This window comes from Ostrinia furnacalis, unplaced genomic scaffold (genome assembly GCF_004193835.3).
Source record: "Ostrinia furnacalis isolate ACB-3 unplaced genomic scaffold, ASM419383v2 OfSCF1166, whole genome shotgun sequence".
Lineage (NCBI taxonomy): Eukaryota > Metazoa > Arthropoda > Insecta > Lepidoptera > Crambidae > Ostrinia > Ostrinia furnacalis.
The window spans coordinates 681114-798804 of NW_021131405.1; the positions used below are offsets into that span (position 1 = coordinate 681114).

A 117691-nucleotide genomic window follows, 5' to 3' on the forward strand; every position below is an offset into this window, starting at 1 on the left:
ATTACAGCACTGTTGGTTCGTTTGGACAGAATATAAAAGTTTGGAGAGCAGTTGAAATGAGTTTCTCCGAAAAGCCAATTGCAATTCCGTTCCGGGAAAAGTAAAATATATTTCAATATCCAAATAAGTTATTAATTAAGAATATTACAACCATTTCATAATTAGTATTTTACTACGTGATCTTGAACAATTTATAAAAGCTAAACGTATGATGACACAATATCATTTATAGTAAGAAACGAATAAAACTTTTCATGAGGTTATATTAAAAATAATCGTTATCCCATCTGCACTACAAAATATATTAAATTCCTGCTCATATTTTAAAAAATGCTCCATAAAGATGCGATTAAAATGAAAGAAAAACAAAACTCGTAAACCGACAACAAAATATCACAAATAACATAGGTTGCGTATTACGGACCCCTAACGAAGTAGGCCAGGTTACGAAATGGGTTTGACCTATCTTTCGAACTATTTTACGTACCTATTTTGTTCCGAATTTTCGCGATTTTCATGCTTTTAGTGGGTCAAAAGCCAGTGTCAGAGGAGAAAAATTGCACTGAGTTTTTGTTTTATGCCAGCGTTTATTTCCTGGATCCGATCGCGTGAATTTAGGTTTGATACAAAAATAAACAATTTCGACCCTCGGAATTTGTAAATAGCCTGTGTGAGCCTAAGCAGGGTTTTGTTTCAAGGTTTCTGTCTTTATGCAAATCACACAAAAAAGATACTTACCAATCTTCTTCTGCCTTGTCAGTAGACTGAGATTTACAACTTCAGTGAATTTAATTAGCTTTAGCCGCTGCTTCGCTTGCGTTAAAATTTGGACTCCCATTTCATCCTCATAAGGGGTGAACTTTGGAAAATCCTTTCTTAACGAATGCCTACGTCACATTGTCTATCTGCGTGGCTTTTAGCGCAATCCGTTCAACGGTTTGAGCTGCTTATAGGTAATTCAAACAGATTAATAAGAATTCCTGACCATTCGTGATCTGCATAACATATATCTACATATAAACGTATTAGCTAACGGCTACACGCGCCAAACCCATTAAGCGTTGCAGGTAAATCATTCCGTAGCAAACAAAGTCGTGAATTTCACATTTCACAGCGAACTTTTCCGATTAGCAATCCGCTTACATTATAAACAAAAAGTTTTACATACACGTGGTATGTTGTTTCCTCGAGGTTTACTTGGAAATGAAAATTATCAAAGAAATTAATCTTGGTGATAATACTTACATGTAAGAAACTGCAAAAGCTTTAGTCTCATAGGTATTTAATTAGACACAATTATTGGAAGGTAGATATTATGTAATATACAATGGTTAGCGGTGAAATGTACTTTACTAAATGATGTTTACTAAATTAACTTTAATAAATAAAGTAAAGGTAGCTGTAGAAGGCGCTGGACACAGGCCGCTACCAACCGGGCAACATGGAAAGCATTGGGGGAGGCCTATGTTCAGCAGTGGACGACTGGACGTCCTATGGCTGAGATAATGATGATGATGAAATAAGTTTAATTTTAACTATAAAATGTGATTCTGTCTCTGTTACTTAATACCTATCAGTTGATAGCTTCAGCCCTTTACAGTGTAAAAACGTCGAGCTAATTTTTAAAATGTTGTTATTAGTATCGATACTTAGTCTTATCAAATGAATCTCATTTACATAATAGTAAAACCAATTCAATCTTACACATTCGCACCTCCACTCACAAAGCATCTAGTCAATTTAATTCCACAATTTCAATTTGCGCCAATGATCAAAGGAATGGAAAATGATCTATCAAAAGCAAAAGAGCCCCCGGACTGCGATCAAATTTTTATTGGCAATTTTGCCAACCAGTAAGGAGACAATCGTGACGTCACGGAGTAAGAAGATGTAGGGTAAAACGTTACTGCGAAACGTAACGTTACGTGTTATGTAGGACAGGATAATAACTTTGGATCATGTTCTAGTTAACGCATCGTTATCAAATGTTGTATTATGTCACTGTTGCTTGTTGGTTTCTGTACCACTAAAAAGGAGCATTATTTTTGTTTATTTTACAAATGTCCTATAATTTTTCTATAAATGGTTAAAAAACTGCTTATTTATTAAGAAGTAAAGTTACTTAAATAATTTATTTTATTTGAAACCTATTGACATTGAAAAAAAACATAAATAATAAATATCGTTAAATAAGGCATTTTGGGGCTTATTTGAAACAACTTCATCAAGATCACTGTTGCCAAATACTTTCAGTATCAACATGCCAAACAATGGAAAACTAGATCAAAGCTTCTAGCAAGATAATTCACTAGCTTTTGCCCACGGCTTCACCCGCGTAAAATGTCACAGATCGGCAAAATTTTACAATTATACCGTAAAGTTTCTACAAAATCCGTTCAGTAGTTTTTGCGTGAAAGAGTAACAAATATCCAGACGTCCAGACATCCAAACTTTCGCATTAATAATATTAGTAGGATTATAATCTAAAAAATTCTTGTTCGGTAAGCAGTATTTTTTTCAGGGCGTACACTTTTTCTCTGCCCACGAGCCGGTTGTTCATTCCTGGAATATAATTGTGTAGTTCCCACTTCCCTTATATTTGCCCATCTTGTTTGTTAAGCGCGGAGTGAAATCAGTGTGTTTGTGTAGTCGCCGCGCGGTCTTGCTATTTCTCTTGTTTTAGCCTAATTAATTATGCCACTCATAACTTAAGCAAGGTTTAAGTTTTGTAAACTCTAGTCTGGCAACCCTAATATTATAATTATATTATTTTTTTACAAAAATAAATATTGTGCAGTGAAACGTTACTTGTAACTTAAAACTCTTTGGTTTCATGTCAATTCATTGATTAAACTAAATCACACATGAACTAAATAACCTACAGGTTAAAATACCTCCTTCCCGTGTAAGTAGTTGAAGATTCTTTGTTCTGATCTTCCAGTGCCAAGAGCTCTCCTTGAGGTTCAAAAAAGTAAAATATCACACTAGAGAATTCTTAATTTCTTTTCAAATAGTAGATGTGACGGTATTAGCAGCTATGCCACGAAAGCTCTTATCAAAAATCTGCGTAAATCCAAAATGTACAAAAACGACGTTAGAAAATCCAATTTCATAAATTACGAGCCTTTGTTTTTGGTCACGTAGTCTTCGCCCGTGGCGGGGTTAATCAGTGATGTGTCACTCAATGCTACCTACGGAGGGTACAAATAATAATCCTGCGCGTGCCTGTGTAATGCTGTGCGTTCGATTTGCTGCTTCACTTAAGCATGCATCGTTTGTGAATACGGGCGTTTATCATACCTATTATTAATACACATGATGCAGTTTATTTTCATAAATATATGGTACCTAATAATATAATACGTGTTTTGAGGAAGAAAACATTCCAAAGTTATAAGTAGGTACGGAATCCTATCGACTAAAACGACACGAGTATTCCCACTTTACCGGTTTTTGTTTACGGAGTGAGAGATGCATTACCTTACAACTAAAAATAAATTTCCGTTCAATCTGAGATCTGTTTTAATTAATTCTTATCTTTGTTGGCACGCGATTCTTACAAATAAAAAAATAAACACTGTGGATCGAGAGATTATTTATTTTATTAATTAATCTTATTTTCATCTGTACGTATTTGCTTGTGGTAATTATCGTGACAGATATTCCTCCTGGTTAGTTTTCTTTATTTCTAAAGGTCAAATACAAGTCTGTACCTATCTATCTTTTAAACTGTAGACAGTGAAAAAAAATGATAATATAGGTAAATCATACTCTAATTTATTTGAAAATTATAAATTACTTGAAAAAATCGAATGCCTAACTCTAATTTAAGCAGATATTTTTAAGTATCTATACTCTAGCCCCTCATATTCAAATTGAGTTTTAGGCGTTTTCTTTTAATCATAAGTATAAATAACAAATTACATAGTGATAACTAATATACAGTGGTGCGACACCACTCACACTTGTTCGATCTCATCCTTTTCTATCTGTAAATGCATCCTTTAATCCGATATTGCGTCCCTCAAATTACCTTTGTCCCATTACATTTCCAGTTACGGATGAAACGGCTCCTCGACCGCTATAATGCATGTGGGGCAACCTCCAATTGATTTTTCACAAAGCGAACCGCGCAAAGCCGCGCGCTAGATTAGACTTATAGCCGGGGTAATCTAATAATTCCCTGGATTTAGCGCTGTCTAGTTTAAAATTCAGCTTTCGTAGCACCTACTTGGCTTCGTCAAATCAAAACAGGATTTTGGAAGATCGGTAGATAATTTATTTATTGACATAGTCTGTTAGGTCTTAATTTAAGCCTTGATTACAGACCTACTCAATTTTAACGACGACTATCAAGTGTTCTGATTGTTTAGATTTTAATATTTTTATATTGAATCTAAGCTTGGATTTGAATCCAGTTTTGAGTAGGTATACTTACCTAGTTTTAGAACACCAACAATGTTTGCGAGAGCTACAAGATATTTCATTCCATAATGACTAATAGCTTGATGTATAGAGAACGTGTTATTAAACTTATAGTGTGTCTCAGAGCAGGTAAAATTCCAATAGCTCCAATAAAAACAAAAGTTATACGAAAAAAGTCAAAGTCAAGGAATAAAATAAAATAAACAGTAGATAAAATGACATTAACAAAGTGAATAATTATAAGTCACATTAATTTGCACTCTATCGGAAGAGGTCATTGAATTCCTTTTGTATCCGCCATGCGTGTTGTGTGATGTATGAGAAATGTCTTTTTTGTATAAAAAACGCATCGTGGCTAAGACAGTTTATCTTTAGTAACCATTAAGATCAAATTTTCCTTATTGGCCAACCTTAAATCATTGAAATAAGGTCAAAATGGTGTGAATTATACTTACCTTTTGTCAAAGTAAGTAGTTAGTGTTATTGTTTATTTAATATTATAGGTTATACGATTTTAATACTCATGTAATTTAGACTTTAAATCCCAAACTAAGCCTATACGAGTTAGGTAGGTATAGTTACTATCTAGTTTGCATCCCTCATTTATGTCATAACTCTAAAGTTTACTTCTTTTTATGAAATGATAAACCATCTTCTATGTACTATGCAAATGTAAAAAACATGCCAATTTATATTCTGTTCTAATATCAGTACAAATATATAAATGTAGCCACAGCTTTTATATCGCAGAACTCTCGCTACCTGCGCGAGAATTTTATTATTCATCAATGTTACCAAGTTGGGACAATCCGTATTGTTCTGTGGAAGAGAGGATCTTTATTGGATTTGTTAACTTCTTTGTTCATTGTTGTTCTACACAAGAATCAGCCTTCTAAAACGTTAGAATAAACTCCTCAAAGTACTTTTGACTAAGCGATATGCTCAAAAGAAGTTTATTGCGAAAGCTACAGGTTTTATTTCAGAAGTGTTATTTAAATGAAGTAAATATTGTGAGGGAGGAGGCCTTTGTCCAGCAGTGGACGTCATTTGGCTGAAACGAACGAACGAAATTTTGTGAACACGCGTAATTTTGTTTTCGTTTTTATTTTCTATTTCCAAATAATGGCACAAATGAACAAGCTTAATGAATCTCTTATTGATTGTACAGTCACGGAATGAAAAGGTTCGTCAGTTTTCAAATTGATTCCTTCAACGAATCGCGAGCACATATTACCTTTTGAAACTATGTTACAGAATAATCTCGACTTAAGAGAAAATAATCTTTAACTGTTCGTCAGTAAAGTTCAAAATTATTCAGATCAAAGTTGTTTGACGATTTATCTTGTCAAGAAGATTATTATGATTGATAAACTAAAACCTTCTTGTTGGTTCAAGCTGCCATTATTATTTCTATTAAATAAAAAAAACTATTGTCAATTGGTCAATGTCATCATTGCATTGCACTGATGGGATAGAAAAATAAACAAGCAAAACCTTATTAATTAGCAAACGTCATATTTATTTAAATGTTAGCAGCACTGTTTCTTGCACTGTTATGTTGGCAGGTTTGACTCTTACAGTACCTAGTGCAAGCGAAAACCGACACTAAGGTGACGAACCTTTTCATTCTGCGACTGTACATTACATATTTATAAATATTTATAAGTCTACTTTACAAACTTTAGTCGGTTTTACAAAAATCGAGTTTAGTGTCGCTGTATTCTTTCATTTTCTCCTCAAACTCTGTCCAGGGGCAAATAGCTTCGTTACAAATCGCCTTTATTGGCTCTTCGTTCAAATAGAACACCACGTTGTAGTCCGTCGCACCGTCTTTTTCACATCTGTGAAACGAAAAATTAAAACAGTTTTACAATGGTACCTAGTTGGTTTTAGTTATCTACTGTAGGTTGTCGTGCTATATTTTTTGTGTCTTAATTAGCACAACTAGCATTAATTGTACTTTAGAACATAAAAACATTTGTAAGAATATTCTGGACGTCTTGTTTATTACACCTAAATCCTAATTATGTACATTATTATACTAAAAATATCAAAAACTAAAAATTTAAATCACTTTGGCTTAATGTGATATACTCCGAAACCTACTAATTCAACATCTTAATAAAGATTTTAATAAGCTCTTCAAGTTACTCACTTGCTCAAAACTGCCATGATATTCGCCCCAAAGTTCGACAATTTACTGCTCCTCCATTTCCTATCTCGATTCCTTTTTGCACCCGTCAAAGGTTTCTCATCCTTGAATATTCCCAGAGCTGTATCTAATCGTCATATCTACTGCAGTACCGCGGCTGAAATACGCTGTAATTTTCTTGCCTTTCGCTTCTTTAGCCTCTTGAAATCCCTTTAGGAGATCTGTTAAGGGTATATTCCCGAATATTTTGTTCATTGGAGTGCCGTACCCACTTCTGTAGTAGGTTTTCAGGTCTTCCAAGTACTCTAGTACTTGTAGGTCGTCCGAAGTAAAAATGGCACACCATGGGCTAGGTTTACTGTCGATTTCTGACCAAGTATACCGACATAAGTCGTATAATGCCGTCACATTATCATCCGTTAACGCAACATCTAAACCAGCTCGTCTCTGTATTCTATCCTTAGTCTGTAATTTGAAAAGGAATAATAAATTATGGATGCCGTCCAAACCTAAATCAACACGATCTCCAGCTTCAAAATTTGTTTTATAGTTTCAGTCAGATTAGTTTCGTAGTTTCTGTGTAATCCAAAAGATATTTCAATGTATAGAATGGGAATGGTATTTATATTGAAGTAAAACTGAATGATGTAATACGTGAACTAACTTACCACCAAAAATTCCGAAGATTTTTGATATTTAACAACTTCCTCGTACGTTTTTGAATTAGATTTAACTTCTTTTTCGTACTTTTCACATGTTGTGTGTGACTGTAAATAAAGGTGATCTTAAACAATATGAAAAACAAGAACGGTAATTTCTCTTATGGACACTTTTTTCGTGTAATCGTTATTCGCCCATTTGTTATTCAGGATTAAGTTGTATAATCAGTAATGTTAATAACTTTTACTCATTAAGTGGACATTTACTTTCAGTAGAATGTGTTTTATTTAAAATAGAGAGCATACAGCTAAAATGCATAATGCATCAATAAATTACACAGCCAATAATTAAAAATACTTACAGCCATAACATAATCTTTTTCTTTATCCAGTTCGAGGCCCTTATTAACAATACCTTCAATAAACGCTTTAGCACTGTCCTCTATTTTGTCAACACTTGTAGGTCGAAAAGAGTACTCCCCTTGCTCAAGATTACCCAATAAATTCGGAAACACTGCCCTCAACCTCCTCCCGAGGCCGACCATTTCTTGATAGCCCTCATCAGAAAGTTCATTAAGTCCTTTAAAAACTTTCTTATCTATAGACCAGTTCTTTAAATTTTCAACGTCTTGGGCGCAGAGAGAACACGTCCCTTTAGCTTGGCTGTCTTGCAAATAATTTCTTATAATCACCGCACCCTCCATTTTTGCTGCGTAGTGATTATTGGGGTAACTTTTTCCATGTTTATAGAGTCCCCAAATGCTTACTGCTTCACAGCCTGTAGAAATTAATTCTCATAGAAGATGGATATGTTTTTATTGACTGTACCTAAGTATGTAATAGAATAGATTTTCCTTATCTAATAATTTTAAATCTATACTAATATTATAAAGCTGAAGTAGTGGAACATGACCCTCAACCACCATAAGGAGTTAGAACATTTAATTTACACAATCTTGGTTTGTCTATATATACTGGGCAGGGTAAAAAACTTCGTCACCGCGATGCAGGATTGTATGCGCGGTGGAGTTTGCCATAGTAAGATCGTAACAGCGCCATCTGTTGGTACGGTTTGTAGTGGCGCAATTTATTAATCACAGTTTGTTTATTTGGTTGAACGCGCTAATCTCAGGAACTACTGGACCAATTTGAAAAATTCTTTTTGTGTTGGATAGTCNGTTTAGCTATAAATGTTATATTAGAATTTGGCTTAATTGACATTTGATGATTATTTAATGAGCCATCTACTGTAGTTTTATTCCACTAAAAACAAAATAAAGTCATTCTTGTTTCTAGCTTCGCCCGCGTAAAATTCAGTTGGTCACAGATCGTTATAAATGACCTACGTTATTCTAATATTTATATAAGTACTTATAATATTGTCGTTTCATCAAAATTCCTTCAGTATTTTTTGCGAATATCCTTACATTCTCAGAACCTTTCACATATAGATTAGTAGAATCAAGCAAATAATATTTTAATGTAAAGTCATTATTTTATTTTATTTACCTAACATCCAGTGGCTTACTAAAAAGCTGTTAAGATTACAAAACCCCTTACAATTTACGGAACATCGACTCATTAATCTTGTTAATTATTCGCAAGAATTATAATTAACTCTGCCCATGACCAAAAGTGGGTTGAAGCTTGAGTGTAACCACGATTTATGGTGTACTTGAACCTACAAAAGGCTTAGTAAATATGCTGACAAAAGGGAAAATCAACTTACCTTTCACATTTATGACCGAGTCCCTTATATCGCCCCTCACTGAATTGTATGGTGTTTTGCTCGCAAAATATTTGTAAGGACAACCACTGTTCCAGAAACATACTGATGAATTCACTGAACTTGTGAAACATATAATGAAACAAGAGATTAATAAATTTAGTCTAAAATAAGCCATTTTTAACTAATTTGGTGCTAAGCTTCGACTGTCTGGAAAGGACTGAGTCGAAATTTTATCAGACATCGATAAATAATTCTCTCGGCATACCGGTTGTTAGGATTTACCCAAGGGCACTTTGGGGATTCCAGTTCGAATTAATTTAAACACAAAAGTCAACAATAACATCTTAAACGATTACTCGGAATTTCGACTTCTCTTATTTAGGATTAATGACTTGCACGAATTTATTTGTTTGGTGTTGCAAGAATATTAGTCATCATAATACGAGTATTATACAGGGTGGAATTGAAATCGTTAGCTTTCGTTCCTTTTAAAGTAAGAAGACTCTCGCCAAATATGAGACAAAAACAATAAGTTTAAATGGAAATAATTAAAACCTTGTAAAATCATTATAAACTCTTTGTAAGCGTACACTAACTAATACTACTAATAAGGGTTCCTCGTCAGGACTACGGAACCCTAAAAATCATTCAAGATAAGGCATTAAGACTTAGGTATTTTTTTCGCGCGACGAATGATTGTTCACAATCTTTTGCATTTATCTACCTATCAACCGTGTGAAAAGTAATTTATATGATTTCATCTGTGAAAGCTTTTTTTGTTTTAGTTATTCCAAAAGTCCATAATGATGAATTAGGTGAAGTAATTGAATAAAACGAACGATTTGGCACAAATATTTATTTTTTTCAACTATCATCGCCGTGACTGTCATCAATACAGATCTAGATTTCAATTCCTTTTGTTATATGAATGAATTAATGTTATAAGTAAAAATAACATATGACCACAATAAAGTAGAAGTAAAAGACAATAATATCATAGCCATGTTTATTGACTAAGCCTACTTAGTTTCCATAACATAACAAGCAAAACACTTTCTAAATTCTTAAATGAAATGTAACATAATGTAATATGAAATCCTCAAACATGTATCACATTGAATAGGTACAGTCGGGAGCTTAAATTTTAGGTACACTTAAGGTTTAATATCGGATAGCAAACGTAATTCTCTGAAATGTAATAATTAGGTATTTAATTAAGTATAGCATGTAGTTTGATTACATTGAAATTGAGAGGACGCTTTGCATTGACGTTGCTACTCGTAGATTCAAAACGTTCAGATTTGAAGGAGAGCTTATTTTTCATTTCAATACATAAGAAAAACAGGAGTTTTCACTAGTTTTCAAAAGAAAATTTTTTTTTATTAACTTATTTAGGTATTCATCAAACATGAGTGCTTTAGAACTTATTTAAAAATGGCTTTACATTAACTTTTAGGACTGTTATTTTTCTTATGACAGTTCACGAGATCATTAATACTTTTACTTCAATACCAATAAAGTCATTTGCATTATGTACAATAATATACAGGTAAAATATCAAGTACATTTTTATTTCGTCACTAATTTTAAAATTGGCGTCTTTTTCATATCAATTATGATAAAAATAAGTAAATGCTAAAGTGTTACTAATGAGTTTATTACTATTTTAGTTAATAACTAGCTAGTAAATAATACATGGTATCTTTGATACCTATAGAGTAAAACCTCCTTATAAATCTGTCAAATATTAGTTTACACCTAATAAGTAAGCAATACACATTTGATTTTACTATGAATCCATACTAACAAGTGTAATGGGTAAAATGACATTCGTATATTCACCAGAATAACCTACGTCATAGCTTAGTTCTTCTAGTCATCAAAATACTGCAACTTAACATAGTAGGTAAAATAATTATGACGAAATCAACACATTTCATCATACAAAAAAAACACGATGCATTTGTTAAAAAAAACAATACCTAAAATGCGCATGATGTGACATTCAACATGTATCCGGACTTAAGCTACAGATAATGGCACGTTGTATTTATTGGTGGAAAGAATTTTTAATGCAACTGGTTATGTCCATAGAGCAAAAAAAAAACATCAATGAACTAAGGCGAGGTCAAAAACATCTGGCAAAATTTACAAGTAGAAACTGGCATTTAAATATTAACATTATCTCTACTCCTAATGTTTAATACCTACTACTTATACAGCAATTTTATAATGTCTACCTATCATAGTATTGTTATACGACGACATTAGAGAGAGAAATGCATAAGACTTTAAATATCACTAGATGACTCACATCCAATCGAATTTTAATAAGTTATTATTACAACTTAAAGTTTGTAGTTTGGTCCAAAATTGGAAAAATGGGTCATGGAAAATAACTCAACTGGGTTCTAAGAACGTGAAGAAAGTGTAGTTACATGCATTGTAAATAAAATTTAATATGCATCATACATAGGTAAGTCAGAAGACAATAAAAAGGTAGGTAAGGGTTTTTTTTCTGTTGAATAAGTATAATATTATTTGTTTTGAAAACCATTTTAAAGTAAGAACTATCGCACCATTAGAACCCACGCTGCTTTTAACAATAAAATTATAGGCGACTCTTAGTATAAAATGTATAGGGAAAAATATTGCTTCTCTTCAATTTCTCGTAAAGTTACTTAATTAGGGATTTTTCGAAGAATATAGATAGGATATGATAGAGAGAAAAAAATCTAAACTAAATTCTACTAGGGTGCAAGGTCTAAGAAAGTGTTAGATGCTAGGTTATTCTATCTATTCAGATACGTTTGGCAGTATTTATCATTCTTTAACCGACTTTATATGCTTACGTTAAGAATATCATTAGTTTCCAATATACATAATTTAATTAAGAAAACAATTATGCTGTGATGCCGTTTTATCCAACTGTAAAATTAACCCTTTAACGTTTTAAATTGGTAGAGACTTTTTTCGATCGTGTTAGGTAATTTAATTTAAATTCAATTAATCCGAATGCGCAAAACTTATAAAAATACTTGTAATTACCAATTTTTTTTGGATTAAAATTCTGATAAATATTTATGTAAGTGCTCCAAAACTTTTGACAAGATTTTTTAACTGTCGAAAGTCTCATTTTCTGGTATCTATAACTAATTATCTCACCATTAACTGTGAATGGCAAACTGATTTTTTGTATTGCTGATACTTTTGAGTAAAAAATTAGGAAAGAAATGCATGCACTACTAAAGTACGAAGCGATAGAAAGCGAAGGAAGAAAGAGGAAGGAGCTAGAAGAATAAAAGAAATGCACAATTTTTTAAGGATTAAAGAGCGCCGTTTTATTTCAATTCCGTCGAAGCATGCTACTGCTCAGTTGTTGTGCTTTTTTATTGTATAAGCTAGCCATTAAATGTCAAATATCGTATTCGCTATCCAATTATACAGCAGGCTGGATTCTACTGCACTGGTCCAATTATCTCGCAGCGCGCTTTATTTTCATACACAATTTACTCAATGCAATGAATTTATAGGAACAACACCAATCTTTTTGTTTATTAAAGATTCACTGCTTCTTGCTCAATCTGCAGTAGTGAGAAGAAGAAATTAATACGTGTATACTAAGACAAGGAAGGAGGAAAAATAGTCCACATTTATTATAATATTGACCCACTAGGCGAGTCACCTGGGTAAAGAACAAATCAGCCCTAGGTGATAATAAATCATTTTCTGAAGGATCGTTTAACGAATGAAAGGCAAGGACTTAGAATAAAATTATATCCTTAACATCTAAATTCTAGAATCATCAAAATCATTAAAGTAGCTCATTACAATCAATGAAATATCTATCATCATCTACATAGACATAGATAGGATAAAGCACTTTATGTTGTGGTCAGCTATCTTAATATTTATACATACATTATACTCGTACTTTATGACGTCTACATTTTGTTAGTTGCTAATAATAAGATTTATTTGATTTCTGGACGTAAACATCTCCATATTGTATAGTACCTACACGTACCATTATTTAAATTGTTTGACGCGGATTCCGATTGATGAAGCAATTAAATGTAAAATAAGGCAGCCGTTCAAATATGATAATAATATCAAGACACTAAAATGAACACCGATTGTCTATCTAACGCCTGCAAGACGTCCGCATCAAACAATGTAAAAAGGCACTAACTCAACCACTGCGCTTGATTCATGTCGATACTCCTTATCGTTCTCACGCCGTGCAGCGAAACGAGATCCTAAGTGAATCTACTGACCATTTTCTTCCCAAATATGTGGCAATAAGTCTCGTTCATCCGGGATCTTGTTTCGGATCTAAATTAGCCCGCCTCTCCTGCAACGCTGCCAGTAAAGCTTCCCGGACTTCCCTTTCGGAACTTCGCCATAATCTTATTAGTTCGTCTTCAGATAGCAGAGATAACTCCGACCGTCCGCCCGTCGGTGACACTCTAGGGTAGGGCGGTGCAGGTGGTACGTCTAAATCTTCGGACACAAGAATTTCCACGCTCGCTCGAGAAGTTGGGACGTCTGTACTGAGGTAATTGTCAGATCTATCAGATACGTCTTGGTAACTTCTTGTGGACGAGCCTTCAGCGCGGCGAACCATGGGTGACGGTGTCCGGAGACGGGTGTTTATATCAGGAGGTGAACTGGTTAGACAATTGACATCTCTGCTGAGTCTTCTTCCGATGTTATGGCTAGTTCTTTCGTAGATATTCGAAATCGAATCTGAACCTAAAACCGAGTCTGTGCTAAATCTTCGTACGTTGAGTCCGGCAAGACTGCATCTTTTCCGTCGTCCCCTGGGCGAGCGCAGTTGTCTTGGTGACCGGCCTTGGCGCGGGGACCGCGAAGAGACGTCCGGCGATGTATATAGAAACTTTGATTCAGTCACCTCTTCTGTTACATCTGCAGATGTTTCAACTGGTTCTTGTTCTTTGATAGAACCTAACGAATGGTCCCGTTGTTGCACCCTGATAAGAATTTTACATGTTAGAAAACATAAATCGGCAAACCTATTATGTGCATTGCTTAAAATTTGATCACTCACCTTCTTATTGCTTGTATCATCTCGTATAATTGTGCTTTACTCTTTCTTCTTCTACGCTGTTCATGTTCCTTCTGAAACAAACGTGGATTCCTATCGTAATCTGCCAAAAACTTATTACTCCAATCATTTTACAATAACTAAAAAATGTTCATTTACAAGTTGGGAGCATACATTATTTATGGGAGTTAAATAGAACAGACAATTACCCTTTTGACACTTTTCTGGAACAGCGAAGTGAAATGTCCTTGTCGAATAGTGTTGACAAGCTCTCTGGCCGCGTGGTGTGGGGAGACTAGCTCTACACAATTTATGAATCTGTACAGTTTCTGAAACAAACATATTAAGATTATGTACGCGTGGAGAAAGCAGAATAAGTTACATACAATGTCTGAAACTTTGTAATTGTTTAATAGTTTTGTTCTTCTTAATGCTTTTGGTTTATAGTCACAATGTTGTGATAAATCTTTGACTGTTAAATATTTACATAATTCTATTACACAGTCACATTGAAAATAAAAGGAACAGTGAAGAGAAAACTTTCCTTTTGTTAGAGAATTATTCAATAGAAATTAAACTCGTTAAAGTGAAGTTTTCAAAGTCTAAAAGTTAGTTTGAACGTTCCGAGCCGTACCTACACGAATTCAGTAAAGTAGATCGAGTAAATCGTAGTATAGCTGCTTTTACGCCTACGTTTGCAACCGCTAATAAATCTAATGAAGTACAGTCGACAGCAGATCAGACGGAACGATTTAATGAAATAACTAGTTTATATTGCACTTTGATGCAGGTTGATGCTCAACGACATTCGTTAAATTTTAGTCACTAGGTCGTAACAAGTGTTGTATTATCGAATAAGGCGCAATAAAATACGGCTTACATTATATATTACTAGCTGTGTCCCGCGGTGTTACCTGCGGTAAATAGTAGCCTATGTGTTAATCCAGGGTGTCAGGTAACTCCATACTATATTTTATTAAAATTGCTGCAGCCGTCTAGACGTGAAGAAGTAACAAACATACACACTCACAAATTTTCGCCTTTATAATATTAGTGTGATGATTTATATTTATACAGATAGATAATAATAATGTCTGCTGGAGCGTATATTAATTTGAAAAATCCAAATACATAACTGTGAAAATTTAACATTCAAATCATAGTCCTTAAACTGAGAACCCAAGTTATAATTTTGTTTCACCTCATTGGCTGTTCTGGGAAACATTTGTTTGTGTACCTAGAGAATCCCATTTCATTACAAATAGAACATTATCTACGCCTGGAGGATATTAGTTTATAATTTCGAGGTACTAACAAATTTCAAACCAACGATTTACATAACACACCGTTTGTTTGACAATTCTATATTATTATGCGGAGCACGCATGTAGAACTAGTTACAGTGTAGTACATGTATTTTCTGTGTTACAATGAAAATACATAATTTAAATTGGCAATGAATCTGATAATGCGTTCATAAGTGTGCTGTTACAGCAAGAATCTCAGTAAAATTACAGCATAAAGAATCTTGATTTACCACAACTTCAGGGTTATTGTTTTAACGGCTGATGTTTATAAGCCTTTCTAAAAACGCCTTTAACCTGAGGTGAAAAATGGGCGTAAAATTTGAATATTCCATAAAGTCGAGCGTAATCACGTCACTCCGGTGTAAGCACCGGTATTAAAATGAGGCATTAAAGTATTTGAAGTCAAAGGCAATCGCTCGCCGCAACTTTGCCTACGGGCGTCCGGCACACTGAGGCACTTTGTTTGCCCTACTCAAGCGTGAGCCAAGACGGGGGGCGGATTATGTCAGCCAAGCCACAGTTCACTGCGGCTTTTAGAGCTGAGCGAGCACTTGTCTCTGGGCAACGCGTAATCTTTCTGAATTGCGTTTGTTCCGCTAGTTGTCATCTTTCATATTACACGTTCTATTTTCAGTTTCAGTTCAGTTTGTTTACAGTCCGTTACTAACTTTGATCAATGGCTGCGAGCTTAGTGTATGGGACGGTGCAGCTAATCCATATCATTTCAAATCAGTAAGCCATGAGGTCTTATGGTAATTTTATAGAATGTGATTTCAGATATCATGATTCATGAGTTAACACAACAAAATATTGCTGAAAAGATGATGAAGTATTTGTATGACTTTACTTGCAGTTTGCCAGTACATAAAACTAAGGCTGGGTTGCACCATCTTAATTTAGCTTTTACAAACGTCAAAAATCTGTCAAACTCCATACAAAAAGCACCAATTACCGATATAGTTACCGTTAAAGTTAGGTGGTGCAGCTTAGCGTAAGTATACCTACATTTGTGTTACAACATAGCAACTATTTTGGTAAAATCCACCACCACAAAAGATGGAACAGTATTATACTTGATACATCGAATAAGTCAGTAAAGTTAAGTGGATACCGTCAAATTCCGTCAACACCCCTAAAACACATCCCAACTAATATTATAAATGCGAAAGTAACTCTGTCTGTCTGTCTGTCTGTCTGTCTGTCTGTCTGTCTGTCTGTCTGTCTGTTACGCTTTCCCGCTTAAACCTCGCAACCGATTTTGATGAAATTTGGCATAGAGATAGTTTGAGTCCCGGGAAAGAACATAGGATAGTTTTTATCCCGGTTTTTGAAACAGGGACGCGCGCGATAAAGTATTTCTGTGACAGACAAAATTCCACGCGGGCGAAGCCGCGGGCGGAAAGCTAGTAATCAATATAAAACACATCTTACCTGACTAAAAAACATAATATTGCGACTCCTCCATATCGTTCCTTTGGGCTGGTGACGTAGCACAGGCAGCGTGTATTTATAAAACAGGTGCTCTAGAATCAATATAAGGCAGCCAACAACCATTCCCACTCCCAGCAGTATGAAGACTCCAGCGACAGCCGCCACACCTTCAACGAAACATAAAATTAATTAAAAGGACATTGGGAACTTTAATATGAAAAAATGCCCCACGGCGGACAAAGATGAAACGTATTTTATTTCAAAGCTTTATACTTGTAGGTATATTCACTTAAAGCGCTATGTTGTGAGATATGGGAATTCTGAGATATGACGAGTCTAAGTTGAAAATATATTTGTCTAAAATGATTTGATATTTTTACATGTTATGTTGTTTGGCATTGCAGAGTAACCAATAAAAGTAAATAAAATAATATAAATAAATAAAAAATATAAATAAAATAATATAAATAAATAAAATATTATAAATACTTAAATTAATATTAGACAACATCTCATATATTACTCCAACCCAAAATAAGTAGCTAAGGCATTTGTGTTATGGAAATCGGGAACGACGAACCACAACACACCCAAACCAGAGACAATGTGAAAAGATCGTTTTCTATATTGTCCCGGCCGGGAATCGAACCTGGGACCTCAGGATTGGCCCGGCACACCTCTAAAACCGGTGTGAGCGCCTCTCCGCCACGGAGGTCGTCAAAAATGTTACCTAAATGTAAAATAAAATAAAATATTAAAACTTCATTTTCTCAATATTCCCATATAAGAGAGAAAAAAAAATGCACGGAAATTCATTGGATATTAGTATGTATCATCTGTGATAGGTTTCGTTTGTGTCCGCTACTTTTCGAAAAGTGGGGCAAAAAGTTCCCAATGTCATTTGCACGAGCTCTTAATTAAATTACTGAAAATGATAAGATCAAATTTTATGATGTAACCCAGCAGAATGGAAGTCGTAAAACGCATTTTGGGATAATTCTAACAACATCAAACTTGAGACTGATTTACGTTTTTTGGTTTCTAATTTCAATTAGTACCAAATGTGTTAATTAGTATTAGTGGCTATTCTGTTTAAAATCCTTGTCAACACTTTGAAACTAATCTGCAACCTTAGTATTGAATTAACTAAATGCTAGGACATTTGGTGTGGAGACAATACTTGTATAATAATTTAATCATAGATGCGTAAGTCAATGTGACCGTACAACTACACATTACATAATTAAGTCTCTTGTGTTTAATTGTCATCCACTAATATTACCTATGCATGCATGTACGAGTATGTAGCAAAATCTGATTTCAGACTATTGTATTCACGGACTGTGATAGTTGCCGTTATATTTGTGACTATAATAGTTCATATTCAAACACTAACTCTCCTTGACAAATTGCTAACAGAAATAAGCTTTTTGAGAATAATATGGGTAGAGACATCCAAAAAAATATCAGCTAGGCTTTTATAATTCATCAACAAATGACAAACGACGTGATATTTATAGGAGAAAATAAATCTGGTATTTATGTCCGCAGTGTGTTATCGCATTACGCGATCTATCAAGAGAGCAATTTGCTGATGTCCAAACGAGCGGTTGTTAAATTGATTGATCACTCTCATGCCTAGCTAATGACAGGATTGATAAACAACATTCGAACTGTTTAGGCACTTGTTTAAGAGGCTAAAAAGTCATTAATGTAATTAGTGACTGTACAGCCTTAATAAGACTTTCCATAGAGGGCAAGGATGAGAGAGAGGTATTTTACACTATCTCTAAGCGGGTGGTAACTGAACTCTTGGTCTGCAACTATCTAACGCAATTTTTTTATGCGTAACAAGGCAGGTCATCATCATCATCATCATCATTTCAGCCATAGGACGTCCACTGCTGAACATAGGCCTCCCCCAATGCTTTCCATGTTGATCGATTGGTAGCGGCCTGCGTCCAGCGCTACAAGGGAGGTACATAAGTATTTGACTACAATCGCACCTGGTGTTACGTGAGAGGCAATCTAGGATGGTAGGTACATATCTGCCCTGTAAGTGCCTATTCTCTCTCGCCTTGAAAAGGCCCGGATTATAGTCTTCGGAAAATACCCAGGACCGAGCCGCCTGGAGACGCATGACGCGGAGGGCCGACCCCAAATAAAATGGGAATGGGCCAGGCAAAGTAGTAGTATAGTCTTCGGAAAATACATTAATTCATAAGTCATACGAGTATGTCATAAAGCATATCAAGTTACTGATATGTTTAAAATAACTGTCGTGTATAAAATTCGTCATTATTCGTTCTGTATCATTTATTGATTGGATACCGTTTTAATACATTTTTTTTAATGCCATTCCCTCCAATTTATGTTTTGGAACAGACAAATTAAATAAAACAATCAATCATAATTACTTTCCAATAACCGGTAAGTCATTCTTAATTATAAGGATTCCATTAGTACCATTACCGTTTCTCCAACTGACTGAAATTTTACAGAACAGTCCATTTGTTGCGGAAACTTTGGCAATATTGGCAACAGATACGAAAAGTTGCGGCCGGCAATATTTACGTATTAGGCCGCGTCAAGTTCGCTCCCGAGATTCGCTTTTACGGTAGCAGTTTGGTGTGATACTGTTTTTGTTGGTAGTAAATTGTTATTGGCTTCTATAAAGTCGACTGCTTGCAACACTATATTTTTATCTACTACTGTTGATATTTTATTTACCTGTTTTAACCCTTAATTAGTCGCATGGGGTCAAAGCAATTTCGGATTCAAAAATGAAGCACTTGGCGCGGCCCGATTTCCTCCGCGCCCCCAGTAGCTTCATAAAACACGTCTTAGTTTGTATTTTGATAGCGACTAATTCACGGGAGTGGAAGGATGCGTCGCTGCGCTCTTGAGTGGTGACCCCATGCGAGTAATTACGTAACTTTTTTGGAAGAGGTAAGTTTTTTGTTTTATGTATTTATTTTGTGTATTATGAATAATATTTGTGTTATTGTATATTCAGTTAATAAATGTTTGTTATAAATGTGTTTTTACAGCTCTAAACAATAAAAATATTGATAAATTCAGTTTTACTACTACTTTGTCTTTTTTTTTCAGAGTTAGTAGATATAGGAAAAAATAGCAAATTGTGCAATGGTTGGAAGATGTTTCTGATGAAGAAGAAGTTGGAGGGTCGAGTTCTGAGCCAGAGTTAGATGAAATAACAAAAAGTGATCATGATAGCGCTAANAAGACAATAATGCCTCTTCATAACCTGAAACTCAATCTCAAAAGTCGTATCAAGTTTGTTAGTTAACTAAAAATCAATGTCATACAATTCAAGACTACAAAAATAGACACACATTACTTTGTTGCTTGAGGAAAAAGCGGTCAAAGTTAGGAAAAGGTACTATACGGTTCTAAGTGCAGCGTCTTAGTATGCATTGTCACGCAAGATACAAATGTTGTATAAACCAAAAAGAAGAATTCTTTTGGTCCATGTTTGTGAAATTTAAATAACAAATTAACAAACTATTTAACTATGTTCTCATCATCATATACCTAGTCAAGTTAAACGTAGTAAGATACACATGAATGTATAGTAGACGTTCATAACTCAAGGGGTAAATACCTAACTCCCAGCGGGATTGGAACCCGTGACCGCTTTTGACCACGCGTGACCAGCAAAGCGTGGCGACTGAATCGTAATCAATACTGTCCGAAACACCATCATTATTCATATAATATAATATTATCAAAAAAATAAATTATATGCTTCACACACATCCATTTTTTCCAACGATAAATCCAATGTTTAATCTTTAGGTCGACTGGTGGTAATACCTCTCCCCGCCGTGCGCCTCTGCGGGTTGGATTAAAAGGGGGTGGCGATAAATTCTAATGAAATTTCCGCCAGAGACGAGCCAAATCACTTACGAATACACATTAAATTAATAACCATCCTTATTACACTATTGCAAAACGTATCCAGGATTTAGTTTACACGTGCTGCTCGTAAATCTCAGATTTGCTGACATAAATCAGACTAAATTCTTTGAGTAGCTCATTTTCTCAGAATTACCTATCATGATTTTGTTTACAAAGCCGAAAGTTACAAGAACATGTTTAACAAGAAAAGTTCTTACCAAGAGGCTTCGGCTGGATTCCGTAATCAGGACTCAATTTGAAACAGGGCAGACCTCCGTACCACTTCTCAGTTAAAATATCCATATAGCCATTCGACGAATATTTCGCTATAACTGCCGAAACGCTGTCCTGCAAATAAAAAAAGAATTTCTAACGAATGTACACAAATGTTTTTTGCGCTGGGAGATAAGTGGACGTATTTGTAAATGTCACTCGTCCGAATCACGTTGAAAACAATGGCTCCACATCTGCGACCGTTTTGTCGTGTTCAGAAAGGCGTCAAAAAACGAAGCTCTGTGTCGCTGCGTCACGGGAAAACAAAACTTTTTATTATCCGTTGATTTATGTGGCTGGCTGGCGACCGTGGTATTGAACACCGTCAAGATAAAATGACTTATAATCGGCAGAGTCTGGGCTACATGACACCCGACTATCGATCACAACATTAGGAGACTGGTGCGTCATCCATCAATCTTGCCTTACAAAGATCCGGAATCGTTCCCCCGCCGCGCCGCCCTTCCAGGGCTCTCCTTATGGAAATATATGTTACTTCGCAACGTTACTTAGACGCTGCTCTTAAAATGTCTGTTTTGCGCACGTCACCTGTGAGATATTTGTTGGTTTATCCATGCCGATGACAGCCGCCTGAATTAATCATCGGCTTAATTTAACTGGCACGGATGTTGTTTTCATTCTTTATGTGTGTTTATGTTTTTTATTTCAATGTAGCTTATTAAGTTTCAAAATTGATGTTTACCTTTAGTGGGAATCCTTTAGACATACCAATAGCGTACGTGTCTTCGGCAAGTGCGTGGTCTCCAACTCTTTGTAACTTGCACCCGTGGTCCGTGGCTCGGTAGTAGTCTAAAACTGGCGTGTCCGCTATCAGAAGATCCAATGTTCCATTCCTACAAAAGCAATCACTGAATAAATCTACAGCAACCCCCAAGTAGCTAATGCAATTTGTGGAAACCCTAAATAAAACGAGAAAATGTTAAATACATTGTGTCTAGACCAGACCATCGTCAACAGTTTAGCGAACATTCCTCCACATGAGATAACATTTTCATAATGCACAAAGATTATCATGTCAAAATGTTATGAGAGTAAAAAGAAACGCAATATTTACAAAGCAAACGTATAGCACGAGCCCTCGTAAACCCGAAGTCTTAACCCGTAAGCGGGTGGGACCCTGAAGCTGGGAGTGGAATATAAATATATACCACCACCACAATAAAAAGAACAATAAAAGCTTGCTCCTTGCAAGCAAATGTAAGCTGAATGGGACATTAAATAAGGCACACAATCATCTAACGGAATGGGAAGTGCAAACATTTCAATAATGCTTTTTGTAAAAAAATGTGCCAACACTTTGACTAGCGGTTTATTACTTAATGAGGGTGAGTTTATTTTGAAAATAAACAAAGAAAGTGACCTTTTTAACGAAGACAGTATAAAATGAAGCTAGTGAGGGTTAAATTAACTCCCTTAACTGCATTTTTAAGCGTCATTTAACAGGAAACAATCAAGTAAATCATAAATAATTGACACTCAACGTGTATTTCGAGGGATTTCATCGAATTCGGTTTTTATTGACACTTTATCCGAGGTTGGCCCGCAAAAACGGATTATTTCCATTATAATCGAACGGGAAACGTGTTGGTAATTTGAGCCGGTTGGGACAGTTAATAATATTTCGGGCAACGGATGAAACTCGTTAAAATAATGTACCGATATTTTATGAACGTCAATCAATATTGATATGAAAGAATTCAATCACCAATTCACTTTTTAATTTAAATATTTCAATGGAAAGTTAAGACCGTTTTTATTTCTGTGCAGTGTGGTCTGAAAGTAGTACAATTTTTCTCCAAGCATCATTCATTTTATATTAACTTCCCTTACCTAAGCCTCTGAATGCCCTCCTCAATGTCTTGGAGGGCGTAACGTCGCATCTGTTGAGCCAGCTGTGGATTATTCCTTTGGACATAATACTCCGACACCGACGACCTGGCGGTTCCCACTCTTAGAGAAAGCCACTAAAAGTATATTGGACATTTTAATTATAATGAAACAAAGAAGACATTTCTAGATAAGCTGGGAATGGTGGAGCTGTGAAATGAATTTGTTGTTTGGTTCTTTTTGATTTAGTTCTTGCTGTAAAATGTTTGAATTTCTACAAAAAGGTTCATTCGTCGTTCAATACTTTGGACAAATACAATTTATTTAATACATTTGTTACTTATTATACACATACATTTTAGAAAGATCATTAAGATACTTACATTACTTCTTCCTTGATAATCATCTACGGCGTTATGAAAAAACAGTCCTGCTATGAGAGCGGCAATATTGGCAGTATAACTTGCAACAAATATCACAGAAAATCCACCCCAAACGTTTATGAGGAACTTGTTAGGCCAGCTCTTTGGAGCCTTGAAGGCAACTAAATGGCCACACAATAGACCCCACATCACCCATAAAGCACTTGAAATACTAAAGTTCTTTGACCTCTGCCGTCCCCATGGATTCAAACCAAAAGGTGACAACCATTCGTATATCGCTACAGCAATAGCAGTCACATTTAGTGACGTAAAAACTGCAATCCATAATTCAGGGGAAAATGGCAAAAGAAAAGCTAGCAACGGGATATCAGGTCTTTGATTCGGTGCTGCTAATATGGATATTCCACTGAAAAAATATGGTTGGCTATAATCAATTACTTCGGCTCTTGCTGCAGACACACTAAGTGCCGCAAAAGACATATGGGCAGCTCCCGATACTAAATCTCCAATAATGCCGTTCCATTTCTCGAAATCTTCATCCGGGTCATCTTCATACACGTAATCCTCGTCTAAGCTTTTATAACCATTGCGATACTGCGAGCGATAGCTCTGTTGATTCAATAAATAATCATTAGCAACACTTCTGTACTCATTCAATTTATGAAATGGCCTAACAAGCTTTCTGGAGCCGTAAAGGCCGTCTTCTACTATGTATAAATGAAAATCAAATTCCAGTTCTTGTGCAATATTTTCGAGGAGATCCATAGCTAACCCATAGCAACAGTGTGTGGCCATTCGTGAAAAAACAGGTTTAGGTGTTGGAAAAAAGAAATCATCGGCTTCTTGATCGTTATCTCTATCCAAATCGTTGAAAGCAAGAGTGAGATTATCCCGGTCGGAGGTTCGAGGTCGATGGCATGGAAGCCCTCTGAGACATTGACCATCTTCATCCAGTTCTCCTTCCATTACAAAAGGTGGCGCTAGAGCTGTGACTATTCGAAATATGGTACGAGCGCCATCAGATTGGCCATGAGCGACGAGACGTCCTCCAGGCCACACGATGGTATGCAATTTGACGCTGCGTCCTTGTATGCGTCCCACTTGCCTCCATGAGTTACCCCCGTCAAATCCTGGCACAAGGTTTAATAAAGCAAATGAAGCTGTTAATGCTTTTTCAGGTCTCTCAGTCCCCCCAGCTAGCGCGGCTGCAGCGGAAATTCTTGTTTCCCTGCAAACAATTAATGTTACTTTAGAAGATTCATTAACTCTAATTTTACGGTTCCGTCTGAAGCATTGGATTAAACATACAGCGTTAATTCAGAGGTTTAAAGTTGTAATCTCAAGCTTGCAGGAACGTAAATTTCTAGACCTCTTTATCAAATTGCTGCGTAACTTTTCGACGTTTGTGTAACTTCGCTTTTACCGCGACGGAAGTGGGAACCGGCAGAAAACCGCTAAATCTTCCAGCTTAGTTCACTTACAGCACCCCAGGTGTATACTGACTGAATATTTCACTAGGTACTTTGAAGTATTTTGAATGGTGGAATGTGTAGGTGCTGCTCTGTCACAAACGTTAAAAGTACAAAATAAGTTACATTTAAATTGCAAATGGGAACGGTGTCACATCTGCCGTTAGTCGATTGCATTCTATAGAGGATTATTAGCTTTATTGCACTTGTGACTTAGTTGGCAGTGGTGGCGTTAGGTTCAGTGAATTTAATAAGTTCTCTCAGTTCACGGAAATCTTTTGTATCGACAGTGTCGCTATAAATCAAGTAAGTAGATTTGTATTCCACTTCATCCTCATTTTCCGCAATCCCAATAGAATAAAAAGATACAAATAGAATACGAAATTGTAAATGACTTCTACAATTTTGTTCTAGTTTTAATGTTACCGTAGGTATACAAATTTCATTAAATTATTAGTGGTAGGTATTTAATAGTCCTGAAAAAAAATTTTTGTCAATTCGAAAGTAACGTGTTCGAAAGTTAAAAAATTATGAATTCATGGCCCAAAGTGCATTTAATATTATATTGTATGCAATGAATAACTTTAAATGATTGCTTAATCATAATTCAGTTACTTTCCATCACTGAATCGAACCATAAAATGACACAGCATTATTCCATTACAATAATCTCGAATGCTCGAGCGCGGTTTCCGCATTTTCAGTTACAAAGCCGGTTCGCGAAAATATCAAACCACAGAATGACGGGCCGTCACTGTCCGCTTGACAAATCGCTGGAGAGCTCCAAAAATTAGTAAACCGAATTATGAGAGGCTGTATAAAGAATAAAGATGTTGACTCTATGAATATTTTATCCTCTCCCTCTCTTTTAATATCCATGTTTTTCAGGACGTCTTATGAAATATTGAGTTTGACTGCTCTATTATGTCTTTGAGACTATCTTTTGAATTCTTATAAACCTTTACCTACTTACGTATTTCAGGTTCTAAGAATATTTTAGCGATAGTGAGTGCATTGTAGTCAAATATAATTTCCTGTCGGGACACTTTGATATTTTCGAAGCATGAACTATGAGATCGGGAAAACTGTAAACAATTTACAAGAGCAAAAATAGTATCCAAGCAAAAAGTATAATTCAGTTCAAAATAGTGTCCCCAATTTCTTTTTTACGCAACTCATTTATCATTTTCCCAAAAATATCAGACCGCAGCTTAACGGTACGTCAGAGTCCGCTTGACAAATCGCTGGAGCGTACTTTATACAGCTATCCGATAATTATGCGGCCGGCCCCGGAAGAGAAGCAGGTGGAGTGTACGTGCGCCGGCCGATATCCACCTGTTATGTTGCTTTATTTAAAAATAGCATTGACCTGCGATTTTCCCTGCGTGGATTTCGCTGTCAGAGAAAGACAGGATCAAAAGTAACTAAAATCGGGTTAAAAAACTGGGATCACAATTTCAATAGACAAAAGAGACTAATAAAGGCATGTTAGTGACGCAGCCTGGTAGGTATAGACGAAGTTTCATCTAAATTGGTTCAGTGGTTTATGCGTAAAGGGTCCCCTTTCAAACAGAGTTACTTTCGCATTTATTAAATAAGTATAGAATTAGTACTATGATGAAATAATATAAAGTAAGGTTTAGTACACCCCAATACAGACTCTTCATCGTGGTCCTTAGGACTTGCGTCCAGCCTTGGGAAGCAAATAAATGATGATCCTCTAATCGTGTGTGGGACTCCAGCACTCAATTATTGCCTAAACTGTAAAATCTAATTCCATTGTCTGTAATTTTTATTATTGTTGATCAGCTTTAGAAATATCACAAGATCAGAACCACTTTATTGTTTTGATTACACACATCAAATCTCTCATAGCAATTATTTCATTTAAAATCGTAGAATGACTGTATGCTACTAAATAGCCCGTTCAATTTGAATGATGCATGAACAAACACAAACATTAATAAATAAACACGTTAAACACACTCTGTTTCATTTAACTTGTGGTTCGTAACAATCACAATGAGTATTGCCAATCAGACGGGTCGCTTGTTTTCCATTTTCGATTAAGGCTTTACCCCACTAGCCAATTTCTAGTCACTCTTGACCGTTTTCCATTTTCATGATTAGGGTAAGATTATAAGATAACAATGGATAGGTACAGTCAGCATCAAGTAGTTCGTGACGCCCAAAGTAGCCAATAAGTTTGCAACACGTCTTTGTTACAATTGGAATAAGGTTGTGTTGTCTTTTTGGCCACTTTGGGTGTCATGAACTATTTGAAGCTGACTGTACTAGGGTTTTTGTCATTGCTCTATTCAAAGATAACACTTAAACTGGATCAATCGATTGGTACAGCTATTTTTAGGATTACTATAATACGCGATAACGCAAGCATGTAAGCGAAATGTATAGTGCACCGTAATGCTACATATTTAACATTTTTATACCTACATTTTATAGATAAATTATTGTTTAATGAAAACAAAATATCCCTTTATAGAAAACTTTTCGAATAAAATTTGATTTGAGTGAGAAAAATATATTTTCTGTATACCTATGTGTATATATAGATTCCTGCTAATAAAGATTGTTCCTAACTTTCCATAGTTTGATTGTCTTACTAGACATACAAAAAGTGGTCAAGAAATCCTTGGAGAGGTGAACCAGTTTTATTCGTCGGCTTGACCCGATTGTCTTCAAAGACAAGTCCGTTTCAAAGGGTACATTAAGTCAGCTCCGGTCACTGCACGCGAGTATGAGCAATAAAACTCTGGCATCAAGGTTGTAACTCCCACACGAGTATTATGAGCAGTAATCACGCTTTTATTGAGGACCAATCCAGGATATTTTTGCCACCAGGGCTGGTGATTCTCGTGAAACAGAAACTAATATTATAAAGCTGATAAGTTTGTTTCGTTGAACACGCTAATTCCAGAAACCCTGGCCCAATAACAAAATATTTTTGTGTTGGATGGCCCATTTAAGTAGGTCATTTATACCATCACGCTACGATCAATAGAAGCAGAGCATCAATAAAAATGTTGGAAAACGGGAAAATTAATCAAACTGTTTTCACGCGTACGAAATCGCGGGTATAGCTGATTCTTCGTAGAATTGATTTCAAAAACTAAGTTATATGAGTGTTAAGTGTAGTGAACATTCAACAAGAAGATTCAAATCGTGTTAAAGCTTTCAGGACAAGAAACCCGATAAGACAGAGACTGGCTTAACTTAAAACTGTTTTCGGCAGGTACACATACTTCGAGACGAACTACGCCAACCATATGGGTGGAGATAAGGAAAAGTTTCACAAGTTTAATTTGCCAAGGACTTCGCGGTTTCGGTGTAAAGGAGTTACAAGAATTTCAGTTGTTTATTTTCCAGCGTGCATCCACTGCATAGTTTAGTTTAGAAACTAACGAGTAGCTTCAATTAAAGAAACTTTTAGAAACTCTTAAAAGAGAGATTGATGCCCGTTTTCACTATTAATCCCTAATTTTTAAGCGACCCCTACGGTAACATATAACAGGAATTTTGTTTTCAAAAGGGTCACTTAAAAATTAGGGATTGATGGTGAAAATGGGCATGAGTCAAGGTTAAAAACAATCTATCTATCTATATTATTCAAATTAATATAACCTTAAAAAATGTTATTTTCAGTGGCTATTAAGGTTTAGTTACTGGAAGCAATAAAACCCTTTAGGGCTTATTTGCGTAGAGTCCAGTTTTAACGAGGACGCATTAGGCAAAATAAAAATCAAGGCACGTAATAAAAGAGATGATTGCGGACGCGAAGGCTTAATGGCAGCTAAACCGAGTGCGTAAAACTGTATTCACTGGCTGACCTATATAGCTGTCCTAATTTCTGAATGAACTAAAAAGGAACTATCTACGTCAAGTCATGTCAATAGGCGGTATCACTTCGCGGGCCGCTTGGCCGGCTGCCAACCGCTTCATGCAGTTGCTACCAATTTATGTTAATGCTATCGACTTGGATTTTGCCCAAAATATTCCGAAGCTAATACAATTAGATTATTTTTTAGCTCTTTTTTACAGCTCTTATTAGGACCGTTTTTCTGGAGAGCTTATTTAACTTCTTTGTACTCGTAGATCTAACTAGTTACTTTTTATTAGATGTTTTTCGTAACTAAAAGAAATCTTCTCGGATTTTGTAGTGTATGTAAATGTTTACTTTATTTCATAAAGTTCTTTATGAAGCAAATTACCTTGAGCACAAAAAAGAAAAGATAGATGTTTTCTTATATTTAAAGGAATAACTAAGGACTCTCCATTTCTCGTTAATTTTCTTTACTTTGAACAAAACTGGTAAAAAAGATTATGAAAAGATACATACCTACTCGTATATTTCCTATTTTAGACCAATACCTAAATATTTTATGTAAAGCGATATCGATATTTCAATAAAAAATATTAATAAACTTTTTAGTGATCTGAATAGTAATATGTTTCGACATTGTAAACGTAACTTAATTAATGTTTACTAAGCTAAAGGTAAGCAAAAAGGTTTGGTCACTAATTGCTATGACAAAGACACTTCATTGTCTCCTACACAAAGAACACAATTACCAAAATTGCCCAAAATCCTGGTACACCCGAACCTGGAGAACATAAAGTGATAAACAACTTCAATTTATAATGTAAGGAAAGCCGGGACAACATTAACACACAGTTCGTAAACCCTTTAAATTACCTCGGAAATAAAGCGAATTTTAATGCAAAAGGCGTACAAATTAATTAATCTTTCGCCGTGGAACTTGGAGTATTTTTAGGCTGACTTTTTAAATAAGCATCATTAGGATCAACCTCTAGGGAATAAAGTGATTCTGTAGCTTTATTAAGTAATTTCTTTTCTATCTACTTTTGCTCAACCCCGTTCTGAGGTCCAAGGTTTATTTTAAACCGATTAAGGTGAGCTATTCGAAATGAGATTTTAAATGTAATGAATTCAATTTTTCTTCTACAATCTCGTTACATTAATCAATGTCTTTGTATAAGGTGAATTGTTATTGTTTTAGTTTCATTGTTAAATGCAATGTAGACTTACAGTTTTTTTTTTATTTCTAGATACTAATATTGCTAAAATAAATATAATTATGATCAAGGCGTTATTTGAAACAGTATCGAATATTAGATGACAAGAAGCGCTAAGAGTTAACCTATACAATTGTGACTAAATTAAACCTTAAACACACTGAAGATCTTTAAAACTATTCCAGTTAACAAATCGTACCTGTCCATCCAGCATGGCTAAGTTCATTCTGCCCGTGTATCAAGTTTTAACGATGCAACCTACATAAATTTCATAAGGACAACGTCGTCGTAGGCACGGAACTTTTTATCTCTTCTGCACAAGTAGTTCCCGTGGGGGGTCCGTGAAATATTGTGTCAACAAATTGCTAGCAACATCTCATATTTTTATTATGGAAAACGCGAATTTTTCGTAGAAACTTGAGGAATAAAAAGGCAATTTTATTTTATTTGAGCAGTCCCTGTATGCGTTAAATATGGCCCCTTTCCGTCACTAATAAAAAGTTTGACGTACGTTGAACAGAACTTTAAAATGTAATTTTCATACTAAACGTCACTTTAAACTAGGTTTCAATGCACGTTATAACTTTTATTCATATAGGGGTTTACTTGGCGACCTATTAATTGATCGTAGGATAGAATTTATCTTTAGAATAGCTAAGGTACCATTAGCAAAATCCAAAGATCAAGATCGCAAATCCTTTGTGGAATCCAGGAAAGCCAAGCCTCAATTGATTCCCATAACTATGGGCATTTAATCATCGGCAATTAATAATAGTAGGTAAGCCAACGATCATGGTGCTAGCTCTCGAATTAATTGAGGCAGATCATGGAACTATTGAACTTGCAATTCAGCTTGAATTCCGTGAGATTTACTTAACATTTATTAGGAAGTGTATACCTACTTGATATAGCGTTGACTCAGAGAGCTTTTTTTTAATTATAATAGGTCAAATATTGGGTAACTGTAGAATCTAGCCCAGAAGGAAGCCGAAGTAAAATTGTGAGAAACTTGTAACCATGGAACAAAGGAAAAAGTGCTTTGCGCTTTAACAGAAAACGGCAGAACAACAACAAATCATGTTAAAATCACACTGTAATGTGTATCAAGAGAATACGTTTCATTAATCCCTTATCTCTTCCAACAAAACATCGCCGAAATTATATGTACCTACCTAACCGCAAAAATGTATCACACCCAAAATCTGCGATGGGGTCGCAATAACAGTATCATAGTGGACCCTAACAGGCGGAATGGATTTGATAGTAGTTTCATTAATAGCCGGAATCCTCGTTTACACAGTTTTACTCTGGATACACGACTACCCTCGGATTAAGACACCGCAGGGACTGACAGTAGGCACACAAAGTGGGGTGCAAAGATTAGGTAGAATAAAATCTATGGTAAAAGTGGGTAGGTAGGTATGTATTGGTATGATCGTAAATACATAGCGCGTTTAAAATATTGGATAGGTATATGTAAAATTTATATACAAGTAATGGATATTATGTTAGCATGATATTTAGTTCCATGAACGACAAAACTGCCATCTCTTATTAATTTAATTCAGTTCAAACAATAACAGCAGATTTGTAAACTCAAGTGTTGTTTAATGGACACGCTCCAGCAAAGTAACTTCGTTCGACCTGCTGTTGGGTAGCTTTGTGTCTGTTGATATAACAACGCCATTCTAAATACACTCTTCATCAGTCAAGATGAAAACTCTGTGACTTCCAGTATTTGTCCACGTCGAGTCCCGTTTGCAGTTCGTAGCTACAGTAGACTCACTGCCCATCCCTATATGGATGGCTTTTTATGCCGATCACGTATCTTATTGAATAACGCCTGAAGAACGTGTGCGTTTAGATAGCATTATAATAGAGGTCAAGAGCGCACTTCTCCAGTTCTCGAGTCTGCGAAACCGACTACAATTTAGATAAGCTAGTTGCAATAGAGTTTGGGAACAAATGGTTTCATTGTGATTCTTAAGGTTTTTTGGTAAAAAGATTTGGTAATATTTCCGTCTTCTGCCTGCTGTCGAACAGTCATTCACCGTGCTTTGATTGTTTATTTTGAACTGAAATCACAGATGTTATTGATCATTACAATGTACAGTTGCCAGTTACATCAGCTATGTCACCGCCCAAACAATACGTTTTAAATAACAATATTTGTATCACAAAACGGTCATGAATAAGACATAATGAAACGTGACCTTTCATTAATTTCACAAAACTTCGTGTGGCGTATTTATTTGTACATTCCGCTTAGTTTTAGCGACGCACCCGAGTTGTGAAGTTCCTCGTGACAAGGGACGCTCCTGCATACTTTATTAGCAGCGACCCCTGGAACGCGCTAATGCCCGTTATGGTGCTATTAAGCCCACCGTTGGATACAATTAAAAAATAATATTTGAGTGGCACGGGCTACTTTCATCCTAAGGATACACAGCACTCAAGGGATGGACAAATAGAATTTCTTTGAGCCCACCGGAGATGAGGTCAAAGGGTATTGTAATCCGGAAAACAGTAGAACAAGCAAAACATGGGTTTGATGTCCTTGTATGTCAAAAGCTAGACCTTTTCAACGAGAACGTTGAACTCATGTTTCACCAATAAATTGTGATAAAAGTTTGAAACCACAATAAAAAGTCGTATTTTAAGAAACGAAATTCTCAGACAACTTGACAACAAACTCCTAATCCTTATTTTTGGGCTCATCGAACCATCGTCTATTGCGAACAAAAACGCAAAAACAAGTCGTAATGTAGCGGAAAAGTAAGTTAAAAAAGTAAGTCGGGCAATTGGACGGGAATCTTACCACGCTCCCGACAATCTCGGGAGATATCTCCAAGCTCAGAATTTATTATCTCAGGAAAGCAGAAGTAATAATGTGTGAGTCTTCGATTCACGGGGTAAATGGGGATACAGTCCCGACATACTGGTACGTTTTTAGCTTACCACATATTGGATGGAGCTTCAGAACGCTTTCGCACATTGCCAATTTTGTTTATGCTTTCGACGCGAGAGTAGAGTTTGAAAATGGTTTAGAAGTTTTATCGCTTCATAACACAAATTAGCACCATAGAAGCTTCGTTGTGCTAGTTTCGTTAGTATGTAAATTACTGCGCTAGAGTTAGTGTTCGGTAAATAAGAAATGGATAGTGATATTTAAAAATTAAGCTTGAATATTTTTGGAACTTTATTTATTACCTAATTAACATACATTATTTGAAGGCTGATGACAGATGACAATAATGATCTACTAAGTCTGAACACAGAAATTTAACGAGTTTTAGATAACGGAGCAACAGATAAACCAATTTATTGCCTTAACCAAACCAGGGACCAACGCAAAGTTATTTCATAATCAGTTTTCATGTCCCACCAGAGGATCGTCTAGCCACTCCGAAGTTGAACTCTAATTTGAACATACAGCTTTTTAAGCGGTATCTATACAATAAAGCCGTCTCTTATAAACCTAGTACCGATGCAAAGCACGTTTTGCCTTTGAAAATATTACAAACGGTTCCGCCCCATCCTCTGTGTAGGTGTCCAGCTCGTTAGTACATATTCAAACGTAATATTTATGGAAGCACGTGTAGGAAAACGAACAGTGAAAACTGAGTAGAGGTAACTAGCAGCGTGTTATGGCAGGAACACACGTTATCTAGCTATAGCTACACATTTGCCTCCTTTCTAATAAAAGTTACACGCGCGTTGAACTCTAGTTTTAAAGTGACGTTTAGTATGGAAATGTCATTTTATACTACTGTTCAACGCGTGTATAACTTGTATTAGTAAGGAAGTGTTCTATTTCATAAAAAGTAGAAATAAAGGAAAAAAGGTGAGTTTTGTGACTGTATTGAATTTATTGGTAGGATGTATAGTATAACCAGAACCAGGTTGCTTTAATAATTCGGGATTATTTTCTGCACTTTCCTTTTTGTAAGGTTGTTTTTTCTTTCGTTGTGAAAAACAGAAAAAAAACTTATAATGCTTATAAACTTTATATAAGTGGGTACAAAATACGAGTAGCCCTGATTTCTAACTGCTAGCCACCGCGTGTCATAACTATCGATCACTATATTAAATAACGTTGTATAACGCGGTAACGTTATTCATCACACGCGAGCGATAACGTTTATGTTGTTATTTAGTTTGTCTGTGGTACGATTCGCGCGGAAGTTGGTGCTTTTCTCGGCCAATCAGTAGGTATCCTTAAAAGAATATTGAGGAAACTCGACTAAGTTGTTTTTATTTGTATTACATAATCTTTTTATTAGCTCAATTAAACTTTTTCGAGTGCTGCTCTGTTTGCTTTATTCCAGCTGTACCGAGCACCGAAACCACTTTCGCACTTTTCCAATTTTGTAAACGGTTTCGTTACGAGATCGGTTGGAGTGGGGCAAAGTGTTTTGGTACGCAACGCGTGTATTAAGTTCCTTGTTGAATAAACGGGAGATTGCGCGGATTATGTACGACGGGCATAATCATTAAAATAATTTATTTTGAAACACTTTTGGTTGAGTTATGGTGTTAGGTACATGGGGATTTATTATGTTAATTAGGTAGAGGTGTCGTTAGTTGAAAGATTTTTTTTATTTTACTATTTTGTTTACTTTCACCGCGATTTTGTTTACGTAGTTACTATTCTTTTTACAACTTTTAGAAAATTTGTTATTTTTCAAAATAAGTACCTATGTAGGTGCCAATGAGCACCAGCCCCTAGGATTGGTTCATCCCTTCCACAAATAAGTAGTTAACTAAATTGATTCAACCACTTAGACGTGAGGAGAATCGTAATCTGTATGTTAATAAAACAACTTGATAATGTAACATTGTCTTATCATCCCAAAAAATACCTGTAATAAAATTGTAAAAATGGTTCTCTTACAATTTTTCACATTTCTTTTCTTCTTATGGATAAACCCAAACTTTGGGCTAAAGAAATTTAGATTGAAGTATCTGACATGATAGGCTTTCCATGTTCATCCTTATTTTCCGGTTCCAATTTTATATTATCTCGTGAGGCTGTTTTTCCAAGAGATAACATCTGACAGTTTCATCGACTTTTTTAGGGTCGCTTTTACCCGCGGGCACATGTTTATTCGATAAAAAATCGAGGTTTCGAAAATACTACCGAATGGCGAGTGAAAAATAGTTGTGTTTTATTTCTGCTCGCGAATATGATCGTGATGTGTTGGTAGAAATGGGAAGTTAAAAATTTTATTTCATTTTTCTCTGTACATTTTAATTAATATTGAATACTACATGATATTTTACTCACAAAGAAGTAAAAATAACAGTTGGATTTTATAGTAGGATAAACTGAACCTTTTTTATAATAAGGAAAATTTATGCACCGCATCAAACACTCATGAGCTCCGATTATGCCCACACTGGTCGATAACGCTCTGACATGACACTGCCCCCTCCTAATCGGCTCATCCGTTTCAGAGATAAGTCAGAACAAAAGAGAAACCGTCAGACTGCATTATGCCTATATTCATAAAAAAGTACCCACGTTTTGATGCAAAACACTTTGTACTTAACATCAAAATATTATACAGGTGTCCCAAAAACAATGGATAACCTTACAACTATCGATAGGCTCCTCAAGATCTCTATAATATCAAAATTTTGACCTTAGTAAAAATATCACAGATTTAAAGATTTTTTTTTTGGAAAATTACCTTCCATCTCTGATTAGATTTTCTCATGAAATTGAACAAACTATGTAGTTCCAAAGTATTTAAAAAAATAAAAATAAAATTTAATTCGTAATCCCGCATCGCAATCGCAGGTGAACATTTTCTATTTGTTAAGTAAACCATAGTGAGGCTTACAATAATTAGGTGCAAGGTTAATCATTGTTTTTGTTACACTCTGTATAAATTTAATCATAGATTTTAGTAGTAGTATTAGATACGTAAGGTTTTTGGACTAAGCCCCTGCTTACAGCTGAAGGATGCCCATCCATCAGAGTCACCGGTCGTGACCCGACGCGACGGCGCGGCGGCGCGCGACCGCGTCAATAAATAAACGCGCGTTTATTCTATGTGGTTCCTCATTATAGCTCATGATAGTTAGACAACCAACTTAGACGTTCTAGGTTTGAGTCTTTTAGTAAATGTCTGATTTAAAAATTAAGATAACGGATTTCACACCAATTAAGAATCCATTATTAGAAAAGAACCATTTACGGCGTCTCATGTCAATCGCGAATCTAATGTACACCGCAAATCAGTGACCTTTTCATCATTTTTTGTGCCTAGCCTACTTTGCTAAGTATTTATAAACACAAACCATTAAAGTTCTCGCCAAAAAGTAAGTTGGTTACACCTAGGAATCTAATTCTGAGTAAGTACAGGTAGTCTTACCACTACCACTATCACGGAAACGTTATCACTATCAGATTATCAGTACTAAGCCGCACGCAGTGATCTGTGATTTGCAACGAAGCGACACCAGCGGCGTCAAACCCTTGTCAAAGTCGCACGCTCGATGGCGATCCGCGGACCGCACCAATAAATAAACTAAAGCGAACGCCATAAACCTATGTGATTAATTTTTTTACACCACCCTTTTCAAAACTCATAATTTTGTTTCTTTTTTATTAAATTTAGATTAAAAACCGAGTAACTAAGAAGATTATTTTGGGGCCATTAAAGCACGGTTTAAAGACCCATAAAAAGTGGTTTAGTTCAATTTAATTAACGATACCATTCGTTATTTAGTTGTGTTATTGGATGAATTTTTTAGACAAACAGTCATTTAGAGTTATAATTTGACCTACATGCATACGGCTAAATACAATTAATTTATTTTGCAAGTGTACTTAAAACATCTCAATAATGATCGTGATTGACTTTGTCAGATAAGTAGGTACTCGACATATTATTGGACGTACCTACTACATATTTTATTCCTCTATCAAAACTGCCATGAAACATCAATGTATTGGAACAAGATACATTTTACTAGCCCATAATAGTTATTAGAGGTTATGTATTAGATAAACAATCGTCGTTACAAGCAACGGTCGTAATTAATCTTGTTATGAGATAAGATACTATGTCTATAGTATTTTGTATGTAAGCCTCCGGCGAAGTCCGAAGGAGATTTTGTGACCAACTGAGCTTGATAAGGTTTTATGACGTATAAGGGTTGATTCACATTTAACTGGTTTTACTAAGTTGTGGGTTTACAAATGAAAGAATTTTAAATGATTACAATAAGCTTGATTGTAAAATTACACGCTTTTATTTTATTACAAAAAAAATCTAGCGTTTTATTTTTCAGATTTGCGGCCAATAAACTGTGCCTCATAGCTACAGCTAGAAAAATAATTTTTGTGTGAAGTTAGCTGATGTATGATGATGTTATTGCAAATAATGAAATTTCAAATCACGACTAATATTATTTTAAGGATGAAATTAACACGTTATCAATTTTAATCCAGAAGGCAAACGATTCTAAAGTTTCGTTTTAGAGCAAGTGCGCACTACAGCCTCAAATCCTATCAACAGTTGCAAACAATTTTGTATTTTCTTTTTTGCACACCACATGTTTGTGGTAAGCAATCAAAAAAAAACTGTGACGCCACATTTTATTGGTTTGAAACGGGAAACGTTGCACTGAGTAATAATTTTACTCTGAACTAGTACCATTTTGATAATTCGTATCTAACTTTATAAGGCGTGTAGGTTTGTTTGACAAGTTGTCACCAAGCTGGACATCAGTACGCATATAATCGAGCCAACCAGCTGCAAACCGCATGTTTGGCAAATTGACAACAATTTTGATGCTAAATAATATGTAAATTAAGTTGTAACTATTTATGTGCATTGTGTTGGCAACATTGAAATGCCAGACATAGTTACAATGGATTGTCAAAATACAATGTTTGATGGGTCTACAGAAAAAGACCGTACTTACAATTTTCTCAAAAAGGGCCGTCAACGCTTCAGAAAATATTGTAGTGTTGCTAATATCAATCGTAGAAAGCAAGCAATTAATTTGTTTACCAAATTCTTGAATATTAAAAAAAATCAATTAGATTAGGCAATCTAATTGAAATGAGTACTGCGCTGAAATGCATTAGTGATACACTAAAAACTAAAGATATTTGTTTGTTGATACATGTCTACTATGTTTTATTTTTGCAATAAACTTTAATTTAAGATTTTCAAGTAAGCTGTATTTCATTGGATTTGTACATCTTGTATTTCTTTAAACATACATAGCCAAATGTTGATCAACCATTATGTGGGCTGGTATAAGCCGAGCAAGCTTCGTCTTCCAGATAGAAGGGCATAAAAGTAATCTCGCACCGTTCTCCGAGTCGCCAGTCAATTTGTTTTTATGGTGATGCTCTCCGCTTGTTACCATTCTATTATCGTCTCTAGTTTGAATGCGGTTCTAACTTTTAAAATGTAAATTGCTTTAATGGCCTCTATTATACTGGTTTCTAGACTGCACATTCAGACCAGCCATAGTAGTAGTAGTAATAATGGCAAATTTTGACTTTGAATAGATAAAAGAGTGTATGGCTATCCGAAATAGGAAAGCTTTGTAATGCTCGTTGCTAAAATTTATACGAAAAAGAAAATAGAACGCAAAGAATATTCAGTCAGATACAGAAGTGGTGATTGTTTGTGAACTCGATAGTTGTTACACCTTTATACTTATAGTACATAGTACCTAATTATAATTATTATGCTCGAGTTTAGAATACAGACTTATTTCAACATTTTTAAAATAATTTATCTCATTAGACAACACACATTCTGTTGATTACAGTAGTAAGATTAGTAGCTACTTACCTGACGAACTCCAAAGAAAAATCAGTCGCTGGATCGCTCGGCTCGTCCCAGCAAGATGCAGCAGCGTCGCTGAAAAACTGCGCCTGCGCCGACCAAGCGTCACACGCATGTAAAACTCTGCGTAGCGCTCCCACTGCCATGCGCACTGCCGCTTGTACGAATGCGCGATCTAAAAACAATAGTAAATTAACATCTTGTAGCTGTTTTTTTTTACAATACAATATCTCCTAAGTAACTAAGGCTGGGTTGCACCATCTTATTTTAACTTTGACAAAAGTCAAAAATCTGTCAAATTCCATACAAAAAACGCCGGTTATCGTTATAGGTAGTTAGGTCAAAGTTCAAAGTTAGGTGGTGCAACACAGCCAAGTGTCTATTTTTTACACCATTAGAATTATAATAGCACTTGATTTGCATTAAATTTAGATTTATTTCTTCTTAGCCGACGGTACCTAGGTACATCATGCTAAGAACTATGGCATCTTTAGAAGTTAAAGTGGTGATTTTGCTACAAAAATCTTTCTCTGTTTTGCTGTTGTCTGTCGTTAGCCTATTATGGAAATCTAATCAAAGTGGTATGACTATTAAATACTAATTTTATACAACATTGTTAATACTCACCGATTTTCATTGGCTGTGGATGGAGTGCTAACAGTCCTATAGGAAGATTATCTATAATTGCAGTCACGTTATCCTCTTTGGTAACCTCATCATATTCCTCAACAAACGGGTATTTTTTTCTTTTTTCAATAGTATCTCTAACATTATGCATTTTAGCCATATGCACCGTGGGATTCATTAGAAAATCACTAATATCACTTGAATATAATACCCTATCTTTCAAATTTCTAATTTCATCTCTACTATGAATGAGTTCTTGCTTAAGTAAATTATTTTCAGCGGTAACGCTTCCTATATTTATGCTATTTACATACTTATTAAAGGATTCATTTTTCGTCTTACTGTAGCTAGTTGTTCTACTACTATCTCTATATAGGAAGGACATCTTTCCCTTCTCAATTGAATTCTTTTCGATTTTAGAAGTTTCAACGCCTTTACTATTTACATAATTATAATTCCTTACATCCTCTGAACTAATATTGCGACTACTATTCAAATTTTCACTAAAATTTATACTTAATAATTTGTTATTAACAGTGTGCGCTTCCGACTTATTTATATCCCTACTATTACGAAGTAAACTCAATTTTATTGAACTATTTATGCTATCTTCAATACTTTTATTAATATTTTCTTTAAAATTTATTTCCCGCTGTTCTTCTGTATTACGACTTATATCTTTTACTATATTATTGTCTGCATCATCTCGTTTACGGCGTTCTATAAGGTCGCCCCTAAAAGCCTCGTCTTTATCGCTGAAGCTATCGAAATCTTCATGGTTATCGTCTTGTATTTTGTTGCTGACAGTGTGGAAGACGTCAAGCTCCTTGGAAGCATCGATCCATAACCAGAAAAAATGGCCATCAAGCATGTTTAGACGTCTCGCTTCATCCATTACAAGCTTGGCGTAATGGATGTCACATATCAAAACGATAACACCTCGTGTAAGTCTTGAAACCTCAGCAAGCCGTCTGTAAATATAAAACATACTTAATTCAAAGTGAAAAGTAAATATCTAAAATATTGGCAACCCTTTTTGTACTGGCGTATAAATAGAAATGTGATTGCAACAAATTACAATAAGAAAATAATAAAAGTGTAATAAATACCTGAAAAGAGCATGGCGAGAGTATTTTGTTGGGAGTGAAAGCCATTTAGGATTAAGCGGTTGCGCGGTAAGAATGGAAGAAAGGTCTTTTCTTAGTGACAATGTTGAATAAATGTCTTCCACGGCGAGCAAGGTGAAGGTATGCCAATGGGTATGCATAAGAGTTGCCCTGTGGAAAAAACAAGGAGAAAAATGTTATATTTTGAAACTAGCTTTTATTAAGGTGAATAATATTAAATAATTTCAAATGCGTACCGTAATGCGTGTAAAGTTTCCCTCGCTGTAATTTCTAATCGGATCTCAAGAGGGAGCAGGTCCTGCGAACAATGTATTGATTTATAAATTTAGAAAATATATGGGCGACCGTAATAGTAATGTCCCGGTCATGTCCTGCTTTTAAAGAGCGTTATTAGTTCACGTCCCACCGTAATCGGCGCTAAAGTGAGTTATAAATGACCATCATTTTCCGAGACACCAACCCCGCGCTCGCATTTCGAGTAAAAAGAAATGTCCTGAATATCGCTTCAAAAAAGTTGCCGTCAAAACGAGAAATGTCCTCAAGTTCTGAGATATTATGCACATCGTAAAATCTGATTCATCTCACGCATAACAAATTCCGCTGTTCTTTCCCTATTCTTACATAAGCATACTTCAGTGGTCTGAGACATCTTCACCTTTTTACTTTTCGTGATCCAATTTCTACCTCAATTTGTTTAAAGAACAACAACAGGCTCTCTGTGGCGATGTTGGTAACAAAGTTGAATAACGTAATTTGAATTTAACAGGAAAGCAAGCATTTAATGTTGTTTAAATCCACCAGGATGCTTGCTTAAGGCGATTCAAAGGTACCGATTTTGTGTAGTTAAGAAAATTACCTTGCTACTATTTGGCAGGATTCTTAAATGTGAAGTTTAATTACATGATTTGGCACTGAGGCGTCACATCGCGTAATATATTACGCGGACGTGTCAACGGTGTTATTACTAGGCATAACCGCGGTAGCCGCGAAGATGATGTATGGGCGTAACTATTATCATGCTTGTCTGCTTAGTATTCGGCATTTTTGTACATGCTTGATATTACACAGTCATGTGTAGTCACTTTTAATATAGGCCTCAGTTATTATTCGATGTCGCGTCCCTGAATGAATAGCATAGTTCTATAAGACTAAGTGTATTCCTTCCTACCATATTCTATTTGAAAAATGACGAGCCATGTGACTTCAAATGGGACTTGTCATGTTTGCTCCCTCCGTTTCAATTTGGTGTATTAATTGAATACAAAATGATTAAAGTACACCGTGAATAAAGCCTTCCTTAATTTTGTTTGGCTTATTTTAATGGGAGTGCCTCGGCGAGGATTATATTGAAGTGAAACTTAAATTTGAGAGCTTTCAGCCGCATTACTTTATTTAATGTAAACATTCTTTACCTTCGTTAAACAAAAAGTATTTTGTTACAAAATTATTTGTTACCTCTGAACTTATGATGATGTTTCTAAAAATACACAGTCTCATCTCTTGATGCCTAATTCACCTTCAAAATTTATCAAAATCACTGGACTTTGAATGGATAGTTGAGATAGTTATGTACACAAGGGTACAAATACAAATCACAGTGATACGCAAAGTATCCACGACTCCTCAAGTATGAATCAGAATCAATTTTGACCCCACTTACGGCAAATAGCCTTCCCAAAACCGAAACATATGGGAGTTTCAAGTTTCAAGCGAAAAAGTTTTCGAACTAGGTAGGTTAGTAGATTAAGGGATTATTAAAAAAATAGGAATATCGACGTCTAACCAATCTAAATGAACATTACATAAATACGCACAACAATTCAAATGGAACGAAGTCTAGGATTGGATTTCCTAAAGGGAAATGAAACAAATGACATTCGCAGTTCCCACGGGAGACTTACCGGGTTAATGAGTTGACTTGCATCCATTTGTTCCCACATTACCAAGGTTTAATCCGTCAACGTATCATCGTGCCGAGAATATAGTGATGCGTAAATTATATGGGACAGTTTGAAATGATAGCATTTCTGTGCCAAGATGCAAAGTTGTATGTAGTGAAAATAATTTCTAAAATTTTGATACCGATAATAAAAAGAACTACAGTTATGTTTTTAGTTCGAAACAATTAAGGATGATTTTGGTTCGAGCCATGTTTGAGTTATTTAAACTTGATTATTCAGAATCAGTAAAAAATTAAAGTTCAGCTTGATGAAAAATTATCGTATAAAATAGCATTAGAATAAAAAAAGACAAGCATACTAGTAAAAGTACTTAATACAAATTTTTGTACTAAGCCATACTGTCGGAAACCAATTGATCCTTATTTATTAGGAGGCTTTCTTGTAACCATTGAAAGGCACGTACAACCGTTACATCATAGGGTGGCTGACTATTGTGGCTTTATCAGTGCATGATTAATGGCATTTATGAATGGAATCCTTGGCAAGTCACTATACGGCGACAACCCGCTTTTTGTGATGCAAAGCTACCATTAGTACACAAACTGCCGCGATGAGTGACGTCGCTTATGCCGACTGTGTTTCAGCCATTTTGTTTTCTTCATTTTTTAATTTCAAACTTCAAAGATAAGCCGAAACCCACGCGAACAGAGTCACTAGCAAAACTTAGTCACGCATTCACGTGGTAAACAAACAAATCAATTGCTTGTTATCCTTTATTGTACTAAAGTCCAATTGATGGTTATGCAAATTTTATATCATCTGGAAAACCATTAATTCACTCCGTAAATGTGACCCGACCATTTTTTCTTCACACATAAATGTAGGACGGTAATCAGGGGAGCGATTTCAGATTTATTGGTTAGCCATCTTGGAAATAGGTCAGGCGGAAAGAATATGTTAGCTTCTAAGCTGTATTTAATAATAATTTTCTTTAGTGACCTAGATTGAACTACTATATAATGGGTAAGTTAATTGATACCAAACGATGACTTTCATAGCGAAGCAAAAGTTGCTTTAACTTTTCTGTATTGTTTTCATTCCTTATTGGAATACTTCTTTTAAGAATAACCCGTCAAGGATAACACATTTCCATATAAAAATAAGATGTAAAGCGTGCTAACATAACTCGAGGCATCCGTAGCTTGGGCTAACACAAGGGACCCATCAAACCCCCAATTTATTTATATTTGGTAATATTTATATCAGAGTTTCACTGAGCGGTCGTTTAGGGAACTTTTCTCTTAAAACTTTAGTCTGCCCAGGAGATGAGTTATGGAAAGTACTTAGGTCTATTCGCTTTACCAACATTCTTGTATTTACTTTTATCAACATTATAAAGACAAAGCGTCTGTTCAACTTGTTTCGTCTGGAGTGTTCGTCACTGGACAGCTCACATCAGTCTTTGTCTCTATTCAGCTTAATCTTGGGGATTAGTTACTAAATCTATGGCATGAATCCTGAAACTCGCCACAATTCCTCTTAACGATTTCAATACTTCGGTTCTATCTACCTCTCTCGCTTATTTAGATTTACTCACATGAGTAAGTGAGACACGAGTAAATTAGTCGCCACTGATTTGATGTACTGAGCTATTGAAGGTCCATGTATTGAATTCCCGTTTCTCTTCCAAATAGCCATTAACGGGTTGTCAAATTAAATTAGGTTGTATCCGATGGGAAGTTGGATTAATCAACTCGCAAAGGAGATTATCACTGCCCGAATATAAACCTGCGATCGTATTCGATCCATAATTATGTACGACAGCACGTCAAGCTTAATACTGAAGCATCCTATGTGGATCCTAATAGATAGGACTTTTTTTGTAAAAAATATGTGTAGTCGAATATGCTGTAAGAATGATACACAGTTTCCTGTTATTAAAGTATATAAGTTCACACAATGCATAGCCCCACTTTATTCAGTATCTTTACTGGCTGACCTTCGCAACAGAAGGCATGCTCCTGATATGCCTGCCATAGGGAAACCAAAACAGCAATATATTACGGTCCCCGGGGCAAACCCAACTGTTTTTCTTGACAGATCTTGACAAACAAATGGCCAATGAAGACCATAAATTAAGGGCAATAGGGCAAGCGAGATTAAGTTACGTTTTTATCCTACGGCATCCAGACAAAAGCTTTTAGTTCGTGTACTTTGAAAAATTTGAATAAGTAGGTATACCTTACTCTTTGGACGGTGAAAGGTCTTTTACAATTCTCAATTTTTATGCATTTCTGCACTTTTCTTAAAGCGCGTCAGGCGTTGAACTCTACCTTTTAAAGTTCTCTACCAGTATAGTTTAATCTCTGGTCTTTTAGTTTAAGCTACCTACATCAAGGGTTATTTATCGCACGCTAGCTAATCCCTTATGGAATTTCACACGTGACGGCACGTGACGATGTGGTTTCGGAGCTACGTGGGCAATTGTCGATCACTGTAATGGAAAATGAAGATTGAGGCCCTTTGAATAAACTTTAGCACTACTACTACTTCAACTAAGTTCCAATAAAGTGGTATCTGATAAATAATAGTGTCTTGGATAAAAACTTGTAAATACAAAAAAAAATACAAAACAGATTATCATGACGGATACAGTGATGATTGTACAGTGATTTTAATTGTACAAGCTATAATCTCATGAGAGTCATAGAGAGAGTATAAGGTACAGTGGTGTACTGGGTGGGAGAGATTCCCCAACCCAAATAGACGACTAGACGAATACGCCATCTGGGCAGCGTATTCAAACTCAGAAATCCTTCATTGGCATCTGGTACCTACAGATGTCGTGCAACTGCCATAGCGAACTAAATGACCTGATACGATGATGTCCTCTCTCACTCACATTGGCGATGGTATAAGAGAGATGCAGGTGCGAAGGCGAGGTGCGCAGGATGGGGACTCCGGCGCGGGCGATGACCGACACCACGGCAGCAGCCGCAAGTAAGACTGCCACATGCCGCCCACCCAGACTGTTAGCTGTCTCACTCACATTGGCGATGGTATAAGAGAGATGCAGGTGCGAAGGCGAGGTGCGCAGGGCGGGGACGCCGGCACGAGCGGCGGCGGAGACCACGGCGGCCGCCGCGGAGCCGCTGTCTTGAGTGGACTAAATGACCTGATCAAGACTAGCTCTTTCACTCACATTGGCTATGGTGTAAGAGAGATGCAGGTGCGAAGGCGAGGTGCGCAGGACGGGGACGCCGGCACGAGCGGTGGCGGACACCACGGCGGCCGCCGCGGAGCCGCTGTCTTGAGCGGACCAAAATGACCTGATAATAATGATAAGCTCTCTCACTCACATTGGCGATGGTGTAAGAGAGATGCAGGTGCGAAGGCGAGGTGCGCAGGACGGGGACGCCGGCACGAGCGGCGGCGGACACCACGGCGGCTGCCGCGGAGCCGCCGCCGCAAACCAGCAGGACTGCCACGCGCCGCCCGCCCAGAGCGGAGCACGTGCGCTCCAGGACTCGCGCGCTGAACCTGGGAAACAGACAGTTATTGTTTAATATGTCATTATTGTTACTATCAAATTGACGTTATTTATTAGGACATTGAAATTTTACTTTTCACCTCTGTATGCACGTTGAAGAAGCGAGAAAAAAATCGTCCATACGTAGTTGTAATAAGAGTGATTTTTCTACAAACATTATTGTTTAGTTTGATGAGCAGCCAGTCATTATTGTTTTATGAAAGTTAAACGAAAGTGCAACGTGCCCATTGATAATGTTCCCCTAACAATACGAGTAGCATCGTGCAATTTCGTTATTCAAATCGTAAATCTTCAAATCAAAGATCGTCCAATTTCATGCATCACTTCATCTAAATTCCATTTGACCCAAAGGTTAGTTGGGAGAAGAAAAAGTTCGAAATAAATAAAAAATATAAACATAAAAAATACACAAACAAACTCAACAAGAGTGATGGTAAGATAAGCCGAGAGAAAAATCTAGTAAGCTGTCTTGTTCGTAAAATTGGCATCAATAACAATAAAGCCTAACAAAAAACCGTGTGTACAATCTTTTGTTTATGTCCGTGCCACAATCGATCATAGAAGTTAAGAAACTTTCACCCCATGCAATGGAAGATGGATGGCCTAAGAAATGCTTTCATCTTACGCCCGTATTCACAGACGATGCTTGCTTAAGTGAAGCAGCAAATCGAACGCACAGCGTTGAATAGAGCTTTGTGGTTCGTGTGTGACCCTATGCGTCCACGCGCACTGTGAGACCTCATAGTAATATTTGTGAATACGGACGTTAGTCTCTCAGGCCTTTGGAAACTAAAAAGCCAATGTAACGACACAAAAACATGGAGCTGATTAGTATTTTCATTGAAATACCACGATCATTATTTCTGAGAAAATTAATTTATACGGAAACTCGGATACTCGTACTTGTTCAATGAATTCAAAGTGTTCGTCGTAGTCGGATTGCAAGTACAGATGACAGCACATGAAACTGAACACTCATCTTATTCAAGTTGGAATAGGAGCGATTTTGCGACGAAACTTTATAGTCTGAAGTGCTGTCGCTTGTACACCCGTCGATTGCATCGTTATTATGTTACGTCGAATAGTACAAATAGTTGTTAACTTGAATATTTCGCTGGGTGCGGTAGCACCTGCTGGTTTCATTAATACCTTTGAGGCTTTAGTTGCTTTAATGACGTCTTTGTAGAGCTATGAATTTTCAGTGCATTGAATCCACTAACCTACTTCTCTTGTAGTTTTAGAGTCCGCTTTCATCCTTTACATTTCCATTGCTTTACTATTTTTATACGATTTTAATAACACTAAGCCGTCAGTTTCAAAAGATACAACGACAAACAACGTTGGTTTTTCGTATTTTTTTGATTAAACATTTTTGTCGTGCCCGCATTAGCGCTGAGCACTCGTGACACGTTTTCATAAAACTTCCCAAACGGAAATGTAATTTATTCGATTCATTAAATTACGGCCGAATGCTGACTCTCAGAGAATTCTATGAGAATACGGCGTGGTGTCTAGTTCGTTTATAATGAGGGAAAAATAGGGATGGATTTTTCCCGTTTTCTTTTGTTTTAACTTTGTAAGTAAGCCCTTACATTCACAGGCTCACAAACAATAGTGATCCGTAACGACTTCACAATAATTGAGTGTGTGTACTACCGCCGTTATTTCATTAGGGCGGTGTTTAGTATGTAAAACAATGTGCGTATCAACAGGTTACTAAGAAATACTTGTTGTGTGTTTAGGACGGTCTTGAGTTTATTTATATGAACAAAACGATAGAAATAATGACGTCATAATCTACTAACTTTTTATTTCACACAAAGTTCTGCTTTTTATTAAGCTGTAGTGAAAACTTTATGGTCATATTGTTTAGTTTTCATAAGGATTTTAAGGCATTCCGCTAAAATACAAAGAGTTCATCTTACTAAAGAGTGATGATGACTTTTAACAAGCCACCTGTATAAATTGTTTCAAAAGATTTTCCCTTGTAGTTTCAGGCTTACCTATCATGATTTAACTATTTTGGAATACACTTTACCATACATTAATCAGTAAGTAGGTAGATGAGGGTAATTACTTGTTTGTTCACGGTTCAAAAACTTTATTCTTTATGGTGAGTTCACATCATGACACTTTCCAACTACTATAGCCCTTTCAGGACGACCTAACACGTTCGTGCACGTTATTTCAAAAAATTCCCGCGACTTTTCTAACCAACTTTTCGGGCCCAAGACGCTAGCCAACGATCGTGCATCAGTCTGTTTATGAATTAAACGCATAGGTGTGAGAGAGAAGGCCGTCAGTGTTCTTTGACACCGAGGTAAAGATGTCGACCTCTTTTGTTGAGCGGAGTGGTCAGCGTTAGTACTAATTATTTCGTGATTAATTCAACTATTTTACTAGAATTTTGGTTTTAATATTTTGTTTAGTTAGTAATGTAATTCGGAAAATAAAATTTTTGGCATTATTTATTTTGCAGTGGGAAATATTACCTCTCAAAATTTTGTTTGCACGATAGTGACGATCCGACTCAAACCCAACATTCGGTGACATACTTTGTATGGCGGTGAACTATTCTATTTTAATGCTTTCAATTAAATTTCGGCTTTTAGGAACAGAATTAACGGGTGAATTGTTGCTTCAGCTTATTGGGCATGTCAATTATTCCGAAATTGAAGAGATGGAACATGATGAAGGCAATGTAGAAGTCTTGGTTTGCCATTGATGCCTACTGATGAGCCTCAATCACCTCCAAGACCAGGTCCATTGTCAGTTACTGTGCCAATAGCTTTCTAAAAGTCGTCGGAAAGCCATGCGACTGGCCAAAGGGTCTTGATACAGATGCAATTGAACCAGAGGGATTATTACTATCCAGAACTATTGTCAGCAGTAGTAGTCTCCTTTGACCTACAGTGAAGGCTTTTGACGATATGTTTTTTAAACATGCAGCTGTTTGGACCAATAATTATCCGCAAAACGGGAAAAGTATTGAATACCCCAGCAAAAAACTTCAAAAAGTAGTTTGAATTAATTTCTTCATGGAATGTATTCCGTCCCCACGCATTCACGTGTATTGGCGTCGAATAGAATGAGATTAGCTTTAGTTGCTGACAACATTTTCAGATATCTTTTTTGAGTTTTAGTGTGGCTTTCCATGTTGTAAACAGTGATGAAGCTCCTGCAGTAGGAAAACCAGAATTGAGTTTCGGAAGGAAGAGTATGCTGTGCCTACTCAAGTCTAGAATGCTTGAGACAAAGTAGAAAACCAACATTTTATTTATTCCGTAGACGAGCAAATGGATTTTATTCTCTGGGACATGTTCACATGGTTTATGACAATTAAAAAAACAAAGCCACATTTACAGGAGCTTTCGTCGCTACTAACCATGATGGTTTGATGATTGACTTCGAAGTTTATCAGGCCGCAACAATAAACTTTCAAGATCTCTAGGTTTTTGAACTTCTGCAATTCTTCATCTCTCTCAAGTAGATTGCAAGCAGTTAACTCTGTAGCTTTTGACAGGTTTTTCTCATCCATACTTTTATTCGAGAAATTTAATAAAATGGGGCTTCATGGGACTGGCACAATTATGAAAACTGAATTTCTAGGACGAAAAATAAGGACATCAAGCAAGACTCCCAAATATTCATTAGTAATGACATTGTTATTGTAAAATGTATGGATAATAGATAACAAACCCGTCTTAGTAGCATCCAATTTTACATCAGGAGAGGATTTTTTCCTCATCAAGAGATTTAATAAAAATCTACTAGTGCCTACCGTTTTAGCTATTTTTAAATGATTTGTAAATTAAATCAGATATATTACTTAAAGTTCCTTCGCCTTTTAAGAGTATTAAAAATATATGTTTCTAAATATTTTATTGTTTTTTAGGTTTTTAACTTCAAAACCTGACACCGTCACTTTCGTGCAGTAAATTAATTTAAGCCTGAGCGTCACGATCGTGCTGGGTCCCCCCATGCAGAGAGGGGCGAGGGGGATTTTTAAAATTATTTTTTTGGAGTACCTTATACAATAATAAAACATGTTATGTAGTCAAAAACGTTAATTTTAAAAAATCTGAAATCCGGCCTGAAAGGGATAGGTGATTAATTACATGACCCTTTACAGAAAACTGTGAACCCGTCAAGTAATTATGGAGATAAACGGGTCACATAAATAAGCAATCTTTCATCATAAACACACACGTCGTGAGTAAAAAGAAGTACTAATAAATATTTTAACGTTTACTTCAAACTCATTTAAGAAGAGTCTTCTAATTAAAGCCGTTCCTCATCATCATCATCGTTTCAGCCATAGAACGTCCACTGCTGAACATAGGCCTCCCCCAATAATTTCCACAATGGCCGGTTGGTGGCGGCCTGCATCCAGCGCCTTCCTGCTACCTTTATGAGGTCGTCGGTCCGCCTTGTGGGTGGAAGTTTAAATAAAGTCGTTGCTGGTTCCAAAAAGCTAACCTCACTCTACAAAACCTACCTTATGTGGTTTCACTGACGGCCAATCCGTAGAACCTAACTATACAGAAATCGCAGTTAAAGAACGAGAGAATTCGTCTGATACTTTACTAAGCTGCGTTCAATGAAGCGGCTCTCGATACAGCTCTTTGTCCTAAAACTAAGTTTCGATTCAATCGAATGATGAATTCGTCCTATTATTAGCAGCTAATCTGCATGAATGAGTCAATTACAACCGCATTCACATGCAACGGATCATTTACACGAACACCGCACTGACCTATTTGCGAGAGCGACAACATACATCCTGCTTGAATCAATTAATTCCTTACCAGCATAGTAATTGATGTTTCCACCTTGTACTAACTTAACTGTGCATGGGAAATGAGATGAGAAGAGAAACTTACAAGCTTCCTTCAGTATCGAAAAAATGATGAATTTTCAAAGATATATTATACGTACAGATCCTCGAAAAACATAACCCTTCTTCTGGCGCAGTCGGGTAGAAATAAGTGTCATGCGATCATTTTCAATTTTTTAGTAATAAAAATTGAAAATGATCGCGTAGACGAAACAAAAATTGAAAATGATCGTGAAGGACATCTCGAAGTCTCGAACAGTCTATTAAAACAAATTAATGCAATGTCTAGAAATTTTCAAAGTTAGTTGCACGCTTATTAGGGACTCGGTTGTAAAGTGACACAGCCTGCTTAAATCAATTGACTTCTTACCTTCAAGGTAGTTGATGTTTATGGACCTTAAAAGTTACTTTCAGCTTCGAAAAAACTGAAGCACAAAATAATAATAAAAAATAATAAGACATGAAAAGACTCACAAGTCCTGACAATAACAGTTGTTTTTACCCGACTGCGCCAGAAGGAGGGTTATGTTTTTTATTTGAGTGTTCAACAATACATTTTAAATTGGTTGAGACTTGAGTTTCAATATTTAGACGCATCACAGGCATTTGAAGCTAAGCTTGAGTTTCAATCGAGTATTGGATTATAATAGAAGCCTAAGACATTTTCAGGCAGGTATTTTAATAGTATTACTATGGCTAGATCACGGTAATACTATCTATACAGTATTCCAACTCGACCATATTTTTGAAATAAATGTCAACAGCCCCGCGGTACGTCACCGTATAACAACATGCGATAGGGCTGCCCACCTGCAGACCCTATTTTCATTACATCTGATCTGCCTACTTAGAATTTCTATCTAGTTTTGTAAATATATTTTGTGATTGTAATTTTTATTTTATTTTGACAAACAAAACACATTGTGAATGAAATAGGATAAAAATGCATGTTGTCTTGTCATTAGTAGATTTAATTAAAAAAATATATTTGTGTTAAGATTTAGTCGAGCGCATACCGAGATTTGAATTTCGAAGGAAAGCTCGCGTTTCGTCGGTTTATATCATGGACCTATATAAAAAGTCGGACGGATTCTCATCAACAAAATACTGTGACATTAGGATACACCAGCTTGCCTGTACGTACAGGCCGGCACGCACACATTCACACCCTGTTACACCACTTCGAGTGCAAACTTCACACAGTTGACACATTTAAGCAGCGAAAAAACAACACGAATACGACATGTCTTGTGTGATGAAATTGTGTAAAAACCGTTCTGTTCGAACAAACAAAAATTAAGGAATCACATTTCACAGGCAAAATAATAATCCAATCACTTATTTCCCGACATTAAAATATTGAAATTAATTGAAATCAAACGTCATTCACTCGAAAAAATAATACGTCAAAGACCAGTGTTCTCAGTTATTTACGTGGGAAAATTACCCGAAATATGGGAAATTAATAATAATTTTAGGACTTTTTAGTTATGTATTACGCATACTATGGAAATAAAATAATTTATCATAATAATTGTGTTTTAATGGGATATATTTTCATGGGCAAATTTGATCCTTCCCAAAAATGTGGAACTGCGAAATTCAAATTTTCTTACATTGATTGCAAGTCAGTGTCAGGTTGTATGTTAAAAAAAATCTATCAGAGATAATAATAATATATTGATGATGCATAAGATTATGATTATAATGTACACAAGATTCGTAATTTGTAACTGCGTGAATCATTTTTGATCAACATTATGTACATACCCTGACACACTGACTTGCAAACAATGTAAGAAAATTTGAACATTGAAAATTTCACGCCTACCTCAACGCATATACCTTTCATCCTTTTAAAATGGCACGGAATAATTCTGTCTACATTTCCAAGTAACATCTGCCGATCTATGTTTTTCTTAAAATAAATGGGTAAAATGTTTTGGCTAACATGGCATCCCTAAATTCACTCACACAATAGATAAACGCCAAAATTTTGCGTCACAGTTTTGTTGTAGCGCGAGTTCCGTCCGCCTTTTTTTATAGGTCCATGGTTTATATGAAGTTACAATACTGTATGATATTATTACCGTGGCTAGATACTCTCGAATCCAACGTTATCCAATTCGCAGTGCTTCGGTGCACGTGAGCCCGTCCGTCGAAGGCGGTCTGATTGAGTCATGTCAGAAATCCAACATCACACAATCCACAAATTACTATTGTACGCAAACATGATGTACCTAACAATTCTTGCCCATTTCAAACGCGGTGCGACAAAGCCAATAAAAATGTTAAAACTCTTATTCTATTTCAGAGCAATCGAGCTACGCAGCAAACTTTTTCATCTGGATCCGAATAAAAGATTCGTTTTAAAAAACATCCTGTATATCACTAACACGCACTTGACGCACCAACAAGATAAAGTTACTGAGAGACCACAAGAATATTTTCTAGATCAATTGAAAGACTCGCTACCTCAGAAGTAATTTGAATTTTAAGCCGTTAAAAGCCTTTGGAAAAGTCATGTCTGCCCGAGAGTACCCCAAAGTATGGAAACGGTTCGAAAGAACTGGCGAAGACGGGAGGATGCTGAGATTCGAAATCGAAGATGTACCTGAAGCATTATGGAGTACTGCAGTAGAGTTTATGCTGGGAAATTATATTAGGGAAGACGTGTGGTGGGTGGCGGCTGGTAAGTTTTTAATCGCATAATAAATCTGTTGTAAGAATCGTAAATCTACCTTAAACTTTTCTTTATGGAAAAAAACCTATTATAATTTTAGATTAAACATTTTTCACGGTGTTCTCAGTCTGGTATTTTTAGGTTATGAAGATATGGAATTGTATTTATTCCGAAATAAATTATTTCATTCATTTAACTCTTAATCGGTTGTTTACGTAATTGAATTAAAGAAAAATTATAAGAAACAAATCTACGTGTAGCGTAGCTGGAAAGATTAGGAATGCTTGCAGACGGCATTACGCATTACGCTAACCTTACACAAAGCTTAATGATGTTACCCCAAAACATCCCCACACATGTAATTACAATCCACGAAACGAAGCGATAAGTACTTAACAAACATTAATCAACGGCCAGCTAATCTGTGCGTGGGTATTTTTTGCAATTAGCTAAATCCCGTCTTATGTCGGCAAACGCTTTCTTACGCAAGAAAATACCTAAGTCATTAGCCGACCGACGACCGTCCCACCGCCCAATTATCTTGGGGACAGCGTATCTACCCCAAATGTGGTATCATTAGATGATACCCTTTTCTCACGGCCTTTCCTCCACCGCCTTCGAAATTATAACTTCATTTACGCAAGGAGAAATGCAAACAGGCACATAAATGTTAAACGCTTACTGCGAACACAATGTTATGTACCAATTGCCTGGTGTGCCGACGACTTTTAAGTTGTCCGGAATTTCTTGAGCAGTAAAAGCTTGTTTTTTCGCCAATTGGATATTAGGTAAGCTCATTTACGTTAACAGGGCAATAACAAGCGAAATCCTTTGTCTTAAAGGCAATGAAAAGGCTAATTACAAAATGTAAAAATATGTGGTCTCCAAATGGATCATTTAATTATTACGAGTGCTTAATGTTATTTTCAAGCCATAAATTGCGTTTATACCCGCTGGAAAATTATCACTTAAGCCAAATTAACATATCCACAAAAAATTAATGCCCGTGAGCGCTTGGGAACAGTGGAAAATTTTTGAGTGAATAATTGGATTCATTTTGTGCTCGTATAAATTGATTCATGAGGCGGGTTCTATTCAGTTAATGGAGACGGTGATTAATTATTCTTTGTGCTGACAGGTACAGCGAAGGATTTGGAGGCTGTGCAGGAGTACAGAGTGTTGTTGACATCGATTGTGAAGCAGAAAATGAGTTTGGCGTGTTTTCTGACTGAAGAAGACGGCTCGGGGCAGACTCTCGTCGGGGTGAATATGTGCTTGCCGCAAGAAAAGGGGCGCTTCGTCGATCACACACCGGTATAAACGACTTTTCGATTCTCCCCTTAAAATGTCTTGACTTTTGTGCTGGTTCTAGGAATGACAAAAATACATTCATTCATGTGTACGAGTACTATTCTGCTATCTACAAAGAAATATAAATATCGAATGGCTGAAATAATGATGATGATATTGTTGTAGTAGGACATCATAATTATGACAAACCTTGCAGATGATTTTTGTTTTTATTACCTACTTTTTTATCTTGAGTAAAAAAGTAAAGATTTCATTAGTTACACCCAGTAAGTCCAAAGCTACAAGCACTACTTTTAAGAAAGTATTATCGCGGCAGATCTAGATAATTTATTTTCAGTTGTTATTACGACTAGAACCTTTTTAGGTTCCATTTCGGAGCGCTGCTATAATTCCCTATCCCTGGGTCCATTCCATTTATTTCTCTCGGTTTCACCCATTCGAGGTCGACCTAGTTTTCACCCTTCATATTATTTGGAACCATATCTTCTGGCTAATGGTTATTATCATTATCACCATTTTAATTAATGTGAAGGCGATAAAATAAAAAGGAAAGAGTTGAAAGAATATTGGAATTTGAGCCTTGAGGAATATTGTGTAAATATTTCCATTACAAACTTAGGGTTCCAATCGAACAACATTAATTATATGGATTAACATAGTACCTACAACAATTACAGTATTAATTAATTAGTAGACTATGCACGGATAGGTACAATATTTGGGATATAATGGTTTCTTCGAGCTTAATTAAGTTCACTGTTTAGCACATACAGCTAAGGAATGAGTCTACCTATGAACTTAGTAGTTAATAATCTAATGCCTTCGTGGTAAAATGTATTGTATGTTGACGTTGAATTAAATATTTAAACAGTAGGTAGAATTAAGACAAATTATGATACCCTGGGGTACTAGAATTGTGGGGTTAGTAGTAGTTTCGCACGATTTTCCTTCGCACGAATGTGCGAAACGTCCCCTTTCAATAATATTTTTTTTTAGTAGGCGTTTCGCCCGGGTGTATTAAAAGTATGAAAATCGCGTGCGAATAGACTCTTTTTTGAACTAGTAGTATGCGATTACTAGTTCTCAAAGGGGTCGATTCGCACCCGTTTTTAATACTTTTGATAAATCCGAGCGAAACGCCTACTAAAAAAAATTATTATTGAAAGGGGAAGTTTAGCACATTCGTGCGAAGGAAAATCGTGCGAAACTACCACTAACCCGAATTGTGCACGGTCCACTCATATTATTTCGCGAATTGTGCACAGTCTAACTTCATAATATTTCGCAATTATTAAACCTATCTTCTTTTCCAGCCAAAAACAAAAGCCGGTCTGCTGTCACTGCGAATGTTCGCGGAAGCCATGAAGCTGACAGCGATTTATGACAAATACGAGGCGAATGAATATCTGATGGGCGCTGGCCTGTCCGTCACCCCGGAGTATAGGGGGCTGGGGGTAGCCGTTGAACTGCTGAAAACAAGGTATAATCTACTAATTATGTTAATTATATAAAGGTCATTGACACTTTTGTGTTTGTAACAAAAGGCACATTCATTTCCAATCTGGTATTTTGGTACCAAATCTAGGTTATGAAATCTTTTTTGCGTAAAAATAAATGACATATTCATTTAAAGATGTTAAAAATATAAATTTTAAATTAAATTAAAACACCTGAGTTAAATTATATTATAACTGTATGTTTCCCAAAAATAAATAAGTAATAATTTTAACTGGTTTTTGATTTGCTGAGACACAGGTTTTCTCTTGAGAGAGTCGTATAGTTTCTCGCAATTTTCTACCAGCAATATAAAAAGGCCGATAACGCAAGGCCCTGGACAAAAAAAAGATTTTATAATATGTAAATTTAGAAGCAGAAAACTTCATAGAACCATTCTAATAAATCCAATGTGTATTTCAGAAGTTTATATCTCTGAGATTTTATTTTTCTAACCGTGTTCTTTTATCTGCTTCCAGATTGGATCTATCCATGTCATTGGGCTACAAAGCAACGGGCGGAATCTTCACCAGTGCGCCCGCGCAGCGTGCGGCTGAAAAAGCAGGCTTTGAGTGCTTGCATGAGATCTCATACAAAAAGTTTGGGAAACAGTGCAACATCTCATTCAACACCGACACGGAAAGTTTGAAAATATTTGCTGCAGGCACTATGTAGCAAGTGTGTTACATGATTTATATTTTTTTTTAAATCAAGCAGTATTTATTTACTAATTAAAGTATTATTTATTGAACATTTTACTTAATAACACGTTTTCGTAATTTTATTAAATAAAATCAATCGCAAAAAATATATTGCAAATCTAACTTCATAATCCAAATACCCAACATAATTGCGACCTGAATTCCGTTACATAAATGAAAATTATTTCAATTTCACGGGAGCAACTTCCAAAAAGTGATAGTAAATTTGTAATGACATACCCGGAGTGTTTTAAATTTTCCGGAAAACAAACGTTGAACGGTGACCGAGCAGATTTTTTGCCGTGGCTCTTAGAGTTGTTTGAGATATACATATAATTTATTCACCCTTTGGGCATCTTGTAATAGGTAAGGGCGAAGGTTTGAGACGTCTGTAGTTAATTGTCTAAGTGAATGTTGGCTTTATGACTGGAGTCGGGCAAAGGAAGATAAATTATCTCCGCTTTGAGATACAACACGGTAGTCGGCAGCCATGTGTGTGAATCCTTAGAGAGTTGCCAGTGTATGAACTCGCTTTTGGAAGTGTTTTTAATGTAATAAACATTTAAACGGCCAGATACAGTTACAAAAACAAACATTTTTCAACCTAAGTCATACAGAGAAGTCATAAATCTTGAGAATGCTCCGAATGTTGGAAAATGTTATAATGTTTTAAGTGTATTTATTGTGGAATTTATAAAACAATAGATTATGCTTATTCTAGAATGTGCACCTGGTTGAACTTACGTTAAACAGACTCGATTATTATAGATCAAAATACCTAATCGTATGTAGGAACAGAACTAAAATTGTATCAATAAAAATATCAACATAAACACTGGGCTTTATTGCGTCTAGTTTTTAAAGATAGGCTTCTTATTTCCTAGATTTACAAGTCCAATTAGTATTTTTCCGCCTCTTAATGACTCTAGTTAATCCTACAAAGAACTATTCCTAGAATCTAGGCAACAGTTAACATCTCTATTTGGAGGTAAGTAAATTTTGCCACCAACTGGACACAAATGTAAGCTAAACACTAAGCAACCTGAGGCTGACATTGCGGCTAGCAAGTCCATGGCTACAGTCTGTGTACGTAGTTACCGTATATTATTGAGTTGGTAGCAAGTTTGAGATATCAAAATGCAGTCTGCTATTAAACTTGATGTTTCAGTGGTTATTATTACGTCGTTATGTTAAAGCTAGTTATTACGATTGTTTCATTAACTTGGTTCAATTCAAACTTTGGTCATTATGACCATATTGTTTCTGTTTATTATTTTATGCATTTAAAATCTATATTAATATTATAAATGCCCAAGCAACTCACCTGTTTGCATTATTATGTTTTTAACGTCTAAAAATTTTATTAATTTAAATGTAAAACTTTAAAAAAAAAAATACTTGAAGTTTATATGGAGGAGTTTCCATACCTTATGAATGGGTATTAACATTATTCGGTATACTGGAACTCACGTGGACAATGACGCAAATAATGTAACATTTAGGTACGTACTTACGTAAGAATCAAAGAGAATGGCATCAAAATTTCAAGTCTGTATTAGGATCAGTTCACAGTTGAATGATCACAAAAGACTTCTTACTATCTGTATCTATCAGAAAAATGAATATACCCGGAATACCCGCCTCGTGATACTGTCTTCAGCAGATATAGTTCAATTCCTTTTGAAACGCTACGAACATATCGGCCATAAGTAGGTACCTACAATAAAGTATTTTCAACTCTGATGTCAAGTATAATAAATTCATAGAGGCGCAATGAAATTGGATTTTCTTTTCATTTGCTCGAACAATTTGTTTCTTAGAATCTTTTATCTGCGATTTGATGATATTTTGATTTAAAACTGAATTTGAGAATTTTACCTACTAGGAAATTTCTTTTGTATTATCTATCTATAGTATCAAAGTGGTTTTGCGCATGGTAGGATGTATTAAAAACATTTGTTTTGCCATTTAATTGGAAAGTTTTACTTTGTTATTCACTCGTTTAATTTTGAAGACCAATTAAAGAATTTTATTATTATTGAATAGGCAATTCGTCAGTTGCCCTACAAGTGATAGAGTTCGCTCAACAAAAGCGCATTTTCAGCAATACATTAAGGGGATGGGGCATACAATAGTTTTCTCACGGAAAACATTTCAACTATCCTTTCAGTTCCCACCTCCTCGTTGGACTGACGGAATTATTGTATGGAGCACAATACTGACCATAAATGAAAAAGAGATGTGAAGGAAATTGGTACATATTCGTATTTTTGTATAGGCACTTCAGATTGGCTAGATATTTAACTCTTGGTGGAAATTTTCGTTGTATTTATAGTAATTCAACTGAAAATAGGTATTTAATTAAATCACGTCTTTGTACTTAATAGACAGGCTGCTAGGGTAGGATCAATTGGCCACACTCAGTAAACTTTGTAGTTCAACGATCCCTCATCGTTTCCCTTGCCTTGTACATGGAAAAATCTTATTAACCGTTTAATTTTGTTAGGTCACTGTACTTCTTATCAAAAGCTAGTAAATAAAACTAAGAGACATCCAGCGAGAGAAACACGATTGAATTAAATCCATCTTCTCCGTCAGATGGTAAAAATATTTTTAATATTCTTCGTGTCTGAGACTGTGCTGTAATTGCTTATTTATTTTGAAATGCCACGTTTAACTTGCATAATTTAAATGCTTTTTTATCATCATAGCATACCAGTTGCCTTGTCGTATTTTAATCTTACTGCCATTAACTGGGTAACAATTGGGTTACAAGTCATTTTCTGGTAGGTATACGGTATGTGGTGACTATTCGATTGCTATAAAATGTGATTACAAAGGTGTGATTTCACAATACTTACTCGTAACAATGTAATCATCTGGTGAAAGGCGACTGTGTCTAGTTGGATCCGTAACTTTAAGGAAATTGGAACAAACGCCCCCATCGCGTGTTTTCGAGGAATTAAGGAAAACAATTAGATCAATTAAACGGAGTTTGGGGGATAAAATTAAATGGCGTATTCAATTCGTAATAATTGAAATGTTAATTATTATTGTTTCAGGATTAAACGAAGACTAACATCAAAATAGATTTGGCACAATAACAAAATTAGGCAAAGCTACAATATTTTAGTAAAGACGTAGAGTCACATTGAGCCATTAGTACTAGCGGTTTTCTTGTGGACGATAAATAACTAATGTATGAATACACCAATTTAAATATTCAATCTTAATACTCTACCTCTACTAGTAAACGAAACTTTATTGCTTCTATTAGTAAATAAAAATTTAATTAAACTCGTGCATTCAGAGAATTAACTTCATTCTTCGGGTTGAAAAATAACCCGCCAATTCGGAAATCGAAGTAAACTATTGCGGTCCGAAGCCTCGGGTCCCGAATGGAAACAACTAGAACAATATCCATAAACCGTTTCACTCCGACAAGACGTGAATTGGTCTTGTTAGAGATCGAAACTTGTGATCGGATCTATTTGACATGGAATTATATTGTTGTGAACGGGTTCGCCATCCCGCAGTCTGCGTCATGGTCTTATCGATTGACGGTAGTTTTACAAACTTCTTAGAAGCGATCCAATGCAGGTTTTCCGTCCCAAGTTTTGTTCCACTAACTTTAGGCAGTCATCCGTGAAGCGGGTCCGGTCGATCGTAGCTACTCGTAGATAATATGTACTGTTTTGTTAGGATTGCTGCAATTTTTGTTATAATATTAGTGCTTTATTGCTCAATGAACTAGTTCATAAGTAAATTTATATTACGGTTAGTTGTTTAAAAATATCATTAATTTATAACGTGAAATACGACAACAGCAGAAACATGCAAATAGTGCAATAAATTTTAAACCACATTGTCTACCGTTATTTTGAGCTAAATTCTGCACCCGCTGAAAACCTGCCTCTAGCAAGCTCATTGTTTTACTCGAGTTTTATTTGCCCGAACGTGGATTAAAGATTTGATATTTGAATATGCATTTTCCTTTCTTCCTATTTGAGTGCTTTGTTTGTAGAAAAGTTGTGGGATACAACTAAGTTATTAACGTCGCTTCGTCGAAAACGGTTTTAATATTATATGACATGGCTCCCTCGTAATGTAACCAACTACAACAAAGTGTGTGGAATTCCAGAAAACTACCAGGAAGTCGGTATTGAACTTCGCATTATGAAGGTTTCAGGAAAAAGAGTTCTCAGAAATAATATCAATCTTCGTACTATTAGTATAACGTACTACTTTGTGAGAATTTAAAAATATGGAGATGTATTTCGCAAAGCATATTTTTCGTTTGAGCCTACTCTAGCTGCAGAGTTTACACGACTGAAGAAAATAGTTCAAATTGTATCGTAAAAATCTAATTCCTTATAGTGTATCTCAGGGTTACAGTAACTATTATTTTATCGTCTAGTTTATATCTCATGAGCGTATTCGATTTCTGGCACAACGGAATGGCATTTTGGCCCAAATCTGTTTTTTTTTTATATCCCTAGTTCTTATACACTTAAAGACGAAACGCAGAGGCATAATTTCCAGGGGATGACGGAGTTGTCCTGGTCTGAAAACACCCGGTGACGGTACTGGCAAGTCACAATTAGACTCCAATTAGTGTGCTAACCGTGAATTTATCTGGCATGCTTGCTAGAGACTGCGTAAAAAAAAGTAATAAATGTGTGACAGATTGTACAGCGCTCCTTGCGGTTACTTTCAAGAACTAAAATCGTCCTAAGGTACTTTCACATCGGGCGCACGGGCTCGTGCGGCACGCTAGTCAACTGCTCACCCTGCTCTTGAGTGATTAGATTTTTTACGCACTCACTGCGTTTTATGTGATCATCATCATCATCAACAGCCCTTTACAGTCCACTGCTGGACTATGAGCCTCCTCCACTATAGTGGAGAGTTTTGCCATAATCTCCACGCTTGGCAGGCGGGTTAGAGATCGCAGTTTAAAAGATTGATGTTTTTCAGAGAGCGCTGCTGCCCGTTCTCTTTTTGATGTGTAGTCCCTAAGTCGCCTCTTACTCGTGGTAAATCTACTACTTACTTTTCATCTTCTGGCAGCTCGATGTACAGCGGCTGAAGCGTGATGTTGCGCAGATACAGCGGGTAGTCGCCAGCGAGGTAGGTGTGCGAGATCTCTGCCAGCGAGCGGTTGAACGCGGCCACGGCGGCGGCGGCCGAGCGCGGCGCCGCGATGCCGACGTAGAACGCGGCGCGAGCGTCCGCCTGGAGGACACGCAGCTCGCGCCCCGCAACGGTCCCGAGCTATGGATGAAACGATAAAAATCTAAATGTTTGTCACTATGTAGGCCTTTAGCCGGGCTAGGATGCGCGCCGTGATAAAATCTTATCGATGATTTTATACGATAAACGTACGGTTTTATCGCGTAAAAGCGAATGGCTCGATAAAAGCTTATCGCAGCGAGCATCTTAGGCTTACAGGGCATTTACGAGACGTGCTTATGCTCTACCACCACTTGGGGACAATATTATATGGGCTGGTTTGGAGAGGAAGTGGCAGAAGAAATTCAGTCTCCTCCGTCAGCTTCTACGAATCGCCCATGTTCATTTGTGTTTGTCTCGTGTTTTAATTTAATTAAAGCATTTTTTTGAGACTGAAAATTGCCTTCGAAAGGCAGTCATTAAACTGGCAAACATTTGGAAAAAATAATATTATTTGTAAGCACTACCATAACTAAAGAATACCCGATACCTACTTGTGTTTACTTTTAATCCAAGAATGATTTGATATGAATAAGTATCGATACTTTTCAATGATACCGAGCAAGTATCGATAAATTGAAGACCGATTATAGAGTAAAAGCAGAGTAAATACAAATGAGTAGGTCATCTTCATAGAAATGCACCGAGCGCGGTTTGTATGTGAGCGCACCAATATACGTATTAGGCGCGCACGCACACACTAACAAAATTCGGCGCACCTCACCGCAAATCACTGCTAAATTTTGTCAGTGTGCGTGCGCGCCGCATACGTGTTGGCGCGCTCACATACAAACCGCGCCCGTGCGTTCCTATAAAGATGACCTACTCATTTGTATTTACTCTGGTAAAAGTATCGATACCTGTGTGCCTACCATGAGTTTACGTTAGGTGAGCTCGCTAGCGAATACGTCAAAAAATTCTAAGAAGATTTTATTTCTTGAAAGTAGCCGCTAGGGGCGCTGCACAATATGTCATACATTTAATGTCATTTTTTTACGCAGTCGCTAGCGAGCACACCTAACGTAAACTCATGGTAGGCACACTGTTTTATCGTTTCAACTTACCGCGAGCACGACGCACGCGCACACCGTCGCCAGCGCGGCGCGCGCGCGCATCACGCCCCCCCGCGCCGGCCTCACCGCCGCCCGCGCCCCGCCCGCCCCCCGCACGCCGCCATCGCACCCCGAACACCATCCACGCTCAACGCCTACCCACCCGCTCCTGAGTTACGCGCGCGCACATTTAGCCACGACTCCACTTTGCACTGGTTCGGAACTATTCGCTAACTAACGAACGATGGACGGTTGTGATGTTGCCACTACTCGCGTATCTGTAACAAGAGATATTAACCTTAATTTCACATAGGGGCTAGGTATATGTTACAGTCAAAACTCATAATAAGTAACCATCAGTCAAAACTACTTTTAACTGCACAGTTGCCACTCAAAATTGGCACACGTGGTTAATTTACTTCGTTCACAGAAAAATACGCCTTAAAAGTAACTGCAAAGCATAATACACATAATGGTGCGCGAAAATAGCCTTATCCTTAAAAACTTAAAATAATTATGGGCACCCGCGAATTAGATTTTGGATTTTTTTGTGAAATCTACCACCAAAGTTGAATATTAAAATTGTTCAATAGAGCTTATTTAAAAAAAATAGACACTGTTTACAAAGTCACCCTGTATATGGTTTTAAACGATATGTTTATGAAATGAAAACAATACCAGCATACAACCAAATATCTTTCATAAAATCACTGTAGGTACAATTATAATATTCCTCTAAAAGAAAATATTTCAACAAACAAATCATTTCGATCAAACGTATCAACGTCAATAAATCGGTAGCTTATTTTTTCATTTTTTCTCAACATCCAAACAATTCAAATATCCATTCAACATGAATCTATTGTGTAGAGTTTACTTGTCAGTCCCTATTCGTTATTTTGTGCGTATTGTCTTGAGTTGTGGACGTTTCATAAAACAAACACAAAAGTATTTTCCCATATCTCTCGCGGTGTTCTAAAAAATCTTCCCAAGTGTATCCTCATTATTTTCGCAGTTTTTCGTGTAAGTCCCATCTTTATGTCGGGATCAATTTAGCCTGGGAGCCGTACTTGTCTCTACATAACCTATTTATTCTGACGAAAAAGCGTGTTTAGTTAACGTACCTCATTAATTATTTAGGGTGTACTTGTACTCACTGAGCCAAGGAAAACCCCACAATGTTCGAGTTCGCAATTTGATAGCGTACTTAGTTACATGCTATACTTTGAAGCTTTACCTCGGGGTTAATTAGACGAAGAATTCGGCTTTCATAAAGTTTTTTGTTTTAATCGATTAAAATACCATTGTAATTGGTAATGCCACTGTAATGTTACACTGTAGTATTCTTAAACTTGACTACTGACTAAGTGTTTTTTACTCAAGGAGACCGGATATGATGCATAATTTTCTTTGGCCGGTTACTTCACTTTGGTCCATTTTGACCGATGTTCTTTAAATTACAACTCATTATTACATAGTAACAAGTTTTCCATCAAAATGCTTGCTATTTCCCGCATTACTACCAAAGTTTTAATCTACACGTAGTTCAGTCAGACCCTCGTCACAAAACTCAAAATTACTAATTGAAAACGACACGCGGATCGCATCAAACACGTTGCGAATTCTAGTTATGTACCTACTTACTACATTAGTTTATACAGGGTGACTTGTGTAATCAGTATCCATTTTTTTAATAAGCTCTAAAGAACAATTTAGCAATACAACTTTATCTTTATTATTTTTAATCGTAGAATTTTCACGAAAAAAAAAATTAAGATCTTTACCTTAATTTTTAAAGGATTTTTCTATGAAAGAAGCAAATTATTCACGTGTGACAATTTTAAAACCGCGCGCAGCGGATAAAAGTAGAGTATGAAAAAAAAAACTGTTTTCTTTAGGTAAATCAATAAAGTTACTGATTCTTACGCTTCTTAAAATTTGGATACTGATTGCAAAGTCACCCTGTATACCAACAAAGTGATTGAAGACGACCATCGTTGAACCGTAATTACGGTTCATCATGTCCTTATTTGGGAATCGTAATTCTGTGTTGTGGAACAACGAGGTGTTATGTGGTTTAGGTTTATGTTAGAAGTGGACTAACGATGGACCCAAATTCCAGGCAGTTGGGAAAAGTGGCGTACTTTATAAAACAAAACCTATTACGGTAAAGTTTTTAACAATACTCTTACTATAATTAGCATAAATATTCGTTCGTTGGTTTCAGTCAAATGACGTCCATTGCTGGACAAATAAATGCTTCCTTTATACATGGTGTTCCCTATAAGGTGTCAAGCCGAAGGCAAGTGATAGGTGAGGACCATACCTACCTATCGATTTCATTCCTATGTATGATCTACGATTTTTCGTAGTTTTGAAGTTATCATTAATTTTATAAGTTTAAAAAAAATTTCGGAGTGTTTTTTGTAAATTCGTGTTGCTGTGAAATATCAGTTAAGTCTTTTTGTACTTCGTAAAGGCACAAAATACATACTTTGTAGAGGTTTTTATCCTTTATTTAGGCACACGAAAGTGAATTCATCAATAAATATTTGGATAAAGTTAATATTATAAGATTTATAACCACATGCAGTTATTTCCGAATAACTTACTCCAGCATAAAATCTTCAGCAACTAGTTAAAACAAGATTATGAAGACGCAAAGCAGCCTGCACTGAAGCTCGCAACAAATTGTCTGGAAACTTGCTCGGGGGGAAGAACGTTAGTCCTGCGTCCTTGTTTATACGAGGTAACACGCATGAACGTTTTAGAGACGATGGATTTATACGTTGATAAAATATAACTACAATATTACTGGAAAATGCTTTTGTTCCTGTTAGGACTGTTGATTTTTCGGGTATGGTACAATCAAACATACGATTTGAAAAGAAATCGCAAGAAATCTATTTATTGCAAAGAAAATAATTGTCAATAAATAATATTTGTTTAATTAACGATTTCTCCAAACATAATTTTAATACATAAGACAGTGTTCATTTTATATCACAATTTATAAATAGTCAAAAGCACAGGGATTAATTAATAATTCAAAAGTATCACCAATTACAATTTCATAAGACACAACATTCTTTATTAATCTCGTTGTGTCCTCTTATTTGCTAATTTATCTTCCTTCTTTAAGGTTACAGCTGTCTTTTCCCATTAATTCTCTCTCTCCTTAAGATAGGTTATGCAATTTGAGCCTGCAATTAATCCTAAGCCAATCTTTTTTTCCAATTACGGAGAAAGTGTCACTTAAATCGGCTTTCCTATTAATTAAAATGCCGTTTCGGGGTTAATGGTTTTTCGTCATTTATAAGAAACTGTTGTGCTTCAGGACGACAATGGTCGGACTTTATTACGGTCCTGTTAAAACTTAGAGATTCATCGGCTTTCAAAACTCCAGTAAAATTTTAAGTTGAATTTCTCAATATATGTAGTTAAAATAGCCACAGGCAATTAGATGTAGATCTTAATTTAAACTCGTAATTTAAAGTGTAGTCGACAGTACCTACATCAGTCTAAACATTGTATTGTGATATCGCTTTTATTGCAACTATAAAAATATTTTTCATGACCGTAACCAAATTGTAAGTAGGTACAATCTTAAGAAAAGTTTGCAAATTACTGTAAAAATTTACAAATGTACTTACATTACCATAAATAGTAATGAACAAGTATTTTTACAATAACTGATAGCCAACTACGTAAATAGGTACCTATCTCAAATAATTATCTCATTTTGACGCGTGACCGTTGTTTAGCTTTATCTTTTGTCAAACGAATAAAGTTACACTGAACTTTCCGAACAGTAAGTAAATCACAATTGGATTCTGTTTCGGCCGTTCTCATTATTCTCATCTACCCGAAAGACGCTAGTAACAAATCAAATCAATCAAATTAGAGTCGAAGCCAAGCGTCTGATATAACTTGACGACTATGTATATTGTATGGCCTACGACAGCCAATAATAAAGTAGAAAAAAACAATGACTCGATTAGGCATTGAAGTTTTTCAAATCTATACGCCAAGTGTACCAGCAGAAAACCAAGATCAAGTGCGTGTACAAAAAACCACATAACCAATTACCAAGCAGAGACCGTTTCATAAAAGCTTTAACTAGATTAAAATAAGGATTGTTCACTAATTTATTCCATTAGGTGGATGAAAACTATTATTTTTAACGCTTTAAACCTTACAGCATCAAAGTAATAAAATATAGACTGAAAAGGAAACATACTTGTTTATGGAAATTAGAGAAATTAAACGTCCGCTGATTGTCTACATAGATTGAAAAGATTCATCTCTTCTCGATAACAATTTTACAGCTTTTGGTGTTGTTTCAAAAACAGATGACCCGCAACTCTCCTAACACCGAAAACAGTGTTATCTTGAGATTTGAAACGGTCTCACCCGAACCCAATCTTAATGCTCTCGCAAGAATGTTTTTATGGCAGCCAAATTGACTTGAGTTTCTACTCCAATTGGAATAAATTGGGATGGTTATATTGTGCCTGGGGCAATTTTTTCTAACCTTTTAATGGAGGGAATTGTTTTAAGACATTTAAGTTGGCAGAGGTAAAGTTACGGTGTAATTTACTTTCGAGAATCTGAATAAAGAAGCTTTTATTTCGTGATAAGGATCTAGTTCAACAGAGAAGTAATTGCATGTTTTCATTCACCGTTTTCTTTACTATGTTGAGGTCAAATACTTAATATCAATTTATAAGAAAACACGTGCATTTTGTTGATTCCAAGTACGAAAATATATGAAAGAATAAGCAACTACAAAACGGAGCTTTCAGTTTGCTGGAACTTACTTCACAAGAAATTAAGCACATGCAGTACAGTTTCCACAACTCCAACTGATGTTGTTGGAATATCAACTCCAGCATTAATTTCATTTTACACGGAATCCTTTACTGTATTGTATTTGCTATAAAGTTTGTAAGACTGTGTCTCATTACAAGGCAAAAATAAGTATCTCGTATGGACGCTCAAACGACTAAAAAATCAGAGAGAATAATGATGGAAACAACCACCTGTTACTAAACTTTAAGCCTACTAATTAGGTAATCAATCAAGGGCATTAAAGATAGATTTGAATGAATTCCAGCTAACTCATTATCTCCTTTGTTCAGACGACGGCACGTCAAGCTAATCACTGGCATCTTACATAGTAGTGATACGGGTGATATTGCAACAACAATTTTCAGTCTTATGCTAGACTGTACTTTCAAAATGGGAATTAAATGTTGAAATACGTCCCTAGGGCGGGCGGCTGCGGGAGACGCGTCTCGCCCATTCGCGGTAACTACGAGTAGACGTATTCGCAAACTGTTTGCTTTAAATGAAATTAAGCACTGACACCTAACGCTCAGAAATGTATAAAAGACTTTAAAGACGGCTTATATTTAAGAGATTTCTAAGTTACCTCAAAAGCTCACAAACATTTATTTTATAGCTAGTTGTAATGTATGTGAGTCTCATTGTGGAAATCATAAAGTACCGTGAAACCAATTTAATGAAAATTCTAAGTACTTAGTTAATTAAGGATAAGAAACATATAATGCCGAAGATTTGTAAGTATTAAGTAAGTTAAAACACAAGCAACGAGTATATTACACTAGAAAACTAGATTAGTCGACGTATTTCACATGAAACTTAAAATATCCCAGCTTTGAGAACTTGAAAATGTACCAGTGATTTATTTTTTACTTCGAAATGTGGGAATACATATTAAAATAAGCCCCGAGGGGCGGCTGCGAGCGAAACGTGGTAATTAGACGTGCGTACTCGCAAACCGTTTGCTTCAAATGGAATTAAGCACTGACAACCGTTGGCAGCCCGGATACGAAGTTAGCCGTTAACAGCAGACAGTGTTAATTTTAAAAACGTTCATTTTAAGTACAATAACATCATACGATACGTTGTGACGTTTGTATCTCTTTACAAGAATTATTATGCCTGTCCGTGATAGCACACGTCGTTTTGAAAACATTCTCCGACCATTTAGAATTTGCTTTATTTTATTTAGACAGGTATTAGAATAACTTATAACATATAACTAAATTATATAGGTATTTTTAATTGAAAGCAGAACGCGGAAAGACTAATAGAAGAAAAAGGTAAGCACTAAACGTTATTTAGACGTTAAAGTTTTTGAGCATAAGCATTCATTTGGCCAAGAAAACCTAAAAAATAAACGTACACACTCGTTTATTCAGTATCCATACGAATAAACTTGAACTTGTTTACTGCTTCGGAGAAAATAAACCGTGTCATTGGTATGCTTTTAACGTGAAACATCAAATTCCTTCAACTTTCGATTTATCGGTTCGGTGTGAAACGCGCTTTCACGGTCGATTTGCTCCACTCGCATATCGTTTTATATCGGCGAACCCCTGAATTTATAACTTCACATAAGATTTTACCTGCTCAGAAATTGTAGCTACTTGTGTCGATATTTGCTACGGTCGCGGTAAGTGTGTAGTTTGTAGTGCTACGTGCTACGAAAATATACGTGGACTGTAGCATACAGGGTGTAAAGGGCGGGTTGGCAAAACTCAAGCAAAAACTCTCCGCTTATCCACGTTTTATATTACTCTTGAATGTCTACGTAAAATCATTTGTGCACTACAAAGTACTTACACTTTTTTAAATAAAAAATCGAAAATTGAGACTTTTAAGCTCTCCCTTTGCACGTCACGGTTGATCGCGTATACTCCATCAATATGATGTTGCTGTCAAACCGCGAGAAAAATTATGACTAGAGAATTTTAGGTGACGTTAAGAAAATCATTCTGCGACGCGAAAGTATTCTGTAATTGATGATCGTGTATTTAATATCTATAAATAATAGCCATTGTCAGAAAATACTTCTTCTTCTGTGTAATCCATTAGACTGTCTAGAGTAAAATTGCGTCACCGCGCGGGCGTGCGCGGTTTAACAATAATAACTTTAAATCACAACAAAATGCGCACATAAAAGATTTAAAACCTTTTATCGGAAACAATAAACCATTATTGGTGTTAGTTTGTCGACTACAACCGTTGTACCACTCGTGTTACATCTATTTTTCTCGATCGCAATCAGCGAAATGAGTTCTGGAAATCAATGAGCCGTTTTAACAGATAGTTGACAGAAGTACAGTGTATTTTGTAGCACACACGAACAAGACAGTGTTTATTGTCTAAGCAGCCATTACAATTTTATGAGATTTTCTCATAAATTCGGAAGACGGTAACACTTGGTATCGCAACAAGGACCTCCAAACTTTCAGCCAAGCTATCGCTATGATTTGTTCAAGTATAAATCTAGCTTTAAAGTCAGTTTGTTGAACGTTGCGTGGAATTCCCTGGTAAAATTAGTGACGCAAACTTGGGTGGAACGTGATGATAATACTAGTTGCAAACTCCTTGACATCCAACAAGGAGCTTGGACGTAAAATGCGGGCACAAAGCGGGACTTACTCCGTTTTGTTTTAGTTGTTTTCGTCGTCAGCTTGAGTAGAACTAAAGAGATCTAAGCTAAACAAAGACATAGTTACGTATTTATTAACTCTTATATAGTGGAAGATAATGTGAATAAAACGACTGCTTTCAAAGTTAAGCTTAGTTCTCAGAACAAACGTGGTGTACCAGTGAAGTTGGTAATGTAGTAACAGTGATTACTATAGACTGAGAGGTGGAATTTGAACACAATGGCATCATTTAACCGCCTCTGTGGTCTAGTGGTTAGACCACCTGCTTCAGACGCAGAGGTCCCGGGTTCGATTCCCAGTGGGGGCAGATTTTTCTGTTCGGTTTGGTTGGTGGTAGGGCTTGTTCTAAGTCCGCCTGGCTAGCTACCACCATCTTACCTAAGTCTGTCGCCATAACAACAATGTTAACAGCATTATTGTGTTCCGACAGTTAGAGGTAAGATAGCCAGTTCCTCCGTGGTTGAGGATTCCGGGTGAAGCTCGCTTCCACCTTCGGCCTGATCGTCACTTACCATCAGGTGAGATACAGGTCAAGAGCTTCCTCGTTGTGGATAAAAAAAAAATCATAAAATGACGTATAATACTCCATAATAATACTTGTTTTTGTGGCTTGCCATTTCATTTATAGCTATAAAATTAATTTGTGCATAATGTTAACACATTGCATAATTTATTTTTATATGTATATTCTATTATAAATTAACCTAGTTCGGTTCCAAGTTTTGAAGTAGGTATCATTACAGCACCACACATAGCAGTAGGTAAGTTATAAAAGTTGCAATATTGCAACAAAAAAATGTAGCCTGATGAGCGATGTCGATTGTAAACATACATAAATTTATAGCATGATTATTTCAGAAAATATCGTTATTAGTAAGTTCTGTAAGAGTTGACATCGCGGCTTCTGTTACATTGTTTGTAGGAGTATAATAAATAATATAAATGGAGCAAACGGTCAATATAGTTGGCGCCCGGGGGTTTATGTGGTGTTCCCGACGTCTCGGTAATTGTACCAGATTCAAGAGTACCCACTTTTATGCTCCGACCATTGTTGCCTTTGAAAAAGCAGAATAAACGTTAACGGAAATGTTGCTTTGTTAAGTTATGATCAAAAGGAAATTAACGGCTTTTGATTCTGTATCATTTTGATCGTAAACATTAGTTGTGGTTTGTCTCTTCAAAATGAATTAGTTAGTAGGTAGACCTCTTGTAAAATGTTTATTGTATAAGTAGGTACTAAATGCAGGAATGTTTTGCATGAATTTCAATTGGCTACCAGTCAAATGTGGTACATATCATTTCCAATGTGAGCTGAAATTCTCGGAAACTTAAATGGACTTTCTATAAATCCAGAGTATTTCCATTTCATGGTAAGTTCACTTACTATTAAACCTGAGTATTTCTGGTTCATAGATATAATTCAAAACACTTTTTGGAGAAACTAATTTCGTTAGTAATTAATTTTAAATGTAGGTAACAATGATTATTGACGTCTTAAGGGTTTTAACAATGAATAAAAACCCACTAAAATAAACTGAGAAGATACATTTAGCTCCAAAGTTCTAACTACTCGTAACTAACAACAAATAGCTCAACAACACTGTGAAACAAAAGAAACTGTACACAATCAATGGAGCCAACATAATGAAGTGAATGTAGTTGTGCGGATTCCTTGTGTTCCCTAGAGACGCCGGCGGGGTTATTACGAATCTTAGCAACCGGTTGCTAAATGTAGGCGACACATGCAGCGATAGCGCGGTGACTTGACGTGACGACAGGCTTATATGAAATTGACAAGAATAGGCGTCTAGTCGCCGAGCTGTCGCTGTCGAGTGTCGCCCAGTGTGCGCCAATACTAACCCCCTTATTAATAAAAATTTACACCCGGGACAAACACTGGATAAAAACGACATATCCATACTAAATGACAATTCAAAACAGAGCTCAACTAGGGTGTCACTTTTATTAATAAGAGGGTAATTGAAAGGCAACTCGTCTGCTAAGCCAACCAATGACAGCGCCACGCAAATGCAGGTGGCGCTAGTTTTCATACATTTTTTGCAGTCTTATAAAGTTAGCGACTGGTTGCTAAGATTCGTAATAGCCCCGCGGGCACGCATCAAATGAATCGCAGCCGTAACTGGACTTCAACTCCGGCAAATAAGATAAACGTTTATTGTCAAAGGACCAATCTTACCACATCTACGGCTCGCGGTGCCAAATTCTTGGATTGAACTGTGTAGATGCTCGGTGGGCCTAAATCTTGAGTGTGTTTTACTTATAACATATATTTTATATTTTAATACTTCAATACGAGGAAAAACGTTAGTATTGTATTTACAATATTCACAAATTCGTGACGTGATAAATTTACGTTACGTGGAAAATCGAGCGCCAAGCGAGAAAAAAAAGAAGATCGATATTCGTGGACTAAAAAAGAATTTAGTTTTCTTAGTGGCCAGGGTCACGCTGTGAAGGGGGCGGCTGTAACTAATCTTTTTTCTAAGCTGAAGACTAAAATCCCAGATTTCATTAATAATATCCTCAATCAAGGTCGAGAACCATGCAGCCATTAGTATGACATATTTTGCGTAAGGCCATTTTAAATAAATGCTTCAAAGACAAAAACCAAGAACACACCATGAAGGACCAATCTAGGGATAAAGTATCATACAAAAGAGCTATTTATTATACTTATCAAGTACACAAAGCGTGGAATCAACAATTTGTTCATATAAAACTCTCTATAAACTTGTAGTTCAGTTAAACTTGTTTCAGATTCCTAGAATTTACTATCAGATCCGCTTTGTATTAAACGAGTATTTCAACCGTTTTAATTTCATGTAAATTCATCCGACACAGAACATTTTCAAATGAGAATTTTCCAGCTGTCAACATAATTAGCCCAGCATTTAAATGGAATTTTAATTGTGTACAAATAATATTTTACATCGTAAATACTAGCTAAATACGGTCAGGCACAACATTTTAAATTATTTATTTAATACACTTATATTACCTTAACACGTTGACTGTCCAAAGACTCGACATATTAATAAATCAATGGGAATCGTACCTACATTGCATGACATTAACCAGTCATGTTTATCGTGAAGCTTAACAACTGGAAGTTGTCATTCAGAGATTATTTTAATGATTGAATATCAGAAGAAAAAAATATTCAGCTAAAGCAACTGAAAGTTTTATTTGAATAAAACCTAATCACAAACTAGAAAATAAACACGTGTAGGTATATGTGGTAAGAATACTGGCCGCATTTCCTCGGCAGTTTTTTTTCTAAGTCGTCTGTGAAAATATTCTTGCCATCATTCTAAAGATCATATGAAATAAGTAACATTTGAAATAGTTCTTCCTTATTTATCCGCCATTCACTTTTGGATTTAGCTTCGAGCGGTTGCCCGATGAAAGCGATGGCTAAATTACAAGCTCCATATTAGACCGCAAGAGCTGGGAGCCTAATTAGTGTTGCCACTAGATAGGTAGAGAAGATGTCGATAGATACATCAAGGGAAACAATCTGACAGTAATAGAATTATTATCGTATAAATCAGTAAAATTAAGTAGCTATATTATTTTTAAAGACATGAGTAGAACTGAAGTTTTTGAAATGACAAAAAGTAATATTTAATTTTGTTTAATGCTTTTCTTATAGTTGTATGCCGTGTTATGTAATTATTTGTGATTTTATATCAATGTGTTTTAATTTCTAATTTCCAATAGGTACGATATGTTTTGATTTATGGAATAAATTACTATGACTGACAAAAACTAGGCGCAGCCTAAAATGTATTGTTTGACAGACAGCGAGTGTTAAACTCAAATTAAAAATCTAACATCTAAAATATTATAGATATATTCAAACTGCTAGTTTTTATGTAACGAAGCACCTATGCAATTAATCAACCAATGCAATTAGCAGTCAAGTACGCCATCCAATCTTACAAATGTATCTACCCCATTCTAGCATATAGCCAATAGCCATTGTGTACCTTTATCTTCGTTTTATCTTCGTATCTCCGGTGATATAGAACAACACTAGGTTTAATCAGTCTTGTTACTTGTATAGTTCGTTCGTTCGTTTCAGCCAAATGACGTCCACTGCTGGACAAAGGCCTCCCCCAAGGTTTTCCACAATGAACGGTCCTGCGCTGCCCGCATCCAGGCTCTTCCCGCAACCTTTACCAGATCGTCGGTCCACCTAGTAGGAGGCCTGCCCACGCTACGTTTTCCAGCCCGTGGTCGCCACTCGAGAACTTGTATAGTACTCGTATAAGATCATGTTCCAAATAGCTCCTAGTTTAGCTGCAGATGCTCTTAACCTTATACTAAAATAAGAAGGATGCTTTTTCTCTTAATTTATTTTGCAGTCGTATTTTAGGCAATGCATCTTGAGAGGATGGGATTACATAACTCACACAACTTGGCTTTTGGCAACGTAACTAAGATTCAAGTAGAATGAAGCACGCTGTTATAAAATTAAATAAAAAAACTTAGAATCATTATCCTTTTTTGAAAAGTTAAAACGCATAATGCGATACGACGATGCGTGCGTATTATGTATAAACAATGCTGCTATTTTCATTGCAAAAAGAAATATCACTTTTTTCCACACTATTATGAAAAATGCAGGGTCTTTTTTTCAACAGAAAAATGTGTCAAATTGCAAATCCACCCAGCTCTGGAGTAGTATGGGCTATATGGGGCTCCTTACTGTCAGGAGGGAAGAATGGGACTTATACCTATTCAAAATCCTGACGATGCCCTAGGGAGCCATGTGATTTCGAAACGCGGGGCACCATAAGATGTAACTCCTACTATTGCATGTTTGAATCTACATTCATACAGCCTTGNTAAATAGGTATGATTGGCTTGCCAAACCTCTGACTGAGCCATATCATTATTGCATACAACACTTTATTTTCAAGGTATGGCGGGGAACGGGTTAACACAAAGTAACATTCGTGACAAATACGAAATAAACCCGGATGAATAAACTAATGTAGCGAAGTAACTACCAACAAAACTAAATTTGTTACTTTCTCTAAGCACTCTGGATTACAAACTCAGTTATCACTACCTACACAATGAAAGGTGAAGTAGAAAAGTACGGCTGAGTTGCACCATCTCTTATTTAAACCGTAACAGTAACAATAAGTACCGGTGCTTTTTGTATGGAGTTTGACAGATTTTTGACGTTTGTTAAGTTAAAGTAAGATGGTGCAACCCAGCTAAAGCCAGTAAAGCGCTATCACTCCACACCACAATGCGCCACGTGGCCGTAGCCAACTCGATTTACGAATCACGCGCGCAACTCACGTCAAGCGTGGAATCGAACTTCACCAATTTATTATTCGTTGCGGGACTGAAGACAGTTTAATTTTAGAAACGTTGACTTCTTCCTCTTATTTTGAATGCCTGTCAAATGTGACATAAAGAACACAAATGGTTCAGTACCAGATGATACCAGCTTTAACAATGATACAATATCACGTTCAGTGTGAACGTTCATGTAACATTTACGACGCTATTTATAATAAACTTTATGTTAGATATGGTGTTTTTAGGAAAATGTACAACTAGTATTACATTACAAATACTAATTGTCCTGAAACCTTTAAATGTTATTATGTCTCATAATTGATTGCATAATGAACGCTTATTTAGGGTCAGCTCTTGCTGCTTCTATCTTGCTTCTAAAAAGCGCTTTATAAGCCTAACTTTGCACATAAACACTTCCACTTAATGGACTCAACAATAGTAATGCTTACTATCTTTCTCTACAAGTATGGCGATACATCACCTCCATCTAATAAAAGTCAGCGCACAATACATTATTGTCTACCTGAAAGTTTTATTGCCGTGCTTTTTCCTGTAGCCTTCGTGTTATAACTCTGAATATTTAAGACGATGTTTCTCTAGAAAATTGTTTTTGCAGTTGTCTGCTACGATTTTTAAGAAACATTTTAACACTTGACTGTTATCGCTTATAACATTACATGACATTGCATATTTTCCCGTTTATTTTTCTCGGCGTTTTCGTAATCAAATAAGAAGTGCTTAAATGGGGCAGGATATTTTTTTATCAGGGCAAAGGGCGTTGGAACGATGGTTATTTTGAAAGAATTCAGAGTTTCACGCGGAACCTCAAATTAGAATACGTTGGATATAAGCTGAAATGGTATCGTTTTTGTTTGAGGGATAAAAAGAAGTTATTGTAACAGAAATTGAGTGGTGAGTAAAGTATTAAGAAGTAGCTTAATTTTCCGAAAAAGAAACTCAAGCACTTGAAGCCACGGATCTGATCTGATTAAGTTCCTAAATAAATGCTTTTACAAATTAATTTTCAAAAGTAAGCCTATAACGAACCTCTCATCCCAACTGTAGGGTGCTAGGCTATACAAAATTCTGCAAATCAAACAATTCAACTAGCACAGCAACGTACTAAATATTAGATTACAAATTAGAGTGCTCGTGGTCATGCCTACTCTAATGATGATGGATGCGAGTCCAATCGATGCGGTCCTGAATGATTACACTTGAAGCCGTAGAGTGCTTTCATAATTTCATTTGTGTGCAATCAGACTGTTTGTGTTCGGGCGCCGATTGTGAAGCGGTCAGTTAGCGCCTACATAAGTACAGTTTACACAGATATGTACTTGTACAGTGTATTCCAATATTATTCAAGCCTTAGAGGAACCATATTATAGCTCGTACCTATGGTTACTGTCCTCCCAAGTTTGTGAGGATGATAATTATTATTATTGACGCGATTGCTACCATTTAAAACAATATATTTGTGAGTATGGATGGATAACTATTATTATAACTCTTTCACACAAGAACTAAGAACGGATTTTGAAAAGATATTGTTTAAGACCCAGGGAACAAAATAAGTTTTAGCCTGATTTTAAAAGGCGCGTGTAGGCGCTAATAGTAAAGACTTCTTGTACAGGCCGAAATTCATGCGGGTAAAGGCGCGGGCAAAAGATAATTTCTAATACTCTTATTAATAATAGGTATATTTTTAACAATAAATGAAACAACTTCTAATTATTATATAAAATAGTACAAACATTTCCCTAATGGGATTAAAACATTACTCTCACTGCGTGGGTAGCGCACTTTAACATCATCCAATTAAAACATCTAATTATATCCTGAAGCGGCACTTTACGCCTACACTAAACAAACTGTTGCCTTTGAGATAGAAAGAGACAGTTTAACTGTGTATTTTTTGTTAAATCAATTATATTTTTGTAAAAACATCGTATTCAATTTTATTCCTCTGAGAATTTTGCGATGATATGGAGGAGCCTTCAACAAAGCTACGTCGATGACAGGTACTATAGCATATCTATAGTTTATTAAAATACCATTTAAAAAACTTTTATGTTCACAATCTGTTGAATAAATCTGCTATTTCGTGCTAGATCTATGGGAGACTATACATCTCCTTAGCATGAGATATCATTTTTCCTATCGAATAATTAACTAGTTTTTACAATCTTTTACCGCCTGAGGAAACCAACTCGAAGTTCTATCAAATAACCCAGGCAATCCTTTAATATTTTTTCAGCAACATTTCATTACACAGAATTTCTCGTTTCGTTAATGAAACTGTAACAAGTTTATTAACAAATGTATTAGCTTGTACAAGAAAAAATGTTCAAAAGGAATTCTAAGAGGCGTATAAAGCTTGAAATAATACATTCAATGCCATCCTCGTGCTTTGCCTGCTTTCAGTCTTCAAATTAATTGAAAGAAAACAGCCCCGCGAAAAATGCCCTCTGTATATAAAATGGGAGCTAACCGAATGAAAAATGCAAAACTGCCGAAATGGCTTAACGCCGAGGAGCTCTTGTGTATTCAGTCAAATTGTAACAGATTTAACGAATTAAGGAACTAACGAGGGTTGAAAAATTCAATTTCTGTATTACTAAGACATTTTTATTTGAGTAATTGTTTGTTTTGAGGACTGCTTTATGCTTACTTAACAGTCACAAGACGCCCGAAAATAATGCAATTTATTAGCTAAGGTACGTTACGTGTCTAATTTTTTAGAATAAATTGACAAAATATTGTGGAATCTATTTATCTAAATATATGAGTAAAGCTCGAACACAACTATTTATTGGTCACACACAGTAATTTTGTAGGTACCAAGACAATTGATCAATGCAATTTGATATTAATAATCTAAAATACTACTTACATTATTTATCTATACGCAATGTTACCAGGTTGTTCTACAATATAATTATCACAGTGAAATAGACAGTCTTGTAAATATTGCATGTAAAATGTAACCGGTCTTGTTCAAATATTTGAGTAGTCACGTAATTTTGCCGGCGCATTTTGTCACAAATGACAGTGCTTATATTTCATTAGCTTATTAAAATATCGTGGAATGTTGAGTGGAACGTCTGCCGCTCCAATTTAAGAGTTGTAGGATGTTGAGGATTTAATTACGAGGTTATGGTTTCAGTGAAGGATTGCCTGCAATAATCAGAAGCTAGATTGGACTTTCTGCATCTAGTTATTAGAGTCATTTTACTACTCGTAAAAGTTAACAAAGCCATAATTAACTGTTAGTAATTGCTAACAATAATTTACACTAATATTTTTACTAACTGACCCAGCGAACTTCATAGCGCCAAGTAAAAAGTTGTTAAATTTATGGTTTTTTATAATGTAGGATTCAATTAATTAGTTTCGCAGCATATTCGATATAAACAAACAAACAATAAAATATTATTTCCTCTTTATGCCTACTCCTAGTTATAGATGTATGTAGATAGTATAGATGAATTCTCAACACAAAATTGAATGAAAAACTACTGATAAAAATAGGACGCCCGTATATGTTGTCTTCTTTTTTATTTACCAGCGCTACGAGTAAAACATTCGGCAGCGCTGAAACAAACACGGTTGCCGTCACGTGATACAAAAATATACGTGAAAGTTACACATTTCACATTGACTAGTAAGCCTGAACCATTCAGAAATCAGAAATTAATAATGAATTTTCCATCACTACTAAATTTTTCATGAACAGAACAGAGTGATTTTTGTAACATTCCCTTAACCAGTAAGTAAAAAAGTTGTTTATTTCAAAACGAAGTATAAAATGTATTTGTCTCAAAACGAAGTACAAAATGTAGTCCCTTTTTGTTGAAGAAATACATTCGTGTATGAATGCCCACGCTTGTTTTGCCTTCGGTTATTGTTCAAATACCGCTTTCGCGCGGTTGTGGGCGGATGATCCGCAATTGATTGAAAATGTTCGAGCTTGCAGTCTCCGGAATAAAAGATTTCAGTCCGAGTATGCAGATTTCACTGGATTCAGATTTCGAAAGCTCTCGTGGATGATATGAGGAATGATTCTTTAAATAGTTTTTTGTGAACTTTTGTAACACAGTGTTCGATAGTGTTCGTGCCGGTGCCTTCTCAACATCTGTGATCACAAGCCGACTAAAATATCGTATTGAGAGCCGTGATTCTCTATTTTAATTAAATCACTTAAAATGAAACAGGACGAACATTTAAAGAATCCACTGTCTTCAAGATACCTTACCATTCCTTAGAAACGCGGCATTGAATTGCAAGTATTCCAAAGGATTTCTTCATTTATATTAACACTAGAGTGCTCGCGCGGGTGACATATGTCACCCAGGGTGTAAAATTTGTAAATATTTTTTCAAGGTATCGAGCTACAGTGCTGCCTTCTCAGGTATTCTTCGAGCATGTATTGACGCACATTTTAGTAGTAACGCCATCTTGCTAGACGCATCAACGTGAGTGCAGAAAACATTTAAAGTGTTTGGGTGACGCATGTCCCCCGCGCGAGCACTCGAGGAATTGTTTGATCCCCTATCGTCGCGGTTTAAAATCAAGTTTACTTTCATGTAAGCTCAAAGTTATAATTTTTAACATTTTTTTAAACATTTACAATAATTATATTGTTTTATAAACATAAACTGATGCAAGAAAGTAGATGTTTTTGATTGTATGCAATGTAGTAATAATTCACCTAGGACTGTACAATTAAAAACCAGGATTCTTCTGGGCTTGCGAGAACACCAACTAGCACAAAATTTGCCAGTATTGTGGCAAAGGACGATGTGTTTTTTGCACAAGAGCAAGAAATCGAAGCACTCGTAAGCAAATGTAACAAGTGGAATAGGCGTTTTTGTCCAGATCATCATATCNGAGTTCATGAAAGAAATTCTCACTTTTTTTAAATTATTTAGTAAGAAATATAGTTGATTTTTAATATTATAAATTGTTTTACTTGTATTGAATAAGATTAGCAAAAATAAACCCATATCATAATGGGGGACATATGTCACCCGCGCGAGCACTCTAGGAGTATTTAGGGGCGCGAGCACTCTAGTGTTAATTCGAAAGCATTAACGTATACCCAGATCGCTGGAAGCCTCACCTCACTTGAAAATGACTGTGATCTTCTAAGTCCGTAAGTCGCAACCTCAAGTATGGCGGAAATGGACCGAGACCGACCGAGATGAGCGCGGCGTACCATGGTTACGAGTCATGGTGACGGCTTGGTGGAACCGTTTAACGTTAAATAAATAACGGTGATTTGCCTAAAGATACGCTTCGGGTACCATGCCTTGGTAATTTTAATTTGCCTACAAGCTTGAATAAAAAAGTTCTATGATTAAAAAATAACACAAGTAAGTACAAAATAGTTCACGGGATGGTAGCGAATATGATTTAGGGGATCTAAAACTGCAAATCATATTGGTGAGGTTCGCGTTCGCATGGGAAAACCGGTTTTGCAAAACCGGAGGGATTTATTAAAAAATAGTTGCTCGCGGAATTTTTTCGGTCAGATCTATCAGATCAGAATTCCAGTAGGTACTTGAAATGTCAGTGTAACATTTTTCAGTTGAATATTTTCAGTAGACCAGTATTACGTTTTACGTATTACGTATTACGTTTTTTTTTTTACATTTCTGTCAAGTTTTGAATGTATTCGTAATATTGTAAAAATTGCTACACAAATTTTGTAAACCAATTGACGTCAATGTACTGATGTTCTACATCACTGACACAATTTATTCGGATGACTATACGAATAAAGCGGAGCTGTTTTTTCATTCCGGACAAAAGTAGCGAGTCCCTTAGCGCCAACTTGGCGCCGCCTACGGAAGCGTTCTGTCCCGAACATTTTTAATACAAACTAAACTTGGTTCGCCTCCTTATAATATCCACATGATCCCATTTGAATTTTAAATTCTTCCAACCTTCGCTCGCTGAATTTGAACCGCCAGGCGAAGTTGCGCGCTGACATAGTAATAACGTCGCTGAAATTAATATTTGTACTATACACCATAAAAAAGTGCATAATACGACCAATATTCTTGAAAGTACTTTTTTAAGAAATTGGCCCTCACCACAAATCAAGATGTTATCATCCTACATAAAATTATTATTGGAATAAAAACTTATGACGTCATTCATTGGATTTTACGAAGAATAAGTGATTTTCAGGGAAATTGTGTCAATTGAATCTTATGTTGTTATAGACAATTGTTTTTCTGACCGCTTAACATGAACATTACTACAAAAAAAATTAAACCCGGGACGAACACTGGTTAAAAATGGCATGTTCATTGTCCATACTAAATGTCAATTTAAACGAGAGTTCAACCAGAATGTAATTTTTGGTAATAAGGGGGGAAAAGTTTTAATTGCAAAGGTAGCGACAGGTATCGCGTATGAAAAACAAATGCGATACGCCTGGATTTAGATGCAACATGCGTTGCATATTCAATTATGTGTTCACGTCCACACGGCGAAAGAAAAAAGGTGAGCTCAGCGCAAGAGTGGGCGGCCATGATGTGATCAATTTGGCGGTAATTAATTCAAACGCCGTAGTTAGAAATTCTGTCTATGAAGCAAAATTCTGCATGTGGCTAATATTTAGTATTAGGGATGCAAGCATTACAAAACCTGTTAACCCCCTGTTTCATACTGAAATATATTTATTAGTTTCCTTATTTTAGTTTAAGATAAAAAAACACAAACTGTATTTTTCTCAATTTTTTTTATCACAAACTGGCAACATTGCGAAATATGACGTAACAGTGTGAAGTTAGACATTTTTAGTCGAGTTTGGAAAAACGCCCGTGCGCAAAACAGCGATGTATTTTTTAATTCGGGCAACCATATAAGTAACTACACAACGAACGTTCGCCAATTTACAAAAATCAAGTGAATCTAGTGAGTGAGGGATCCAGCCCCTATGGAACAATGGTTTTCTGCATCAGCGTGTGTTAATACTTCACAAACAAGCAGTATTTCGGAGATACGGGCCTGGCCAAGCATACACTGAGGAGAAGAGGTTTGTTCACCTTTTGTTTTGAAAATTTAGTATAGCTTACCCTATGCAATTGAAACAGAACTTAGTAACTTTAGACTAGTACTTTTTGTAACAATACAAATCAGCATACTTTATATCTACCTGTATAGTTATGGCATTTACCTACCTAACACATCCTAAAATACCCTTTCTTGCGGCTAAAAGGCGGAAAGGGTATGTAGGGTTCTTGCAAGAAAAATGAGATAGACTCGTGAGCGTCCATAAATTAATTAATCTTGCTCCTAACTAGACCCGACAGAACAATGACTAAACCACAAGAATATGCTTACATAAAACCATAACTTATGATTACATAATGTAACGCAAGTACAATAATGGTCCATTATTTCAGTAATCCATTGTTCATTAATATTTGTATGAGCAAATGCATCCGAGCAATGCGGATTAATGCAAAGAATTTAAGTGAATATTGAATAAATACGTGATTGATGATTTCAGGTAAATGAGGCTTATTGGTATTTACATTGTAGAGAACAATAATAACAAACAAATTAAATGCTTTACTTTAAAATGTGATAAAAATAGTCATGTAGGTAATCCAAACCCATCAATGTACGGAAATAATTTCACAAAACAACTTGTATTTCTTATAAATAAGGCTTCAGGCTCGAAACAAACAATGACTTCTGCATAAAGATACGGAGATTTCATTTTGTTACTCAGTGTAAGCAAGCAAATGTATTTTGTTGTGGGTTCATTAAATGAAGCGTTCGCCAACAGCACTCATACGGCCTTATGGCAAGTCGAGTGAGTTGATGATCGCATCCATGTAAACGCTTCTTTACGAGCGAGATTGAGTAAAACGTAGGAAGTCGGGGGCACAACGTCAATTTACGTCTATGGACTAGCTCGTTTCGGATGTCGTTCCATTAAGACCCTCCCCTAATGGCTTGTGTAACTCGACAACTTTACCTACGCACAACATTTTCTTGTTCGCAGTTTTCTAAAAAAAACAATTGACTAACCTATTCCAACTTTGATGCAACTCGGTGCTTTGCGAATTTTCTCTTTCTTTTTTTTTAAGTTATTAACGTTTATTGTCACCAAAACGTAAGAATACAAGGACATAAGCTGTATAGCACCTAGATCCAAACAGCAATGATTCTCAGTTGGTACCGATCTTCTACAAAGTAGGTACCTACTACAACTCAACAGATGGGTGACATGCAGTAAACAAACAATAAAAAACACTTTTGGTAATATTTAACCTATAGCTATTTAATTTCTCGTACACCTATTCTATTACATTAAACAAAAAGTTCAATAGTAATAATATATTTCGTATCAACATGCATGTCGAATCCCAACGATCCAAGTAAGTACACAGACACTAGACGGCCAAGGGTGCTCGTGAGGCGAGGCTCTGGAAACTTCGCGAGAGATTCAATAACTAACAACACAAACTGCAATCCCAACTTCGCCATAACGACTGTAATGGCGAATCCGGTCAAGTACGTTGCTTCTGACACGAGTTTGCGGTTGACACCTTTTGAAAACGCAAACGCGACTGACAGTTTTTTTGTAAACTCTGCGTGGTTGCAAACACGAAACATGCAAATCATGTTTTGAATTTTCAATCAAAGCAAGAGGTTTATGGAGCTCACGGAAAGTTAATTGCGTTAGTAACGTAGAATCTTTTTTGAGCTAATAAGTGAGAAGAGTTTTTGTATAGGGGTAAATTCTGAAACCACGCTACCACACGGTACTTACCTACATATAAAAAAATCTTTCACGGTTTTAAAAGTACTTTTTAATACTCGTTTATATTAAGTCACATTGTCTACATAAGGCAAATAATTGTTCAACCCAAGTGAAGTCACAGTTAGTCGCTAGCTTTTGTGATAAAAGAAATCACGAGCCCCTGGATGATACATGTGCGATACGATTCATGGCTGCATAGTAAATTCTTTATTACACCATAAAACAGTCCACTACCTATTATTAAGTAAAATAGTAGGTTCCCATTCTATAGAAAACTGAGATGGCGAACTATTTCAAAGTTGAGGGACAGTCCGCCCAGCGTAAGCCTGAAAAGTGTCACATAACTTTTCGTGTTCCCGTTACGGTAAATCGCGCGAGTTGTGTGCCTAGGCGGGTGTCGATTTGCTAGAGGTGTGAACGTGCGAACTCAAATTGTGCGAAACCAAAACCGTAATTGGAATTTACGCAGACCTATTTTCGAATGAAAAGTTTTATACGTTGATTAACTAAAGTGAGCCTAGTGGCGGTTATTTTGCTGTGTAATTAAAACTTATTCGCATTAATCTTGTGAGTGGAAATTATTCACGTATTTTGTCAATGTATTTGAATAAACTAAGCTAAAACAATGGGAAAGATAATACAATGCAGGAATACCGTGAATTTTCCGGGATGAAATACCAGTAATCTTCTTCATTTAATATTTATGTTGTTGCCAACCTATCTCTTACATCCAATATAAAAAATGGCGAAAATATCCTCAACGATGCGCGTTTTTTTCTATGCTGTACAAAGAACACAGTCTAAAAGTAGTTATGGATAAGTTAGTCAATGCTCAAAGAATTAGACTATATTACTCCAAATGCATTTAATATTATGTAATTAATCTTATTTAGACATTGTATTTATTGATTGTTCATGTTTTTGAGGTCTCGTTAAGCCATTTTAAGCGTCTGAATGCCTTATGCCCCTGATAACCTCATTGTTATCAAATAGCCGCTTTTGCTATCCAATTTCAAGCTGAACCGAGTATTGATAAAGGATGGATGCAAACTGCTTTCAACTAAGTTGAAATTCGAATTACAAATTCAAACGGATCGGTTTTTTGCGGGACACTTCAATCTTCAAACGGGATGTTCTTTTGAATGTACTTATATTGAAACACGTATCTAAAAACGGAATCCTACAAAAAATGGGAACATGTCCTTAGGTATACACACGTGCACACATTTTAATATGACATAATATTTTCACCTATCCGTCCCCGGAGATTAGCCACATTACAACGTCACACGTTCATTTACATTGAATGTTTTGAATAAATGGGTTCTCCTATTTGCCTTACGAATTTACCACGCAAATTACATTTTATTAACTCGCTGCGGTTCGCGTGGAAGTTCGCACGTACTGACGTTGGATTGAAACTTTTGATACGTCGTTTACCTTTGAGTGATGGTGATTTAGCAGATAAAATTTCAGCTGAAATTCGAAACTCATATTCATTTTCAGTGAGAAATTTGTTTCGTATGAAACTGGTTATGTAATTTAATTACCTACTTTTTAAGTGTGATTTTTTTTGACATGTTAAGTATGCATAGCCATAATGCAAATAAACTTTTATTCTAATAACAGAGATTAATAAGTTTAACCCCAAATATTTACCTAGCCTACCTAACCACTACAAAAGTTAACAAATAATGGTATCTGCAGTGGTTCGATTTAATTATTATAATTCACACCTTTGAGATGGGATATTTCTTATACCTACATAAGAAGGGAACGTCCAAGTGGATCTCTCTTGATGTTTCTCGATCATCGCCTCTCATCGTCACTTGCAATAGCAGAAAAGATCATTGCCTGCTTTAAAAGATAATTACTGTTCTTGATACCAAAATTCCAATTGTTACCGCGCGGGATCTAATTCGCCGAGGCTTCCGGCGACTGGGACCGCAATTAACTAGGACCGCGGTCCCAGTCGCCGGATCCATAAAAAAAAATTTTTCTTCCGGCGACTGGGACCACTCATAGATAACTTAAAAGACAATATTATTCAATCCAAAATCGGTACAGTNAAAATTTTTCTTCCGGCGACTGGGACCACTCATAGATAACTTAAAAGACAATATTATTCAATCCAAAATCGGTACAGTACTAAAATCCATGAGTGGTCCCAGTCGCCGGAAGAAAATTATTTAATTTTTACGCATCCGGCGACTGGGACCGTGGTCCCAGTTAATTGCGGTCCCAGTTGACGGAATCCTCAATTCGCCAATGCGAAAATATTTTAAGGACCTCATTACTTAAGAAAAAAGGTGTTTAATCATTGTCAAGCCACGGCCATTACTCAACAGAAGGGCTATCCGCTCGTCCGTCACCGTGATGACGTAATAAGTTGTCGGGCATTTTTTGCGGTAATTCAAATTAATTGGCCGCTCGCCCGCTCCACGTTAGTTGGATTAAGGCTTTTGTACTGTTTCGTTTTTGGCGAAAGTGTTGGAATCCGTTGGTAATACGTTTAGCGGATTGGGACTCTGATTTTGGCCGGCCACAAGTTGATTTTACGTGGAATACCTATTCGTTTTAGATTTGAAGGTGTTTAATTTTAACAAGAATAGCTATTTGTCCTGCTTATTTACATTCTGAAAGCCTTCATCATTTAAATGGCTAGTAGCCTAATGCCCGTTTTCACCATCAATCCCTATTTTTAAAGTGACCCTTAAAGTAACACATAACAGGAATTTTGTTTGAATAGGGGTCACATAAAAATTAAGGATTGATGGTGAAAACGGGCATAAATGTGATAAATTTCTACAGACCTAATATATAGCTAGCAATAGCTAATCCACTTTAACCGTTCTAAAAATTGAAATAAAAATGATAAAAAATATGTAGAGTACAATCCCATCGAAAGAGCTCTTTCAGCGAAATATTCGGATTACATAGCGACGAACATCGAATGAGAGAAAGGTCGCTTCCCATATTACAAATCAGCGCTTGGCATATTCGAAATTACTTTTTTCTTTGAGTGTGTGAGTCCGCCAACCGGGTTTACATTTTAAGTACCTGCCAGGAACACGTATTCCTATTTATGTCAGTTGTACTTTGTTTTAATCATGTTTTATTGGGTCTTTAATAAACGAAAGTGGCGTAATAAGTTAACTATTATTTTAACACAATCTCACATTATGAAAATTAAATAACGTAGGTACAGTGCAGATGGTACTGGCAGGCAAGTACTTATTTCTAAATCAGTCTGTAACTTTACCCTGAGCCAATATTCGCTTCTATGCCTACTGAAATTTTGCTGAAATTTTCATTATTTTCAAAAAACATCAAAGCATAATTATTTCTTCCAGACAATAGGTAAGTAAATGTGTTCAAAAGTAACTTTCAAACTTTAAAAGCAACGTTCAACCAAAGGGGATGATTAAAAACGTGATACGTTAAACGAAAGAGATCAAACTACTCCTGCAAGGAATTAAGTGGGACGGATTGTTTGCGGTGGGGCGAACAGCCTTGATTATGGAAATCTCCGAAGATTATTCAGTTCGCTGAATACTGATTACTGATGATTATACTGGGTAAACATTTTTCTGTCACATTACTTGGCGGATGGCATTACATTATAAAGTCCCATGCAATTTGAGTCTTTTATAGGTACCTTGAGACATTGTTTCGTTTCATTAAGGCTGGGTTGCACCATCTTACTTTAACTACAACAAAATTAAATGTCAAAAATCTGTCAAACTCCATACAAAGAACACCGGTTGTGTTTACAGTCACGGTTAAAGTTAGGTGGTGCAACTAAGCCTAATCACGTATTATAAAGAGAAAAGATTTGATTAGAAGAGTAACTATAAGATTCATACAAAGCTAAACATGTAGGTATGTGCTAGTTTAGTTAATAATTATTCCCTGTGCAAATTAAGCCTTAATAACTCTTGTTCTAAATAATTACCAAAGTTGTGGTGCTTAACACATAAACCATTATGTTAGGTACTTTGCACAACCAAGTACCTATGTTAATTTGGATTCGGGAACCTTCGATTCAACTATAAATAAAACAACTTTAGAAGTATTTTTACCCAAAGATAATATTATTTTAATGCCTTCTAATCATATTAGCTTCCCAAATATTCACCTAACCTCAAAATATTCCCGACAATGACTAAAAATAGCTGAGTTATCTTTGGACTATCCACAAATACCGTTTCTGCTACACGTTGTAGGTACCCGAATCTTTATTGAAAGAAAAACGTGCCCCGACTTAAACTGGGAACCTCCAACCACGCGTTATTTATTAGTTTTTCCATAGCATCTTGTTGCCACAATACGTTCAGTATTGAATTTTCTTATTCCCAGCAATATTGTTTATCGCTTTTCCTATTGGGATCAACTAACAACATTCCCTAGTTTAAACAAAGGTATTTTAGAATGTACGAAGAAATATTAAAGTTTCATTATCGATTTCAATGATTGTATAAGTGTTATTGTTTGATGATGTTTATATCCTGTCTTTACTGTCGCCGTCTATGTCACCAAAACTATTTTTTCAAAAAAAGATATTAATTAAGCAATTAGGTCCACCCACAAGGTGGACCGACGACCTGATGAAGGTAGCAGGAGGCGCTGGATGCAGGCCGCTACCAACCGTGCGATCTGGCTGAAATGATGATGATGATGAATTAAGTACCTAATTATCCAAGTCTTAATAAGCTTATTCACAACAACTCTTAACAAAGAGGCACTTATTTTATTACATTCTCGTTAAGTGGTAACATAAAGGTAAACGCACTATTTAAAATAAGTATCCATTATATTGCATTGTTCAATGTTTTACGATCATACTTATTATGATTTTCATAGCTCGAGACAGACGGTAAAGCTTTTATTATGCCACAAAAGCTTGCACTCTCGATGCAAAAGTCAAATGGTCGTCTCTTAGACTGGGTTGCACCATCTTACTTTAACTTTAACAAACGTCAAAAATCTGTCAAACTCCATACAAAAAGCACAGGTTATCGTTATAGTTACCGTTAAAGTTAGGTGGTGCAACTCAGCCTTATAATAGTGCGAGGCTATGACCAGCTGTAAAATAGAATTAGATTGTAAGCAACATTTTAGTCTGTAGTTTGTATTTTATGTAGATGACGTGATAATGACGTACCTACTTCTTAATTTACTACCGTCTGGTCTGAGCTTTACATTTGTGAAAGTAACATTAACGCTCATCATATATCTTCATGTGATTTTATAAAATCAATGTAAGAGAAAAATTTAAGAGCAACAAAACTACATCCTTAAGAATTACAGAAGTACAAGTACCTAATTCCAAAGGAGGTATATTATAATTACTTGCCATTTTTAGCATAGTTTATCTTACTGAGTATTCTGGCATCTCATACTAAAAAAACTGTACAGCTACAACCAGGCAAACTTAAGAACCAAATAAACTTTCTAATAATTTATAACTCAATCCATAAGCTCGAACTAGATATCACAATTTATCCAAATTCCTCTTGTAATCACACAAAAGTTTACTGCTAGTCGCATTTTATTCTGCGTCCTTTTGCTCTAAATCCCGTAGCGTCCACCACTGTCGCCGTCAAATTTAATTAAGCCGAGCTTGTTCTAATAATCTTCCAAACTTATTTACTTTCCAGTTAAGTTCTGTTCCAAACGTCATCACGTAGAAATTTGAGTTCAGTGCATACTTCAGGGATTCAAGAGCTGGCACTACACCGCTAACGCCCAGCTTGGCAGCCCAGAGAGAGCGCGGTGCCAACATTTTGACCTTTCCGGCATAAGATGAAATAAAGGCGAAAATTTTTCATGGACCTTCAGAATTTACCTGCAGTCGACTTACTTATCTAGTAAGTACTTTCTACTTTATTTTTTCTTACCTACTAAGCCTTAATTTTTGATATTTTTTTGCATGCAGATGGGGTGAATTCCACACAAGACCTGTGACCCTGTTAACGTAGAAGGAATACGTTAGTGTCGTTAGTGATCTGTGTTGGACGCCTATGTCCAGCGGTAGAGTAGTAGAGACTGACAGTAGAGTAGTAGGTAATTTAGATTTAACATCAGCATCAAACATGCTTTAGAAACATGTTTTTTCTTTCTCTTACAGAAAAAGTTTTTTTCATAATCCAGACAGATCAATGAATTTTGTACAGACTTATTTACAAACACGATGCTCTATCGTTGGTGAAAATCTTTAATGAAATACCGTAAGGTCAAGGTATGCCATCCAATGCGTAAACAACTTACTTACACCGAATTATTCTAAACATTTTGTTGTATCTTATTCTCTAGTAAAATTGTACGCTTGCCAATATTGAAGCTCTAACGAAAGAAAGCAAAATGGTGGCTAAGCTGACTCCAGAGCATGCTCTCAAATAGCCTCTTAACGAAAATTGCTTTGTCCCTACGAGACAAGACACAACTCGCTCCGGATAAATCTCAGATGGTTCGGGATGAACTAAGTGTTCTGAATTTTCAACTGAATTGTCTTTCTTGACTTTAAGAAGAGAATAAGTTTACACGAAATACATAGTTTATGTTACAAGCAATTCTTTGGAGATTTTTGTTTTGTAAGTTGCGTATGGTACGTGTCAATAAATATAATTTTGTCTGCTCGTAGTATTCATTGAAGAATTCACTCGTTAGTTTGAGCCAAAAGTAGTTTTAGTTTTATTATCCATGTTTCTATGATATTAATACCAATTAGTTAAGTACCATCTTAATAGTACAGCTCTTATTACTCGAATTCAATTACCTAATTATGAATTTCCCATGAAATGAGCTAGCTGTATAGCAATTTATAGTAGGTATAGGATCAGACTGATAGAGTTATAATGCGAAGTTTCCTGCATAGATTTTCATGAGGTTTGGCTTAGTTAGTTTAATCCTGCTTTTGGCACAGAACGAACCTTTCTGAAGCAATAAAATCTGAGACGGATGTCCCACTGGCTTTTAAAAATTTATGTGATAAAGACGGAGTCTGAAATGTAGATGGAAATGGCAAAGGATTAAACTTTAAAGTATATTTAAATTCACTGCCTAATGTTATTTATCTCTTAATATTCAGTTTTATCATAATACAATTTGTAGATGCATAATTAAAATAAAGAATAAGGTGCTTTCTGCAACCGTCTCCATTGTCTTGCTTAGGCAAAAGAAAATTCTTCTATCTTTAAACAATGGTCAGGCACTTAGTAAGTCACATTTATTTTGTAGTGTTTCTTCACGAAGGCATTCATGAATTTTATAAAGGTTTGAAAACTTGAAACTATAGCAACTTAGAGCAAGTTTTTATTCAACCCTTTATACGAGAGTAGGAATATAGTTCCCACCATATTTTAAACTTTATTCAGACTTAATATCCAGAAACAATGAAATATTTCGTCTTGTTATGCCCGTTAAAGGCTTAAATAGTTCATATTATTATTTTGCAGTTCTTTTACCTCACCACAACCCTTAGTTAAGTCTCCATCCTCCATAATCTTGGTTGCTTTACTTTCTAATTCGGAGCCCGGCTGAACTAGACGTATGTGGCTATAGGCTGGAGCCTGGTCATGCATATTCAGAGAAGCTCAAGCGAAGTAGCTCAATGCTGCTTTACTAAACCCCCGCTGTATTCTGTTACGGAAGCGTCTTTATCCAGCTTGGCGCTAAATAAAATCTATGCTAATGTTTTCTCGTTGAGGTCTTTTGAGGACACTTTGTTTAGAGATTCCTTGGCGCTGTGAAGGGGTTAGTGGAGTGCAACCAGCTGGCGTATGGAGGTGCATAATAAAGTGAACCTTAACTGTCAAGATTACATGTCTGCACATTTTCCGAAGTAGCTTCATTAACATGATTAAGTAGGTAAGTAAAGAAAGACAGCTGGTAATGTGGAGACTAATAATAACATTACTAAGAAACTTACGTGTGAAAAGAATACAAAAGTACGAGGTTTACCTACCTAGTTAAATAACAGAATAAGTGATCTGATCAGAGGTCCTAGGGGTTCAAAGTTTAAGGGCACCAAATAAGGTGTAAAATCTGACACCCTTAGTTAAATTTCATAAAAAAACATCGATAGAATAAGATTAAGATTGTGCATGACGAAAAACCGACCTACCCAACTGAATAACAGAGGCGATTGTCACTGCCCATTTCAATTATCCACGCAATCTACATGCAGTCGTGGCCCATAAACTGGAAATCTCACAGACCACGGCGTGTGGCGAATAGAAACTGTCATCGGAAAATTATGGAAATCCACCCTTAACAGACTGGTGGCTCGGGGTTACCTAATTAAAACGGGGAATATGCTACAAGATGTAAATTTAGATTTAACTTTGCGGTACTACTTCTCAGTAGAGATGAATAATAAGCACTGGTTTGATCCATTAAGTCTTAGAAATTTTGTCTGTGTACTTCCTAACTTCTTTGTTGCTTTTATAATTGAAATAATAAGTACACAAACTTAATTTTACTATCCCAGTATTTCATAATGTTCAAATAATTCTTCGCAAAGGCTCGTCTCTTAGCCCAAAATACGAGGGGCAACCTGGAATTCACTCAAAATTTTGAGGAATGCGTCTTGACATTTAGCTGAAGGGTCTCCAAATATTTTTGTACGCATTTCGCCACTATCATTGGTATAAAATAAAGTGGTTGTTTGAATTCGAAATATTTTTGATTAGGATAAATTTTTAAGTTGACAGTGTTTTTTATCTTAGTAAAACCAATGCTGACTTAGATTACGATTCAAATTAACGGTCTGATATTTTTGTAGTACATTAGGTCTGTTAACATTAATGTCACACACTTGGTCTACTTCATGTATTTTACTTATCAAATAAAAATCGACCATGACACACCTAGTGTTAACCCATTATAGACTGAGTTTTCTTAAGGTGTCAGATTTTTGTTTTTTTGATAATAGATAGACTCACAAACTTCATAACCAAATACAATTTAATCAACAGTGAACAGTACGGCTTTCAAAAATTGAAATCAACTTCTACAGCAATTTTTTCGCTAACGCATCATGTTTTAAATAGTGTGAATGACGATAAGTTGACTACTGCACTGTTTCTTGATTTGTCGAAAGCATTCGACCATATCTCCCATGAGAAACTACTTACCAAAATTCATGAAGTTGGCATTAGGGGGCCTGCGTACACATGGCTTGCATCATACTTATCAAACCGCAAACAGAAAGTAGTCATTAGCGGATTAACCAAAAATAAAGATCTTTTATTTTACTCGTCTGACGAAAGACAAAACAAGAGTGGAGTCCCACAAGGGAGTGTATTGGGACCCACCCTATTCTTATTATACATAAATAATTTATCTGACGTAACAAATCATAAATGTATTCTATTTGCTGATGACATTACAATAATTATAACCACTGACAAAAAAATAAATACAATTAAGGACCACGAAATTGACATAAACAATACTTTACATAATACTATCCAATGGCTTGACAACAATAATTTGACAATTAATCTGAATAAAACTAATTACATACAATTTAATCAATCCAAACACTTACAATATAATTTTAATTTAAATATAAATGTTGGAAATGTAGCAATCAAGAAGGCATCCGAAACAAAATTTTTAGGTATAACAATCGACCAAGACATTAATTGGAAGGCACATGTAGATGATCTCTGTATAAGAATCAATCGGTTTGTATATGCATTGAAACAAGTTAGGANAAAAATTTGGAATGGAGCTTGGCATTGCACGCTGCACATAGCCCCACGTTACATTTTCTATACTCTGATATTGTTCGAGAGTTGCAATTATCTTGAGTTCGTTCTATAAATTTCTGCTTCGTCTTGGGACCTTCATCGTCCTCCAAAACTGCCAATGTTTGTGAAAGTTACATCTAAAATAAATAAAAACCTATGGTTTTGTAAAGTATAGGAAACTATTTTACTTTATCTTCCTGTATACCATATATACCATTGAATATATCACATACTTCCCAATAAATACAGTAAAAACTAAAAATAATAAAATAATTAAAAAGACACGGTAAGCGGCTAGCGGTACCGTACGGTACCAGTAATTTTGACATACAATATTTCCCATTATTATTACCTATCGACGTAATTTTACACCATTTCACAATAAAAGCACTTATGGAGAATACAAGATTGTAACAAAATCAGTATTTCACTATCACACAAAAAAAATATGATCACTTAATTTTATGGCGCGTCAATTTTTAAGAGAAAATTTTGATGCGCTCACTTCAATCATCAATTACACACAACTGAAAAGAATAACTGTCAATTTTTATTCCTATTAGCATATACCATATCTATTGGCTACGATTTGCATCAATCAGAGCACTGCATCTTTTCACATGTTAATGTATAGAGCCAAATTAAAACACACAAAAAAGTGGTACCATATGGGACCGCTAGTCTATAATGGGTTAAGGTTGCAAATACCACCGGTGGTTATTCTATTGGCTTAACTTACTCGTATAGGCAACATAAGTAGACACTTGCGCATTTAACGAGCGTTTTATTAGAGGACGGAAGGTAAGTTATAGCCGAAAGTGTTTCATAAGGCACACAACCCGAGCAAACATCGCACTGCAAATAAGGGGCTCTGCAGGACAGATCGACCCCATAATTCAATAGATGCTCCCAAAATAAGAGGCATTCTGCCTTACGTGCCACGCACACAAACTACGTCAATAATATAATTGTCCAGTGAAAAAATTGTTCGGAAATTAGATCTGAACTTAGTTATGTCACTGCGTTGTGGAAAGAACATAATATTGGACGAAGATACATTCAAGATAATTATCTTGAATGTATCGTCTTTATTTTAAAATGTTCTATCTTGTATTTACTTTGCCTGTCATACTTTGCCGCAAAAGAATAACCAAAAAATCATCTATAAATAACCGTACCATTTACTTTTATGGTTAAAACGTGGAGGCTAATATTGCTTACAGCACCTATCCACTTGACGTTTCTATCGCCCACTTACAAGTTCATTTCCTCAGACTGCCCTAAAAGTAGATTAAACAAGTTTTTTTTGCTATTTCTTTGACAATTTTACCACAAATTTAACATAAACGATCTACGTCAGACATGAATTTCTTTCAGACCCAGCGTTTTATATGAACGGAATTCGAGGGTATTTTCAAGATTATCTATAAGTCGAGAACTGGTCCCAAAACCTTATTCAGTCCCAGTAGAAATAGTATCTGAGTGCAAATCGGTCGGGGACCTTGCCTTATCTGGAACTAGAAATCGTTTATCTGTTCCACATGAATAGACCGTTTCTGGAATAAAATTCATAGGATAACCTAGAATTACGAAAAACTCAATAAGTACGACTTTAATCATTTTGGGGATTTGCACTGCTTGATTAGATTTTTTTTTCGATTTTTTCAATACGTCAATGTCTATGCTATAATTATGATGTAAATACAACGTAAACAATCACATTCAAAACACTGAAAGTCATTAGGTAGTTTAATATTTGAAACCGAAACAGCAGAACAACACTCGACTCGATGCTCCAAACGAATTTCGGTATGGATCTCTTTCATATTGATACCGATCGTGAATAATAGGCACAATATCCGCCAAATCAAATTTTATTTACGCAAGCCCGGGCGGGCGGGCATTCAAAAACAGGGTTTCTCAAAGTGGGGTACTCGAACCCCATTCGATGGTATACGCGACAAAATTTACGTAATGGTGCCAGACTTAGGCTGAGTTGCACCACCTAACTTGGACCGTAACTATAACGATAACGGGCGTTTTTTGTATGGAATTTGACAGATTTTTGACGTTTTTCGAAGTTAAAGTCAGATGGTGCAACCCAGCCTTAAAATTTAACAACAACAACTAGTTTGCAACAGTGCCAAAATATCGGAAACTCAAAATTAAGGTACATGGTAGCAATCCCGTCAGTAATAATAATAATGTTAGTGACCATGAAAGTTTAAAACAATACAGCCTTAAAATTGACCAAAATAGCTCCTAAAAATTATCCCATTTGCAACAAGAAACAGTGCTTGTTTTTTCACATTAATTTTAAAAATATTGTTTTCAATAGTCAATTTTATCATATTTTTTTAGGGGAGGGGGGTTTAAAATAATTACCTAGTTTTAAGGGGTTCGCTGTCACCTGGAAACTATAACAGGGGTTCTTGGAGCAGAAAGTTTGAGAAACCCTGTTCTAAAACACAAAAGCTGTTTACACGACCGCCGAGCCGCGAGCGAACCCCAATGAAAGATACTATAAAATTTTTAATGAATTGCAATGCTTTTCGAGTGGACTACACCAATCAGGTTTGCCGTTTCAAATGTAAAGTTATTGTTTATGTAATTGGTATAATTTTTGGAACAATTTATTGAAACCAGCTAAAATAACAGATTTCCAATATCCAAGGTATTGGAAAATTTATTTTTATTTTAGTTTAAATCGGGTATTTTAAACCAGATTAAGGGCAATGTCACTTTACAGCAGATAATGCAATTACTAGGTACGTGTACAATTTAATATTAAGTTATAAGTAATTTAAAATCTGTGATTAATCTTAAAAGCTCTCATTGTGATCTTTACAAATTAAAATTCATAGAAGACGCTTTCTTTGTTTATGCATATTTCAAATCGAGTTTAACCGGCAAACATACGTGTTTATAATATTGTTTACCAATTTTCCCGGGAAACGGGCCTATAAATGAAAAATAATATTGTAACATTCCAGGAAACCATAATGTTCATATTATATTAAAGTCAGAACTTTTTATGAAACATGCGCACGTGTTCCTGGAATAAGGTAAACGATCTTTGCCAAAATGTTTAGGGATATTATAAAATGTGACTTGAACACTCGATGAAGATTATACTCTATCTATATGTAGTACAGTCCAGGATCGATCCGAACCAGTGAAAATCCTTGGAGAAAGCCTTTATCCAATGTAAGTTTGCAAGTGTAAATTATATAATTATTACAAATCCTACAATTATTTAATATGACTTTCGAAGCAGTTCGTCATATTGCTAATAGCAGTCTATTATTTTAAGCCTTAGGAAATTGAAAATGTCAAGTCAGTAATCTGTTTATTCTACAGCCAAAGATATTTAGAGCTTTTAAATCTTAATTTTATGTACGTATTCGTTAATCAAAAACTAAAAAGTAATTAATTAGTGGGCAAACATTACTTTCGTAGCGAAGGCTCAAGAAACTCTGTCCATAATTTTCATAATCGGTAATGTAGCGTCATAAAAGCGCTTCTTACTGAGATACTTAACACTTTAGTTGGCCGTGTTGGCAGTCGCCTCGTTGTTAGGGTTACCATAATATAATTGGGAAAAATAGGAAGAAAACCCAACATTTCAGAAAAAGTCTAGAAATATTTGTTACAGTAATAAATAGACCGTTGTCAGTTTTGAATAGGATTGTGCAAGTCCGATTCTGTTCTTATAAAATTCGGACATAAGATCGGGTTTTCTAGGTGTGTCCTGATATACCAGAACCTTGGACGAATAAACCACTGGACGCGTAACGAGTGACGTTTTCGTCTTTACCCCGCTAGCACTTACCATGGCTAAATTAGCCATGGTAAATGTTGTCAGGTTGTCACTTTGTCAGTATGACGCCAGCTCTCGAAGAGTAAAAATATCACGAAAAATGGGTAAATGCGCCGTACTTTATTGCAAAAATTATTCCTGTCACACAAGAAATGTTTCTTATCACGCGTAAGTACATTTTAAATCTATTATAGTAGCTATTTTTTCGTAAAATAAATAAAATTTGATATGTAAACAAAATAAGATTACGTCATTTTAAAAAGTACTCATTGTACATGTAAATGCTTAAAACATGTAGCATATTTAATTTGGTTGGATTATAGGTTTCATTCATTCATTCACATCTCATTTTTTATGACGTAAAGGGCTTGAAAAATGTCGATAAGTTTATCGATATACCAAACAAACTGAAACTGAAATTATTCAAATTAATTTTAGATTTTGATAGATTTTTTTGTTTTGATAATTTTAGTCACATGAAACAAAAGATTATGAGATAGACATAGATGGAACATACAAAACAAGCACACCAGTAAATGTAAGTAATAATTACACCTTTTTTGAAATATCAAAATTTTTAGGTATAACAATCGACCAAGACATTAATTGGAAGGCACATGTAGATGATCTCTGTATAAGAATCAATCGGTTTGTATATGCATTGAAACAAGTTAGGAAAGTGACTAATATATCAACAGCACTAGTGTCTTACCATGCCTATGTTGAATCGATTCTGCGCTACGGCCTCATAGCGTGGGGAAATAGTACAGATTTTAATAGAGCCTTCATCGCGCAAAAAAAATGTATTAGAGCTATAGCTGGGATACCATCCGACAAATCGTGTAGACCCTTATTTCTAGAGTTTGGTTTGTTACCATTACCGTCTTTGTATATTTTAGAAATATGTACTTTTGTCAAGAAACATTTTACGTTGTTCAAAAGAGTCTGCGATATAAATTTGCGAACCCGTAGAGACCCAGATAGACTTGTTCTGGAAGTCATACCTAGATCTGAGAAATATAACCGAAATTGTGTAGCAATGTGTGTTAGAATATATAATAAAATACCAAAAAGTATAAAAACATTAAATTCTAGCCAATTTTCAAATAAACTGCGTGGATGGCTTAAAAGTAAAAACTATTATAGTGTCACAGAGTTCCTTAATGACCGAGAGTTTTGAATATAATGATTATTGTAACAATATTTAGCACTAATGTATGTACCTTTAACATGACTGGGTTTTTTGGCCCAAAATTAATATTTGCATGCTTCGTGTAAGCAAAACATGACTGAACATTTTTCTGTGTAACATCTGCATATACCGTGTTTTAAGCAAATAAATGTATTCTTATTCTTTGAAATGTATTCATAATTGTGGTCTACATAATGCTATACAAGCACAAAAAAAATTATTCGACCTGTAATCTGGAAAAAAAATGCTGGTACCATATGGTACCGCTAGCCTCTTACTGTGTCAGTTGGTTAAAACATAACTTTATCATGGACTTTATAAAAATTGGGTAAATTATATATTTTATTATTATTATAATATGTATTAATATACAAGCAAATAACAGGAGTGATATTAAATGTAAAAAAGCTGTATATTGGGTAAGCAATATTCATTTTTATCTTTGAATATTCAAAAATTTGGAATGGAGCTTGGCATTGCACGCTGCACATAGCCCCACGTTACATTTTCTATACTCTGATATTGTTCGAGAGTTGCAATTATCTTGAGTTCGTTCTATAAATTTCTGCTTCGTCTTGGGACCTTCATCGTCCTCCAAAACTGCCAATGTTTGTGAAAGTTACATCTAAAATAAATAAAAACCTATGGTTTTGTAAAGTATAGGAAACTATTTTACTTTATCTTCCTGTATACCATATATACCATTGAATATATCACATACTTCCCAATNAAAACAAGGAGACAGGATATTCCGCGATTCTGCACAAAACCCTAAAAGAAATACCCCTCATCAACAGTATAGGTACCCTGTGTACACATCTTCGACCAAAGATAATATCCAGCTTACAGCGGAAACGCGAAATTGCTCTGGAATCAATGAAGTTAGGATATACCGACGTCTTCAAAACTGAAATAAGTACTAGGAGGTCTTCTCGAATGACCTAAACATAAGAATATCAACAACATTAGATAAGAATTAAATATTCTCAGATAGTGCATCCGTACTGCAAGCGCTACAAAGCAATACATTGTCATAATGTTATCAAATTGTGTTTCATGAAATGTGTAGAAATAGGCTATTGATGAAACTTTTGTCCGTGACGTGTGACAGATTATAACATTTGTTGAGACCAAAAGCTAGTTAGCAGTCGATCGTAACAGAATATTACTTGTTAATTGCTTTACGAATTTGATAATGATAACACAGCCAAAAAATATTTCACCTAGTTACCTACCTATATGAATAATTTGTAATATTATTTGTACCTATGATTTACCAATGGCATTATAATAAACACGATACAATAATTAATTATAGTCTTTCAATTAAAGAAACTTTCAATATTAAATCAATCCATAATTCATTTATCTCGTTAGGTTCATTCATTCATTCATTTACATAACTATCGATAAAAATTTACGATCCTTTCCCAGCACTAAATGTCATTATTTGACAATTGTCAAACCTCTCCCCCCGCAAAAAGTGGTTGATCGTGTTTCCTTAGAAATCTTGTAGGTTTCGTGTCCAGTGGTTTATTCGTCCAAGACCAGAACTGATGGTCACCCTACAGTAGTTGCCAGAACGTGACTACGGCGCTTATGTTGCATTACACTTGGTATCACAACGGCCCTAGCACGGTAAGCTGCTTAAGTTTTATGTTGGAGTTCAAGCGAAATACTGAATTGTAAATGGTTGCTTTGATAACTGAATAATTAAAAAGTTTCTGAGACGATTTCAGAGAAAACGTCTTTATTTTATTCATTTGAAGAAAAAGAGTGATTTATATTCATTCAAATTTAGCCTATTAAGCTTTATGCCCATTCATTTAAATCACATTTAGAATGAGTCCAAATTAGGCGTCTCACCAGGACAAAGAGACGAGAATAAGCGATGAAACTTTACAGACTAATGTTGTCTGAAGAACTTTCTCGGGGACCTATTTTGGAACCCTACGTTTAAGCCCGAAGTGACACAAAATGACAAAATTATAGCCATTTATTCTTCAAAACGTGGGATACTTTTTGTGCCATATTTTTCTTAATGTCCCTTTCATCTTCCTGAAATGCGGCAATGGTCACATTACCTTGAAGGTACTATTGGCCGTAACATTATTTATTACGAATTTCTGAACTTAATTTTAAGCATTATAGCCTACTTTTCCAGAGACCTCTCGTAATATTTTGGACATTATTTTTAGTAAGGTAATTCGATACCCAAATTCATTTCTGTTCCTAAATACAAGTATTTAATAAATTCCAAATTCACATTTATGTTCCTCGATGAGACACATGTTCATTTATGTTTGAATATGATTACTTATTATGGAACAAGTGATAGAGACATTTTGCTATGCAGTTCAATAGTGGTGCACTTAAGTAATTACTCATACATCCACGCATGATACCTAAAAGGTACCTATTAATGCAAAATTGTACCTCGAGATCAAGTAACTGGGTCTTTCCATCTACAGCAGTGGCATGTGGCGTTAATGTTCTTTTGCTGAGAAATATGCAGGCTCAGCTAATATGAGCCTTTGAGCCATAGGAGTTGAGCCCGAATAGCAATTTGTTCAAACTTTTAATAAGCTGACAGGTAACCAGAACGCTGACGGTCGCTAACTTGGCCAATTACTAAGTTTATGGAAACAATACAACGGAGAATACCGGCTACATTTTATACATTGTTTTCATACAAGAATAACGTGGTTATTTAACGGAAAAGTTACTGATTCTTACTCTGTCTTTGTTGATTTAATAGCAAAAGACAATATTATATTAGATATATTCGTACTTATAAAAAGCTAAAGCTATTAAGTAAAAAATATTGCAAGAACTAAGGAGCTTAGAACTGAGTTTGGTCGACGAAATAGAATTTACTATTTTCAGGTACAAATGTTCCTTAACAAGATCCCATAAATTAGGTAGGCACTAAGCTTAGAGTACGTCCCATCTGTTAACTAATTGCGGTATGGCGTTAATTGAAGTTAACTACTTCACCGCCTCCCCACTGCGGATACCTAACTATTCCTTTCGATGTTATTCAAACATACCTGCAGATAGCGGGAAAATTGTTGACCTAGATTCTAGCATTAATTTGAATATGACGAGAAAATATTGATTTAACGTCCAAAGAGTTGCAACTTGAAACGTAGGGTAAACCAGAGAGTGATTGCCCACTGGTAGTGATTGCCCGCTTTAAGAATAATATTGTCAGGTGCTGACTTTGAATCACTCTAGTTAGATTTGAATTTACTAAGTAGATGGCTCCGAGATCAATGAACAGTAGATTTAAAATTTACAATAGGAAACACTAAAAAAACAGTTATGGCGGATTTTGTCGAGACGGGTGAAAATGTTACTCAGACAGGTAAAGACTTTAACAATTTTACTAAGGAATTACTTGCTTGGAGGTTAATTTTTTTTTGCAAGTTATTTAATATTCAACTAATGGTGTATAGTCATGATGAAATTATAAGTGTTTTCTCCATTATCAATGAAAATATCTGATAAAATTTGATTTCTAACAGTCATTTTCAGTCAGTCAGTGGGTAATCACTGCACGTAAATCTGTATATTTTTAGTTATTGCCCACCATAATTTCAGTTATTGCCATATGTTAATGTATAGTTATTGCCCAGGGCAATTATTATTAGAGTGTTGCCACCATGCAGTAGCAGTGTTTAAGTTGCTCATTGCAAGATTTGTTTTGCAATTTACATGCATAAATATTGAAATGACTTTTAATGTTTCATTTTCAGTATGCCAAAGACTTAAAAGTTCAATATAGCATAGAACATTTGCAAAAAGCGATCAAAGCTGTACAAGATGTACCTATCCAACAATTTATCTACAAGATAAATTGCTGAAAAATATGGTTTGGCTTGAAAAAATTGATAAAAATTCAAACGCAAATACAAAAACTGAAAATCCTACATTAAATCTATTAGTGAAAATGTTAATTGTAAGGAAATAGATACAACTTTAGGGAAGAATAACCAACAGCTAATTGAACATTCTGAGCAACCACTTGAACTGATATCAAAGAAGATAAAAAAATAAATACATGTAAAATTCAAATTTTTGCGTCATCTATGTTTTGAAGTAGATGATTCTGTCTCTACCAATTCTGACTCATCAACATCAGCTCAAGAAATATTTGATAATATAGTTAATAAGGCCAAACGCAATTTATTTTGAAATTTTTGAAGACTGTACAACTAGAATTTAAGTTTAATGTTTTGTTATGTTTATTTAAAGCCTACTTTGTCATTTTAAAATTGATTATTTTGTTTTAAGATACTGGGCAATTACTGTGCTTTGATGTGGGCAATTGGTGTAAGTAATGGGCAATGACTGTACTTTTTGGAGGATTTTAAATTTATTTCAATATTTTCTAAGTTACGTAAGTTTTAACTAAAAACTGTTAATATTCTGTTTAACAGTTTATTGAGTTATAAGAAAAAAGTCATAAATGGTCGATAATTAAAATACTTTCTTTAATTTTTCATCTCAATGTTTTTGAAATTCTTAAGTGGGCAATAGCTATACGGTTTACCCTACTTGGTAATTACTTTTGATTTATTTCACAAATGATGTTGATGCTGAAAATTACAATTTACCTCTAAAAACACACGAGGAGATTTATGTGGGGACTCGTTCTCGTAAAGTTTAGGGAAATAAATCTTTCCCGACGTTGTTAAGTGTTCCTGTGATCTTAGCCGTTCTGTATTTATCTACTTAAGTGTCCCATCCCTCATGTGAAGACGTGTGCGGGCTCGAATAGGAATTTGTAACGTGAAACGTTTTTCTTTACCTACGTATGAAACTTTGAAAATGTTGGGATTCGCAGTTGGCATTTTATAGTTGACGTTGAAACGTCCCTCGACAACATTTCTGCTTGAAGATACATATTCAAGGGTAGCCTGCTATTTTAAGATTGTGCCGTTACAATGTTGTCTGGCTCATATAATACATTTATTGGAATGTGAAAACGAGTGGGAGTCATTGAATATGGTGCCGAAAACCATTTTTATGAAACAAATTATAATATTTTTCTGAGGGTTTTTCCATTCAAATAAAATACGTGTAATAAAATTATAAGTTAATAGCCTTTTTTCCTTTCTATAGGATGAAACGAATTACTGAGACGTAAATGTGCCGCAAAAGAAACGAAAATTCGTCGCACATTTTTACTTTCGTTTTCTTATGAATATGGACTAAGTTATTTTAATATTAGAACTAAAAATTCTGCCTGCAAACTACAGATTAAAAACTCGGCTGCCTCTACACGGGGGAATATTAAATTGAAGATTACAATGCAGAGTGCATCTCACCTTCTCGCTGCGCCCGTAGATTGATTTTTACGAACCAATTGGCTTTTCATTGCTCCGCAGATATAAATTGCTACTTTAATAATAATAAAAAAAAACAATTTTGTTACACACTAGTGCACGGTTGCAATCGCAGGGTTAACATTGTTTCGTAGGTAGATACTAACAAATCACCTCTATGGACATTATGGAGTTGCTACATTAGAGATTTAATGTCCTTAGTAAAATTTCATTTGTTAGAAATCTGGGGGCACGGCAGTGCCCCCACCAAGTCGAGCAAAAAAGCGGCACGGCCGTACCATCCTTTTCACGAAGCAATCAGGCCATTTTCCGACTGCCNTACCTAATACCAAGTCCAGGCCAGGAAATCTTTAACGTTTTACATAAATATATTGACTTGGCCATCGCATGAAAACACGTGTAAATTAAATTATTTAGTGCGATGGCCAAGTCAATATATGTATTTATGTAAAACGTTAAAGATTTCCTGGCCTGGACTTCGTATTACATGGATCTCACAACTTTTTACCGTAGAAGAACTGAATTGCGAGACTTGGTTTTTTTGACAAGTATTGTTTTTGATGGGATTCCTTTTTTCTCTGTTAATTATTCAGTAAGATAAGTACCGTTTGTGGCAACTAAAAGCACAACTAGATGTTGCGGTAGGCTTAAGTCTGTCTTATAATTGGTTCTCTAAGGCCGTCTTAACGGCAATAATAGTATTAGAAACTGTCGTAATTGAGAACAAAGTTTGGCACGATAAGTCAAGATTAAGGGTCCGAGCGGCCGAACAAGCAAACTTTTGAGCTCCTATGCAAATAATGGCTAATAAGTAAACAGCAGACTTTGTATTTGTGGTGGTATTGTGAAAGTTTCACAATCTACGAGTATGCAAATAAAAATAAAATAGATGTATACTGTTTCATGCCAACCATTTATTAATTTAGGTAAGTAAGTACCTATAGCAATTCTAAAAAAGAAAATAGTATTTAAAGATGAATCACAAAACTTTATGAAAGAGCAAAAAAGTAAACGGATCAATTGAATGCGGTTCAATAACTGAACAGAGATCTCGTTAATAATGAAATTACAGAGAGGCGAATAGAAGAAAATCTTTGTAGAATTACCGCGAAAGAAAAACACTGCAATTAAATAATGAGATAAACGACTCGCTTTTAAGTTATTAACATGCTGCAAAGTAAACTCTTTGAAATAAAGAAAACTGTTCATTTTATACCAATAAACAACAATTCAAATTAACTTGAAAGCAAAATAAAATTGTTGTACCAAATTATTTTTTACGATCAAATACTAAGATTGCTCTTATTAAAATAAAAATGAATTACATAGTTCAGTAGGCGTTTCAATGTATTTTAGCCAAAAGCCGAGCGAGTTTAAACGTTTTTGTGGGTTCAGTGTAAGCTAGGATCTGGCAACTCAATGGAAACTCTTATTTTGTTAGGACGTGTGACGGTTTTTGTGACAAAGGATTTTATTAACTCGGAGGAAAAATAGCGGCTGCGAGCTCCCTCTATATCCGCTGTGGGCCGTGACGTAATTCAGCCGAGCCTTTTCATTTGCCGTTCGTACGGCTGAGGCGTTTTCGGTGATTAATAACAGAATTTGTTTATGTTACATATATTTTTTTGTTATTTTATTTTGTTACAGCGTTTTTTGTGTTGTTAGCGATAAAAAATTGAGACAACTTCTGTTTGTGTAGGGTGTGAGGGACAGTTTGGCAAAAGCTGAAACAATGAACACAGAGCTCAACGTGATTTATTCTTTTCCGTTCTTTTTTATCTGCTTCTTTTTGTCTTCTTATTATAAGAACAAAGGCACATTCAAGTGTGAACTAAACATTGTGACATTTCATGTACCTAGTATATAGTTGTTACAAAAAGTGCGTTTTCGTACAACAAATCAACTAGTTATAGAACGATTGCATCAAACCAAAAAACTATATTCAGTACGGCTAGCACGAAAAAATTTCGATTTCAAATCGTTTGCGTACTCGAATCTCCATCAAAAGATTTAGTAAGAAAACTACAACAGCGCCCTTGTGAACGTGTCGTAAAGTGAACTTAGTATGAGATGTGGTTGCACGAAACTTAAATTGAGAATCAAAATTTTCACGTTATCGTTTAATTCGAAGATTGAGTATCGAATTTTATTGAATACGCCAACGATTCGAAGACGAAAGTTGTTCATGCTAGAGGTACAGTTTATTACAGAAAACCGCATCAGGTCTTAACGAAGACAGCTGCTAAAGGCTTGTACCTCGCATGAATAATAAATGTGTTTCCCCATAGAAATGAACGGGCGCCATAAGTGTATACCCCAGTCCAAATAGCCGTTTGTGTGGAGGTAACAGGAGTAAAATTTCACAGATTACAATTTAGAAATGCCACATTTCCTTTTAATTTTGCCAGCATGGCTTATTATTTTTTCTTGATACAAACGCATTTGCCTATTATGGTTACAACACAAAATAGGATAAGTAATAATTGAAATGGCCTCATTTAGGCATTATTACGAGTTTATGAATGATTGAATACGTTGGCATTATTACTGTAAACTCCTATGCACAAAAACTCCTTTAGTTATTGCTCATAAAGACAAATCCAATGAACTCAAACTCGATGAGTTTCCGCCGTTTCGTTTAGGAGTTCCTATGGCCACCTTCCAGTCCCATCATCAGGCCGGCTCGATGGTACCATAATATTGTATTGTCATCTAATCTACATATAATTGCCAAGTTTAATGATGATACAAGAATTAGATGTGGGTGTAATTCAGATTCTTAAATTCCATTGTAGTTAGTGACATACACGACGACCTAAAAAAAGCGTGTTAAAAACAAAACACAACCGCACAATGTAAGCTTACCTAATGTTACATGTACCTACCAGATTACAATACCATGAACATTGGCAAATCTAGCACTAATGGAGGCACGACAGTAATCTAATTATGGCATTTGGCTGAGGGGAAAAGCGATTGCCGAGATTGGGCGATAGCATTTCAGCATAATTGGGTACATAAGTAAAGGTACGTGCGGTTTGACAATCCATTCACATTTAGTTAAGTACGTCGCCCGTTTAAACTTGTTACTGGAATGAGCAATACCTGTTTCATTTAACGGCGTGGAATAGGAATTTCAATGCTTCGTTGATTTGCGGCTGAATGGGATTATTTTTAATGAATATTTTTGGTTGATGTTGAAGAGAGAGGAAAACATTAGGTATTGTTATTAATACAAAATAATAACTCTGTTAGTTATTCCTCAATCAGACCCATTTTTTGGAATTTTTGGTAAATATATCTAGCATATTATGAGATCTCATTTTGTCGCAAAATAAACCTAAAGTGGAAAAATAAAAGTTTGTATTAAAAACCCATAAGTTTTAAAGATAGAGTTATAAAATTTACTTTTATGATTTCGGTAAGAAATACAGAAAGAGCGAGTGAAATAATGAATAGTTTCGATTTTACGATTTTGACAATAAAAAAGACATTCTGTGATAAACTAAAATCCACTAAAATTGCAGGCAAAAGCTAGGTCACTCCAATAACCCTTTCTATTCGTACCTATTAAGTTTTTTAGCGATAAATATTCTATTGAATAATGTAAGTCTTAAAATACATAAAGATGTAGATAAGAGTACCATACTCTTTAAACTGTCCAAATGTGAACATTCCACTTTGGGAAGGGGATCCTATCAGCAGCCATTTTTACAGCCCAATAAAATTGTCAGTAAATCGTTTGATTCGCTTGCTAAGATTTTTTCATTGCCAAACGCCGATTTTGATTTCGTGAAAACCCAGCAGCTTTAGAATGAAATCTACTTAAAGGTTATTTTGCTTACTGATTTATTTTCTATCGTAAATAGCACAACGGATTTTTTTTAAAACAAAAAGTAGTATTTTTTTTTCTTCCATTTTAATCATGGCGAACTTATTAGGATCTAGATTTTTATAAAGCGTCAATTATTTTGTAATTGGTCAGTTATTGTCAACCTTCAAATATTAGTAGACTCCATAACTGGGTATACTAGTAGGTACCCTGCTATTAATTGTTTCCGAAAGAAAAACAGCTTTTGGCCAATACTTTTCTGTATCTAGTTACTTTCAATCTAGTGGAATTTATGCTTTATTGGTAAGAAATCAAGAGCACTCGTAAACATAGCTGGGCACCGTTAATCAAATAGTTAACTTCGTTAATCGTTAAACCGTTAATAAAAAAATTAACTTCGTTAAACGTTAAAACGTTACATTTAGCAAGATTTAACGCAAGTTAACGTTAATCGTTAATCCGTTAACCCATTATAATAAAACGAAAAAAATAATTGTATGCATGGTTCAAATAATTTCGAAGCTTGTATCACGCATGGAATTTATTCTTCTTTTTAGCCAGATAGTTTTCACAGTTCCAACTCCTTGCCAGACAGTTTTTTTTAGGATAGCTGCCAAAGCCACGATGACCCAAACTTCATAATCCACCAACATTCTAACCTATATTGGAAGCATACGCTGACAAACTTTCAGCTTTTATAAAATGACGTTGGTCTGGCGTTCACCAGCTCTTAGTCTATAGTATTTCAATCTCAGAGCCTTGGTTCAATTACAATACAATTTAGCACCAATGTGGTCGAAAAGACAAATCCAACAAACCCAAACTCGATAAGTTTTCACCGTTTCGCTTAGAAATTCCTATGGCCACTTCCTGACTCCATCATCAGGACCCTGGACATCATCTAGTACTAAAGTGCTCGAAAAGACAAATCCAACTAAACCAAATTCGATGCGATTCCGCCGTTTCATTTAAGAGTTCCTATGGCCGCCTCCTGACTCCATCATTAGACCAGCTCAATGGTATCATAATACAATTGCATTTTCATCGTACTTACATAAGTATACCAAATTGCAGCTCAATCAGTTGAGGAGAACTGGTCTTAAATTCAGTTGCAAGATTTGTCCCACACATACTAACAAGTGAAGTCAATATAAGCAGGCCTGTTCATCTCCGCGAGTTTACTTCGAAAACAAAAAAAGCACGATGGCACCCTACAGGAGTACTATTCGACAAGGCCTCACATACGAGCAAGCATTGACTCACGCACGCGTATTCTTGTGTATGATGGAAAAAAATAAAGAAAATGGTGTACTAAATACTGTGCAGTATTTAACTGTCTAAATAATAATAAAAACACAAAATGTACTTTTTTAAGTTGCCTGAAGACACTGAGAGTTAAATAAGTGGTTAATATTATTCATGACTAGCGGCCGCCCGCGACTTCGTACGCGTGGATCCCATTTTATCCCCTTCATCTATCTTACGCGGTTTAGATTTTTTCATACAAATGTTTTTTCACGCTAACTCCCGTTCCCGTGAGAATTTTGCAATATCCTTTTGTAACTAAGTTTTAAGTTTACTAAGGTACCTGCATGCCAAATTTCAAGCGTCTAACTTAAGCGGTTTAGATTTTTCATATAAAAGGGTTTTCCCGCTAATTCCAGTTCCCGTGGGAATTTCGGGAATTCCTTGTTGTAACTAAGCTTTAAGTTTACTACGGTACCTACATGCCAAATTTCAAGCGTCTAACTTAAGCGGTTTAGATTTTTCATGCAAAAGGATTTTCCCGCTAATTCCTGTTCCCGTGGGAATTCCTAAGTATACTATAACCTGCCCAGGAGTATGAAAAATTATTGTACCAAGATTCGTTAAAATCCGTCGAGTAGTTTTTGTTTCTATAAGGAACATACAGACGGACAGACAGACAGACGGACAGACAGACAAAAATTTTGCTGATTGAATTTTTGGCATCAGTATCGATCACTAATCACCCCCTGATAGTTATTTTGAAAATATATTTCATGTACAGAATTGACCTCTCTACAGATTTATTATAAGTATAGATAATTCATGCTTAATCATGTATTTCCTCCGCCATTTTCTGTAGTTTGGCACCTCACGTCACACATTATTTTACCGAAGTCAGCCTGTGTGTGTGCTTGACTCTTGAGACAAGCTAAATTACACCATATTGGCTCCGTGCACGATTACAGCGCCAACTAGCGTCCACAACTTTGTGGGCTCTGTCACATTGACATTTAGGTCGTATATTTGTGAAAAAATATCGAAATGAAAAAATAACAAATATTTTCAACTAATAAATTGTTGTGATACCACGATTTGGGTGGAAAAAAGGTTTTGAAATCATTTTGGTCATTCAAATCAAATGAGGTAAGTCCAAAAAGTGTGTTTAATTTTGATTGTGTCAGGGTTTGTTTACTTCATTTATAGTTGTAGTTTTACAGTAAAACAAAAAGAAAAAGCTACTTTAACGGTTTCATTATATAACAGTTAATATATTTAAATGTTTCTGTATCGCTAGTAATAAATTAAATATCGTTTTCAGATCGAAATGAGTATCGTTTTGAAGACCGGGTTTGTGAGAGTTACAATATCAAATTCCAACCACAAACCGTATTTAAAGGAAAGTTGTTGGTATTGGCTGGACAAGTCCGAGATGTAGAAGAATTAAGAACAAAACAAGGGCAGAGTTCAATAATTCACGCTCTCATCATAAGGCAAACATCTGTGCACAACAACTACTGTGACTCATTTTTGTACTACCACGTTGTATAGTTTAGTTATTTCCAAATTGTAAACGGCTATTAAAACAGCCCTATCGAAATACAGTCCACTCTTTTATTTAAGTTCCCAGTAGGACCCTTTTCATGCGATTAATTAATGATATTAAAATGTATTATGTAGAATCGCTTTGCCATTGACAGATACATCTGATGACAGAGCTAACATTATTTCTACTTTTGACCACCATGAGCGCTGCGATAGATTATGTCCCCCCCACCTAGTACTTCGCACCCAGCGAATAGTTAATGACATTGAGCATACAGCTCCACGCAACGCGTTTTTCTAGTGTTTTTCAACGTGCATGCTGTATCTTTTTGGTAAATAGTAGGTACTGGATTAACGATTAACGGACTTAGGATAATTTAACGGAAGTTAACGAGTCCGTTAACATTTTTTAAAGTTAACTTAAAAGTTAATCCGTTAATAGAAATGTTAACTTCGTTAATTAACGATTAACGGATTAACGAGTTAATGCCCAGCTATGCTCGTAAAGTAATCTGGCCCTGGGCCAAATAGTTGGCGCTAACTACTAACTTAATAAACCCCAAATGGTCAACGCATTGGATTACAAAGAAAATTAGCGGACTTATTCTATTTTAGTGATATCTTGAGAGATGGCGATTCAGACTTTTAATACAATTGTGAACGTACGAATAAATTTCGCTTTATAAATGAAACTTGGTAATGCAATGTACAAGATGTCCCATTATTTTTTTAGGATTAAGTGAGTATTTTGGTAGAGTTTTTCTTACTCTGAAATGTATAACAGCAACTGTTTCAAAGAAAGTATTATTCACAGCTACCTAATATTATTTTAAGAAATTGAAAAGGATCCCATTTGAAACGTGATTACGTAAAAAAAACTTGTAGTTTAGAACAACCAGATTTACTGACCATATATGAATAAGATCGCTTCCTAATAATTATCAGCAGCGCTTAATTCTTACTTATTCAAATCGACATAAGCACGAGCTTAGCAATAACTTTCCGTATAGCCATTTAGAATACTCATTCAAAGACGTGACTTAGTAAGTTTAATGAGAACAAGCGCTGTTGCTCTCAGCGCTAAGAATGTTCGCGACCTAAAAACTTCCAGCCACATCCAAGTATCGGCACTCGAACTTATCTTCATTAATCAACCGACTTCACTGGAGACTGAAGGCTTCAGCAAGCCGACTACGGGGCCTCGTTATGACTATGACTGTGACTTTAAGTGTATCACAGCAATTCTGATTCTAACGAAAGTGAAATAATTTGATCGAAAAAAAAAAAGAAACGTAAAAAAGGAAATTCTAAATAAGTTTTTAATTATCATGCAAAATAATTAAGAATTTTGGCAACCCTACACCAACATCAAGAGTTGTATTTAATTAAAAAAGTTTAAAAGTTTTTTGGCGATCGATTGACGAAAAATCGCCAAAAAGAATATTGGGTTACAGCATTTTTTATTTTTTATTTATCCTCATTAGCGTAAGAATCGAATATCACGGGGCACAAGAGATGAAAATAAAAATGCATGGTATTTCATTTTTGTATTGTTACAATGTTACCTTTATCAAGTATCAAGTTAAAAATTTTAATTGTTTTTGGATGACAAAAGAAAGGTTAACTAAGGCTTTGCCTTATAAAGCCAATTTTAATCTGAATATTGCTGTTGGGCTCTTACAACAGTTCAATGACTTAACCAAAACCAAAAGGCCAGTTAAGCGTGACCCAGCAGCCACTGGCGTGAATTCCGCGGTTTCACCCTAATTATAATTTCGATTTCTGTCTTCCATCTAATAATACAGCAAGTTAATTATAGCGTTACCAAGTTTCTACCCTTAAATTAAGTGAACTTTTTTGATAGCAGAGTATTAAGAAGCCTCCAATTTATCTACCTTCAGATTCAGGGTTCGATCTCATCATCGTTGATAACCTTAGGCCTGCAAAAACCTATTAAAGATCCTGCCCTTGCCTGCCGATAAAGGCGTGCTATTAAGCCTTTCAGTTGAAGCTGATAATCAGTTTTTGTTCGTCCATAGACTGTGTCCTCCTATCGATATTATCATGTCTGAGTTCCTTGATTTATGGAAGCCCTTCCCAACTTTGGTAATGCGATAAAGGGTGAAACTGTACGGATAAAAATAAAACTTGTAACCCACATTTTGGGAGTGTTTTAATGCCATTTTCTATTGCAGCTACTCGTAGGTTAGTAACATTATTTAAGTACTTGCCATCAGTATGTTTACCATGAGTTTACGTTAGGTGTGCTCGCTGGCAAGTACGTCAAAAAAAATAATAATAAATAAATATCCTAGGACATTTTACACTGCGCTTTTAGTCCCAAACTAAACAAAGCTTGTACTATGGGTACTAGACAACGGATATAAACATACTTAAATACTTTTTTTTTGTAAATACATACTTATTATAAATGTATGAAGATTTTAGTTCTTGAAAGAATCTGCTAGGGGCGCTGCATTTTAACGTAATTTTATATGCAGTCGCTAGAGAGCACACCTAACGTAAACTCATGATAAGTAGCTACTCAGAACTTTAAAAGGTTGGCTTTATTTCTGACGAAAACATGGAAGATGGTAGCACACTGTGGCACCTTTTGCAGCTGTAGGTATTAAGTAAATAGGTACTATTTCTGAAAAATGTACATTATTGTACATCCAGATATGCTCGACTATATCATATTAAAGACCACTCCGGTGGAGTGAAATGTTATTTGTCACAAAATGGTATTAACGCACATCCACCAGGATTTTTATAAAGGAATAAAGCGAGCTGAATGTTAGTCCTATCTGCGTGCCGTATTTCATATAAATCCCTTGAATTGTTGACGCGTGAATAAAAAATAAATAAACTTGTTTGCTAAAAATATGGATTTTTGATGTAGTTTTATGGGTACTTCTCATTTACACTCAAATTTGATGGTCACACAATAATAGTTCATAAACGATTTAAGTTAGAACAATACCTTTGAAATCAGATGATAAAATATCTATTTAGCTACATACAAAATAAATTTTATCGTAATAGAAGCAAAAATAATACGAAAAAATTACATGAAACGATAAAAAACGGGGTCATTTTTCGCGTTCTCATCGTGTCACACCTCCGGTTGCAATGAAACATTTGGTTACTGCATTCACAATTTTCATTCAATTTGTGTGTAGCATATACTAAAATCATCGTAATTAAATATACTTTCCACACAATAGTCAAAAAAATATCTTCTTATAATTATTTTGAATTGAGAAAGCGAAATACGTTGGTCACACGATTTTAGGTACCTAAAATTTTGAGTTATAATACAAGATTGCCGTTAAACCGAACACCAGCAACCAATCACAGCGTTTTATTCGGTTAACGTCAGTCACGCTTCGACCATTGGGGAGGTGAGATAGGTCGATCGTCGCTCCGCGAAAAAAATACGTAGCTTTTTGTGATTTTCCATAGACATACCGTCGCTTGCTTGAACAATATTTTCTACCTCTAAAATTTAAACAATTTAATTGAAACTTTGCCATTGAAAACTTAACATGCTAGACTTATTTGTGTAGTATTCGACTTGAACCGTTAAATTCAAATTTAAGGATAATTCATAAAAAACTAAAATTTTCGTCACCTTCGTGGCATCACCTTCGTGGTGTTTTATACACGAAGGTGATTTTAGGCCACGAAAGTGATTTCTTGCTTTGGTTTATTTTAAAATATAGTGACTGGTGTTTATGTTTTTACAATATTTTAATAACTAATAAATTATACGTGGTAAAGTAGAGATCAGTACATCAATAAATAAATAAGGGCCTCGTATTTTTGTTGTCTGTCTGTATGACTGTATGTATGTCTGTATATGTGACTGTGTATCTGTTTGTAAGATATATTTAATCTGAAGTTTGAGTTAAAAGTTGTACAAAAAAAATACGAGGCCCTCTGGCCTAAATAAAAAATATATTTTTGTTGAGGGACTTATAATCAGTTAGAGTTCTTTTTTATTGAGGTACTGATAATCCGTTTTTTGCTTCTTTAGCATTTCAGAATGCCACCAGTGTCACCCTTAAAACCAATTGCGTAGAATCTTGTAACTTAGTAGGTGACCTAATCGGTAAAATGTTATCTTGTATTTAAGTAGGTACCTATTTATATTATGTTATTGCTATTTATCTATGAAAATAAGACAAAATATATGTTTTATAAACACTTAAGAGTCATTTAGAGTAATAAAGTTTGAAAAATTTTTTGCTGTGAAGTACAGAATCACTTTCGTGGCATCAAAAAATTCAAAACGTTAAAGCTTCCAAATGAGACTCACTATTGGACTCATTTACTGAGAATACAATCTTCACATCAAGCGCTACAATTTTTGTTTACAAAAAGTTGAAATAAGTTAGAAATAAAATTCGCCACGAAGGTGACGATGAGAACCGTGGCGATGAGAAATACCCTTATAAATTATCATTTCAAAAGAACGTAATAGCAGAGATATTTTGCCTTTGTTTAGAGGTTTGGTTAGATATTTATATGTTTTTTTTTTGCTAGTCCATACTTAGAAACATTGGTTATGAATATTTAATTAACTTTATAACCATATTTTTCCCCTTTCGTGAAGGGTGAAGTCATGCGAACACAACTTGAAACCTTAGCAAAGTTTTCCCGTATTGACATAAATAATATAACAGAAATAAGAATGGCTTTTGAATACCGAAGTTTTTGAGACAAACTCTTGTACGGTTATTGTTATGAATCGGCCAAAACAAATACTTGGTATTCCGAAGAAAACGTAAGACAAACAAATCTAGGACGGGGACAAATTCTATTGTCAGATAAAGATCAATGTTACAGTTAATGTTTGAATCTCTATTGTTTACTTGTTATCTGTATTTAATAGTTCTAGGGATTTGTTATAATAACGTCAGTCCATATTTCCATAGAGGAGGAGAGAAACTGTAAAAAATAATATGGAAGTTTACTGGCTCTTTTTTCATCGCATCGATCCTATGCACTCCTCTGATTGTGTTTATTTTATTTTGCTTTCGAAGTTCAGGCATGAAATTCGTATGTGGTCCCTATCCTGGTTTTTAGGAATCAAATATCAATACAGGAACCATAACTCAAAACGACAGGCATTTCGAATTGCCTTCCGAAACTTGAATGGATTTGATTGCCCGAAACAAAAAAAAATGTAAAATCTCATGATCTATAAACCGTATATAAAAACTGTAAAAGCACACACAAGCAATTGTATTTTTATTATTGTACAGTCTCATCTAAATTGTACACAAAACCTCCATGTCCATAGACTTTGTCTTACTAAACTAGACTAAACCATAAAGCAGTCCTGAAATGAACAAAATCCCTACAGATACCACAGAGCAAAAAATCTCCAGGTGCACAAATTCATACTTTCTTGAATTTCCTCAATTCAACGCGAGAACTTTGAAAATTCAATACGGGTCTTACTTATTCTGCTCAAGAAATACGAGTGTAGGTTCCCAAATATTGGGAATATTTCTCTTAGATACTTATAGTCTCTGGTGCCGAATCAATAACTCAGCTTTATGGCCTGTGAAGCTCTGCATTTTATGGCTGCAGTCAATAATTAATAAGAGAGAAAAGTATTTCCTTTCCTTTTTATTAATTAACGGAGACATACATTATTTGTCCGTGAATAAAGGTTTTGAAGCAAATCAACCACCAATAATAGTGATGTTATATTATTTATTATTTGACATTTGTTGCAATATATTAAGTACATTTATTGTTTCTGTTTTTGTTCGAAATCAATAAATTATGTTTACCTAGAACAGCCTTTCGTTGCTTAGAGAAGCATGTTTTAGTCATATTATCTTCATACGCTCTAATGAATTGAAAAACTATATGCCAATAAATAATCATTCATTAATATCTTGTGAAATAGGACAAAAACACACGTTTTAAGTAACTAAGCTAACTTTGCAAACAGTGTTAAAAAATATTTTAAAGCAGCGAAACCTCAACGTGAACATTCTCATTGCAAATCTGAAACTAAACCAGCTGTAAGCGCTGCACTCCTTCGTCTAGGTACCTTAACAAATCGTTAAGAGCACTTGATTATCCCAGCCTTTGAATATTTAGCAGTTTTATGTATGAGGCTTACGCTCAAAAGGCGGGATTATGCCGCCTGTAGAAGTCTTATATTCAAATTGAACGTGCCATCAGTGAGTGTGAAATCTAAGTTAGGTATCTATAGATGTGTTGAAAGCGATAGATGTGTGACTTTCCATTAATAATAAA

General features: G+C 35.5%; 3 protein-coding genes and 2 long non-coding RNA genes across 6 annotated transcripts; 3 read left to right on the top strand and 2 right to left on the bottom strand.

The window, feature by feature from the left end:
* Positions 1-5499: 5499 nt before the first annotated feature.
* On the bottom strand, positions 5500-9202 carry LOC114351624 (multiple inositol polyphosphate phosphatase 1). The gene is given in 7 exon segments (XM_083287598.1): positions 5500-5592; positions 6067-6266; positions 6581-6702; positions 6704-7042; positions 7246-7344; positions 7599-8014; positions 8966-9202. Coding segments are annotated over 6 exon segments (1311 nt in total). The 5' UTR covers positions 9141-9202; the 3' UTR covers positions 5500-5592; positions 6067-6106.
* A 1825-nt stretch (positions 9203-11027) lies between these two features.
* On the bottom strand, positions 11028-63121 carry LOC114351619 (uncharacterized). Of its 2 annotated transcripts, none has more exons than XM_028302899.1 (15): positions 63067-63121; positions 61824-62044; positions 45554-45734; positions 40530-40591; positions 40276-40443; positions 39167-40137; positions 38546-38714; positions 23197-24424; positions 22817-22950; positions 21669-21819; positions 20911-21040; positions 16772-16938; positions 14243-14362; positions 14037-14104; positions 11028-13959 (listed from the first exon to the last, which is right to left on the bottom strand). In XM_028302899.1, the coding sequence occupies exons 1-15, from the start codon at positions 63115-63117 to the stop codon at positions 13278-13280; spliced, it is 4503 nt and encodes a 1500-aa protein (XP_028158700.1). In that variant the 5' UTR covers positions 63118-63121; the 3' UTR covers positions 11028-13277. The 2 variants fall into 2 exon arrangements, with proteins under 2 accessions (XP_028158700.1, XP_028158699.1); XM_028302898.1 differs by having other exon boundaries at positions 14037-14107.
* Positions 53056-57811, top strand: LOC114351620 (uncharacterized). Its single transcript, XM_028302900.1, has 4 exons — positions 53056-53273; positions 54403-54578; positions 55889-56055; positions 56549-57811. The coding sequence occupies exons 1-4, from the start codon at positions 53105-53107 to the stop codon at positions 56742-56744; spliced, it is 708 nt and encodes a 235-aa protein (XP_028158701.1). The 5' UTR covers positions 53056-53104; the 3' UTR covers positions 56745-57811.
* Positions 63122-93609: 30488 nt separating the features above from the next.
* LOC114351614 (uncharacterized) lies at positions 93610-99427 on the top strand. The gene is made up of 2 exons (XR_003655793.1): positions 93610-94291; positions 98826-99427. It is a non-coding gene; the product is annotated as an uncharacterized LOC114351614 (long non-coding RNA).
* LOC114351615 (uncharacterized) lies at positions 98375-98813 on the top strand. Its single transcript, XR_003655794.1, has 2 exons — positions 98375-98412; positions 98717-98813. It is a non-coding gene; the product is annotated as an uncharacterized LOC114351615 (long non-coding RNA).
* Positions 99428-117691: the final 18264 nt, after the last annotated feature.

Excerpts from the sequence above, each read along its gene's own strand:
- LOC114351620 (XM_028302900.1), top strand. The coding sequence starts at position 53,105 with ATGTCTGCCCGAGAGTACCCCAAAGTATGGAAACGGTTCGAAAGAACT. Across the intron at positions 53,274-54,402 it reads CGTGTGGTGGGTGGCGGCTG|GTACAGCGAAGGATTTGGAG; the intron begins GTAAGTTTTTAA and ends TTGTGCTGACAG. Across the intron at positions 54,579-55,888 it reads GCTTCGTCGATCACACACCG|CCAAAAACAAAAGCCGGTCT; the intron begins GTATAAACGACT and ends CTTCTTTTCCAG.
- LOC114351619 (XM_028302898.1), bottom strand. The coding sequence starts at position 63,117 with ATGCGCGCGCGCGCCGCGCTGGCGACGGTGTGCGCGTGCGTCGTGCTC. Across the intron at positions 21,041-21,668 it reads CTAAAGGATTCCCACTAAAG|GACAGCGTTTCGGCAGTTAT; the intron begins GTAAACATCAAT and ends TTTTATTTGCAG. Across the intron at positions 16,939-20,910 it reads AATCCAGCCGAAGCCTCTTG|GTGTGGCGGCTGTCGCTGGA; the intron begins GTAAGAACTTTT and ends GTTTCGTTGAAG.